At 41.5% G+C, this 144,179-nt stretch overlaps 2 protein-coding genes across 8 annotated transcripts; one reads left to right on the forward strand and one right to left on the reverse strand.

Annotated features, from left to right (window-relative positions):
* The first annotated feature begins 7,008 nt into the window (after nt 1–7,008).
* Nucleotides 7,009–40,768, forward strand: ENPP6 (ectonucleotide pyrophosphatase/phosphodiesterase 6). 2 transcript variants are annotated; one of them, XR_005701093.2, is made up of 9 exons: nt 7,020–7,286; nt 17,287–17,466; nt 23,436–23,547; nt 27,705–27,846; nt 28,712–28,891; nt 31,143–31,280; nt 35,312–35,435; nt 36,233–37,724; nt 40,654–40,768. XR_005701093.2 is itself a non-coding variant. In XM_040065572.2 (8 exons), the coding sequence occupies exons 1-8, from the start codon at nt 7,031–7,033 to the stop codon at nt 36,454–36,456; spliced, it is 1,356 nt and encodes a 451-aa protein (XP_039921506.1). In that variant the 5' UTR covers nt 7,009–7,030; the 3' UTR covers nt 36,457–38,984. The 2 variants fall into 2 exon arrangements, 1 of the variants encoding a protein (XP_039921506.1); XM_040065572.2 differs by lacking the exon at nt 40,654–40,768 and having other exon boundaries at nt 7,009–7,286; nt 36,233–38,984.
* An 8,187-nt stretch (nt 40,769–48,955) lies between these two features.
* STOX2 (storkhead box 2) lies at nt 48,956–119,664 on the reverse strand. 6 transcript variants are annotated; one of them, XM_040063849.1, is made up of 5 exons: nt 93,251–93,299; nt 93,026–93,115; nt 68,540–68,692; nt 59,328–61,593; nt 48,956–54,656 (listed from the first exon to the last, which is right to left on the reverse strand). In XM_040063849.1, the coding sequence occupies exons 2-5, from the start codon at nt 93,099–93,101 to the stop codon at nt 54,461–54,463; spliced, it is 2,691 nt and encodes an 896-aa protein (XP_039919783.1). In that variant the 5' UTR covers nt 93,102–93,115; nt 93,251–93,299; the 3' UTR covers nt 48,956–54,460. The 6 variants fall into 6 exon arrangements, with proteins under 6 accessions (XP_039919783.1, XP_039919785.1, XP_039919782.1 ...); XM_040063851.2 differs by lacking the exons at nt 93,026–93,115; nt 93,251–93,299 and adding exons at nt 75,044–75,177; nt 81,620–81,644; XM_040063848.2 differs by lacking the exons at nt 93,026–93,115; nt 93,251–93,299 and adding an exon at nt 118,916–119,664.
* Nucleotides 119,665–144,179: the final 24,515 nt, after the last annotated feature.

A 144,179-nucleotide genomic window follows, 5' to 3' on the forward strand; every position in this document is an offset into this window, starting at 1 on the left:
GCTCTCTGCAGCACAGGGCATGCTTGCTGCAGACAGCCTGTCAGAAGCCAGCCCTTGGCGCCTAATTATAAATATTCTCAGATTAGCTTAAATAATTACTGCCAGAATAAAGGCCTGTTTCTTTGTCAGATCATGATGCAAGCCCAGCTCCCTCAGTTCTTAAGCACTAATGTCAGAAGTTAAAGCTGAACTCCCTATAACCTCCAGGCTATAAAGGATGCCAAATTTTTTTGAGTTTAAAAATGACATTTTATGCTAGGCATGAATAGTTTACTTTGTAGGTATACTAAGTTCAAGCTAATGTTTTAAGTCTCTTCATGCTCCATGTAGAAATCTAGCAGAAAGATCAAACATAGAATATATTTGATTCGTGGAAAGTAGGCACAGAACACTAACTTGCCAGATATTTTAACTTCTCAAATTACTCTTCATTTAATGTGAAAATCTGAAATCCAAATACTTTGCTTAAATAGGTCTACATTTGACTAGCACTAGATGGCTGTAAGATTGTGCAAGTTTGTTAGACTTTTATCTCATACTTTCATCTTTTAAAGCTGATGCTCAAGCAGGAACTGCTGTGCAAGGCACTGGTGGACGTGCAGAATACCCTGTTGTTCTCTTGGAGGAGCCACTGGCATATGAATGGATGTGTTGAGTTCAAGTCTTGAGGAAAATGTTAGCACCACAGAATAGCAGGATTAGTAACACCTACTTTATTTGGCTGATCATAGTTTTATTTTTATATACTAAATAAACTAAGTAATCTTGATCAACCTGCTTAGCTTGCCACTCACATCATTGCATGTTGACCACTGTTTCTAGCAGTAAAATCCTTCACCACCGTCCCCTGCTATATAGGAAATGACCACATGGCAGAGGTGAAGTGGAATATACAGTGTCCAGGTGCTTAGGACCGACTGTCTGGTTTTGCTATCTAGCAATCTTCATTTCTCTGATTTCGACAGAGAAATACATTGCACAAGGTGTCCTCAATGAGATAAAATCTCCTGTGTTACAGGGCACCGGTGTTCAGACAAGCACAGTCTTGGGCTAATTAGGCAGCAAGGTTGCAGAGACACGAGTTATAAATGTTGGGGAAATAGTGGTGGTGGAGATGGGTTGATATCCAGGCAATCCAAAATCTTTGGAAGGGGTGAAGACTGGTTTCTGTCCAAGGCGATGACACTCTCCCCTGGAGCTGGACAGTCCTGTGCTCAGGCTGACACATCGTGGGGTGAGGGAGGGGGTGGTCTTGTGTCACATGCAGCCATCAGCTGGTGCAGGCTTCCCAGTGTTTCTTGACCTGAGCTCCTACATATTTTTCAGTGACAGAGGTTCCCTGTGTTGTGAGTTTAAGCCCACTGGTGAACTGTTTATTTTTCTTAATTGCCTTCATGACCACTAGGAAGTAATTCACAACCCTCCATGGCTCTGCAGGGTTCAGGTTAAAATTGTTATTCCAACCCACACTAGCAACATTAAACATGCTTTTCCTTGGGGGCCTCTTTCAGGAGTATATTTGAAGTGATATTTGTATCCTCTTCTTCCCACCTCAGGTGTGCAGATGTGCACTGGGCACTGGGCAGCAGCTGGCTGATGTAGGGGGCTGGCATCAGGCAGCACTAACTGTGCTCAGTCCTGTTGGAGACATATCCCCCTTGCTGCTGGTCCTTCTTCCTCTTCCCTGTCCACTGCAGCAGTTCAGATATCTGTGTAAAGTGGGTGAGAGTAAGCTGCAGTTTCTGCCCAAGAGGAACTATTAAGAGAAGGTGTTCTTGGAGGTCTGGGTAGTGACCCTACTGCACTGGGTTGAGAGAAGTACAAAGCAAAACACTTGAAATGCTCTCCCACGGATTAAATATTCCTGTTCACCCCGTGTAAGAACATGAAGTTCTAGGATGCCTGGAGTCCGTGCTTTTTGTGTTTACCAGCCCTGGGTGCCCTTTCTTCCTGTGAATTTGTCCCACGTCTGCTTTTAACAGTCAGGATCTCCAGGGAAAAGGCCTTGCACACCCAGTTAGGGCTATGGTGTGAAGAGCCACTCTCTTTGTTCATTCTGGTTGCATCTAATGAAAGCACAGCCTGTTTCCCAAGGAGACCATTGTCAGGGAGCATTCACAGAGCAGTGCTGACAATGATGCACCAAGCCCATGCAGCTCCTTGTAAAAAACTGGGAGCTATTGGGGGGTCTCCACTAGCTCATTAAATTTCTTCATCTCCAAGAGATATTCTTCAACTGGAAAAGTTACTGTTATGACTTGTGATTGTTGTAGTGAAGGACAGAGTAAGAAATTTTGAGAGGTGTTCTCTAAATGTCACAATTGCCTGAATCGAGGCACTTCAAAGAACATTAAACAGCCCCTGGCTGTCAATCAGGGTGGTCACTGTCCCACTTTGGTGTGCTCATTATTCAGCATGTGAATGTTTTCAGTAAGTCTCATACCAGATAGGTAGGTTAGAGGAAAACTTTGCCTCAAGAAACAAAGATCACTGCTTTTCTCCAGGAAAGCTGGAGTTTCTGGCTTTGAAATGCTCTGTATCTAACAAGCGTGTGACTTTATCATATACCTCTGTACATGAATGACAGCAAGAGCAACCCACTTCTTGTGTCTTGAATTCCTTGTGACTGAACTACTGCACATCACAGGATCACAGAAATAACTGACTTGATGAAAAGTATTATCCAGGAAGGTCTGAAGGAGCAGCAGAGGCCTCATCTAATGCACGCCTCCATGCAGAAGCATTTGGGAGAAGGCACACAGCAGGAGCAAAGAAGCTGGTACTAAACTCCTGCAGCCAGTGACTTCTGCCAAAGTAAGACCTGTCAGCTCAGAAGGCTGATACACACATAGCCAGAGGTTTTCTGTGGAGTCAGCAGAAGGGCTAGTACTGCCTGTGACTCTTTTATCTTGGGTTTGGTGGGGAGGAGAGGTATAAGGACATTAGACCAGCATAATTAAAATTTTCAGATTTAAAAATTAAGACTTTTGTGCTTCAGACTGGCACAAACCCTCTTCCCCTCCTTTAAAGAAATGCAAGCAGCTCAAGGCTTTTTATGTCTGGATGTGCCCTGCCTTCTTCTCTAATGACAGAACAGAAACAACTAAACTAGTAAGTCAGGCTGCATTGACCAAAGTGTTCAATTACCGCTGTGTGTGAAGGAGAACAGGGACTGAAAAGGAATTACAAGCTGACAATGAGCCATGTTATGATTTCTTACCTTTCTTTCAGAAGAAAAAGAAGGACCAGTTTTCCTCTTAGATTTTCTAGTTCACTGGGGAAAAGGGAAAGGATATTTTACTTTTAGCAGCTGCTGTTCTTGCATGTGCTCCTGGATCTAAGAACACAGACAGAGCTGCGCTGCCAGGAAGGTTGGTATATCTGGCAAGGCAGATTGAACTATTGGTGTGTGAGCCCAGAGAATTTTCTTTCATCTGTGGGACTGGGGAAGAAGAAGAAGAAGAAGAAGAAGAAGGGGAAAAAAAAAAAAAAAAAAAAATAGATTTGAGGACACTGGAAACAGACTTTGCCAAGAGGATTTCTTGAACAATTTAAGTGGTTGAGGATCTTTTTTCAAACAATTTTTGATCAATGGGGTATCTCCTCATGTTCATTTTGAGTTAAGGGATTTTCTTTCCTTTATGCATGCTTCTTCCTAAACCCTGTCTAACAGCTATCTAGTGAGGACTGTTGTCCCTGGACACCAGCTCAGGCTCTGATAGCTTTTGTAAGAGCGTTTGTATCCAAATATTGTTGTGCTGGAGTCTCCACGGCCATCTGGGGCTTTGTGCAGACAGGGTGCTTACAAATGAATGTGAACCAAAGCAAATCAACATTGCTTGGCATGAATGAAATGTATTACTAGGATCTGTCTCTGCCAAGCTAGACTGTTTGGCTTCAATCCCACTCTTCAGGGGGATTGTCTGTCAAAACACAAGTTGGTATTATACAGCATCATGGTTACATGGCTCACTAGTTCTTTAACCCCTCTCAGGCCTTACTTTTATTTCTTGAGTGAAAACCTATAAATCTCCAGTTCTTAAGGCAGCCTTTGACCTTGCACAAATAGTTGCTCATGCCGCTCTGTCAGCTCAGATAAAACTGTCTCTTAAGGGGCTGTTAAATAAAAGATTGCAACCCTTTTGAAAGAAAGGCATTATTTCTTAATGCCTTAAAATGTTAAGAAGACATATATTTTGTACCATCTCATGATGGAAGCCTGGCTTCTTGGTCTAACCACTTCAAAAACCTGGTCATCCTTTCAAGGTGAGAGTCCATCTCAGACACTTGGCTGTCTCTCCTTTATTATCCAGTTCCTTTATGGGCAGCAGCTTCTGCTCCTGCTGAGCCCTGCTCGTAAACCCAGAGGCCACACATTAGAGGACAAGCCAAGACATCAATGCGAATGACCTCATGGGTCTGCCAAGACGTGCATAATAATATTTCCCTGCCCATTTCTGGACTTGTTTCTGAGCTCATTCAACATAAATATGGACATAATAAATTACCGCAATGGCTTGGCCAAGACATGACACTACCGCTGGCTCCAAGCCCGTAACATACAGTTTTTGCTATGGTGAAAATCCACAGTAAGCACTAGTAGAAGCTCTGTCTCTGAACACAAGTTCTGCAGGGCTACCTCCCATCCTGGAAGTCCAGCCAGGGGCAGCAGGAGAAGGACGTGCATATTCCCTTCAGCGGGCGGATGAAGCGGCAGCTCCTCAGCTGAGACCCCGTAGAGCGCGGAGATGTCCGTGGAGAGCGGTGACTCTGCGTGGGCGTGACACGCAGCACGTGCCAGCCCTCAGGCAGGCAGCACACCAGTGCCCAGGCTGTCACGTCGCCCAGCAGCCTGGTGTGCAGCTGCAGCCTCGTCCCCGCGGGCAGGGCAGGGGCAGCCTTGCACGGGCTGGGACGCTGTCAGAGACAGACCGACCGCCCGGGTCACGCAGCCTCGCGGCTTTCCCCCGCCTCGCACGGTTAGTGTGTTTTCCTTCAAAGTTCAGGCTAGGACATGCCAGTACCACCTTGCTCAAGGGACCGGGGCCTTTTATCGTCCCAGGGGACCACAATGCAGATTTCCCTCTCGTGGGCAGGAAGTTTCATGGATGGCGCCAGGGCTCAGCTGTCTCTGACAAGAGGTGCGGCACGCCTGTGTGACCCCGGGTTGGTTTTTGCTGAGAAAACTGCTGCTCATCGTGAGAAAATAAATTAACTACAGCCAAGCAAGATAAGAAAAGTCAAAACATAGAATTAAAGTTGTCAAGATGGTGATAGCTAGCAATGCAAGGCTTCGAAAGTAAATGTCATGTGAAGAGGGATAAAGTCCTGAAGGGTTTGTCCCCTATGTTGCTTTAAAGTTCCCTGAGCTGGAGCTTAGATATGCTCCAAGTCCTTGGCTCAGGTTTAACTGATGTGAGGGTATGTCCCAAGAGCTGGACTCCAAGATGGGAACGGAAAAATGGGCACATGAAAAAAATGGGAAGAAAAAAAAGTGGCTGGGCTCATCACAGAGAGGGAGATGTCCATGAAGAGTGCAATCTAGTCCACTGATAGGGAGGAAGCATGAGGAATTTTACTGAGAAGGTGAACACAAGCGCAGGCAACTGAAGGGCTTGAGCAGTTCTGCTTGGCTGCAAGCTCCTACTCCATCCTCTCCCACCTTCCTGGAATGACTACCTCCTAAAAAAGTCCCAGCACCCCTTCCCTGACAGGCATGGTCTTTCTTGAGCTGGAAGGCCTGTGGGAAGAGGGCATGGACAGCACGTCTCCAGCCCTGTCCTGGGAGCGGTGACCTGCAGGCAGTAGCTCTGGCTCACGGACACCAGCACCCAGTACAATATTGTGCAAAAGGCAAGCCAGGACACGAGGTGGGCTTGCAAGGGGGTAAATAAGTGTTTGGGGGAAGAGGGCTGAGAGCCGTCTTGCTGAGCCTGCATCAGTATTTGGCAAGAGGTAACTGGATGTGCAATGGGGAGCTTTGTAAGGAGCAAAGAGAATTTCAGATGTCCACACTGCGGTGGTGGCCAGGTATTGCAACATTCCCCAGGTGGAAACACCCGCAAAGGGCACTTCCCACAGTTAGACAACCTTATGGATGCTGTGAAATTCTTTTATTTGGGAAAAATAATTAAAGTAAAGCAAGCAATGTGCAGTTATGATGTACAACAGGCGCTAGCATTGCATTAGAGATATCTAATACAGAGGTTTCTGTGAAGGAGAAGAACCTGGTGGTGACTCGTGACTAAAATGTGAATATTATTTTCTTTTTTAACATGAAATTAAGCACCACCCAGCACTGAATATCTAAATAATATCAACAGCCATAAAATAAACGTATCAATTGTTATCTAGCTGAAGCTGGATTTTTCTGCTGGTGCATCAGGAGCTGGATTAGCCCCAGGGCAGCACAGAGGAAGCAGAGAGGACAGGGACTTTTGCGGGGACTCGCATCCGTGTAGAGAGAGCTGAACTTGCTCAGCTGGTGCTCCGCGGAACCGCCGCGCCATGGAAATGCCGGACCTCAACTCGCGCACCCTGCGGTTCCCAGCTGGGGAGATGCTTCGTCTCAAGCTCGCTCGGAGCTCTGTCGGAAGGCGCTGCCGGAGAGCCGAGAAGAGGGCCCGCGTTGGCGCTGCCGGAGCCGTGGGGCCGTGTTCCCGAGCCGCGGTTCGGAGCCGGGGCGGGCTGCGCCCCGTGCGGGCGGCGGGAGCGCGCTGCGCGCCGCGGGCGCTCCGGCCGGGGCCAGCGGGCAGCGCGCCCGCACTGCCGCCGGAGCGCCTGCGGACCGGCCCGAGGGGCCCCGGTGACTCCTGCGCTGGGTGCTCCCCATCGCCGCGAAGCATTTTTTCCCGCAGCGAGCGCTTCCCTCAGCTGTAGGTTAATCATCTGCTCGCAATTAACCTGTGACCTCCCCCGCCCGCGGCGCGGGGCAGCGCTGTAGCTTTAACGCGGGCGCTGGGAGCGGGAGGGGGGCAGCAGCGCCAGGTCCGGCCCCGGAGCTGCCGCAGATCCCTCGCTGCCGCCTGCCATGGAGAGCCGCAGCCTCCTCGCCGCCCTCCTGGCCGCTGCCCTCGCCGCCCTCCTGCCGCTGCCCGCCGCCTCCTCGGCCCACCGCAAGCTCCTGGTGTTCCTGCTCGACGGCTTTCGCTTCGACTACATCGATGACAGCGAGCTGGAGGCTCTGCCGGGCTTTCGGGACATTGTGAACATGGGGGTGAAGGTGGATTACATGACCCCCGACTTCCCCAGCCTCTCTTACCCGAATTACTACACGCTGATGACGGGTGAGTACTCGTATTTCTATGCTGTGATGCTCCTCAGAGATGCCAGCTCCCCGTGCCGAGGCGGAAGGCAGCTCCCTGTGACTTCTTCTTCCAAAGGAGAAAATGTAAAAATAACACGGGTTGTGCTTTTAGCTGGGAGTTTGAAAGCACTGTGGCGTTACAGCCCAGAACTGTTTCTCTGAAACATATTCCAAACTTGGAAATGCCGCCTGGAACTAATTTTTGAAGTTCCCTTTTGCTCATCCGAGGTGTAGCTGGCCCCTGCCTGCTGACACCTCAGTATCATGGCCAGCTGCGGCTCCCTGGTGCGAGCACCGATGGGTGCATCCATATAGAACATAGAAACAACTGGGAATGCATGGAAAATGAATACAGAGACTGCTCAGGGGCTTTAATAAAAATGCATGTGAACTGAGTGTGGCTACACTAAGAACCTACTTTCAGTCAGCAGGTCTGTTTTGGCAAGTTCACCATTATATATATATATTATTTTAAGTGGTTTTCTGTTTTCTTAACTTGGCTCCAAGTCATCATATCTGTAATAATTCAAAATAGCCAAATGGAAAAACAGTTAGGATTTTTGGTTTTACTCCCCTGCAGTTTTTTCAGAATGTCCAGGGGAGGATTTTAGAAAATTGAGAGGACAGTTATACTTTTCATTATGCTGATTTGCTTTTAATCTTATGTGGAGAAACACGATTACAGTAACACTAGGAAGGTGCAGAGAGTAGATCTGGGCCAATTCCTTCAGACAGACACCAAAGACGCAGAAGTTAAGTAAAAAAACCCAACAAAATGGACTTTTTCCTGGAGTTTCTACTTGGATTTTTCTCGGGAGTTATTTAATAAACAAGAATTTCCACCAAATGAGGACGAGTAAGAAAATCTATCCTCTTCTAAGATACGTGGCATCTTCTGCTATTCTTGGAACAATGCAGTGCCCAGCGATTCATATACTGCTTGCTGGGAAAGCAAATAGATGCCATTGTAAGGCAAAAGTCTGACATCAGTTGTGCCCAGCTTGTTTTGAAACTGCTTAACCCCTTCTTCCTTCTCTCTCAGGAGAAACACTTTTCTCTTGCTCATCTCTGATCAGAGAAGAGTATAAAACTATCACAGGGTTGATTTTGATTATTTTTCATTATTTGGTTGGAATGTATGAATGAAGAATGAATGTCGTGACTGAAAATAGAGGTGTTCCACTCCAGGCCATGTTCTTTAAGTGTACAAAGGCAAACTGACCCAACACTCTTCAGGTGCAAAAAATCTATGGATGGAGCTGTTAAAGAGAAGAACAAAAGTGAGCGACATTTTGCTCCTAACCACATTTAGTCATTGCTCCTATTAAGTGTGTGTACATAAAGTGAAGTCTATAGTCCTCAGCCTTTTGAGGAGTTTTGAAAACCTCTTACTTTGAACTTACAAAGGAGGAGTTTTGTTTTAGGTGATGAAACACCACTACTGGACTTCTCATATTTTTAGCAGAGGTCTGCACCTCAGCCTGAAGCACTAAGACAGTCTGTGAGACGAAACTCGACTCTTCTTGCCATTCTCCCAGTCTTTATGATAAGGATATAAATGCAAATACAATTTAATTGCGACTAGCAATTCACCTTCCTAACACATGAGTCACAGTAGTAATAAGTAGGTCAGGAACCAATTGAGGACTAAGTTTAGGTGATGAACATTGCCCAGAGGAAGATCCAGGATTGCCCTTGAGCCCTTGGGGTGTTAGTGGACCCCATGACTCTGTCCTGGCATGACAGCAGGGTTAATCCCATAGCTGCACTGTTCCTACCCTTTGGGGCCATGCTGCCATTTCCACTGAAAGGAGGTTTTATGGGGTGGTGGGGTTAGGAGCGTAGAGCGCGTGGCAGATGGAGCGTTAAGCTGTGTTCAGTCTGCATTCATTAAATTTGCAAAGCTGGGAGAGGTTTTGGAGAAAATTCAGCATGGCAGGGTGATACAAGCATCATGCCATAGTGACCTGCTTAGGGAATGGCAAGCTGCTGTCTCCCTGCTGCTGCTGTATGGGCATGGGGAAGCTTTCGTCACATCTCACCAGCCAGGTATCCTCTCTGCTGCAGGCCGGCACAGCTGTAACTGGTTTAATTTCTGTTTGTGACTGGTATGTCTGGTAGTTAAATGCCGCCATAATTTCTTCTGGGAAGTCAGGAACAAATTATTCTTCATGTCTCATCCTACACTGCTGTTTCAGGAGCTGTTAAGAAAGTAATATTTTAATTTCCAAAGTGTTGTATTTGTCTTTGTAGTGTATTGGCATCTTTCAGCTAAATCAGTTTAAGAATTTGCACATTCCCACCCCTGACTTGTTCATTATATCCCACTTTTGGTTTTTGTTTGGTTTGGTTTTGATAAATACTCCTGTCCTTTCTTTCTCTGCTCATTTAGAAGGCTTTATGTCTCCACATCCATTCAGGAGTATTCACGGCTGCCAGGTCTTGGACAACGCGTACATAAAATTGTTGTAGTTTGTGTGTATCTGACTTGCCTCTATTCATTCTTGTGAGCCAGGCCTTTCCCTTCTGCCTACTGCCTTTCACCTCACATCCATGCAACCTTCATGACTCCAGAGTGGCTGAGTTGTTACCACATTGGAGAAGTTCTCCCTTGTTTCTGTGGCTTTGGAGGAAGACAGTGGACTCTGCCCCTCAGATACCATCGCTGTTGGGACAGGTCAGTCTCCTCAGACAAGAACTCACCTCCTCCTCCTGCCCAGACCTGCAGAGGCAGGCAGAGGTTATGGAGATCTGCAGCACTGGCCCCAGCGCTTCTCAGCGCAGATGCCAAAGAGACGCAACCATAACTCGATGAAAAGCCGCGTATCTAACAGCAACAAACGAACGTATGCTAATGAGAGAAGCACCATGCCTTCCACTGAGGCGAGGCGCTGGGTGAAACACCAACACAGCAAGATAAATAGGGTCCAGGCTGGTGAAATTTTGGAAGGGAAGCATGGGAGGGGGGTGACTTGTTTGCAATCATGCAGAGCTTTTCATGGGTCCCCCTCCTGCTGCTGTTAACCTGTGAGAAGATATTTGATGGGGCTTCCCCAGGTCACATAGAAAGCCTCAGTCCAAAGCCCAGAGCCTGCTTAGAGGTCTTTTCCCTTCCTACACATCTACCACAATTATGAGAACAAAAACTGGAGCATAGAAAAATATAAAATCTCCAAGTAATTCAGATTTTGTGAAGAAGCTCCAGTCTTCCTGCAAGCCAGGGCATGACATCAGGATCTGATATTTGCTTGAAGAAAGCATCAAACAAAAGCCAAAGCAGGGCTGTTGCAAAGGGATCTCACTGACAAGCAACGGGAGAAGATGTTTTGTTACAAAAACCTGGTGCAGTGCAAGGTAGCTCAAGGATGTGCTAGTTTAAAATCCAACTCTTTGAAAGCTGTCTCCTCTAGCAACTTCCTTTATGCCGTGTTTCCTAGTATTGGCTTCTACTGTGGCAGAAAGACTCATTTTTTGGTGGTTTTAGCCTGGTGTCCTGGCTCTCCGTGGTGCAGTTACAATATTACAATTTTTGCCCTGAAAAACATGAAATGTAGAATTAGGTAAACAGAGATGTTGCAGCTGTGACAGAGTTTTTGCAGGACTCTTTGTGGGCTTGGCAAGGGAGGGAAGAAGGAGTCCAAATAAGTCTACTCAAAAAGGCTCCCTTAATCTTACCATGTGCTGTTTGTTTTGGAAAGGAAGGAATTAAGACCACAAGCCACCTTGGGTTGTTATCCTGTAGGAGTTTTTAATTTTTCCCTTTCCCCACTGCAGCCTGGCTCTGCAGGGAGCTCTCATGCCAAGTTCAGTGGAAAGTCTGAAACCTCTGCAAGCAGGAGTTACTGCTTCAGAGCACTTTGTGCTGTATCTGTCAAGAAAAGCTGCTCATGCTCTCGTTGGGTCTCCCTTACCTGACAGCCTGCAGGTGTTGGAGGGGTGATGAAGGACTCTCTGCAGCCCAGCTTTCCTGCAGTCTCCCCCAGCTGAGAGCACTCAGGGGCACCTCACATTTCCAGACAGCATAAACATCAACAGACAGTGTCACATCTGAGATAGAAATCCAGAAATGCTTTCTTTTCCAAGATTGTAACTAGAAATTAAGTCTTTCTGGCAGGTCTTTCTGGTCAGCTGTGCAGCCCCACATCTAAGAGTCATATTTCACTTGGCCTCCATGGGAAGCAAAGGGAGCCCCTAATTGCAGAGATGGGTGGGGAACTGCTTGGAGAAGAGCCAGCAAGGAGCCTCCATGTGCCTCCTTGGACAGGACCCGATCTTAAATGAGTGGCAGAGAGGATGTGAGGTCCCCTGAAGCTTGAGCAGTAGAGAAGAGGGTAGACCAGAGAGCATTTCAGTCTCCTGCACCCAGAGTGAGGGCTGTGGCCTTTGCAGAGGTGTCCCAGACTTGCTGTAGTGCAGTGATGACATGTTTGGGACTTGTCTAGAATACAGGGGTGGTGTGTGGTGTTTCCTCAGCCACTGCAGCTCATCTCTGCATATGCCATCACCTGCTCCTCTGCACAGCAGTAGGGAATGGGGTGATATGGCAGAGCTCCCAAGCATAGGTGACATCAAGGTCCACTCTGCCAGACCGAAGATTTCACCCATCTTGCGTGTTTCAACAATCTTCCCTTCACTCCTCATTCCTGACGTTGGCATACTTAACTGCTGAGGGGCTTTGGTGGATGATGCCAAAGTCTAACAAAGAGTCCACATCTGTTCTCCCCTGAGCACAGCAAATCAACGTACACTGCACCTCATTTATTCCATGTTTTCTGGGAGAAAATACCCTTTGGGCTCCCAGCCCTGGAATCCTCTGGAATCTGGCTGATTTGCACACATACTAGTATATTCACTGTTTACTAGTATATTCACTGTATTTTCCTGATGAAAAGCACAGCAGCTCCAGGCTCCTTCCACTCAGTACCCGAAGGAAGCCCAGCCTGGTGATGGTTCTAGTGGATGCCTCTTTCTGCTGCACAGCTAATGGCATCCTGACTCCAGACTAGTCCAGAAAAGGATGCTGACAACTTCTGTTCAGCAGTTAAGCAAGCTCTTAACTATGTAAGTGATACCTGCATGTTTTCTGAGGTATAAAAATTGGAAGTACAACCGGGAAGTTTATTACATTTGTATTAACAAAAATTATCAGCCAGGAAGTTTATTACATATGGGAGTACAACCGGGAGGTTTATGACATACACATTAACTAAAACTATCTCTACTTCACTGTCCAAGCTTAGAAAAAATCCAGAAGGACACAAAGTGCACGAGTGACAAGGGGAAATTATTTTTTCTTTTTGGTCCTCTCAAACAGCTACAGATGCCAGCAGCAGCAGATTTAAAAGCTTCTGTTTGTGATATACAGCTCTGAAATCAAGTCCCTTCCTTTTCTTGGATTTGTTAGCTTTCCATTTCTAAAACTCTGTGTTGTGAAGCAAAAGAGCATGAGTAAGTCTGTGGCAATACTGTTAACTGGCAGGGAAAGGGTACTACCCCAGCAAGAACAGGTTGGAAAAAATAGTGGGAACCAGGAGGATTTTCATTTTCACATTCTTCCTCTCACTTTGTTTACTTAACACCTGCAGAAAGGATGCAATGCCAAGTGTCAGGATTTTTATCTTTCACACACAAAATATTGCAAAAATCTGTGTTTGCTTTCTACCAGTTAAAAAAATGGAAACATTTCTAAAATGTAGAAGAGAAAGATTTTCTAACACAAGTTCACAATGCTACAAATTGAAATACAGAGTTTTTTACTTCTTACTAGCTACAATCTCACAGCTCACAACTACTGTACCTACTATCAGCTGTTAGCTAAGTAGATATTCTCAGATCAAAGTATTTCTTAGCCCAGAGCTGAAGTCACTGCCAGGGGCTCATACTCTGTCTAATTGTGCAGGCAGCAGCTTTGTCCATTGTCCTGTCCAGTGCCTGGAGCTTCAGTCACAGAGAGCTTTGTGCCACACCCAGCTCTGGAGGTTCAGGGGTCCTAGAATGGACCCTGAGCCCACCACAATTCAGGAGAACAATCAACAGCTTGGAGTCCTGGCTCTCCAGGGACACAAGACCTGACTTCCCACACAAGAAGGCATCTGCAAAACTTCAGCTGGATGATTTATTAGCACTTTTTGTGTACCCCAGTCCTGGCCCCATGACAAAAGCATTGAATTGAGAGTTTCAAGCTCTTATGGAATTAATCTCCTTTAGAGAAAAAAATAATTCTGTGTATAGCAGAGATTTTTTTTTCCTGTGCTTTTTCATGTGATCCCACTTGAATTGCAAAGTTTTGCTTGGTGCAGGCTAAAGCGTTCATGCTTTTGGCTCTGTCTGATATTAGAGGTCATAAAAATTTCGAGAGGCTTTGCCGGCAAACTCCTTTGGAACATGAGTTGTCCAAGCACATCATGCGAGTATTGTTTTTACTCGGGGATCTGAAGGTGGCAGGGCCACTTTGCCAATGCCAGTGTTCCTCCCAGTCTTCTCACGAGCTCTGGCCTTCTCCAGGCTACTTAGGGTTTAGCACATTGGTTTTGTTTTTACCCTGCGGTCTTCCTCTTCAAAGCAGAGCAGGTGAGACCCATCAGGGGAACAGCAGAGCAGGGCATATCTCAAAGCTCAGTTTCTGAGGACAGCAACCACTATATCTGCTCCTGAACAGGAATATGCTGCTGGTGACTTTTAAGACCTGCTCTCTTCATCCTTATGGGAGGCAGCACGATCAGAGCCTTTCCCAAGGAAAGTCGTCCAGCTGCTTGCACGGAGGAACTTAACCCTTCCCCAGGCTGTATAGCCCTGTGGCAGCCTGTGCTTGCATCTGCCCCCCTGGCTCTTGTCACTTTCCATAGAGTGGCACATCATGGTGGGACACGAGAGGAAAGGTCCACCGTAGCGGCAAGGCATATATATAATATTGCATAGGACATTCAGCGAAATGCACGTGCTGCTGTTCGCCATCGGATTGCGGTACCTTTGCTGCACTGGCAAATACACACGCTGTGGGTTCTCTGATGAGCCTGATGTGCCCAGTGCAGAGATGGCAAATGCCCCAGTGGTGCACACTCCGGTCTCGGATCTCCCGCGCGGCCAGTGCAGGGCGCACGGCACCCAGCGTTGCTGCTGTGGGTGGCCAAGTGGCTGTGTGCTCGGCTGCTTTTTTAAATTTCCTCTTTGTTTTGCAGAGATTCATTTGAATGCTGACGAAAGTGCCTGGAGACATGGGAATGTGCTTTAGACAAATGCTGTATGAAGTGTAGTGTCCAAGTAAGCTGTAGCACGCAGACTTGCAAATGCTTTTGCTGGCACTCCTCCAGAAAGATACAGCAGTTTTCATATTCTTGGGATCTATACCCTCTTTGTTTTCCTCTCTTGCTTGAGGAAGGAGTAATTTTCACTACAATACAGTGAGTTTAAACAGTGACATCTATATGCTGAAATTGCTTTCTGCCCTGTTTCTATTTTTGAAACTTTTAAGATAACCTTTGATTACAGAGGAAAGCTGCAGTAATGGAAGAAATAATAAATTCGGAATGTTATGGTGACTCTCTAACACCATGGTGCTATTTTGATAATGATTCAAAAGAAGCACACCAAAGGTAATTTTCTTAAGCTGGAGAAAACAAGTGAAAACAAGATATAAAGAAGAAGGGTTGGACAGGTGACCCAAAAGAAACTTGAGAAATAGCCTTAATTCTGTGTACCAGTATCCTGGGAGGGAGGGGACAGGGGAAAAAAATGCCAGTTATTCCACGGCTTTTCAATCTAGTGAGCAAGGCTCAGAATAGCCATGGTTGAAGATTAACAAAGGTCAAAAATAAAATTAGAGATCAGGCATACTTTTGAACAGTGTTTACGGATGACAAATGTTGGGAGGAGCAACCCAAGGAAGAGATTAATTGGTTGATTACTGATGTCTTCCAGGAAGGTCTAGGGTCTTTCTGAGACACAGGCTTCAGGTAAGCAGTCATTAAATGGCTTTAAATGGTCATGTCTTTTGATCTGTTTCTCACCTGGTCTTCTTTTCTGACCCTGTCAACCAGGCATATCTGCAATGAATTTGGATGTCTTATAGTCCTCTAGGCCTCTTTTTCAATAGCAAATAGAGGATTTGGAATCCATAGAAAATTGAACTAATCTAATGTGTACAGAACACTCTCCTCTGTATTAGTTCAAACAGTTAATTAAACTTCCCAACAATACTACAAAGAACGATCTCCATTCTCTTCCTTGAAAATGTGGACAAACAGACAGCAGACCTTAAGTCCTATACGATCAACAGCAGCTAAAGCTCATTGGTTCTATATGAAGACTACACTATACATCCTACAGAGCCCTAATGTGTAAGGTTTCACACTGACAGAGCTTCAGCACCTGGGGCCTATAAGTTTCCCAGGCTGGCACAAATTGCCTGCTGCAGTTTGTCAGGCTGATAGATGCTTGGGAGTACATGGACTTTAAGAAGCGGAGGTTGTTCTGTGAATTGTAGGGCTGTGTTTTTGATGCACTATAGAGACTTCCTTCTATCTCTTTTGAGACTTACAGAAAAGAGAGCACTTGGCAGCCTGAAGAGAACAGATTACTGCCCATTCAATCCACCAGTACTCCTATATTAAATCTGTTTGGGTTAGTATGATAAGTAGTGACTGCCACAAACTGGGACCACATTTTTCCTCTGGGAAGGAGGAAATGTTCTGCATAATTGAAATACCTTTTAGTAGGGAATAAGAGTTCAAAATCCATTTCAAGATCACATGCACCCAAAGTATACAGAGTCCTCTGCTTGAAATGACGTCTTTTCAGAACAAGAATACCAAGGTTATTTCAGTTCTGATCACCACACTCAGGCTCAAAATAATCGAAGCCTGTTATCTGGATCTCTGCAATAACATGACTCACCAGCTAATGAGGACAGTGTCTATCACATGCTTCAGTCATTGCTTTTTAAGATATGTAAATAAGGAACTTCCAGTACAACTTATTCTTCAACATTCCTTTTCCCATTTCTGTTAATTCATCTTCAGAATAATTATTAAAATATAGCATCTTCTCTTCTGACAGCTACAAGAAGTAGAAGATATCTCTCAGTTCTTATATATTAGTTTCTCACAATATGAAGTTGCCCAAGGGTCCGTCAGATACAGTAAGAGGCCTGAACACGTCTGATGAAATTATTGCTGTGCCCACAACAAAGAACAAAGCATGATCATTACAAGAAAAAAAAAATAAAAGCAAACAATAATGGAAAATAAAACTAACATATAAATGTGTTTGCCTAGTTTTTGCCTGTTTGCAGAAAAACAATTTGCCCTGAGGATAAAGGAAGAATAAATGCAAGTTTCTCAATCTTTGTTTTATGTTTCTCGATTGTGCTCTTATCACCTTTGTTCACAGCTTGCTTCCCACAGCCCTCTGGCTGTGAGTGCTGATGGCTACCTTAAAATGCCCTCAGATTTGGCAGGTGTTGGGTGTGTAGAAGGAGTCAGGCGTCAGCCAAACATGTGGCACCTGTGGGCTGCTGCTGACATGGTCTGTGTGTGGGGCTGGGTTCGAAATATTGAGCAGCACACAGGGTGCAAGGTTTGTTTTTTCTGGCTGTCTAAAATTTGGCTGCCTGAAGTGGAGAAAAGGCTGTAATCTTTCCCTACCAATAATTGAGAGTGTATCACTCCAGATACCTGAGATTGCTGTCCTAGGGTGGCATGAATTGCTTTCTAGGCATGACTCTTCTTATCCATTGATTGTCAAGCAACTGATTTTTGGGTGTCTGAACTGGGGGATTTAGTAAGCAAACTGAAGCACCTCAGTGAAAGGTAAGAGTCAGAGAGATTTTATGGATGGTTGCAAGGTCAGAGATCCTGGAATTCAAGACCAGGCTTTTCAGCTGATTTGCTGGATGATCCAGTAGTAGCAGTGGTGGTGGTGCCAGCATCCTTCTACTGAAGAACACCCATCTGATTGTGCTGCTTTTTTCTCCACTCTCAAAGGTCGTCACTGCGAGGTCCATCAGATGACTGGAAACTACATGTGGGACCAGAAGGCAAATGTATCTTTTGATATTGGTGTGAATAAAGAAAGCCTGCTGCCTCTCTGGTGGAATGGATCAGAGCCTTTGTGGGTCACAATGATGAAAGCTAAAAAGAACGTTTCCATGTACTACTGGCCAGGTTAGTATGTAAAAAATTGCTACAATGCACCTTGACATCTGAGCACTCCATACGCTGTAGGAATGGCTCTCTAATACAGTTCTGAAATGCAGATGAGAATTTCGCGTGCTTTACTAACCAGACATAGAAATGAATTTGTTCTTCTTCAGTCATGATAATTTGCATATGCTTGGAAAGGAGAAAACTGAAGAGTCACTAGAGGCAGCTTTCCACTAAATGCTAGCTTCAGGAGGGTGCTAACTTGAAGACCACTCCCTCCTCCATCAACTGCTTGTTCCTCTGGCCCACCTGTAACTTCTGCAATGCTGAGTGGTTGCTCCCTGCATGGTTCGTGGTCCAAAGTTAAACCGTAACCACTCTCCCCAAATGCTTCTTTGGTTTTAATTTGGAAATTCAGCTGAGAGCTGAAGATGATCTGCTCTATGGAGACAAGAAAATCCATCTGAAAGCAAAGCATCCTTGTCCTCTAGTCATCCTTCATTGCTCATTCATCTGTGGTCCCAATTGCTCTGAGTCTGAGCCATTCATTTGGAGGGACTTGGCGTTTCTGTTCCTTGTTTGTTAGATATTGGACCACTGGAATGACTAGAGATGTGTAATAATGAGTCTCTTTTAACAAACAGAAGTATCATGTCCCCTTAGGCTATACATTTAGGGACTCACATGGAGATAGATGTTCCAGCTGAGCAACCAGATCAAATCCCTTGCAAAGCACCCAGATTCTCAACTTTTTAATCTTCTAACTGCTACCTACCCTAAGCATTCTGCAGATCTCCTCAATGTGCAAGCACTGGAGGACCAGAGAGCTGTTAGAAGAGCTGTACTGAGTACAGCCAGTGCCAGCAGGGCAGCGGCAGCTGACTCATGGCATGGGCTCCTGGCCAGCTCGTCTCTGCATCCTAGTGCACACGTGCCTGGCCACAGTCTTTCCATGCAATGTGGCTAACGGTGTCCTGGCAAAAAGCCCACGATTCTAAGGAATGGGAAGAAAGAGTGAACCAAGACGAAACACATTGAAAAGCCATCCAGAGCGTTTCTACAGTACTGAAAAGCAATAAGTTCTGAGGGTGACAGTATTGGCTTGTGGACTCAGAGGCAGTTTACATCATCCCTGAGAACATGCTGCTTCCTACTGAAGATGTCTCAAATGATCTAACAGCAAGGCAAATAGAAGGATATAGAAATTATACAAGAATGTGGGAATTCTTCTAAAAATTAACAAAAATATCTCTTTCTTTAGACTATACGTTTTTAACTACTATTGTAATTGCTCTCAATAGGTATAATTATGTACTGAATAGATGTAACAGCCTACAGAAAGCTGCTGAAATCAAAAAAAAAACCCAGTATCACTTTCCCTCAAGTGCCTTTGGACTTCACCTAGCTCCTTCATGTTGCCGTTTGGGCAGTGCTTCTCAGGGAGAGAACACATGGGGTGCATATAGATGTATCCCTATACATATAAGTGTACCCTTTACTCTGCCTGCTATTTCTAGCTGAAAATTGTGAGGAACAAAAAGATCCCCTTTTCCCAGTGCCTACGGTCCCAAGTGTATGCACTGAACTCTCTTATGACACAGTGGGGAAATTTTTGCATGGATCTGGCATTTTAGCTGTGAACTGTGACATGTACCTCTGTTTGTCCTTAATTATTCATCTGTGATGGCTGACCTTTGGCAAAGCCATCAGGGCTTCAGTTCAGCACGAGCTGAAGCACATGTTTATTTTAAGGGTACACATGGTCTCAAAGGACACATTGGCCATACAGGGTTAGACATAGGAGGGAGAGTGAAATGTGGAACTACTGAACCACAATGCAAGGCTAAACTGTTGGGCTGCAGTAGGACTCCAGGTATAACTGGGGTGAACAAAAGTCACTCCAAATGCAACAGCACTTGTTACATTTTTTCCTATGTGATTTTTTTTAACCATTATCTTGTTCCATAGTAAGGACAAAATCCTTTCTAAAAATTGTAGATCTATCATTTTAAAGCTCAAATTCTTAACAAGCCATTTGAATGAGGGGCGATACCAAAGAAAATGAAAATAAAACCCCAAGCTTTAATAAACAAGGTGAGTAGAGGCCCCACAGCCATTTGCACTGCATATGATCTGCGATTAGTGGTTAGCTTTCCAGCTAAAGATACACTGCTGCTTAGTAATGAATCTTGCAATTATGATAAAGATCCAAACAAGAAAAGTATGGGAAATTCTTAATAGGAACTGAAATATATTGCCAAATTCATCACACTTTGTTCTGGAAGATGCTATTTGCTCTTTAGCCAGTAGTAAAGACAAACAAGATCAATGAACCATAGCAGGAATGCATCGGAATTGCCACAGTGCTCATTCTCAGGATTAACTTTTACCAGTGCCATTTCCTCCTCAGAGCCAGTTCCAAGCTTTGCAAAGTCTGAACCCAAAATCTGCCGCTTCATTTACTTCCTTACATTCCTCTCTCATGTGTAGTCACTGCCTAGACAAATAAAATCCAGACCCCAGCACCCAGGAACACAGAACAGGAGATGCGAACAACAATCACACAGCTTTATCTGTGAGCCTAACATAAACCCAGCAAAGACAATTCATGGGCAGAATGCATCTGGGATCTCTTGACTCTAGAAGCACAAGAGTTGAACTACCGCCGTGCTGGGGGTCCCAAACACCACTTCTGCCAAAACATAAGGCCTTGGCTTGTAGGGAGGTTTTTCTCCTTTCTTCATGCTGTGTGTTGGGTGAAAGGCACAGCCTCACGCCCAGGCTGCCTGTCCAAAGCACTGCAGCTCCAGCAGGTGGAGAATGCCCAGAGGGAGGGCAAGAGCATCCTGGCAGTACCACTGAGGTCAAAGCTTTGGAGTGGTCCTCGCCCCGAGCCAACTTAGTGGCGTCATCCCAGATGCTCAAGCTCCTTCATTTTCCAGCACCCTATGCAACTAGTTCAGCTGAAGTGCACTGACAGCCTCTCTAAACACTGAAATGAGAGACAGAGGGGGGAAGAAAAAAGACTCTAAACTCAACTTTTGCTGTTTAAACACAATATTTACGAGACCATACATCAAGTCTGGAAAGTTTTCAAAATCTTCTGTTACGACATGTAGTGTCCAACTCTTAAATAAATGTTTAGAAATGTAATTTAAAGCTGGCAGAGATTCAGGTCTCCATGTCAGATAGATAAAGAGGGGCCTATATATCACTCTGAAAGAAGTCCTTATTCCTGCTCCAGTTCAGGTTTTTAAATAAAGGTTTAACATCATACAAAACTGTGCAAAGTTATATAGCACTACATCTTAGTAAATGCAGCTTAACTGTTTGTAGTTTAACCAAGAAAAAGTTAGTATTCCCTTTGGCTGGCTCAAATCTGTTTAAATTTCCTTCCCCATAATATCTAAAAGAGAAAATTTACCATCTGTCCTGGCCTCTACCAAAATGAAATTTAAATATTAAAGGGTCTTCATGGCCAGTATTTTGGACTTGTAACAAGCCTTAACATAAAAAACCCTAATTCATCACAGAGGGGAAAAAAAAAAAGCTCTTGGTGTTTAAGAATCTTGGATTTCCAATGGTACTGTCAATGAACTGCACATTTAAAGACCACTATTTCATGGCCAAAATGATTTCTAATTGTTGCTACCCTGTAGTCTTTTACGTCATGTTCGTCACTTGACAGTCTAGAAATAGCAAAGATATCTCAGCAACTAAAATATCCCAGATCCCCAAGAGGTTAATGCTCCCAGTTAAAATTATCTTCTGAGTAATTCTGAGGAATGTTATTTGAGAAAATTACAATCTGATGTCAGTACCTGAAGAAAAAAGAGGCAAAATGATCATATTAGTCACTGGCTATGAGCAGTCATCCACCTGAAATAAAACACAAGGTGTTTCTAACAACTTTCCAAATGCATTCTTGACTTCTTGCCTGGGGACAGTCTTGAGCCACACTCAAGTATGGAAGGAGAAATTGGCTCCAACCTTCCAATTCAGTCCTGAAATACTAGCAAAGCCCACAGAGGACTACTGCATCACCTCTAGCATCTGAAGTAGCTGAAAGCCCTCGTTTTCCTGCTAGAAGCACCCAGGACATCCTACAATAGACTAGAGCGCTGTGCCCTCAGGGAAGGGGACTTCCTGGATATGACTTCAGGCCATTCATGAAATACGTTTTTCTGATGATTTGGTTAAGTATCAGCTTGGACCCTGTTGCACAGTGTAATTTCTTGAGGATGCCATGTGCAGACGTATAGAAGTTTTATTATGGGATCATGTAGACAGTTCTTGTCAAGTAATCTGCTGGCAGTTTATCCAGGCTGCAGACAGCTGTCATGGTGGATCATGGTGGAGAGATGAACACTGAAGTATCTTCATGCAGAAAGTGGAAGATTAAATCATATGTTTGGGGCAACCAAAGAATGAAAAGTAAGCACCATCCCACAATTTTAATAGAAATAAAAATTAGATATAGGTTCAGGAGTTGCAAATAAATAAGTAGGAAAAGTCAATCAGTTGACTACATTTGATGTTTATTATTGCAAATAATTAATCATAATAGATGGGTTCTCTTGAAACACACAAAGCATGTGGAGACTGGGAGCTGCTACCACAGGCAAAGAGACTGAATTTGTCATGTGTGCTACGGCTCTTTAACTTTTGGAAAGGATAATTTCCATCTGACTCATCTGCCCTTCTGCAAATCGTTGAAGATTTAAAAAAATTCCTAAGCTTAAACATTTAAGGTTTTTTTATTTTTTTATTTTCATGGTATTCCTGAGCCATCACATCAGAAGACTCCTAGCCAGCTTGGCCTGCAAGTGGTGTCCAGTACTGCACCTCAGTGATGTGAGCTTGTGGGAGCTGAGATGCAAGACTGACAGATTCTCTTTATTGAGTGTCCCAGTAAGCAAACCACTGTGAATCACCTCTGACAGTAGCTGTGCTTGCTCTAGGGCCCTCTCTGTACTTACACATCCTACTCACACCCCAAGCAACAGGTCAACTTATGACAGTCCTTAATGCCTATCTCTTCCCTCCCAAAGGAGGAGCAGAGGGACCCAGATATAGACAGATTCAGGCTTTGGCTTAGAATTGCCTTTTTGACCAGACTGTGTTGCTGTACACAGAGGCCATTTTGCAAAAGGTGGGGGGGATTTTTTGTTGTTTTGATTCCTCATTGTGCCCCAGGAATACCTCAGAAAACACCTAACTGTGATGGGAGGACTCTGGGGTTCTGGAATGATAATTTGCATTAATCCAGTGTTTCTGGAAGCATACCTCTATTAAATATTAATATTATTCAGCAGGATAGTAACTGGAGAGCAAAAGGGCATAGAAACCCCACAAAAACATGTTTTTCTATGTTCAGGGCCATGTTCTCCTGTAGGATTTGTTGCCATAAATTTTTAGGCCACAAAACAGACCTTATTTTGCAAGAAAAGCTGTAAGCTACCAAGAGAGTTAATTGGTTTACACTGTTTTAATAAGACCTCCTGGGAAACATACAATAGTGGAGAGCCAGTATCACATAATAAAATGAAGTTTATAGAGGATATTGCAACGTAAGATGCAGCATGTCTAACTGGAAAGTATTTGCTGAACTTTCAGAGAACAATATCTCAATCTATTGTGTTGGAAGCCTGGAAATGAGGCTGCATGGCCACAGAAGTTAAAATATAAACAAGCTGGTGATTTAGGTGGAAATGGTCTGCCACGAGAGAATCAAGCATTTTATCGTGGGAAGGTCACACAGAGACCTTCCTTTTAGAGAAGGAAATAAAAGGATCCAATGTACAGTTTGCTACAAGCACTTGTCAAACCGACCTCTCTTCCCTCTTCCCTTGCCAACCACATGGTTTCCTGCAGGGAAGGCATACGGTAAGTAATATCACAGGGAATTTACAGACCTGAACCTGGACACCAGGGTGTGTGGTCCGCGATCAAGATGAAATTGCAGAGCTTACCACATTTTTTGCTTGTAGGTTGCGAGGTTGAAATCCTCGGGGTCAGACCAAGTTACTGCCGCGAGTACTTCAGCGTCCCAACAGACAAAAACTTCGCGGACGCCATCAGCGATGCCCTCGAGTCTCTGTGGTACGTCACTAGATTTTTTGTGGTGTGGAGTTTCCTATTTGAATCTACTGTCAGGGAGATTTTCGGGATGGGCTTCCAGGTAGGAAGATGGGGCCCGAGACTGCTTTATAGTTCCATCACAGAAACAACACGGTAACAGAAATAGGTCCTTACATTAAGAGTGGACGGAAAGATGTGCTCCCCTGTTTCTGTGTAGGCTGAAACAAGGAGGAGAGATCCTGACTTACTACTTTTAATTTGCTCTTTCAGACAACTTCAGGATGAGCCTGTGAGTTTCTATTCACTGACCTGCTAGAAGAGGCTTTGAAATGCTTGTATTTAGAGAGGGAACTTGGAAATTCAGGAATTCAGCTCTAGTCACTTGTTTATAAGACTGATGCTTTGGCTTTTTCTTTATTTTAGAACATCTCAAGCAAAATATTTTTGAGGAGGGGTTCATTTCGTGCAAATATGAGTATAGAATAGAGGAGAATAGAAGAGTTCAGTGGGAAGGGACTTACAACAACCATTTAATTCAGCTGATGGGAATCTATCTCTCAGACAACTGCTAGGAAAAATGTATGCTCCTGACCCAGCTTTTAAGTTCCACCATCTTTCATCTAAACATTTACAAGAGACGATTCCACATAGGCTGTAAAATCAGGGAAAATTGCATCACCACATGCAGACCCAATGCCTTACCTTGGGTATAACTAAGCTCCTTCTTTAAAAGCCTTGTTGGTTCCATGATTAATCCAATCCTAGAAAACCTTTCTACTTTAATACTTGCAACTGCCATAGCAATACAAAAAGTTTTGTATTCAGATGCTGAGTGTTGATTGTTCTTTAAATAAAGGCTCCAAAATGATGAGAGAGGTTTTCAGGATGTTGCTCCCAGTCGCACACTGGGTCCTGCTGCACAGATGCTCACAAATAAGTGTTTGCAGCCTGGGCTTAGACAGCAGGTGTCTGAGACCATGTGAGAGGTTTTATCCTGAAATTACTTAGCTTAGATTTAAAAAAAGTTACCTGCATGTGACATGAGGAAGCCATATGTTCCATAGGAGGCTTTCCGGAGCTTTTGCAATGCTTTTAATTTAGTGAATAAAAAAGGGAATGGAAGATGTAATACATAAACCCAGAATTACAGTGGAAAGTGGTCTGGTATAATTTTGGGATGGGTCAAGATATACTTAAAGCTTCTTGCCTTGTTTCTGTGAAGCACAGTGTATAAGGCTGCTCAGTGCTGTTTTTCAGCTCTGTAATTGTGAACATGGTTAAAAATGAGGCACAAACTGTTAAAAGTACCAGCCCTTCAAGCTGTTATTTTGGGTAGCTGGAGAGTTTCAATAGCTAATTCAGTCCAAGCCACAAGGCTACCTGTTGCTGTCTGCGGTGGAAAAGGAAGGGAATGCAACAGTGTTGGTGGAACAGTTTGCAAGAGGTGAAAGCTGATGATTTCAAGAGAAGTACAAATCCCTGCCACCAAGATATTTGTCATAAATAACAGCTACAGTCTTCTGAACTGCCTAAATTCTACAGATCATCCCAGCACTGCAGGAGGTCCTGTCTCTGGTGTCTGCTTACACACCATCCCTGGTGAATTTCTTCCCAAGTTCTTTTTCTTTAAACTAAGTGCCCTGTCTGCAACAAGGCAGGAAAGAGGAAAAAGGAATCATCTTAGATAAAATTAGTAATCAGGTTTGGGTATAAACACTGCAGTGACTAAAAGTAAGAAGGGAAGACAGAGAATGAACAGATTAAAATCCGGTAGGTTTTCTTTATTCTTTCTCTCATCCATCCTCTTTGTTTATTTCTTTAAGATTTAGAAGAAACACTTCCACGCTGCTGAGCCAGCCCATAAGAAGTAATGCCTCTGAAATGCTTTTATTGTAGGCATATTCATTTAGCAGGATTTAGCATCTCTGAGTAGAAGAGTCTGGAGCTTGTCATCTATATCTTTTGCAAGTGCTTTTGTCTTTTGAAGCTGTTCAAAGGATGGCAAATGCAATCCTTTCCACACCCTGGGTAATTGGAAAAGCCCATTAGGCTGAGACTGTCCTTTGCTATTTGTGAGAAAACAGCCTGTGGCAAGGGCAGTCTATTGCCTGGAGCAGTGCCTTGCCCAGTAGCCCTAATGGCAGGTAGTAGTAGTTGAAGAACTGCACTTAGGCTCCCACCATTAGCAAACTTTGCAGGGACTCCAAGGTAGAGAAGTACATAACTCACCAGGGAGCCACCGAGCTTCTCTTGCAACAAAAGGAAATCATCCTTCAGCAATATTCTCCAGTCTCTTCAAACAGGTGCTTCAAGACCACTATTTGGACCAAGAATATTCAACACAAAGTCAAGCTTTTGTTTTTGGCAAGTGAAACTAAAACCTCCCTTGCGTCTTTTCAACAACTGTAACTTAAGGGCTGTTGTAATCTACCTACCTTCCTGGAGAGGTGTCATGAAGTCTGCATTGTACTTCCAAAGTGTGCTGGTAGAATATAAAATACTTATTGGCATTGCCATCAAGCTGTCCACTTTCTTCAGCAAACTTTTCTAAGTGATTTATTTGGAAAGTTACTGGTGATGGAAGAAGACAGGACTAACAGAAAGACAGAATACTTCTCCCATGCAAGCCATGATAAGGGTTTTCATAGAAAGGTAGAAAAACCTTTCTTTTTTTTTTCCCCATAGAAAAACAGGCAAAAATGTAAACAAAATCAAACTCCAGACATGCTGTACCAAATCCTGCAAACTCATAAGCATGCTGCATTACTGGAGCTTGTCCCATTGAAGTAATTAAATATTCTTCCTTGCAGCACTGAGCCCTCATTGGGAAATCTTAGCACAGCCCAAATGAGATCACTTGTTTTATGCAATAAATCTCTTTCTTAGCTTCTATCTTGATCAAAATGATCATTTACTTACAGGTGAGAAATCATAAATTAGTTTAAGTATCTCATAATACAGGCACCGCAGAAGAAGAAAACTATTTCAGTAGGTTCAATGAGTGCATATGCAATAGAGAAATTACAAAGTTAAATTTTAGAAAATAATTTATGCCTAATACAGATGGAAAATATTGCTTAAAATGAAACTGAGGAGAGGGGAGGGCTGTTTCATTTAAATTATTTTAAAATCTTGAAGAATGAGGAACCACACTGTTCTGCAGGGCCAGCAGTGGAGAAATTCTCACCACAGCAGATAACTTCAGCTCCTCACAGGACTGCTCCTCTGAGGCCTTCTGCAAACTGAGAAATGCAAATGACAGACCCTAATTCATTCACTCAGTCCCTCACCTCAGATTTTGCCTCCCCTGTCGCACTCATTTTACCAGACCACCCAGGCGTCTTTGATCAGAGATGGTGGACTAACAAATCTTTTCGTAGGGATCTTGATACGATAAGCACATGTAATACGGATGGCACACTCTGCCATATCTTAAGTACAACACAAAAAGACTGGGTTCGAACCTCATGAGTATAGGCTTGTGATTTTATCCACACAACTTCTCTCAGGGAGATTTACAGTGAACGGTAAAGTGGTCATGAAAATGAAATTAAGCACTGATGTGTGTGCTATCCCCACTAATTAGGCTGAGAACAATCAGTGCAAAGAAGTGTGATCAGCTAAACTTGTGCAATTTCGAGATTACTTTAGTTTCCCTTGCTCATGTTCCTGAACAAAACCTCCCTTCTAAAATCTCATCCCAGTTCACACTGCTCGGTATTTTGTAAGGCAGAGCACATCCTGAGTTGAACTCCGTGATTTGGAAGACCTCACACAGGAGAAAGCCAGAAGTGCCAAACTTTAATTAAAGCACATTTGACTGGTAATTCCCATAATCCCTTTAACAGGGGCATTCAGCACAGAAATCAGAATTTCTTTGTTATTAAAGGGGAAGCTGCCTTCATAATTCAAAGAGGTTAATATAGGACTGCCAGGCCAGCCTATGCTTGCACATGGCAGTTTCCACCTGCTGCCTCTGATGCGAGTCTCAGGCAAACTCACTGGGCTCAGGGTGTGAACAATGAGCCCAGCAGTGCAATAGGTGGTACGACAGCACAGGCTGGAAGCAGAAAATGGGGTTTTGTGGCTCTACACGCTGGTGAAGACAACAATGCCAGCAGCCAGGAAGCCTCCATATGTATCAGCCTTTCACTCCTTGCCCTCTCTCCCACACCCAGCAACAACAGCGCCGAGATGGCCGCGGTGTACTACGAGCGCATTGATGTGGAAGGTCACCACTACGGCCCCACGTCCCAGCAGAGGAAGAACGCTTTGAAGGAAGTGGACAAAGCCTTGAGCAACATGATCTCACTCATCAAGGTGAGTGGCATCCATAACCCCAGCTCCTGGGTGCCTTTGGAAAAGGCTTTTAAAACTGGCCTTTTTGGCACTGCTGGGAGCCTATTTAATACCTGTAACCGAATGTAGTGGTTGTAGATTTTTATTTCCTGAGAAACAGGCTGCTGACATCACGTGGAAGTCGCGGCACCATTACCCTGATTATTCTTTTCATTGATGGCATTATAACCCTCCTGGTGGATTTATACCAGTAGCCCCAGGAAATCACAAACCAATATATGTGTTGCTCTGTTTATGACTTGTGTTGCCAGCTGAACTTTATTGTAAGTGAAGGAATCAAAACTGTGTGTTTCCTAAGGTTCGTGGAATCAGACGATTAACTTTCATAGTGGTTTTTATGACAGTATTCAGAACTCTGTACTTCAAACTTGGTTTTAAAAAAGCATTATCAAAATGATTTTGCAGTGAGAAAATCTTTTGGGTAAATGGCAATTCTATGAATATTTCTGACAATGATAAATGCATGTCGAAGTTTTTACGTATTTCACTGAAGAGAGGGATATGTATCATCAATTTCACTAAATATTAAAAGCTCTAATGCTAAGTGCTCATGTTCGGGAGGGAAAGAGAAACACCCCATCCACAAGTGGTATCGTAGCAAAATTGCTGTGTGGACTTGTTTTGGAAAAATTCTGGTGCTGACCTCTCAGACTCTTCCACAGCAGCAAGTAAAAGTGGATGTCCACCACTATGGGTAGATGTGATCCACCACATTCGTAGATGTGATCCTTCTGGCTAACTTCCACAGAATCAGTGGAGGATATATATTTTCCAGCAGACAAAGCTCTTACATGGCCCTAAAAGTTGTCATGCACTTTCTTCACAGAGAAAAGGCCTTCAGAATGATATCAACGTCCTCCTCTTCTCTGATCATGGGATGACAGACATCTCTTGGGCAGATAAAGTGATTGAGCTGAAAAACTATATCAATATGAGTGATACTATACAAATGAAGGACCGAGGTCCTGTTGTGAGCCTCTGGCCAGCTCCAGAGAAGCATGCAGAGGTGAGTACAGCCTAGTTGCACCTCTCAGTTTTTATGCCAATTGTGTCTTCCATTTTCTCTTAACTTCCAAATACTGCTCTCAGAGAGGTGTGCAAAATCCAGCTCTTATCAGGAGTCAGACTTGGATCCTGTGACATCCTTGTGATGCTGATTTCCAAAGGAAAGTCACAACAAGCATATTAAAAACCATGAACTCTCAGTGTTATATGGCAAAACCACATGTTTTTAAGCCCCACTCCTATTAGCTTCTGATAAATAACTAAAAGATTTTAGCTGAAAATGCACTTTTAGGATTTTATATATATTAGTCAATTTATTGACACTAGCTAGGATTTTCAGATGATCTGGAGCAGGTTCAGGCATTCATATTCCAGTAAACTCCCACTGGGGAACCAACTCCATTAGACCAGAATTGCAAAAAATATTTTTTTATAATATTTTCCTTGGAGTAATTTTTGATGAAGCATATTGGATTGAGTCAACCATGAAAGCTCAATGCTAGAACTACAGGATTTTGAGGGATAAAAATTAATAGAGAAAAAATTTGAGAAGAATGAAAATGTAGTTTCTCTGACTAATAGACTAGGGCATTATAGTCTAACCAGAAACCAATACATGAGAAGTCATTGCTGCTGTCCTCAGGATATGGATGAGTGGATGTACAAAACTGGCAAGCCATTCCCAGGCAAATAGTTTTGGTTTCTACATTATATTTTATCCAGTTACAGTATATTGTAGCCCATGCAATTTTTTTAAAGATTATATTTGCTGATCTTTGCACCCAAATGGTCTCTTCAGGAATTGTGTGTCTGTGATATTGTGAATATTGCAAATTAGTGCCAGAACTGAAAGTTTTCTTAGAGGCATGCATGAGCAATTCACTTGCAAGTGCATCACAGGGGATCACAGCACTGATACGTTTAACCCAGAGCTCCCTGTTTTTGTAGGCTGGACCCTCAAACAGGCACATTGCAACTTCACACAGTCACTGGGTATCGTCCCACAAAGCTCTTCAGCACATCTTCTCTCTCATTAAACAGTATTCCTAAGGAGAAAAAGTACAATGCCTTATATGATGGCTTTGTTTCCTTCCTTCATTCATTTCCTTATAGGATTTCTTACTGGAGGCCTGCTTTTTAAACAAAATAAAGTTGATTTTCACTTTCCCAATAGCTAGACTCTCTATTTCTAATGAATTTTAAAGAGCTATGTTTATGAGTTGGAGTGTATTATGATATAGTGGTTATCCTCTCTAAGAATTACCCCATTTCAAGGCACCAGAAGTACTGGTGACCACTCTCTAGCCCTGGTCATGGTGGGAGGAATTGTGCCATCACACCCTGGTGCTGTCCTTATGGTCACTGCACATCCGTGCGTGTATCTGGGGCAGATATACACACAAGGGTGACTTAGCTGAAAGGCTAGTGAAGAACATTTCATTCTTTGAAGAACTGAGCTATTTATTCCTGAAGATTATTTATATTTAACTTGTTAAAGAACAATATAGACTCTGGGAACTCCAATAGCTGCATTCTCTTTGGCATATGAACATCTTTTTCAGGCGTTTAAAATCTATTTTCTGAATAATCTGGGGTGTAATGACATTTGTGGGTGATTATATTCCAGACAGTATGATTAATATTAATAAACCACTTGCATGGCATTGTGCAGATTCAAAGCTGCAGGCTTTGGCTAATTAATCTCACATCAGATAACTAATGAAGCAGATAACGGAGCACTATCAATCCTTTGTAGTGATTGACTGTAAGTGCAAGAAACACAGGTGAGGTGACATTCATCCTCCACTCAAGAGCACAAAGAGGGAATGAGTGGCCGATGCTAAAGACGATATCGCTTTTCCACGTCTGTGCACAGTCCACACGGTGTCTTTGAGTGTCTCACCACTGCACTCAGCGCCTCCTGTGCTGGTGTGCTTTCTCCTGGTCTGTTTCTGGAGGCTGGTACACTTACATGTATTCATTTGTGAATGTGTGTATTATAAATACACATAACGCATGAATCCATGCATTCCTATGTGTTTGTGATCCGAGATTTCAGAATCTCCTAACCCACATAAGCAGGTTTTGTCCAACCATTATCTTTGCACAGGCCAAGTCCTGGTTTGAATGTGCTGATGATTAGCCATTACAGGGGATTATCCATTTTGCAAATTCAGGTGTTTTCGTGTACCCACGAGTGTATCTATGATCTTTACAGCTATGTAGTGTCCTAACATTCATTTGTTTTGCAGATATATCAAAAATTGAAAGCTGTGGAACACATGGATGTTTATAACATAGAGGATATTCCAAACAGGTTTTTCTACAAAAAAGGAAAATTTGTGTCTCCACTAACTCTCGTGGCTGAAGAAGGATGGTTCATAGTAGAGGTAAAGTATAGAAGCAGAATACTTAGGCAGGAGTGTAAAAAGGTGCAATATATTGCTGATCATTGAGTTAGAGTCAATGGACTGACTACAAAACTAATGTCAGATTCTGCTGCGTGCTTAAAATAACTCAAAGGTATTGCAGCTGTCCTAAAGGCAGACAGTTAAATAGTCAAGCCTCTTTTTTCTCTGTTGTCATAAAGCAGTTGTTCTAGTATTTCACATTCTTCTTCCCCCTGCCATCTACCTTCATTTCAGGCACAAAGATTGTTTTCATTTCAAATCATTATCTCTCCATTCAGTAGTGCCTTGTGGCAATTTTCCCTTTTGCCTGGCTTTCCTCCCATCAGACTGTCCTAAAAAATGCCCCATTTCTCCCAAGCCCACCAGTCTCAAAAGGGTCAGCCTGGAGATTTACTCCTCAGAGATGCCCAGTGCACACACTGAAAACCTGGGAACTTGTTAAGCAGAGAACCCAGACATGAAGAGATTTTTTCATACTAACTTATTTTCTTACTATAAATTGTTATTGTTATTTTGTGCTTGTGTCACTACTGGGCACCTCCACATTGCAGATACTAATTGCAGCTCAGCTCAGAGGGTGAGACAACTGGGTGTCTTCTAAGGAGGTAAACCGAGCAGTGGTATTAAGTGATTTGCCCAAGGCCATATGTGAAGTCAGTAAGCTGGCAACAGAACCAAGGAGCCCTTGGTTTCTTTTATGTCCCAGCATAGTCAGTGCACTTCGTTGCCTTGCAGGTTATTGTAACTCAGCTGAGCATCTTCTTTCATGGCCTTCAGAGCTACTGCTCATCAGGCTTTGCTCAGGACAGTCCACAGTCCACTACCACATTTCTCACTAGCCAACCTGAGTTTAACATAATAGTTTCTACAGCTGAATAAAAATGCACCTCTAAAAAAACCTGATGGCTTTTGAATACAGCTGGGTGAGTACATTTCCAATTAAAAAAAAAAAAAAAAAAAAAAAAAAAAAAAAAAAAATTATAAAAAGCCAGAGTTAAGATTTAGACAGGTGAAGTAGGAATCTGAAACATTTTTTGCAAAATTATTTTAAAAAATTACAACTAAACTCTTTTGCACAAAAGTCCAATACAGAACATTTTTACATATTCTGTGGAAAATAAAAAGCACTTAAAAAATCATTGAAACTCTGACAAACCTTAATAACAGTGCAGCAAACACTGCTGCTATGATAATTATTTCTGTCTCTCTGCCCATTCCTTCCAATTGTTTCTGATTTTCAAGAATGTCCTCTCATTAATGCTGTCAGATTTTCCTTCTCTTCTGTACATTTTCATTATCTGTGAATGGGATATGAAAATGAAAGTTTCCTGTCATATTTTTAAAGAAATGACTGAGCCTTCTATTATACTTCCTCCCAAACCACTGAAGAGAGGATGTGCAGCTCTTCCCTGTCATGCTCCCAGGGTTTTTTAACTCTCTGTTGGCTAGTGGATAGCTAAAAGCTGTTTGAAAAAGGGGATTGTGGTGGTGGTGGTTTTTGAAAGAGACAAAGAGGCTGTATCTGGAAAGCTGTTTTCCTCATCACAGAGCATAGGAACTAAAGCCCACCTACCTTTTGGTTAAAGCAGGATGAGGAGGGATTTCCTGCTGTACCAAAGCTGATCTGCTTATATCATCTTGTTCCCTTCACACGAGTGAGTGGTGCCCAACCTTTGGGCCAAAGATCCCCAGCTGCTCTCCTGTGTGCAACAATGGTGTTAGCCTTCAGGGCTGCATGTCCCCTCCGTACCCATCCCAGGGTATTTTCCCAACATTTAGGGATCAATTGCAGCACATTTTCTAACCATGTACAAGCAGGGGAAAATCCATTGTCTGCAGTCTCAGATATGCCTGTTTCATCTTTGACAAGGATCGCTAGCCCAGGCTTAGTCTGAGTATGAAAAATTATGTCTTGGACGAGTTCTTCATCCCATTTGGACTTGCCAGGCAGGCACATTAGTGTGCTGCCAGTGTCCTGGGCACAGAGAAGATCCTGGAGTTTGTGGGGTCTGCTGTAAGGCAGAGCCTGATCTTCCAGAAGGGCAGTGCTGGGACGCTTGCACAGCCCTGTCCCTCAAGGTATTGCTGTTAGTGGCTCCATTTTATGAGCTCTGGCTTCAGCTGCAGTTGTGAAAGTTAGTAGCATGTTTTCTGACTCAACTGGCACCAGAAATTATGGAAATGACTGTGCCTTTGAACATTCTGTTGCAAGTAGGTGTCTCCTGATATCTGGGTGGGTTATGGAAAGAACACTACCTCCTCCTGCATTTAATATTTCTGGGGAAGCAACTGTGTCCAGGACATCTGCTAGGACCATGGAGGGGTGTAGGTATGGCAATGTCATGATGCTGCCGAAGAACCACCACAAATTTAATGTGACTTCACATGTCTGAAGCTGATGCTGGCAAATGCTGTGCAGATTGCCTGATGGTGAGCAGCACACGTAATCCCCAGCAATTACAGGAAGCTACGGCATAAGGAGGTGCTAGGTAGGAAGACGAGGAGTGGTCTGTTTTATCCTTGGTTTGCTCTGAGCAGAGAAATAGATGGGGTGAGGGAAAGAAATTTGTTAGCTAAAATAGTTTCATTTAATCTGGAACAGATTACCCAGAGAAGTGTGGGGTTGCTCTCACTGGAAATGTTGAAGAACAGTCTGGATGCAATCCTGTGCAATGTGATCTAGGACAACTCTGCTTGAGCAGGGAGGTTGGACCAGATGATCCACTGTGATCTCTTCCAACCTGACCCATTCTGTAGTATTCTGGAATTATCTGCTACATTTGCCGTGTATTATACATGAAGAAGCAGGGTGTTCCCCTGGAAAATATTTGGAAGAGCTACACCTCTCAGCCATCACTACTGCTGTCCTCAGTGCACAGTCAATTTTCTTTCTTAAGGAAGAAGACAAAAATCATACAAAATAAATGTTTATAAAAGGAAAGGGATCTTCAGTTAATCTGCTGCGCTATCTGCAGGAGCTGCGGCACCATTCGCCCGAAGTGGGAATGTGGGAAACTATTTTAGGACATCTTCCATCCTCCTGTGCCCTAGTGTGAAAACCAGACCTGGACACTCCAGAGGACTGTGCAGCTTCTTCTCTGTAATTATCAGAGAAATTGATGTCATGGGTCTGATGAACTGTCAGTTGATGTTCTTTGTTTAAGTGAAATTCCTGCCATAGTTCTGGGGCAATGTGGAGTGCCACATCTGTCTGCTGCTATCCCTAAGGAGCATGGGACAGGAGAAACTCATGGACAGGTTGGTTTTGGTTTTGTTGGCATTTTGATCAGCCCTAGGGCCTGCTGCTCTGACAGATATGGCACTGTTGTAGGTAAGAGCTGTTAATACAAAGCAGGAGAAAGTAAGGAAAGAATTTAAAAGTACATCTTAAGTGCAGTATGGGCTAGGAAGAACAAGATTTATAATGACAAATAAATAAAGCATAGATCCACTGAGCAAGGAAATAAAACAGAGTCTAGGCCACAGAGAGTGGGACTGTCTCAAGTCAGAGCCAGTGTTCCCTAAAACAAACCTCATTTTTTTGAAAACAAGTAGGGAGAAGAAATAATAATTAGAAAATAATCTAGTAGGGGTGATATTTGTATTGTTAGGCTGACTAGTCAAATGGAGGAAAAAATGACTTAATTTTCTAAGGTGTCAATGGCATGTGGGGCAGAACAACACCCCAGTAAACCCATGGAAGTGCGTGACGCTGGGTGGGAGAGCAGCGCTGCAGGCATGGGGAGAGGAACAGCACCTCGCTCACACCTGTCACATATGACTGTGGTACTTTGTGCTTGTGGCAGAAATCTACATGAGTTGTCCTCCCCTCCCAGCTGGGAGCTGGTTACTCTCTGAGACAGCAGAGCCAGCTGGGGATGAGCTCCTGTGCAGGTCACAGCGCAGTGTGGGGGTCTGACGGGGTGGTAGAGCACACAGAGACACAACATGGCACCCCACGGTGCCCCAGCACAGGCAGGCACTAACCATGCTCTGCTGCTGTCATCCAGAGCAGGGACAAGCTGCCCTACTGGGAGAACGGGACGGGGAGGAAGGAGGCCTGGCAGAATGGCTGGCATGGCTATGACAACGAGCTCATGGACATGAGAGGCTTCTTCCTCGCATATGGACCAGGTACAGCGCTACCATCCCTGCTGTCCCACTTCCCTGCAGCCCCATGGTCCTCACCCCTGCATCCCTGCAGCCCCTGGCATGTCAGGACCCAGATGCAGCACTCTGCGTCACCCAAAACCTTACAAATAGATGGCAGGATTTCCTCACTATGGAGGCTTTGTTGCACTGCATCTATTTTATAGCTGAAGAAACAGGGCAGAGGGATGTGAAGGGATTTAGTTAGCTTCTCTCTGATGTCCCAGTGCAGTTACTATCTCTTTGTCCTGTTTTCTGAAATTTTGGCCCAAACTTTCAATTCTATTTGAAACACATGAATCCTGCTTTTGTTAGGAGATTCAGACTCACTACAGCAGGGCACTTTCTTTGGGAGAGTTGCAGCATACCTCACCCACCTGTCTGATGAGCAGACACGAAACTCCTGTTTCCACTTCATCACGCCCTTTAAACAGGGCAGAGCACCAGGCTGCAACTGCAGAAAGGAGTGAAAGCAGAATGTGCAATACAATCATGTCAGGCTACTACATCTATCAAGCACATACAGTAAAGTAGCTCCTGTACTTGAACATTCAGGGCTTTTTATTTCGTTTTTAGAATAAAATTGGTCTAGAAGTAAAAATAGTGAATGAAATTGTTTAAAATGTTTTTGCTGAGCTATGTTTCAAATTGTATAGCATGCCACATCCCAGCCTGGTGGGTAAGTCCCAAGAAAGGGAAAGGAGCCCTTGCTCCACAGCACCCCACATTCCAGGGGCTGAGCCCCAAGTTGCATGATGCCAACTCCTCTCTTTTGCCTGCAGATTTCCGATCCAACTACCGAGCGCCTCCCATCAGATCCGTGGATGTTTACAACATCATGTGCAGCCTGGCAGGAGTACAGCCACTGCCCAACAATGGCTCCTGGTCCAGGGTGGAGTGCATGCTCCGAAACACAGCCCCCTTGGCACCACTCCCCCCGTGCAGCAGCTGTGTCCTGGCATTAGCTCTGCTCTCCCTGTTCACCAGGCAGATCTTCTCACTGTGATCCCTGAACAGTGTCAGTCAGTGTCACCAGCAACTCCATCCTTCCCTGTTTGTTTTTTTAAAGTTCTTCATTTGAATAATAGCTTCATTAATAGAGTGCTGTCCCTCACTCCTCCATTGTGCGCCACCAGGCATGAATCTGACCCATCCTGCATTTACAATGTTTTTAACATGAAGCCAGGTTTTGTGCTGCTCTAAACACAGCCAGGGACAATGGTGTCACTCGCCTAGATTTACAGCACTGGCAGTGAGAGCAGAATCCTGTCTGGCTTTCCACAAAGTTTTGTGGTGGGTGTACATGGGGATCTCTGAGCATCAAACACATCTCACCCCAGCATCTTTCACTGAGGAGCTCACCCTGGTTCACCATATTGAGGAATTCAGGAGTGGAGACCAACCTCTTTGCCTTTAGCTGGGTTCATCCTGGGTCACCTGCACCTCCAGCTCCACCAGCAGCAGAGCCTCATCTTCTCCTTACAGCTCAAGCCAAGCCCTGTCTATACAGAGACAGCCTTCAAAGAGCCAAGAGTTTTGCTCAGGGACCATAATGCCAAGAGAGGTGGGTCAGCAGGACAGCAGTGAGAACATCCTACTTCTCTCAGCCTTTCCTTCTTTATTTTCCCCAACCAGAGTACTGGCTCTGTCCACTTCCAGGGCCAGGCTTTCCTCACAGACCACAGAGGAAGGGAGGGCTGGGAAAGAGGAAAGTGACAGAAATCCTCCACTTCAAAGCCAGTGGGAAAATGAATAGACATCTGGACACACAAGGGTCAGGAGAACATAGGATGAGGAAGCCTGGCATTTAACAGCTTCTCTGCTTTTCCTGGTGAAGATAATATCATCTGAACACATTTTGATATTTTATACCCAATTGCATTTCTGAGGGTTTTTCAACACTTACTGCTCTTCTTCCAGCTTTTGCTCTCTATACCTCTGCCTGGTGATCAGCACATTTCCCTTTATTCTGCAGCAGGGATAGAGGTCTACACTGATAGACCTCCCACCCTCCCAGCTAATCCTGGTGATTATTTCCATCATGGGCTATCAAGCACAAGCAAAGTTGTAACAGCAAAGTTAAATTAAACAACAGGAGAGGATAGAGCTGTTGCCAGAGGTGCCTTCGGGAGTGTACAGCGCTTTATCTGATATACCTCTGAACCAGGAGCTTTCAGCAACAAACTGCCTTTGGAAGGATTGAGCTCCCTCCCTGTGTAAAACAAACCTCTAGGACTTACTGCTCTTCTGGATCCAGAGACAAGCATGACCAGGGTATGTGTGGTATAGTGCATTTAAGGGTGAATGGTTATACTGTGGGAAAAAAACCAACAAACCAAACACCAAATTAAACTTGACAAAAGACTTCTGTAATAGCTGTAAAGATTTATGTAATGTGTTTTTAAAGCTCAAGTGAACCATCAAATCAATTGGGAGAAAAATGGAAAAAATCAGGCTTTGTTATTAGACTGTTGAGTATAAAAGGCAATTTAGTGCTTTCGAAGCATTTGCAGTAGCTGCAAAACAAGCATCTATTGTTCAGAGTTCCCCGTTACTCTTTAATGGACCAGGCTCAATGAAATCACTGGAGCACATTTTTAAAGAAAATAAAACACAACAACAAACTAAAGAAAAACAACAACAACAAAAACATACAAGATAACAAAATTACCAAGTTTTGTCTGAAAATCATCAGGACAGATGCCATCAGTGCCTGCTAACCCATTCCACAATGTGTCATTTTAAGTCTTAACAGCAAGCAGAAACCAAGGTCTTCTTACAGAAGCAATGTTTCAAAAGGTATAAGAGTATATTTGGCCCCTCAGTTATACACACTGAAACTGAAAATAACAAATTGGGTACTTTGAGATGTTCCACAGATGGGCCATGACACATGAAACCAACACTGATCCTTGTGACTACTTTAACTCACTTTTGTCAGTGTCCATGTGCAAATACTGAAGGGTATATCCAATTGCAATATGACTTGTTTGACCTTAATGCAAGCATTGTGTGTATGGTAAAAGATACTTGGTCTATACAAGGAAAATTTGATGGCAGACCTTCAAGAAGCTCACTAGCTTCAGGAGAACTACAGCTCATTATTTTTTGAAAAGTGCATCTTTCTTCCTCAGAAATGTTGTACCTCTGAATCAGTTCACGTTCTCATTCAAAAATCAAGTGTCTTAACTCTTGCCTATTTTTCTGTATACTATGCAATGGAGGTGGGTGTATTTTAAAACCTATTTCTGAATGATGTTTTTATACAATGACTGATTGTGAATGAGTGAATAATCCTAAAAATGGTGTTAGAAAAGTACTTCTTTGTAAATACTGTAAGACTTTTGAAGAAAAAAACAGCCCCAAACCTTCCCTTCAACACTTTGCCTTTCTTGTCTAATTGCTTCATCAAAGTGTGATAAACAGTGTTTGAAGCTTGTGCTGATTAATTATCAGAAAGACTAATGATAACATTGTTTAGAAATGGCAAAGTTGTCAGCATGTAAATTAAGGACATTAAATGCATCACACGAGATGATGTAGCTTGTATATGCAGTCCTTTTTTCCAGATGTATTTCATTGTTTAACCTTTTGAACATCCATTCAGGAACGTGTCATTCACACCAGGCAATGGACAGGACAAAACATTTTGCACTTCTGAGAGAGGTGAGCCCTGGATGCTCTCTCCAGACACACTTCTCTAAGCCCACTGTATCACCATCACATCAGCTTCTTGCACAGAAATTAAGAGCAAGGTCACTGGTATGAAGGTGCACCAGGCTCAGGCTCTCTAGAGCCCCCCTTTCCCAGCAGGAGAGGGTGCAAATGTCAACAAGGCCTCGAAAACCAACGCTACAGGCCTCAAGGACTAGGGGGCTCTACTCCACTCTAAGTTCCACAAACTAACAATGTCCATGGAAGAGACTAATTTAATAGAAATAAGTCTCCAAGCCCACTCCGTAGAATTTATCTCCTTTTCCTTATATTAACTGACCACAGAGCAGGGAGTGGATGATAGAGGAGGACCAGTGCAGGTATGTCAATGGATCCTTTACTTCACAGCAGGACTCCCTCTGAATCTGTAGCATTGCCAAGGTCTGCCAGAGATGCTCCCCTCATGCTCCATGAACACGGGTCCTCGGAAAAGGAAGGTGCTGAGGGACTGCCTGCACAGGAATAAGTCTCAGTCAGCTCCCCAGAACAGTGCCAAAAAAGGCAATTTCACAGCTAAAAAAGCTGAGCCCTTTTTACCAATGACCTTGGTGGCCATGCAAATGGCATGGCTGGCTAAGGCTCAGCAGGTGAGCCCTCCAGCATCCGTCCGGATGCAGCCTGCATTGCCTGCACAGGCTGCAGCCCCGTGGAGACACTTGAGCATTGGCCCAGACCCCGGCCTGCACCGTCCACAAGTACAGACACCTTGCAAATAAGGGGTGAATGAGAAGGTTTTGAGGCGCTGGCCACCTTTCTTCTAACTAATACATCACAATATATCACAAAATCACAGAGTATTCTGAGTTGGAAGGAACCCACAAGGACCATTAAGTCCAACTCCTGGCCCTTCACAGGACCATTTCCAAGAATCACTCCACGTGCCTGAGAGTACTGTCCAAATGCTTCTTGAACTCTGTCAGGCTTGGTGCTGTGGCATGTGTCAGATGCTAACCCATACACCTCAGGGGCAGTGCAGACCAACTGAGCTCTGGCACTGGGAAGCGAAAGGCATTGGAAAAGCTCCATGTAACATTTCCTCACCTTCTTTTCCCTGTAGGGCTGTAGCAGAGAGGGCAGGTCATAGCGAATCCAACAGGAATTTTTTAAAGAAAATATGGCCTAATGAAGAGGAAGGTTTGAAGCCCTGCATTTTAGCATAAGAAGTCTTTAACAGCTGTTTTAAAAGACAACTTTCACACACACGGAAAAACATTTTTTGTATAAGTATTGAAACACATCTAAGTTAAGGGAAGGTTCAAAAACAAGAACATTTCAGAATTACAGTTGACTGGCCACAGTAATTCTCAAGTTTCATAGAGATGGATTGTATGGATTATATGGACTGTATGGATTATTCTGATATTCCAAATACATGGATGTAGAAACCCTAAAAATCCCCTCAGGGAAACTTCCAGGCTTGGCCCTGGGAAGATTTACCATAGGGTTCCCTGCCTAGGCTGAAAGAGACTTCCTTCATGGTGTCTTGCAGAACTACCGCCAATCTACCCTGGATTGCTTCCCTCACCGGGCGCTAACCCTGCCCTCCCCAGTGCTCATCCCTCGTAGCCCTCCAGAGGCTGCCTTGCCCTCAGATCCTGGCCACCGCCCCCGCACCTAACCCCTGAGCACCGCATGGCCTGCACCTTCTGTCCGTGATCCCTTCTCCGTGCTGAAGTAACCCTTGCTGGAAAATACCGCACAGGAGGCCCTTCCTGTCTTTCCTCTGCTGAGGCAGGTATGTGTGCATGGAATTGAAATGGCTGCTCCTGGGGCCTGCTCTGGGCGGCTTCTGAAGGAGACGCTTGGAAAACTTAGCAGCATTTTACAATCCTGCCGCAACGCTACACATGGAAATTGCTATGGACTTAAAAACCAGTATGATGTTATCCCAAATCTGTATCAGTTCAGCTCTGCCAGCCCAGTTTCATCACGAATCCACTCCGAGCTGCCAGGCAGGCTGGTCTGTCCCTAGCCCAGCCAGGTGTTTTATGTATTTTGGGAAACAAAATACATAAAAGCTGGAAGGGGATGGGGGCAGGGGGAGTGAGGCTTCTGTTGCTCTGATTCTTGTGTCCGCTTGCAGCTTGGCTTGAGGTTGAACACAGAATCCTCGGGTCAGATGTCCCAGCAGCGCAGGGACACTGGGAACTCTGAGCTTTTGTCAGCGCAGGGGAACTCTGACTAAATCAGTCACAGGTAGCAATGAAATGATGAGGAGGGATACGAAGAGTGGGCTGAGGTGGGGGAAATTCAGTGTCCGCTTTCCACACCAGCACAGATCAGGGCTTAGCTGAGCTCCAGGGAGCTGACTGTGATCCTCCCTTGGTCACAGCAAATGAGGCATTTTAGTATCAGGATAATATCGGTCCTCAGGAGCAAGGGGCACCAGTGTGTGCATAGCAAATGTTCCTCTGTCCCTCACCAAGGGCTTGCAGGCAGCCAGCCCCAAAATGTCAGCGTTCTCTGCTGGGAACACATGTCCAACCAATTTTCTGTGGCTGCCAGAGTGGGCATTAACACTTCTGTCCTTCCCAAGAAATTAATAATACACTAAAACATTACTCATCACTTAGACATATTGTTTGGTGAATATTAATTAAGCCTCAAAACTGGCTGGAGACACTGTCATTGCTTCCTTGCCAGATAGAAAAAGGGAGGCTGAGGTGGTGTCAGCTGTTGCAAAAGCTTTGGAATGCAGGTCAGGCTTGCAGGGGATCATCTACAATCCCTACTGACCACTCACTCAGCCTGCTGCCCTCACTGGGCTGCCTCCATGCAAAGTCTTCTGGCCACATAGATGTATATAACTGGGCCATGTGTCCATTAGAGGCAGTTTCAACCTTTCTTTAATGGTCCCACATGGTGCTTCTCCTACATCACTAAAACAGCCAGCGCATTGGCATTCACTGTGCCCCCTACTCAGGTGAGTTTTACTCCTGCAAGGACATGAACATACCAAGTGACTCAGCAGGAGCCTGCTTCTGACTTCTGAGAGGTGCCTCAGCCCCTCTACGTGATCCCTGGGCAGAAGAAGGCTCTGACAAATTAAAAATGAATTTTTTGGAAGCACTTACTTGCCTCCCAATGTATCCATCCATCCATCCATCCATCCATCCATCCATCCATCCATCCATCCATCCATCCATCCATCCATCCATCTGTAAATTGCACTGTCCCTTGATACTTTTTCCATGTACTCCACACTGGTGGAGCTTTGGGATGCAAAACTTTGTTTTCTTGCTTGCCAGAGTAGGCAGCAATGTGGTTTTCATCTTACAGCCCATTCACTGTCCGTGAGAATGTGAGGACTGTGGGAGGAGTAGCCCTGCTGCCCACATCCCAACTGAGTCGATTCTGTAAGAGAGAGGGAAAGCAGCCCTTGCCCATCCATGGAGGGATTCTCCAAGCACAACTATAAGGAAATAATTTTGGTCTTAAAAACTAAGATTTTAAAATAGCCTTCAAATAGCAGCTGTGAAAGAGGACAAAAAAAAAAAAAAAAAAAAAAAAAAAAAAGCAGCTGAATCTTTTTAAAGGTGGAATTCAAGCAGTTTATGAGCTGGATTATACAAACTGCATGCTTACACTGCTGCAGGGGCTGGCTGAAACACTCTGAAACATCCCCTCCTGCCTTAATCTCAAGCGGTTTCTTACAACAACACTTCTGACAAAGAAAAATAACTATTTTTTCCCCCTTAAACAGAATAAACTTATGAGGGTACCGAGCTTTCTTTGTGTTTCATAGAACTTCTTTCGTCAAGAACAAATGGGATGAATAAACCCAGGTCCTACGGAGAAGAAGATATTTAATATCCATAATGTGGGGAGCTTTCCAGCAGAAGACAGACTCTGTTTTATGCAGAAATAGCTGAATGCAGCCTGTAAAGGCCTAGCAATTAATCATGCACTTGAAGTAATACAACACACTCATAGAAGCTGAATTTTAAATGCTTGCCACTCCACTTCGGACAGTGACAAATTAAAGCCCCCGCAAAAGCAGGTGTGGCTCTTGAAGAAGCCCTCTGAGGCCAATTAAAAATGGGAAACCAGCTGGTAACTGTGAAGATGTGACAGCCAGGGCAGCTCAGGAAATTAATACAAAGGAGGAGGATAGCAGAATAAATGGTGTAGGAGCTGAGGCAATAGAAACAGGACCTGCTCTCCACAGGGAGTGGCTCCATGGCAGGTGAAGAGCTTCATCACATGGGATGGGCAAAGTAGTGACAGCCACGTATCCCCACTGCCCTGGAGAGCTGCCACAGACAGGCTTCAAATGAATCCCTCACTGAAGGACCCCCCAAAACCAGAGGAACTGCTGCTTTGTGTGTCACATAGTTTCCCCTGGTGCCCAGGACTTGGCTGCGTTCAAGGGTGACTGAAGCAGATGGCCTGGGCACATCTGAAATCGTCAGTGGTACCCTGTGATGGAAAAGGCAAGGGATGAGATCAAGGGTGGATTTACCCAAATCAGCTCCAATGAGCTCCAATCCAACAGGTAATACCCAACCAGGTTTCACATACAGTGCTTCATTGTTCTTGATCAGTTGTCTCCAGTGTTCACTGTTCTGAGTCAGTCAAGAAAATGGTAGTTTGTCCCATTGAAAATACAGAAAATAATTCAGATACATGATAGATTATAAGGAATTTGTCATTTTCCATTAAGGTGTCCTAAATGTGCCCAAAGTATGTATTCTATCACCATCTACATGAAATGTTGAAACTAAGTTGTGCACTACTGTTTCCCGTGCCCCCTCCCTCCAGACCATCTTCTGTTAATGGCCCATCAATGCCGTCCTGCATGACTCATAGATAACTCTCCCCAGGAGCTATCTCTGTTTAATGGGCAATCAAGGACCCATTACAAAACTGATAAAATGGTATCAGTCCATTGTGAGATGCTCCGCCCAGGGGGAGGAGCCAAGCATTCCCACCTGGATATAATCTGGGATTTGGGACAGCACAGGCAGCCTTACCCACTGGATTCCCAGAGGACAAGAGCTACCAGACCTTTCTGCAGGAACACTGCTTCAACAAGACCACTTCATCTGGACTGCTACCACCACGGTTTCAGGTTGTATTCTGACTCTGTCAGTGATCATTTGTACCATTGCATGTGTTTTATTTTATTTTACTTTTTTTCTCTCTCCTATTAAATTGTTTTTTCTGACTTGGAGTCTCTCGCTGGTTTTGCCTTCAAGCCAGCACATAAGGGTACCATTTAGGAAGTGTGAGCAAAATTATAAAAAGTGCCATGCTACAACAAACTATGTATGAGTACAAGCCAGAGCTCCTCGTCCCATTTGGAAAAGGATGTCCCCATGCTTGTCATCACAATTTCTCAGCGCTCTCCCTCACACATCAACTCCTACCCTGCCTTTCTCCACACATCCAGTGTGTGTGTGAGGCATCACTGGGACAGAATTTACTTTCTTCCAAGGTGCAGGCTGGGGGACTGTTTCCATCAGTCTGTTCTTCTAAAGTAATTTGTTAGTATAAATCTCTTTCCTGCTGTGAATTTTATGGACTATTTCTCAGAAAAAGATGTCAGCACAGATCACTATAGATAACATTTTTGTTGGTTTTTCCCCCTTGTCCATAGAAAAGGTGTACTCCTGTTAACATTAAGCTTTGGCATCCTTCCAGGAAGCTGAGCAAAACAGCATTTCATTTGAGACTGCTGATTAAAGGGCAGAGTAGACAGGGTCTTTACCAGTTTCAACCTCTAAATAAAAAGATCTCTCTAGGGAAGGGCTGCTCAGCCATTTGCCTGACTCTGTGAAGCTGGTTATTCTCTTCTCTCTGGTTTTGTTGGCCCTATTTCCAGCACAGTGTTGAAGCATAGGAAATTTTCTGTCTAAAAGGAGCTCTCTTTCTTCCCCTCCAACACTTGCTGCTTGTCACCAGTGTGGGTCGTGGCAGTCCTATCACTGCCATCCTAGCCAGAATGCCAAATAATAAGGCAGGATGGCAGCTTCACTGTGAGAAAGCACCATCCATAGTACCTCTGTACCTGGCACAGGTAGTCCTTGCAGCACAGAAACCCTCTCTGGCCTAACAGCTTTCATATGATAAACACATCCTAAGAGCAAATAAATAATTTTCTAACAAGCCCAGCATCCAGGGTCTCAGCCAAGGACAAGGGCCCCAGCTGGCCAGGAACAAACCCAGCCTCAAAAAAGCAGGAATTTTTTGCCAAAAATCCTGCAAGGGTGGAAGAAAGGATACCGCCAGAGAGAGCCACAAACACAGCCTGAAGCTGTACTGAGGACACAAACAGCAGCTACTGCGTGGAGATGACCTCTGCCAGCATTTTTCCTCTGTTTGAAGGGAGGGTAATGGGCTGCTTTGGAACTGGCAATAGATAAAGATAAGATATGAGATGAATCTTATAAAATGATCTGAACCTGTTCTGCATCCCCCTTCCAGTTCCCCTGACACAGCTAGAAATGGAGAAGCTTCAAGTGAGGTTTCAAAGGTTTCATGTACCAGCATGGTAAACAGAGCCACCTGTAAAACATCCCTGCATCCAAGAAGGGACAAGAGGAGAAGAAATTGCTTGGTGCTCGTCCATCTCCCTTGTGTAATCTGTAGTGTTTGGTGACTGCAGCCACGTGCAAACATCTGTGACGCATCACAGACCTTCTGCTGGAGAGGGTTTTTTTGGACACAAAGTAAGTTTGGAGGCACTCTGTAGGTCTTGCAAGGAAAGGAACAGCAAGCTATTGCATGTATGATAAGAATGGGGGGGTGGGGGGGGGAAGGGAGGAGATTTTATTATAAGACAAATGGGGGCACCATGAGGGTGACCAAAACTTTCAGGAGCAGAAACCTCCTGCGCACATGAGAAGGGGGAGGCTGGTGGGTTGAGACAAACAATAATGACTGTGCCGGAGCAGAGGGGAGCACCTCACCAGGTTTGCAAGATGTGCCCAGTTCCTACCTAGTGGGTGAAGGGTGGCAAGTTGCTCTTTAGACCAGGAGTTAAGCAGGAGTAAGGAGGGCCATTGCACTTGAGCAGCAGAGAGGAGGAGTCCACATGGCAGGACTGCCAGATGGCCTCTACCAGGATCTCTCTCCATCTTTTCCCACAGGGCTTTTTCCAGGACCCCACTCTGCCTAGGAACGGAGGTAAAAGCCCCTGGCTCTTGCTTGTCCTCTCACTAGTGGTACACTACTGAACACACTGGAAGCTGCTACTTTGCAGCTTCCTGACAGAATGACCCTCTTTGGCACTTACAAGGCAATTGTCCTAATTTTACCACCAACAAGCAGAGGGACAAGAGGAAAGAGTTTGAGAGAACTCAAAACCAAAGACTTCAGGTTTGCCTAAGCAAGCAAGCAACCAAAGTATATAACTATTTCAGTGTATGCACAGCCATGTTGGTAAATTTATTTACTGTCTTTGCTTACTTTCATAGCTGGCGGAACAGGGTTAGGCTTTATGTGCTTATTAGGATGAAAGAGAAGAAAAGAGATGTTAAATAAAAGTACTTGGGATTTCCTATTCCTTGTCCCCATTCATCACTTCTCCGACAGCTAGGCTAAAAATAGTTCGCTAAACATGAGGACCTATGGGCATAGAAGAAAGCTGCATATAAACGCAAGCTCAGCCATCTCCACACAGAACCACAGGCAGTTATCAAAGCCCCAGTACCACTGACTGCTCAAAACCCTTCTCTCTTCAAGTACCAGCTACAGTGAACAACAGTGTCAAAGCCTTGGGCTCCTTCCCTGCAGATTAGGAAAGGCTCTAAGTAGAGGCCATTTTCTTCATGTCCATTCTGCAAAGCACAGCTGAATAAACGGTGTTTTTAAGCATTTACCTGAGGCCTTGCTTGATGCCCTGAGGAAGACAGATATGACCTGGTGTTCCAGTACAGTCTGGGGTTTTGTCTTCTCTTTGAGTCCTCAAATCACAGAGATGCTGGACAGAATAGCACAGTCTTTAAAAAATCCAGAGCAGCAGCCAAAAGGAGGCAGAGAACAGAAGGACTAAAATATGGGGGTATATTTACATTCCTAAACATTTTTAAAATTAAAAACTGCAACAGCATGGCTTGAAGGGATGTGCTGAGAGGAGTACCTGCCCTGAAGCAGCTGACCACCTTTTCTTCTCTAAGGTCTTTCTGAGGAGCAGGGAAATGTGAAAGTAATGGAAAAGTGGGAGAAAGACCTCCTAAGATTAGAATGACATTTTGAGAGAGGAGGATGAAAAATGGGCCAGAACTCTCGCGTCAAGTAACATGTAGGGAAAAAAAAAAACAAAAAACAACACCCAACCTCAAGGAGAAAAAAATGTCAAAAAGCAGAAGATGAGGGGATTCAGTAGAAGAATATTATAGAAAACTAGTTGTGAGGAAAACAGTAGACCAGTGAAACAGTTAAGAGGCTGATGGAGAAAAAATCTGGAGAGATCTTTCAAAAAAGTTATCTTCCGGATGTAAGATATCTGTAGATACAGAGGGATGTAAATCTACTCAGTGCTCTCAGCACAAATGTGTGACCTAACAGCAAAAGTATCTCTTGAGCCAAACAGTGGCCCTGGACATTTTCAGTATGTTACAGACCATGTTTACCAACAAGATGTCACTTGTTCAAGATCTTCAGTTTACCTGTCAGCAGAGTAAGTATGAAGAGAATTCAAGCCAGGCTTGTAAGCAAATTTTAAAGTGCAAGGCGTGGTAAGTTTGGACAACAGTAGCTTCTTTCTAGGTAATTAATTTCTAGGTAATTAATGCCTAATTTAGCACCTAAAATACAAGCACATCATAAGGAGAGAAACAAAAACAAAGCGCTCTGTGAGGGGGAAATAGTGCTTTTCCATTAATATGGAGAAAGGCCATATTACTGGAAAAGGCCTTGAAAGTCTGAGTCTGCCAAAACCCAAAATTGACTTAGCCTGTGCAAAGCACTAGGTCAGTGCTGGCATAATGCCCTAACCAAAGCCTGTCTGGTTTTGGAATTTTTTTCACCCCTGTAATTCAAAACATGTAATTTCATGAAGATGGATTACAGTGGAAGCAGATGGATAAAGGGGAATGAGCTAACACTAGGAACAGCGTAGTGTATGCACCACTAGCAGATTGACAAGCCAAGGTGCTTAAGACAGCACCTACTTCCAGGAGATGCTCCTTTGTTTTTAATCTTATAAATGAAAATTCTCATAGCTGACTTTGGCAAACAGCGGTTCTCATGGTACAGCTCTGGCAAATCTCCTGGACCCTAAATTTCCTCCAAACCTTCTTCCAGGTGGTGGTAGAGGGTTGTAAAATGGCACTTGCATGTTACATTGTCCACCTGGGCCTTTCCAATCAGCAGCTATCAGTTTTCTTGCAGAATGTGAAAAAAACTCCTTGCTAGAACCCTCTCTCTTGGGTGTGCACCAGGTCCTCCTTTAGCTCATGAGGATGGAGAGGAGAGGAAAAGAGGGACCTGACACCTGTTGCCCTTGGCATCAGGAGGTCATAATGGACTTCTCATTTCCTGGAGCTTGGGTGCATCTCAGCTGGGCACTCACATTCAGTGGAGATCACACTCCCACTGCAGCTGTCAACTTCATGTCCAGTCCAAGCCAGAAAAAAAGGTGTATTTTCTCCCTTGCACTCTTAATGGCCCCAAGAGCTTTTATAAAGCATAGGGAAACACAGTGAGTTTTTACAGTGTTTGTTTATCTGAGATTTCTGGTTTGCTGTGTAAGGTTTCCTAAGCAAGGGAGAGAAACAGCATGTTAAATGGAAATATACTTATATTCTCTAAAAACCACTGTGAGTGCAAAGAATCCACTTAGAACATATAACCAAATGTTATTTAATATCTTAAAAAGTAACACAATCCAAAATGGATATTTCACACAACACTACATAAACAACATGAACACAATATTACCATATGGAGGGACTTTCAAATATAGACTTACAAAAATCCCTGTCCTTTTTTTTCCTTTAAATTATTATACTAAGCATGACAAGTAATCATCATTTACAATATGGTACACTGACACAATAAAAACCATGTTACAAATGTGCTGTTATAAATCAGTAACGTTAGGGAAGACATTTCATGAACTGCAATTATTTCATATGAAATACTATACAATATAAACAGAACATCCATCTTGGATGACCTTTACAGCAACCAGAGACCAAGTAATTTTTTAATTTTTTTTTTTCAGTGCAAACACATTTATACAAGGCAGTCTTGGCTGCAAAACTCCCTTCTAACATACAGTAAGTCCCACTTGCATTTATTAACTCATTTAAACCTAATGCAACAGCCACATTCAGTCACTCACAGAAAATTACCTGCAGAATTATGATCCCTTTAAACTTAAAATCTCCTCCGCACATAAAAGTAACATCTGTGCCAATTACTCCAAGGGCCCTTTCATACTTCTGGACGGGTATCCTTTGGGTGGCTCTAACCGCTAACAACGCGAGCGCAGTGCGCCACATGGTAAATCACCCCTCCGAGGCGGGGCCCGCTGGCGGCTGTCACGGATCCCAGCTGGGTGGCTGTGCTTTTCAGCAGGGATTTGGCCCAGGCTGCCCTTCCAGAGCCAGGTGCGTGGCCTTCTGCTCCTTCTCTGCGTCTAGTGGCTGGGGCAGGGGGAGGAACACGGAAACCCTCAGCTCGGAACTGAGCTTCAATGGAGTTAACGACCCATTCCCATCTCTCTCAGATCCTCGGAGATCAGGGGAGTTATGCCAGATTTACACTCGCATAACTGAAACCAACGTTTAGAGCGCCACTATAAAAGAAGTGTGATAGTCCCGTTTTCTTCTAGCACCAGCTTGGCTTTTGGTGGGTTCGCCGCATGTGTCTCATGCAGTAATGATGCACTTTACTTATGCTGGGGGGAACATTTTAGATATATAGCCTTTTTTTTAAAGAATTTTGTAAAAAATAGAACTTTTCTCTCTAATACTGTACAGTTTTCTTCAGAAGAGCAAAGAGAATTGTAAACTGTAGGTATGACACCAGATTAGGAGTGCTATTTGCTTTCTCAGCACAGCAATTTGAACAATTGTGTTGGGAAAAGCACTAGAAAATGTATTGTAAAACAAATTTTTAATTAACATGACTGTTGCTAAAACCACTGCTGCCAGTACTCGTATGACTGCAAACTTGTTTTTGGAACTGCTAATCTAAGAGTTTCTGCAGGGCTGTAAAGTAGTTTCTTACTTAAACAAACTGAATATGTCAAAAGAATAATTTCAGAATATAAACATTAAACACTTTGGTTAACTGTTTAACTTACTTCAGTAACTTCAAAAAAGCAACTGTTAATAAGTTAGTCTGCAGACTCTTAGCCCTTGCTTTTTCCAATAGACCTGGAGAAAAAGTAGGGTCAGTGAACTCTGCCTACCTCACAGCCAAGCGCTTGGAGATCCTCACGCAAAAAGGTGTGATTTAAGTGCAAAGTATTATCTGTGTTCATGATGGCCTCTGAATACTGGTTTGTTTGTTCTCTTTCTTAACAATGACTACTGCTGGCAAGCACTTAGGCCACAGTTTTCATTAAAATATTTGTTTTCCAATACATTTTTATTTTTTAAAGTTGAGTGAACGTTGTTTCGCATATAACAGTCATTTTACAGTGGTGCTGGGAGTCAAATGGCTAATGATTTCTTCTAAATTTTAACTGAAATACTTAAAATGGCAAAATTAGCTCAACTGATGATTGTATATTAATTTGCATCAGAATAATGGTACTAGGTTTGCTGAAAGGTGTTCATAAACCGGGATTTGTATATAAAATGCGATCTGCTTAGGTTCAGCTGCCACTTTCTTCCTTTGGTTTTTTGAAAAATCTTTCCTCCCTCTTGAAAGGTGGCTTGTTGCAGCTGGCTACTTTTCAAAAGCCAGCTTAATTTTTCTTGGAAACTGGCCCATGTTCCTTGAACAATAGGCACATAGCTCAAGTAGGGACCCTAATACTGCTCCCAGCAACGTCAGTTAAAGGCTGTTGGTAATTTCTATAGGAGCGAAAGTTTTAGATGCACACAATCTAGAGACCAGAGTGCGTATCATTAAAGGAAGAGCTGTTTTAACACCCTTGCCAGTTCAGAGAAACCATGACGTACTAATGTTGACAAAGATGGAGGCAGAATAGGGCCCCAAGTATCTGAAGGCTGCCAAGAAAATACCCAGAGTGTCTTCTGTTAAACCCCAAACTGTCAATCATATTTCAGAGACTGTAGATGTTTCTAATTTGCTAAATTACAAATACATTTTCAAGTTCTATCAGGCAGAAATTTTAGCAGTAACTGGGGAGAGGATGTAAGGTTTCAGCCTCCCTTTCACTTTTATCCCAATTATGCAGCCTTGTCAAAGTCTTTAAGTGACTCATCTGAAAGTCATCTTTTTAACATTGTAGAAGGAAATTGTGGCAATGGAAACATGATGACTTCATATGCAAGCTTTGACACATAAGAGAACGCCATGACCTAATGCTTCAAAGTTTCTAACCTTGCTTTGTACAATACACTTTTCATGTTGCTGCATTTCATCAAATTCATGGAGGTAGTTATATGTGTAAAAAAAATTACCATAAAAGTAACATGTTGTATTATAATAATACATATTAAGTGTGCAAAATGCCGACAGATTTGTGTTGACCCTTTACAGTTGAACACAACACAGATTCAACCTAATCTAACTCTGTAAACCTTTAAATTGATACATTAGAAGAATGATAGATAAGCAACCACATAATACAAGGCTATGATTTCATCAAAGGATTAGGGTGACATAAAGCACTCAAGCTCCACTCTCGTGGTTTTGTTACCAGAACCTCAAGATGGAATTTTCTTATTTTCCATTGTTGATTTTAAAAGGGAAAAAAAAAAAATTCAAGACTAGAACGTTTCTATTTGAAACTTCTGTTTACATTCCATATTCCAAGAGTCACATTAATATTGGTACAGTGCCATGTCAACATTAATATGACATTTATGTTGTCTGCTGGTCTCTGGGAACTTTAGGAAATAACATACTATACAGTTTATAGGTACGTACTATCACATTTTGTTGGAGTTACGTCTTCTGTTCAACCAGCTGCCTGCACAAATTCTGATTAGCTTATGACAAACAATTATTTCCCCAAAGGTGAAACCTGTTTCTGCTCTTCACATTTTATACTGCCATTAGTACTTCAGATCATCACTGTAATTTTTTTTTTACCATTTTGACATTTTTATTTACTGAATTGACACATATTACTGATGTCAGAGCTCATCTCAGAAACAAAATCACAGTCAGCCACTGCATAGTATATGACAATTCCCCACAAAAACTCTGACTCTACAGTTTGCATGGAATAAGTACGGCTGGAGTTACATATCGAATAATAAGATGCATCATGCAAAGCATTATATGGTAATTAGAGCACATCTTGGAAGGTATGATAAGGCAGAAGGCTAAAGGCCAAGTGACTTTGATAACCAACCAAAAGCACAATAATTTCCTTTATGTGCACCGAAAGGTCTTATTGCTCCTATGAAATGGAAATTATACACTGAAATCAATGAAAACAGATCTGTGCATTGACTGGGTATTCTTGACAGAAGTGGAAACTGATTGTGTCCAGAGTTCAAAAGCTATTTTATAAGTAAATGAACTATATCCGATTGTAACATAAGGCTGAATCATCAGTAAAGACTTCTGATGACCATAGAGAACATAAGTGAAGCTCGAATGACTTTGTATACAGAGTAATAAATGTCACCAGAACCTGATGAAAATACTGGCTTTTAATATGTACAGTTGGGTTTCATACCTGTGTACTACAAGAGCTAGACGGGGTAAATGTCCCTTTTCTATGAAACAATTTGGGCTGTTGCACATTTTAGTATCTTTGTTATTCTTCCACCAATTTGTCTGTTCTGATAAAATAAGTCAGTTTGTTGCACTACCAGGTTGCATGAGTAACAGAGCAGAATGTGACCCTATACCTAAAATTACTCTTGGAGTTTAACTATCTGTAGAATTTACTCTGCAGTAATTAGCATAGTACTAATTACACTGGAGTAACAGTTTAGGGAGTGCAATTAGAATGTACCATGCCTGCAGGACTCAGATTTCTACTGCAAACCAAGTGGACACATTGAATTTCTAGAAACCAGACATGTCCATAAAATGCTAAATTGCAAATAACATCCACTGAATAAAAAGGCCAGAAGTTTATAATTCTCTAAATTTTGTTCTCTGATAATCATTACACTGTATGCTATTTTTAATAGCCTAATTTAGGCACTCTATTTAATAAGCTACATAAAATAGATTTATGTCCTTCCACTAGAAAGAAATCAATTCTTCAGGCCATACTTGTCATTTATATCATAAAGGATATTTTTGTTCCAAGAAATTAGCTATCCTGATTCCTATATTAATGGCAAGTTGCAATACCAGAAGTGACACTAGAATTAGATTATCTTTTTAAAATAAGTGAATTATACTGAAGACATTTAATATATTTTGTGTCACTCCACACTGTGGCTCCATGACAGTTACATCTTTCCCTTCCCTCCCCACTCCCCCCATCTATGCAAAGGCCCACGTCCTCACTGGTGACTATGGAAAGTCAAGTACCAAGTCCCATTAAGTAAACATCTCTCCTATTTTTGAAACAAAAGGAGGAGCCGCCTTTCTTCCCACCCTAGAAACCCTGCATTCCTAGGAAAAAAGCAAATCAAAACAAACCCCAAACCTCCTTTTACTTGCTTAACCAGGTATTTGTAAAATTGTGTCACCAAAATGCACACTGAAAATGACTGATTAGTATTAATAATTCGCATATAGAGCTGAGGTCATGACTTGTCATGTTTGGCATTGTTTTTCCTCATGGTGATCCTGGCTGGTTACTTTCAGCAGTGGCTCAGTTTTTGAAGAAAAAAATTATGAACTCTGCAGTAGAGTTTAGCCTCTGACCAGGGGCATCACACATCTGTGGCATTTTTTTAAATGAAGTTGGCAACTGCATGGACATTGAAAATGCAGATTACACTTACAGTGTCTAGACTTTCATATATGTGCTCAGTTACAATTAAGTGAAGCAAAAAGTGTACATAGTATCCCTACTGCTATTCTGTTGCTACAGAGCCGCAAATGTGAAAAGCAATACCTTGAAATAAAGACTTCTTTGTTGCCCCTAGTCTACATTGCAGCACAGTTTAAGTGAACACTAAAACTGTGGTTGAGATGCTTGTTTTATTTTTCCCCAAAGATGTAAACATCAGTCCCAGTGTCGTAAACTTTGCTGTATAGGATGAGACAGACGATCTGAGGCAGGCTGACTATCAGACACTAGTGACAGAAGCTTGCAGGCAGTTACCAGGTTTCTGCAGTTTCTCAGCTTCACTCGTGGGTGGGTCTGCCGTGGCTCGGAAGTTGAACGTTGGGCCTGCGCCACCGTGTGCAGGGCTCAGAGCAGGGTTCTGACGTCTGTTGCTTTCAACAATACTTGAAGTGTTGGATGCCAGGCTCTCACGAGTACTGGAATGGAAAAGAAATATATATACACACTCATCTATGACATGCCTATCTATCTTTCGACCAGACAGGAAGGGAGAACAGAGTGTTTTATGATAGGTTTCCTGTGTTTGTATGTAATGTCACATCAATGAATCATCTCATTTTGACAGTACACATACGTTCCTCCAAAATGCATCCCAGAGGTGCTCAGCAGTCATCATACCGTAACACAGGTATAGCACTAAGCACAGCTGAAACTGTCACACAAACTGTAAACTGAACCAGTATCAAGCATCTGGATTTTTCACTCAAGGAAATAGCTTCCATCTTGCACTTGGAACATGCTAGTTTTCTTTCCTGACTGGTGCAGTTTTGCACAAAGTAGCTTCATCAAACTAGCTGTGTGACTAGGCAGAGTTAGGACAGCAATCATATAATACAGCATCCTCTATTCTCTCCTCTTCTACCGATGTTTTTGTACACAAAATATTAAATAAAAGTTTTACATTACATTAAACTCACGATGTTTCTAAACGCAACACTTCAATTTTGCTTTGCAGCTGAGATGATTGAAACTTACCAAGACAATGAGACAACTGCCTGGTCTGTGACCTTGCCCTGGACAACAACTAGTGCTGCTATTTTATTCAGAAAATGTACATTGTTCCTATAGTTCTAACATATCATTTAACCACAAGAGTGACAGGACACTTAACACTTCGAAAGATTAAGTCTTTTAATGATACATTTAATTATGAATGCAGGGAAGCTTGTATTTTAGTCTACAGATTTTAAGAAGCTCAGCCATGGCATGCTAAGGCTACTTTTACCAGTGCTACTGTTTTTGCTGTCTTTATGCTATTAAATAATTTTTGATCGCTAAATGTGTGCCTGCTCAGGAACAGATTTGCTTTCAAACATCCATGCGGCCCCCCCGGTCATGTATCTTTTACCTGTACCCTACTTTTTTGTAAAATGACATCACCACTTGGTATGGAGATGTCGATGAATACATTTAGAGGACTCAATGCAGTTATTAAATAAGCACTATAAATAAGGATACTAATGGCAAAATCTTCATAGTCAGTTCAAAGTCAACCTAAATTTACCTGCTACTGAAAGGGGTAGCTCTTGCCTGCCTTGTGTGGACCTCACCCTGCCCCGTGTTTCTGCTGCTTCCCTGATTAAACTTTGCGGGCATCTAGACAGATCAGGGACCACTCTAGTTAAATACTAGCCCTAAGAAAAAAAAATATTAGTGCTAGCATCAAGGGAAGAGTAGGAATACACAGCTTTAGATGTGGCAGGGGAGAAATGTGTCAGTGTACGGCACAGGGGAACAAAATACCACTTTTCCTAGTCATAAGGCAGATTTAAATAACCTTAAACTGACTGAGACTGAAAAATCAATGAGGCTTTTAGGAAAACTCTCATAGATCTTTTAAACTGGTCAAAATGGATGGTACTGATATTCTTCTGCCAATGATTGTTTTATTGTCCATTGTTCCTCAGAGCTTTGATGGGTGACACACATAGGAAATGATTCCTGTGAGCTGCAATGATGTATGGTGCACTTCTCTTGCTTATTTTTTTTCTTCTCCCTCTGCGTTTTAATGAAAATAGATGCAAATCTTAATTTTCAGAGATGATTTAGTATTGCATCATTCTTTATGGGACCACCAATTCCAGATCTTCAGACATGCTCAACCATGCTATTACAAACTGACCATTACAACATGTATACACAAAAGCTGCATTGAAAATTATGCATGCAGAGTAATGCCAAAATTAGCTTTCTTTAGGTGACAAAGGAGCAATAGTATTATATAAGCCCTAAAAATAAAGGAATATAATTAATCTTGACAGCTGACATTTACTATATATAACTTGTATAAAAGCAATGCACAAAATATTATGAGGCTTTTTTCCCCAATGGCGATTAATATGTTCACACGTTTTGTACACAAATACTTTGGAAGTCAAATGACCATTGCAAATTTCTTTAACTGCAGCCATTTCTTTCTAATTTTTTTTTTTAATATCCTTTTTTCAATTTATCAGACTTGAAAAATATTTTTTTTCTTTTCTAGTGTGAAATTGGTAATTTTGATTCCCCAAACAATGTCACATACTTCAGTTTGAATGAAAAGGTACCACCCCACCTCAGGAAGCAGAGTTACATCATCAGTGGAGGCTAGAAGAATACACCTGAGGAACATCACTATATGCACAACCTGTTCTTATATTCTTCCCATGGCATCTGCTAAAGGACACTGTCACACCTAGCTGAATCTTACCAGATGGACACTGGATGGCTATTTTGTATTTCCTGGAAAGGGGCTGTGGAGTACATTTTTTGTTGTAAGGTAGGATAATAATAACAACATGGTACTTTTAGCCAAAGGGCTGAATTCACCCTCAGCTCAATTTGGTTTTGGAGACTTATACCAAAAAGTGATCCAAACTCAGCAAAATCATCAAATTTAATCATTTTGATGCAAAGATGATGAAAAGGCTTTGAAATACCCAGACTATATGCCAGTCTCACAAAACAAAATACCCTACAGACCGTTTTGGTTTGGTTTTTTTTTAAGCTTACTTTATGTGGCCTTGCCAAAAATAGTATTTGTTAATAAGTAAACAGTAAAAATAATAAAAAAATAGGATGTGTGGAACACAAACATAATTAAAGGTTGCTCAGCTGTTTCTCTTTTGATTTAAACCAAGTGGTACAGCAGCACTAAATCCAGTATGCTCACCACATCCTGTTCTCTTGCTAGCTAAGTTTAATATAAACAGAAATTTTAGCTTTTGTGTAAATAATTAGGGAAGAAAATGTCTGTCATTGCATTAATCAGAAACAAAAGTTTGATACTCAACTAGCTTACAAAACAGTAGTCCAAGAACTGATTTTTAATCCAGCCAATATCCTATCCTGGAGGTGAGTCCCATGCTTTGCGGAGTGAGACACGCTGAGCAAGAAGCAAACACCACAACAAATTCTCTCACAAAAACTGATTGCAAGTATATCACTTCAACTACTGGAAGAGATCACATTTAAAAAAGATAAGTGCAAACAGTTTAATACAACAGTTCTATGTGAGAAAAATGTCAGGCATCTGCAGAACAATCAATAACATAAATTTAAAGCATTCTCAAGCTTCTTTTTTAGAGTGGACTCAGTGTTAGTGGTATGATTTACTCGTATTATTTTTTAGGTTTTTTACTCAGAAAAACGATACATTCACTAGAAGCCTGCTCTAGTTCGACACATCACTGCAATTTGCATCAGGCTCACTGATTTCTGTCTTGTCACTAACATAAGTGGGAGCAACTATCAAATCCAAAGGAATTTTTTTGAGAGTGATAGGATTTCAACTGAAAATGAAATTTAGTCCTGTGTAGAAACAGGAAATCCTTCACAAGCCTTTCTGAGAGCCTTTGCTAAAGATGCAAAAAAAATATATACTTCTGAGGAACAAGAACACCATTTACAGGGGAAAATAAAAATGTGACAAAAAACCAAACAAAAAAACCCCATTTTTTTCACATAATACAAAATCAGTCTTGGAGGCTTTATTTTTAAACACAGGTAATAAATAATTTAAGCTGAAGTAAGCCACTCAAAGAGAACTACTACTGCAAATTATTTCTTTGTTCTTAGAGTCATTGTTCTGAACTCTGATGAGTTGCTATGCAGGCCAAACAAAACTGGTCATGCTCCATTCCATCAAGGACCTAGGACTGCCAAAGGTGAGACAGGCAAAGAAGAAGGCTGGCATAAAGGATTCTTAACTTGGAAATGAACTTGTGAAACCTCCAGGGCAGGGAATGCACGAAAAACTCTCTCCTCCCTGCATCTGTAAGACTTGCAGCATACTGAGACTTCCACAATGCCTGAAATCCGTGGAAGAGTAATTACTAACCAGCACCACCATATGCAAACATCTGGACTCTTTTCCCAAGTATCTCAGACAATGCACCTCTCTCTCAGCAGTGTTAAGTCACACCTGAAGTTCAACACATACTGAGCACTTTTAACCTGTAGGGGGAGTGGCTAGGAGTGTAGTGTAGGAGTCTCACCAGTTTGGAATGGTGACTAGATAACACTTTCAAAATTTTTGAAGACAACAAACAAGAAAGCCCAAACACAAAACAACAGAATTCATTTTTCTTTTTGTCTGAGCCAAAGATTTGTCTGAGCCACCTGGTCATCCCTAGTCTTTCCATTAGTCTTGATGATGGTATCTTAGATGGGAAGGGAAGGGAAGGGAAGGGGAAGGGGAAGGGGAAGGGAAGGGGAAGGGGAAGGGGAAGGGGAAGGGGAAGGGGAAGGGGAAGGGGAAGGGGAAGGGGAAGGGGAAGGGGATGCAGAAGCTCATCTCTTTTGTTCTAAAAGCAAACACAAGTTTAATACAGAAAAAAAAAAAAAAAGGATACAGGGAGGTGTTCATCCAACAGAAAATGAACTAATACAGAGTCAATGCCGCAAATGGTCATTTGTTTCTTACTGTGTGGTGGGAAACCCACACATCTGAAGAGAGGATTCCAGAGCTGTAGAAAAAAACACTGCCTGAAAACGTGTGAAATTTTTTAATGCAGACCCACATTCTGTCACCAATATCACACACCCATAAAACCATAAATGGAACTTTCTAGTCTGTAAAGCTGCAATGAATGTGACAGTCCTACCGTGGAGAGTTGAACCCGCTGTCCACAGTAATGCTGCTGCTGTCCATGCTGTCCAGGCGGGCTGAGTGGGTAGCTCTCTGGTTGTTGCTATTTTCTGTTTCCTTCGGGGTGAGAAGAGTAAGATTCTTCTCAAACTTTCGCTGTAGATCCCTTTCCTTTTCTCTCTCTAGGAGCCATTGCATTGTACCAACATCATCCCTGTTCTTTTCCTCCTCGGCATTTTTGTTGGTTCCTTCCTCTGAGTCATCATCATCAGATACGTTGTAATAGTCAAAAGAGGCCTCTTGGTTCCCGGTTGTGTCTTGCTGTCTCTGAGAAACAGGCATGACTTGTGTGACTGAGGTTACCATCGCTTGTTCAAGTTTCTCACATCTGACGGGCAATGTGTCAGAGGGGGTCTTTTGATGGGGCTTTAGCAGAGGTGTGTTAGACTTATGATAACTATTCACAGGAAGAGTGTTGTGCAGAGGCTTAAAGAGTGTGTCTTTGCTAAATATTTCTTTCCTTTTATCAAGGCTGCTTGATTCAGTGCTATGGTGTTGAACCAGCCGCCCGTTAGCAATCACCTCTGGAGTTTGGCTAGAAATCACTGAACCACTGCTTGGGCCCTTTGGGGACTCCTCCTTGTGCACCCCAGGCTCCCTAGCAATATGTTGAGACTGTCTTTCTGTGGGAGTCATTTTTTTTAGCCCGTCTGTCCCTGTTAGTGTATCATGATCCTCTTTATTCTTTCCCAGTGGTGAAGGAGCAGTAAGCACCGTCTCACTGGATGTGTTGCACTGAAAATAGTCATCAACTGCAGATTTTGTTGTGCAGGAGTTGAGCTCGCTATATGGTGGCAAATTCTCTGTAGGCTTGCCTTGTTCCAATAGGCTACAAGAACTGGGGGTTTCTACACTGCCACCGGCTATTTCAGGGATGCAAGTCTCTTTGTAGCTTGCAGATGAAATCAGAGCCCTTTGATGACCGAGTGACTGAGATGGCCTTAAGGTACTATCATCAATGTAGGTTTGGCTAGTTGTTTGGTCATCTGGGCTACAGCCTTCACCTATATCTTCAGGTGTGCCTAAAGTAGCTGAGCCCAGAGGTCCCTTGGAGTTATCCATGGATCTAGACCTTTCTTTAGCTTTACTGGACCGCTCATTCCTTGATCTTCTATCCTGTGTATGGCTGTGGCTCCGATGGACCTTGGAGTGGGAGCTTCCCCTGGAAGGTTCAGGGAAAGGCATTTCAGTTCTTCTTTTGGCCAGTTCACCAGACACATCCCACTCTGGTGTCATGGGAAAGTGAGATTCAATCATGTTAGGATTGCTGTGCATTATATAATTATCTCCCTTGTGTTCTATTATAAAACAGCCTTCCCGTGGGGATCGAGTCAAGGGATCATAGAACTCATACTCCCTTTCAGCAGGTATATCCAAATGAGAGCCATCTGATGGGTCTCCTTTGGACACCCGGGTCTTGCTGTGTGACCTCGATTTCCCATGAGACTTTCTGTGATTCCTGCTCTTTTTACTTCGACCACTGTGGTGAGCTGAAGACCCAGCTTTGCTTCGTTGAGCTTTTTCTTCTTCAAGTTTCTTCATTAGTGCAGTGTGTCTCATGACATTTTCCACAGTCAAGTCGGGGTTAATGCGCCTAATTATCTCCATTTCTACCTCCCTAGGTATAGTGGTAGGGGTGTCCTCATCCCTTAGGGGCCACTCCTCTGGAGGAAACTGGGCAGAGAAATTTGCCAACTGTTTGGTCTTATCTTTCTTAAAACTTAATCGGAATAATTTGAGTCCAAATTTCTTAGACTGCTTTTCTACATCCTTAGGCTTTGTGAGCGTCTCTGATTTATATGAAAAATTGACAGTACTTTTACTTTTCTCAGTAGGTGGGACCTGACATAATGAAGGAGGACAGTATGAGTCTTTACAGTCTTTTGCTGATTTCCTCTGTAGGGTAGAGGCATGCATGCTGTGCATGTCTTCTCTGCAACAATGGCAGGAGTCGCAGTGGTTTTTGGGTAGTGTTCGGTCCCTGACACAACCCGAGGCGGAGGGAGTTATAGTTCCTTGTTGTGGAGAGGTACATTGAGACCTGTCAGGTATCCTCTCATCCAAATGGTACCATTTACTGTTAGTTCTTATGAGAGATGGTGTTATAAAGTAAGTCTGTGGGGTTACAATGAAATAACCATCCGGAGTTGGGTATATTTTCCTCTCCCGTACAAGCATATTCAAAGTATGTCGAAGGATTTCTGGACTGGGTGTTGGAACTCCTAGAAATAACAGTAAACACATATCAGGAAGTGCATAAAACTGTGTATGACTCTCTGGTTTCCCCCTCCCCAACAAAAAGCTACTTTTTCCAATGTGCAAGCTGGAATATACTGAACAAACAACTCCAGTAAAGCATTTGTTAGGCATGCTCTTCTCTGTTTATTTCTCCACTTCAGATAATATCAATTATTGATTAAATAGTAGGCCATTAATAAAGTGCTAAAAAAAACTCGAAAGAACTTCTAGTCACTTTCAATGTGCAGGTGACCTTAAGCTACAAGATGGAATCACTGAAAATCAGAGAGTCAAGGGACATATTCTAATTTTATTCTTCTTCCAACAGAGTATTTATATCCAAATTCACCAGAACTATCCTTATAATGCCTTATCACATATAAAGCAGTAGTTATTTGTTACTTTGGATGCCTAAGCTGCTTTTCCCATAGAATACCTCACAGAAAAAAAAAAAAAAAAAAAAAAAAAAAGGCAGTTCCTCAAACTGTCCCTTTATCACAAACCTGATTTAACTGATTTGCTCTCCCATTAAAATATGTTTTAACTACATTAGCTGCACCAAAACAGAGACATCTTGAATGATTTAGTTCATCTTACCCAGAAAGTCTTTTCCATTAGGCTGGAAGTTACAGATTTAGGTCCCAAAAATTTGCTTCTCAGAGTTCCTTGTCCTTCAGGTGAGATGTGAGGGACCCTATCTAAGTGCATGTACGGCATACCAAGAGAGGGACAAGTATATCTACCCTGCATCAATGGCATATGGTAGACTAGGCACTGTCAGCCAGATCCTTCCCATCACCAGTTTACCTGCTGGATCCAGTGGGGCTTGACCAAGCCTTCAATATTTTATTATATAAAACACTAAGTTGCACGTTGTGTATAAGAGTAAGTTCCATCTAGAGCTAAGGAAAAACTTTAGTTCACAAACTAGTTTTAAAAAGTCTGTTTATGTTGAATAAAAAATTAAAATACTTCCATGTTATCAGTGGAAAAAGCTATCTTCAATCAATAAGTTTTGTTTAACTAAAACGTATTTTAATTCTGAGCACTAGTCTGGTTTACGTTTTTAGAACTAAAGATTTTTTTACAAACATTTGGATCGTCTGTTTTAAACAGAAAAAGTTAATAGTATTTATTCTGGGTCTTGGTTTGAAACAAAAATAATTAGAGAACAACTTAGGTTGGAAGACAACTCATGAATTCATCTGGTCAGCACCTCTACTAAAATCCTGGCCAATTTCGATGAGGTTGGTTAGGACCTTGTCAAGTCAAACTGTCTTGAAGAACAGAATTTCAATCCATGCAAAAACATTTCAGTGAAGCATATGCTTTTTACAAAAACACTTTATGGAGAAATCTCAGCTGGGGTGCCTGCAACAAAAACAGTATCTCCAGGAGCACACAGTGTCACCAGCTATTCACCAACATGTCAAAGGTTGGAGCCTGCAAGCTCATTGATCTCCTTCTGACAGCAACACCCATTAAAAGCAACAAGAAAAAAAGAATTTGTACTAATTCCTTAACTCATCCTCTTTCTTGCAGCTGGGTTGGAGACAACATATTCTTATGTCTGACTTTGAGTGTTGTTTGAACTTAAGTGACATGACCATACTACTCATATCCATACCTACAATCTTAAAATGGAAACAGCAAAGGGTTAGGAACCACATGGACATGAGTTAAAGCAGTTACTACAGAGAAGGCACCAGGGAGAAGTACATGGGGGCATGTGCTGGTTTTGACTGGGGTAGAGTTAATATAGCTCATGCACAGTCCATAGAGCTGAAATATTGGGGCCACTTTGGATGCAGGAAGTGAGAGGTCAAGATAGGATATAACTTGAGAGCATAAATGAGAATGAAAATTAGAAAAAAATACGGAGAATCAGGAGCTTGCATTTTCTCCCCTTTTCATGCATGTGTCCTCAATTTCTGTAATAATCTGTATGAGAGCAACAAAGCTCCCAGAACCTCTAGATGCGTTAACATGCCAGGAACAGCAACAGGCGGGACAAGCTGAAATCCAGAAAGCTGGGGGAAAATAAAGTACTATTTGTCCCTAGCCCAGAATTCTGAATCTCTCTGGACTGAAGTAAACACTATGTGAGCTTCCTCTGGATTATGAGGGAAAGCAGGCTGTCCTCTGCATGAGCTTTTGACAGCACACAGGAACATGAAGAGTGATTTCAATCCCTGTAACCATCAGTAGTCATCTAACTCTTCATTCCTGCAGCGGAGCTGCTGTGTCTGCTTGGGCAATACCACCCCTTTGACATGATGATTTGCATCGTGACAAGATGTGGATGACTGCAAAAACTCAAGCTCATTTGTTTCTCCATCCCATGCTGAATATGCACTGCAGGGTCCACCCATGGTCCAACTCAGATGCACCTGCTCTGCAGCAGCCAACCTCTCTTCCTTCCTCTACATGAACAACCTGTGCCATCCATTGCACTATTCAGAAGCTTACAAGTAAAGACTTCAGCATTTACTTACCTTTGTGAGAACCTAGTTCTTCATCCTTATTTTACTACAGAGACTTTTCTTAAGATACCGTTTTAAAAACGTCACAACACAAATAAAAGGGATGGAAGCATTTCTCCTGGGAGCTTAGAGAAAAGTTAGAGAAAGGGATTGAAATGGATGTTGAAATGGATGTACTGATGTTTTACAGCAATTTAGGCAAAAATGCACTGCAAATATATGTTAAAAATAATAATACATATTTTTCACCCAGTAAACCGTAAGGGCTACAATATGCTGGGTGAGTCCCTAAACACCAGATGCACAGTAGTTACATTAATTGAGTAACTCCTGTGAATGGAGAATGCAGATAAACAGCAAAGAAAAAAAAATCAGTATGCCTGACAGTCAATGATGCTGTAAAGTTAATAGTGTCAGCCTTCTCTCAGGAGTTGAAGCCTATCACTTTTATCACTCCCAGCATACAGTCCATGCTGTGGTTCACTAAGCCAGCAGTGATGACAGCAGATGCAGATCTTGGAAGCTCAGCACCGTCAGCAAAGGGTAGCTACGGGTTTTACTCCAAGCTCTTTTAGGTACTTACAAAAGCAGAAAAAGACCAAACTCAGCTTAGGCTTTCCTGCATGGCAGACAGGACCAATGACATTAAAAAGGGAACAATGGGATCCAGACTGAATACAGATTTCTTGGCTTTCTCAAGACTTTCCTCTTTAAAGCAATCTGCCCACATAATGTCTATACACAATTGACCCTCCTGCATTCAAGTGTCTCCTTATGGTCTCCCTTCCTCCCTTAAATAGGAACAAGGGAAAAAAACCCAGTGACTTACAGATTCTAACCCATAAAATATTGCATGACAGCAGTGGTGTTATTTAAGAGTATGTAGTGGTTTAATAATTCAGAAGCAGAAACTGTCTGGACACTGAATCATCAGACATGTACATTTTCTGTATCTCAAGAGAGTCTACTATGCTATCCACTGAGCTTCCAGACAGAAGATTATGTCTTGTTTGCTGCTCACAAAGAACACTGACCTAGAGTGAACTCACTCAATGTAAGACACTTCTTTTAAGTGCTACACATATAATTCATATATTTAAAGACTGAAGTTATAAAGGTGATTGTCAGAGCAATGTGTCAGCTTTCAGAAAACTGCTTGCTTCAAAAGCAACCTAGGCCAATACACAAGTGTTTTTTACACTGAAATTTTGAATGTCTTAAAATTAGTTAAACAAAATTGCGGAGGGGAAAAAAAAAAGGACAAATATTCTTATTAAAAGCAGCCCAGACTAAGGCTTGATGTCATCTTCATCCAGGTTCATACAGATAAGAGGGTCTGGTTGCCAAACACAGAACAGGGGTTACATTCTTAGCTCCTTTTACTGGATTTCAAAGATTCACATTTAATGTATGGGATTTAAACCATGGTCGATAAATTACAAGGTAAGGCTGTAGAAACATCTCATTGTTTAATTCTAAGTTAGAATAATGGAAGCACATGCAGGAACTGCCCTCTTGCTTTTTTTAAAAACCTGACAAATAACAAAAGCCATAAATAATATGTGCATTATCAATACAAACTTTTTGAATAAAATAAATTCATGAAAAATACATCTGAAGTAGTACTTAAATGGTGTTAAATCTGCTAAAATGATTTTCTCCTGAGCTGATGCTCAGGCTTAACAAGGGATAAAAGAAATACTCTGATTGGCTCGTGAAATACTAGTTAAAGATGTGGAGTGGTTGCTATGTGATGTTATAAATAATTAGCATACCTTATTTCAGATAGAGCCATGGCCCAGATTTACGCCTGCACAATGGCTCAGCAAACTAGAGGGCTAGACAGCAACTGTAAGACCCTGCACTGAGGAAAAAGGTTTATTATTCTTAGGCACTTTTGAGGACAACATCTGGGGTCTTAGGAAATTTATCTTCACCATGAAACGCAGAGAAGCATCTGTTCATTAAAGCACAAACAACACGGGCACACAAATGCTGCTACAGGAAGAGGTTATGTGATAATAACAGACATATCTACAGGGGTAATGCTCTTCTCTCCCTCAGAGCATCAGCATCTAGTTAGGAAAAATAAACTATCAGAATATGAGAGGACATTAGATATTTTACAATAACCACAAAGAATACAAGCTCAAAAACCTACAGCTGATTTATTAGAGGAATTTGGGCAGAAAAGTGAAAAGTGTCAGCACATGAAGTTCCACTTATTGGAAAGGAGAATATTTTTGGATAATCCTCATACACTGAGAGAACACGTATGCTTGCTATGTTAAATATGCTGTGGTTGTGAGAGAAAGGCATTTCTCTAGAGAAGGGAAAAAATTGGTCAACAAAGCGTGTATTTTTTTTTTCTTCAAATAACTTTCTCTACATTTTGGGAAGTGAGGGTCTCTTTTATTTTAATTTCAAATCTCAGACTTGAGAAATTCACATGGTAATGGCTAGTGGAAAAAAAAGGCAGCAAGAGACTATGTGCTAACTTGCCTCAGGCTTCGTCTGAGCAACGTCTACAAATTAATCCAGCCAGTTGAATTATTTTTCATGTTTGGTTCTCTCTAACGAGAATAGCACAACACACCAAGTGAACTGATAATCACGCTCCCAGGAAACTCAAGGGATGTCACCAATAAATTATCATTTCCACCATACAACAATGTTTATATAAAAATATTGATAGAATAATTGAAAAAATACTTGCAATTTATGAAATTCTTTCTAGCACATAGCATATGTAGAAAAGATAAATTGGGAAAAAAATCATTAGAATGAATTAAAAGAATTACAATTGTGAACTTTGCATTCTAACCCTTACAATTTTTACCACTATTTTCAAAATCAGCCTGATAATACAAAACTACAAATCAGGAGAGAAAGCCAGTATTTACAAAATATGCCTGCAGTATTTTTTTCAAAGTGCAATTATTAAATGTCAGATGGAATTGTTTATTCCAAACAGAGCTCTCAATTGAGAATTACATTTTAAATTCTCAGAACTCAGGATCAGTTATAGCAAAAGACACGTAAATTTCAAGGCTTTAAGTCACTCTTGCTCTAAAATGTAAGCAAAACAATTCCAGATATCAAAACATGGACAGCTATGGTTAGGCTGTCTAGATGAGACAGACACATCAGTAATTTTCCTACTAAAGCATTTTTAATTAGCTACTTTTTACAGCTATTAAATAGGTACATGGAGAAGTTTCTCAATGACTTTAGTGAACTGTAAACTCAGACACAGAACAGGTAAACATCTTGCCCAGGACCATACAAAGCACAAATGAAAAAGTTCTGCTTTCTTGAGCAGTAAATCTCTGCCCAGTGCTTTAATAACTCGATGTAAAATGTCTCTACAAGATGCATTTTCTTTCCATCATTCATTGTCCAGATACAGATGACCAGTAGAGAAAGAGCATGGTTCAAGAGTACATTCTTGTTATAGGATTCCCTTTTTGTAATGTTACAGTATCTTCAATCCAAGAGAATTTCCATTTACCATTTGATAAATATCAAATGCTGACAAGACTACCTTCTGAACAGTACACCAGCATTTGTGAACACAGCTAGTGTATCTACGGCTCTCCAAACCTTTTTGTTTAGTCATGGAGAGAGATGTCATTTTTTTGTTGTTGTTTTTCAAGCAAGGGCAGTACAGAAGCAAAAGCCAAAACTGTGTCCAAGAAGGATCTGGGAACTCCCAGAAAGCAGACTGACACAGTCCTTTCACTTTAAATATAACCTCCCCGTGAAGCAGGCACATCATTGTTACTGCACTCTCCTACTTGCATCAGACCACACATTGTGAGCCTGTTCTAGGTGAAGGAAGACACGCAGTAGTGTAGGAAATTTGGTTTTTAGGAGGGATGTCTCTGCAGAGACCTCCATGAGGTTACCTCTTTGGAGACTGGACAATGACACTTCAACCATTTGAATGATGTCAACAGAACCCTTAAGAGTTAGCTACAACCAGCTTTAAAGACACAAGGTGAAATGAGTTTGCTCTGGCTGTGGGACATCACGCTTTGTTCTCCATAGCTACCAAAGAAGCCTTGTATTCCTTTGGCTATGATGATAAAAAAGGTTATTTTGTGAGAAAAATCACAAACAAGCTTATTCTGATACCCTCTGAAAAAAGAAACAAGCCAGTATTTTGTTGTTTAGTACCCCAAATATTTTTTATTACTTACATAAAGTCAGGAGTTTGCCCTGCAAAATGCATTTCACATGAACGGTCTTATCAAAGAGAACTCAATTCTCTATATGTTTAAGAATAAAGAAAAGTTCCAAGATTAGAACCCTGATGTCTCCTTTTACTTTTGGTTAGAATATCAGGATTAGTCAATATTCCCATCCAGGAGGTACTGAGGATTCTTTAACTGTCCTTTTGCAGACATGAGCTCATCTGACCGATGATTTATTAATGACCAGTTACCTGGGAAGCAGGTGGTTAGGTGCTCCATTAGTGCTTCTTGTGTGACTTGTTTTCGGGCAGAGTTCATTGCTGAGATGGCCAGGCAAAGGATTTCCCCAAGTGGAATAAACTGTGACTGAGTGATGGGAGACATGCTGATGGGTGATACATCACCTGTAAAAAGACAAAAGATGTGCAATGAAGCATTTTGTTTAAAAATCTGCTCATAGGACAAAGAGATAGAGATACAGCTGATGAAAATTCAGAGATCTCTAGGTTTTGTACTGAGCTGAGGATAAAACTCTCACAATGGAGAACCATCCATCATCTCACTTCAAATCTTAAGACACAGAGAAGTTTGGAAAATGAGAAATATACACTATGCAGACATAGTTTCTCAAAGAAATACAATAGACAGACTCAGAAAAATGCCAATAAATTAGCACTCACGGTTGCAAAACCTCCTGCTTAACATCCTACTAGGTAACGGCACAAACAAAATAGTTGCATATATTTCTCTGGACATAAAAGGGGAAATTTCACTCCCCTTTCAAAGTATAGATCCCCCACCATTCCCATTCGATATAGTAATTTTTATTAGTAGTAACAAAGATCAAAAAAAAGGTTGCCAAGTTAATGAGTAACATTTTAACTCAGCTGGTAAAGTACAGAACACTCTTTAGAGGCCCAAAATTATCAGAACACCTTAAGACTGATACCCTGAATAAACCTCTCCTGGATCTGATGTCAAATATTTTTGTACAAACTATGTATTTTTTTAAAGAGAAGTTTTAATGGTTTCAGGATGACCTGAAAATTAAGTTTGTTGTAGCTTTTCTCATATTGTCTTACAAACTATTCATTAACCTATAGTTTAAAAAAAAATTTTTACAAGATCTTAAAATTATGGGAGAAATTACAATTTGGTAATACTCGCATGACTACACATATACAAGTTCATTTTAACATGCTTTATCCAAGTGCATAAAACTTTGATTCTGCTCTGTAACTCTTCTTGAAGTGGTAATAGTTCCCCAGTGATCTCAAAGAGAGGAAAGCAACAGGCTAAAATATTTTCCTTGCCAGTGGAAAAGGAGTAATAAAGAGTAACAAACAGAACGAAGGGTGCTTAAGTATGAGTCCTATTCTGGCCACAGGTCAGTCCATAGCCAGGGATTAATTACCTAAATGGCTTTGAAATGTCAGGAAAATCACCCAATTTCTGCTGTCACAGAGAAACACCTCGTGATCAAATAATGAATCAAATTACTAGAGATTAATTCAAATATTCATTCCCAATTCAGAAGATCTAATATTTGCCCCATTAATTCTAGATTCCTATTATATCTACTAAACAAGAGCAGCAGCTTCTAAAATTGATTATCAAAATGCATTTACTCTGGCATTATACTCAGTAATTTGGAGGGAAAAAAATTGGTGAGAGTAGTAAACTGCAAAGCTGTCTCAGTGAGACTTATGAGCAATATTTTTCAATCACAAGCTCTACAATTTGCTCTACAAGAATGATACACATTACACAAGACAAGAATGATTTAAAACTACACATTTGTGCTACGTTATCTCCTGATTGCTTTTGCTTAATCAGGCCTAACCAGATCAATGCTGCCTTCCTTTCCCAGCACAGCAGCATTCCTCCAGCTTCAACACAGCGCAGCCCAAGATCCTCTTCATTCTTATCTCACCACAGAATTATGACCATAAAACATAACATTCCCTGGATTATTTTTTACTCAAATACACCTAAAAGTTCCTGCCACATGCATTACAGACAACAGCAAAGAAGATGACACACAGCTTCCAGGGAAACATGAGAGATATGCTTCCATATGACTTGGGAGCAACACCATTTGTTCCCTCCTCATCTGAGTACAGATAAAGAACGTCACAGTTACTATATTTCTATTTACTAATAATTATATCTGCTGTCAGTTTAGACTTGCTCATAGACAAGTCTTTGTAATCAGCCAGATACATAAGTTTACCAACTTCGATCAACAGTCACCATACACTTTGTGTACAGGATCAGTTTCCTTAATGATTACTTTCATGTCTAAGAAGCATCAGAATTAAGGTAAGAATTATGCAGATTTAGCTAAGTAATTTAAGAAATTACTGTCTTTAACACAAAGATTATGTGCCATGGGTATTCTTGTGAGAATTACTAAATTGGGTTCAGGGCAAGGTCAGATTGGCATACATTGGCCATGGTTGAGGTTTAACCTTATCAGGTTCACTGGGCACTGAAATAGGCTCTCTGGTGTCCTGGTTTTGCCTGGGATAGAGCAGCTTTATGGGAATCCAGGCAAAGGCCAGTAACTCCTTAATTGTTTTATCTGTATCATCAAAGATATCTGGCAATCTGGCAATTTCTTAAACCTAAGCAACCTGGCAGGAGTATCCTTGTGCCTGTTCCCAGCCATGCACTCTCACTGTCACCTACACAGGCACCCAGACAGGAAAGTGGGAGGAAGACCTCTTTCTTTCCCTTGCATGAAAATGATCCATTCACAGCTATCCAGAACGATACTTAGGATGTAAACAATGGGCCTTAATACTGTAACCAGCTTCCTGAAGTGGGAAAGAGGCTCAAGGAGCTCTTTGCTCCGCACCCTTGTAGCTACGCCCAGAGGGATGCTTGGACAAGAACTCAGAAACCAATTGCTCTGCTCATGCCCAGGAGCAGCCCATTCTTCTCCCCTGACTGCCAAGAGCCTGCAGAGACCCACCTCTAAGATCATTTCCAGTTGGGACTTGTTAATTTAAAACTGGCTAAGTACAAGCTAAGAAATAATAAAATTTGCCTGATTTTAGTAACTTCACAGAGTTCTTCATTTTCAAGTAGGCCTTCAGCATGGGATTGCTTTCTAGGTTAGTGAGCAGAAAACATTCAGTCTGTGCTGAATTTGACCCCCTGCCAGCAGGACTCCCATCACCAGGAACAAGCCAGGAATTTCCACTGAAATACTAACTATACGAAACATTCAGTATTGGTTCCTTAATGTTAACACAATTTCTAGCACAGAATGTTATAGTTAGGATCCCAGGGTAACGCACATCCTGCTTGCAAATATTTGGGAGCTTGACAACCATTTAATTAACTACAGAGAATACTATAATTGCCCATAAAATCATAATTTAAATGGCTTTAAATGAAATAGAAATGTTTAACAAATATTGGTTTATGTGAGGGCCTTTCTTGTTTGTTAGGGAATATTGTGAGTTAAGCCTTATTCTTTTCCACTGAGTGCTCCTCAACCTTCTTCTTTATGACAAGGAAACTGTCGTTTCACCTCTGCTGTGATAGAACGACCTCCCATAGCTTGTTGTTCATAACTGTCTGCTGGAGATAGTTACTAGCGCTTTTCTAAAAAAGGCTAGCACATATTTTGAGCAGACCTAGTGACAGAAAGCCAAACTCCCCTTACTCAGGGAAGCTCTCATTTGCCAGATTTTATCTTGACTGTCCTGTGGCTCTGGGAAATAACCACACATTCTGTGGTTATAGTTAAGTCAACAAACTCCTTTGATGCACAGTAACAGCAAATATCTTGCATCTACAAGATAATATAATGCATTAACATCAATTACGCACATAAATACTGTTAGGCTATTGAACAGAAGGTTTACTACAACTTCTTTAGGAAAGATCTGCTCAAAGGAAAAAAAAAAGCAAATAGGCTTTTCCTTATTTTTTGAAGACCACATCACTTACATAAAACATCTAGCATATGGCTCCTGTTAGCTCTGACTGATGCTTGTCTCAAGCAGCTTTCTTTTGAAATCAAATTACTAGCCTCAACTTTCATATGTTTGTGTTCCCAATTAAATAATTAAATGAAAACTGGAGCTCAGAGAGCAGTTTTCACCAGCTGACTGCATGTTTTGTTTAAATATGATATATATATGTGTGTATATATATATAGCTTCAGCTCTGTTTCTGCAATGTCTTTCCAAACCTCTCTCTAAATAATTTAAAAAAAAAAAAAAAAAAGTTTTCTAGACTTCTTGTATTAAGTGACATTCAATTTTAAAGAATGTCTAAGCACATAAGAAACAGTGAACGGGAACTGTACTTATTTGTGCCTTGGGGATTTGTATCACTAGCCTGGGGGGAAAAATTATTTTTATTACTTAGAACAAAAGATTATGTAGCACATAAAATAAACACTTAGCTCTTACATAGCACTTTTCTTCAGTGGTTTTCAAACGCTCTGAAAAATTGGGAACCATAATTATCCTTAGCATATAGATGAGACATTGACGGTCTAACATAGCTGGGGATAAAAATTCCCATATCCTGAACCCATACCACCCAGAACTTTTCCTCTGTCAGTGTATCTAGTGTGTCTGTACTCTGCAAGCCTGGGTAACACCATTTTGGGAGAAAATGAGGAAGACTACATTCTGTACCATGTATCAGTAATTAAACTATCAACTACCTACCTATGACAGAATTTTTATTAGTGATTCTACTGCTGGGAAAAAAGTAACCTGGAAGTCAAACTCTTTGTCTCATGAACTTTGCATAGAGATTACTTGAAAAATCACCTCTTGACTTATAAATGGAACCAATTCAGTAAAACCATTGTGAATGAATTAAAGAAATTACAGTGCAGAATCATACTACATTAGAATTTATATAGCCTATTTCTCTGAATTAGGGAGGAGACCATCTGATTCACACTCTGACTTCCTGTAAATTACAGGAAGTCAAAGCTCAGTTTCACTTCTTCAGACTCTCAACACCTTTTTAATATTTTGTTTCTTATGGCTCAAGACAATCTTTAAGCATAATTTTTAGCCTGGTTTCCACAGAAAATGAGGCTTGCACAATCACAGCCTGTGTGTTTGTATGTGTCAGGGAGATTGAGCCTCACTAGACAAGAGCAGCGATTCTAAAACAAGTGTTTGCTACACATTTCGTCTATACAGAGCTTCAGGCATAGCAACCTCCCACTAGATAGGACAGAATCCAGTCAAAAAACACTTATCAAGGGAAACCTGACTTCACTACTTTTGCTGCTTACAGAACGACATCATTAATCAGAAAACATGGAGCTAGAGCACAGTAACTTCATGGCATCTCATGACTATAGCAGGGGTTGCAACAGAAATCCCCTACAAAAAATTTCTTGCCAACAGCCTCTTCTGACCAACACTTGCCTATGATTCCACCCTGGGAAGAACTACAGAAAGGTCATTTTTAAACAAAACTACTTGTAATGGGCAAAGGAAGACCTAGAATATTATCTTTTTTTTTTCCCAATAATACTGAAAGCAAAAAGTCTCTTCTACAGAAAGTACAGTTTCAGATTTACTTAATGAAGGGACAGATGCTGAAGAAGGTACATGTCTGGCCCGGGCTGCACAATTACCCCTTTTTGCCCCAAACCCCAACTTGACTGAATTATGCTAATCAAGGAGTACTTACATTAATGTAGCAAACCTATTCTGATGTGAATTCACAACAAGGATATATGATTGCCATTTTAAGTTAGACGTCCCCATTTGATTGAACTAAAGGAAAGAAAAGGAAGAATATGCAGATTTCTTTGGTATTAACCAGACTACTATGAAATACCTTGAATCTGCACGAGCATGCTAAAACAGAAAAGATCACATTTCACTGGCAAAATCAGAAACTTGCTTGTGCTGTTTCCAGACATAGCCTAAAGCCTCCTTTTAAGCTACATTTCCTGGACTATTTTATGAAAAAAGCTGCAGGTTGTGTTTATTGGAAAGCTACACATATTACAGGACTGATAACAACAATAAAAAAATACATTAAAGATTTTTCCATTTATTCCTATGTAAGAACAGCTTAAACAAAGGCTCAACAAATGCAGTAACACATTCATTCACTAACCAGCAAGTTAGTGCATCTCTGAAATGCACACCCACCAAAACAATTAATGAACACTCCCAAGAATATGATCACTCCAAATCTACACAGCCTGAAGAAAACACGTCACACGTAGTATAGCCAATATAACAAACCTAAACAGAGATCTAGTTCCTTACTAGTTATTAACTTCAACTGTGTAAATTGATCTTTTTAATCATTCAGACCCAGCTAAAATCATGATCTCCAGGTTTACCAAGCGGCACTAACTTTCAGAAACAGGTGCTAAATTACCCACAGTCAGCAGACTCGTCTTACATGCATTCATCCTGTGTATTTCCTGTGATTTAATTTTCCTTTTCTTTGTTCATGTCCTGTGGCCAGCTGCCTCCTGATCCAAAGTGATATCCCAGCACGTGTTACAACTATGATCATAAAAAGTTTCTGCTGGAGCACGGAACTTTCCCAGAGGATTCAGCTGAAGAGATTTCGGTACTGCTGCTTATCCTGGGAAGGAGGTGGGGGGGGACTGTATTTTTTTTTTTTAATATATTGTGTGCTTTAGAATGTGTTTCCCCAAACAATATTTTTAAAATGCATTTTTTAATAAATGTTCATGTCTCTATTCCTGGCACACAATATGTTAAAAAAGGGGGACTTACCTGAACCCCTATGGTCTGGTTCCATGCTCCAGTACAGTATCCAGAGAAGCTGTGATGTAACAACAATGTGCATATTGGGGCTTTATATCACTGTGGAAGCTGGCTGAATGCAGCATAGGTCAGTGCCACAGGACCTGAAAGAAGAAAAATAAAGCATGCTTTTAAGCATTAATATGCTGAACACCCACCTCTTAAAGCAGGAAATAGGGGCATACTGAAGAAAAAAATTCAGTTATCTATGCAGGTCCACTGAAATGAACACTATTTCACACAATTCTCACATAAGCATGAGAAATAAATGGTTAAGAAATTACAGAGTAGGTGGAGAAGATAAAAGGGACTACAAATATAACTCCCACACAGTGTTTTGAAAACATCTCTCTCTCTTTGCCCTGCTTCCATGGAATGGCTGCAATCACGTTCTGATACCACCCCGTTTCGAAGGCACTCACAGTCTTTGCAAAGCACCTCTCCACTGCAGTGCCTCAGGATTCTGCAGTGTCACTCCTCTTCTCCCTGGCTCTCTGCAAAGTGAAGTCATAGGAATGGATCAGCCAACCTGACTTCTCACTACCCTGCCCAGAATCCTTTGTGAACTGAAATGAGTCATCGCTCTGAAAAAATCCACAGCGCAATGTTCCAGGTTTCTCCCCGTGTCTGCGCTGGCTTCTTTGTCTTTGAAATGAAGTGCCTATGCTTCTGGAACAGTGCCCAGCTGCATTGTACAGGATAACAAGCCAGCCTTCTCATTAAGTGGACAAGAAAGCTATTTACATGCATTAGCAAAGGCAAGTTAAAGCTTTAACCCTCTAGTCAACATAAAAAAAATCACCCTTAACACATCTTCTTGATGTAATGCACAACTCCCCCTATGCACAGAAACCTAAAAGCACAGACATATGTGGGCATACAGATACTTACACAGAGCAGTATTTTCTTTAACTATTCACTCTTTATCATGACACTTATCAGTTTTAGGTCTATTAATTAAAAAGAAAGATTTACTCTCTTTTGTCAGTCCTGAAGAACGCTGCAGATCTAAATGTAACAAGCAGCTCTGCTGTACACTAGATCAAAGTTGTGCTGCTGCAAACTGTTAATCAAAAAATTAGAAGCAGTGGACAAGTTCTTGTAAGCTTATTTTTCATTATCCCATTCACCATTTGGGCATAAAACAAAGTGAGCCCTGAAACCATGCCAGACAGAAAATGTCAAACTGCTCCAAGTGCCGAGGGCCAGCAGAGCTGCTTCAGCTTCTGCTACCACTGACAAAGAAGGTAATGCTCAGAACGAGGTCACTGTGTCAGGATCTCACTCCTAGTGCTAGGTTTTCCTTTGCTTGGTAAGGATATGCTAAGGTAAAGTATCAGGAAGACACAGAAGAAATAGGAATAGTGTATGAGATGGAGACAAGATGCTGCTGTTTCAGAGGAACATTTTTAGTTGTTCTGAGATTTTCTTTTAAAAGAAGGAAACATTTAAAATTGCATTTACTGAAAAAGAACTATTTCTAGTCATGACCTAATCGTCAAAATCAGACCAATATGCCAAAATGGAGGTGCAAAAAGAAAAAGGAAGTTTTGCCACAAAGCACTTCTTTAAAGGTTCCTACATTCCAAGCATTCTGAAATAGTTTGAAGCATAGAAGGCACATAATCCACAAAATTTTGAAACACAACACTTTAGGACTCACCTGTACTATGCTGGAACAGGCAGTTCTCCTACATGTTTCCCCAAATGAACACACCAGGTGCTTAGGACTGAATGAAATACAAAAGTCACCACCCTCATGGCCCTGCAACAACCCTGGCAGTGAAAGAGTCCAACCAAGCCTAAAACAGGTCTGTGTGTTTCATAAGGACAAGTAAATATCTGGTTAGTAAATACAACTAACAAACATCACTTTTGCTTACAGGTCTGTGGTGGCTGTTATGCAGCAAAGCCATACACAGGATTAATTTACAAGTGTAACGGTGACAGGATGCTTTGCCACACTGGTAGCCATAATCTCAACATTAAAAGCTGGGGGCTTGCTATATACACAGTCAACAACTTCTGTGCTCCCTGAAAGGCCTCCTTGCAGGAAATCTTCCTTGAGCTTTACGGAATTTTTGCTTTCCCTGGAGCTGCAGCATCAGCCACAACACCTCTAATGAATCCAACTTGGCATTTACAACGTTTTGGGTCCCCAGGGACTGTCCTTCGGAAACTCTGGTTGTCTGCTAAGTACACACCCACTGTACAGCAACAAAACCCATTCCGTGAAGAAAAAAGTGAATTACAACAAGCACTTACTGAAAGTAAAAACAGCTCAAATCTTTTTCCCCTTCGCACCAGACAACACTCATGCAAAGCTAAACGGGCTCACGCACGCCGCACTGTTTTCACAGCCATGCACAAGTTCTTGCTGCAGTAGTCTTGCAACTAACGCTAAAGGTAATACTGCAGCCTGAATATCTTTTCTCTCTAACAAAGTTCTCTAGCACTTGAGCCCATATTATATGCTCAGGACCAACTCAACTATTCTGAACAGACTAAAAAAATACAACTGCTGCAAGCTCTTTCAGTGAGACAATTCCTCTTGCATGTGTGATGCCTTATGGATACCTGGAATTCACCAAGCATGCACATGTGTCCAGGGTGCGCAGACATCTCGTGTGCATGCACCTAGGCATGCCTTTACTCAAATTTATCAGTTTACAGCACCAGTACACAGCCCTTTATTCAGTATTAACAACAGCAAGAAGTACCTGATACTTCAAGCATAGAGGAGGGAAAAAGTGAGAGACCAGCAGTGGGGAAAATATAAATAAGAATGTTTAGAAGAGCTGAAGTTGATGGACAAACCAGTGCTGCCATCATCAGTGATGTTACAGCAGCATGGCCTCACACGAGAAAGGCCTAGCCAAAATACCGCATGCACTCCCCAGCCAGGGCAGATACTCTGTTTCTCCATCCCACATCTCCCCCCACGGCACAAAAGAAGTTGGTAGTAAAACAAAAGCTGCCTTATGGATGGTGTACAGTACAAACACACCACAAATTTCTCCATGCATGCACGTGCATCTGAATAGACAAGTACCAAATACAGTATAGTCTAACATCAATCTCCATCACACACTGAGGAAGCAGACGATCTAAAAATCCCAATTTCTTTCTTTGCACACACTCCTCTGTCAAACTCTACATTAGCTTGCCTTTATCCTTCAGTCCTCCCAAGTCAGGGCCTGGTATTCCATTCCTTTGGCACAGCCCTTTCCTGATCCCTAGAGGGAAACTCAAGAGAAGGAAAGGAATATGCTAAAATGGAGACATGCACACACACACCCACACACGTGATAACATGACAGAAAACAAAAAAGCTTAAAAAAGAACATGGTCAAAAGAAGCCAAGAAGGTTATCAAAAGCACAATTCTGTCTTGCCTGTACTGGTTACCCAGATTTTCAGAGGTTAAAATCAGCCATCAGTGCTCAGCAATTGTAGCTGCAGAGACCATAGTTGCCTACCACAGGTTCATAGAATACTCTGAGTTGGAAGGGACCCACAAGGATCATCAAGTCCAGCACTAGGAAATAGCTCATAAAGAGACCAAATCTGCAACCTTGGTGTTACTAGAGTTATGTTCCAACCAACTGAGCTAATTTCAGTGTTGGTCATCATGCTCACCTTTACAAGAACCAGCTTCATGAAACAGGAACCACCTAGGCACTACACTAGGAACACAGCCCATGAACCCTGTGGCCTCAGAAGAAAGCAGATTAAGGAACATCAGAAAAATACTAACTTACACTTTCATTTCTTTAGGAAATGACTTAATTCTAGAAATTTTGACGTATTAGTGCTCCACTAACAACAGCTTATTTGCAGGATGCTAATAAATTCCACTTGACTTACCTGAACAAATCTCCTGGTTCTTTAAGAAATCACAAGAGGAAACATGATCAGGGTATTAAGTTCACTAAAATCCCAACAAGTAATGCCCATCTGTTTTTGTGCTAATGTTGTCTAGGAGCTAAATATCCTTTCTCTCTCTCTCTCTTTTTTTTTTTTTTTTTTTTTTTTTCACTCCTGCTGCTTAGACCCCAATTTATTAGCAGAGAACACACCTCCTCTCCTTCAGATCTCATTCCACTGGATTTAAAAAAAATCACACTCTTCTAGTGCTCTTTTGTAAGTCTGCCCTTCCTGTCCCTTTAATCATGTTAGAGGACTCCTCTACATTTACTCTAACTTACATAACTTTCCTTTAAAAGCAACCAGAATTCTGCAGCATATTCTAGTGTTCCAGCTAACCTCCCACCTGCATCGGGTTCCAGGAAATTGGAATTTCTTTACTTTTAGTGGAAATACCCTGCTTTATACCCTGCTTTTTTTCCCCACAACTGTATTTTACTGGTGGCTCGCTGTCATCCTACAACTGGGCAAGCAGTTTCAATTTCCCTTTTTATGCTGACTGCAAGTGAGTTTGAAGCGAATATTCCTAGGTTTGACTCCCAAGTCCACGATATTTAACAGCTCACTCTGTGGATATGATTAAGGATCTTTGACCATCAAATTCTTCTCAGCTGTTATCCATTTTTAACCATCTCTGCTTATCACATTCTAAAAAAGAATCTCAAAACCTAAGACGAAAAACAAATAATGCTTTGTTACCTAACGCAGGACACAATCGTTACCCTGTGTGACACTTGCTATTACAACCACGCAGGAAACAGCATTTGAATGAAAACCTCAAGTCTTTACAGGAGAACCAAGTGCAACCCCCTCCCTCAAAAAGCCCACTAGGTAAAACAATTGTGTCCTTTTAGAATGCAACTACTGAATGAGGCTTCTTTAAATTGCAGCCCACTGGAAAGTATGTGATATTTTAAAGCACACAGAAGAATTCTCTAACATATTTTGTCGCTAGGACCACAGAATGAGAAGGGAGGAGCGCTTGGGGCTTTTTCATAGAAATCTGCTACTATCAAATTAATTTGACTAACGTTAATGCTATATTGTAATCAACCACACAAAGACCCCACCCCCTCAAAAACAAAGCCTGCCTGTTCTCTGGCAGCAAACAGCAAATGCAAGGAAAGATAGAAGCATTTAAAAAATCTGACACTAGAGGAGGTTTGGCAAAAGTAAGCAAATGAGAAACAAAAGAAACAAAACCTAACAAAGATAAACCTATATGTTTTCTTTTAGGGTGGAAATTTTAAAAACACATATATAAATACTCCTTTCTGAACACTGCTGAAAGCACAAAACATGGCTGTTGAAGATCTTAACCACATGTTCTTCACTACCCTCTTCAGTTTCAGCCAGAACACATTTGCAGTGTGGCTGGAGATGCTGCAGCAAACATTCAGCAAGAATCTAGTCAGAAGATAAAAATTCTTGAAAGGTGAAGTGATAATTAGCAACACAACCCAAAGACATATTGCGCTCTCTCTCTTACATTGACTGCTGTAACCATTAAAAGATTTTCAGCCCAAAGACAGTACTGCAGTGGTTACAGTTTTTCAAACCAATAGTGATGACTGGCAGATAACATCAGGTTAAAACAAGAACCTGCAACACTGAACACAAGTCCCATGGTACTGCAGCAGGCTTTAACAGCCCAGTTTTTCCTGGCTAGGAGAGAACTGATGAAAAGGCCAGGCATGGAATCAATTAAATTAGTGCCAAAGTGCTTTTAAAAAGAAAAGGTTAGATGCTCCAAAGACTTAGCAGTTAAGAGTTTACTGGGTCATTTTTTTCCCTGTGGTCGAAAGCAGAGTTTCCAATATGGCTGAACTACCTTTAAGAAGATGTACTTTAAAGTGAAATTGAAATATTTTACACCTCAATACATGAAGAAGCTACACTAATATATTCTGCCCCTATGCTCTGCTTGTGTGAGGTAGGTGCAACGACCCCTGCTTCCCACAGTGGTTCAAAATTCTTTCAATTTCTGTCCTTTGGTCTCACCTGTGTGAGGATTAGCTGTGAGGATGGGAACAAAGGAAACACCATGGCACAACAGTTCAGCAGCACACCAAATATGCTGCCTCTCTCATGCTCATCAATCATCTTAGAGGAAGCATTAGAAATCCAACTGCACACATTGCCACTGGTGTATACTGCACCTTAAAGGGAAATGCCCTCGTTCCAGACAGAAACAGTTCTTTTGAGATCCTCAGGGACTGGCATATCTTGACTTTTTATCCCAATGAACATGACTATCAGCAAATGCATCAACCAAAACCTACCTCCCCAAATAAATGACAGTACCTGGAACCAAAGGTTCCCACAATTAAACAACTCCCTGGATGAAATATTTCCTCCTGTCTGTTTCACGATTTTTTTTACTTTTGAATTTTACTGAGCACTTATTTACAGGAAGCAGTAAACTAAAACCTACAACAGATGTTTTACTACTGCTAGTAAAACAGTAATACCTCTCCACCTACTACTCTATCATTTTTAAATGAAATTTCAGGAATCTGAAAATTGCCATGTACATGAGCCATAAAACCAAATACACTATCCAAAAGGATAAAATTACCCATTTCACAGAGCAGCCTCTCTTTCATGACTTCTTACGTACCTCCTCATTTACAGTGGTAGGTTCAGACTTTTAATTACCACTCCTGACTCATCTAATGCATTCACCACTGACTCCACCAACATGCAGAGACCATGCTCCTATAAAAAAGCACAAATTTAAGCACTATTTTGTCAGTGCCCACTGCACTGCTTTATACTACAGTGCTGATGTCACTATTCTGCAGAATTGCTCAGCTGTTTCACTCAGCTGTCGCTAGTCCCTTCTGAAATCCTCTTCAGCAGTCTTAATGAACCTGAACAACTGCGATCTGACAGACAGTGTTACCACTTCATTATCCATTCTATCCTTCAGATTTTTAATATAGCTATTAAACCCCAAACATTTGGTATTGATCCCTGCTGCACAAAGCACCGTTAACAATTTATAGGGCCCAGAAGTGCCCATCCTTCTTTTTTCTCCTCTCTATACTGAACTGAGCTTGACAAGACTTTTCTTTTGGACTTTCACCAAGCATTTATAAAGCACTAGAGCGTGGAGTTCTTGTGCTCCCTGAGTGTCGCTATGACCCAGTTTTCTGAAAGATGAGAGCACATAAAAATAGTTGTCTCTTTGCCCTCTTATTCAGTATAGAGAGACCTAAACTAGGATATCAAGCTCCTGAGATGATCTCAGGAGCTGATGATGATCTCACCTTTAACTGAACTAAACTGAAGGCTAGCAAAAGGACAATCAAGATAATTTCTTTTAACAGATTCCACAAGTAACCACAGGACAGTGAGAAAAAAAATCACGTATCAAAAAATGCTGAGATCAAAGCATAGGGGATATATAAACCCAAGATCTGAATTACTACATTTTATGCCATAGCAAGATAATTATTTTCTAACACACATTAAAACAACAATAGAAGTAATTCCTTGTATCTTGTCACCATGTTCAAATTCCGTATTCTTGGCCATAAGAAAAAAGGCCTTTTAGTTACTATCATATTCTTTCAACAAGCAACCTCCACAGGCAGTACTTTAACTCCAGATCTTATGGGCTTGAGGGCACCTCCTACTTAGACAGGTAAAAAATGTCACGGTCAGAACCAGAGCTTGAGAAGGCTCTCTGCTTCAAAGCATTTCTGATTATCAGTAAACATGGCACTGCACATGCTGAAGGGGATGGCACATGGCCCTCTCTCAACTGGCCACCCCCTTTGTGAGGCTGAAACTGCTGCACAGACCAGCCTTCAGAAACATCTACAGGCCATGCACGTAATTCTGAATGTACTTTTTGAAACCCCTGCTGTTCTTTCTATCAACTAGCTACAAGTTTTGAAGAGTTGATATAGACACTACCTAAAGAAAAACCTAGGCTATAAAGATTGAATTAGCAGCAGAAGAAGACAGGAGAGAAAAACAAGAAACAATATAAGAAAGAACACAGGAAAGGTTAAAAGGAAATGCGAGGAAAGAGCTGATTTTTGTTTGATTCTTAAAGCAAGCAATGAAGCATCTGAGATGTTACTTCTGAAAGAAGACTTGTTAAAAGAATCTAAATGCTTAGCAGGGATAAATGGAAGGAGAAATAATAACCAAATGGTAAGAAATAAAATTAGTACCTCCAGCTGTAGGAAGGCTGGGGGAAAAAAAAGGATCTACAGAATAAGCAAAGTGGGAATAGCTGCATGTATCAGTGAAGAAAGAAGTGAACAAAGGACAGTTCTTTTGTGACAGCTGATCTGCATGTGCTCTGCATCCACTGGGTGCTTGCCTTTGTTTTGTTTTCTGGGCTGACCTTCACCCCCTGCCACACAAAGGATTCAGTGAAAACCTCCACTCAAAGTCTCAATTAAAAGCCAAAAAAACCAGGCATATTTTTTGCTGCAGCCCCAAGCCTGAGCCCAGGTACCAATGACCCAGCAAAGGCAGCATCCCCAGCAGAACACCAGGCTCCTGCCAAGGGTATCTGCATAGTACTACACCACCTTGGACACCTCCTCCCCTCCCAGTGTCTGGAACAGGCTGAATAGCTAAAGAGAAACATTTAGCTTCATATCCAAAAGGCTGCTTCTAAGCTTTTATGATGAAAGATCAAAGCTAGGGGAAGGGTGGGAGCTTGCAGGACAGTGAAGAAAGTTGGAGAGCAAATTAGTAGTGTGCATGCTAACAAGAACACATACAACATCATTAAGGGAGCATGTCAATTGTTTGGGCAGCTTTAACAGAAACATGTGAAAGCAGTTAAGCATGTCATCAACAATACTGTCTTTAGAAGTGTTCTGCTGCTTTATGAGCAGCTCTTCAAAACACACGTGCACACGTAGTTTCATATAAAGATGGTGTAATCCACAAGAACTTGAAAATGTGAAGTTACCCAAAGGGTGTCCTGCATGGTCTGCAAAGCCTAAGCATAACGTGTGTGAATTTTTGCTTTAAACTGTGGTACTTCATTTCTGGCACTGCATTTGACTGAGTTATTCCAACATGGATTTGTTATGCAGTATCCAGTTTGATACATGCTCAGAACATAATTTGGAGAATATCTGTGTAACAGGGATAAGATAGAAACTGACCTCAGGGCTTTGGTCAAAAAGACTAATTTACTGTCAGAACTATCTTAGTGTAACTATACCTATGTAAATAGCCTGGAGTAAGAGTGTTTTGTTTAACCCGATATAGCTTATACAACTTCCAGAAGTTTTATCAATGGGGTTGGTAGTACATGCATAATCCTGCTAAATTCATCTACATGACCTTTTGTACTATGCATAAAAAGGTGACAGTTAAAAATGGAATAATCAATAGTAAAAATAAAATACTAATTTTGTTACAGGCAAGCACATGCCTTCCTGTGGTTCAATCATATGATCGCTAATGCGTTCAAAGACTAAATGTTTAAACAAAGGAATTAACTTTCCACTAGTATTTTTTTTTCTGGGTTCTGATAACTTTAGTCTTCAAGAGTATATAACCATTGACATTTAGAGTTGCAAGTACTGTTTCTGTAAAATCTTCCTGTTATGGGAAAAGGCAGAGATAGTAAAGGAGCCAAATGTGGCTTCTATTGCCATATGTTGTTTCTAATATAATAGTCACAGCTTGAGTTTCAAAACTGATGTAGATTTTCATTTCCCTTTATCTCCATTGAGTGCTGCAGTACTTCTTAAAATCAAGACTTACTAAGAAGCCTAATTTTAGGCACTCATTTCTGGAACATGGCACAAAAGCTCACCCTCAAATGTAAAAAGAATCCAGGCATGTAAGATATCTGGATATACCTGAAAGTCTTGGACACACCTCCTTCATACTTCAGTTTACAAACAAGAGCCTAAAAGTCTGTTTGAAGGCATAGGGGTTTGAATGTGATTTACCACGTCCTTTGTGCCTTGCTCCTGACAAACATTTTTTGATGGAAGTTCTGATGTAATTAGTGTTTCCAAGAAAAGTTCGGGGGTTACAAAATTATATTCTTAAGAGGTATACAGAGTAAGAAGTTCTTGCTTTTAGGTAATATAATTCTGGTATTCTTCATGATATCTTTGGAGACTGAGGATACAAAAGCCTAGTGTAGCTTCCCAGTGACAGTTTTCTTCCTGATAACGTAACTTCTTTCAAGGGCAGAAATTACCTTGAAAACATAATCACCATGTATTTTCCCCTCACACGCAGCCTCTGATTGTCTCATTCATCACCTAGGTAGACAGACATTATGCAATTCTGTTTGCCAGATACTGCTCCTTAGGAAGCACTTGCAGAATACCAAAAAGATATAAACTGCCCCCCAGGCCTCCAGAGTGGGTTATCTTCAACGATGGCTTCCACCAACAGTGAAGTCATAGCGTTGGCTTCCTGATGTCACAGCATTCTCTGTAGCAACAGCCTATGAGGTCACAAATAAAGGATTATGACTTTGTTGCAGGATCAGGGGAACTAAGAAGCTGCTCTGTCAGGAGATGAGTTTTACTGCAAATAATTGGCACTATGAGAATGCTGAAAATAAATGGGTTGTAAATGGTCTTTGTCTGGCATGCACCGTTTTTTTGATCATACTGTAAAACAAGGTATTGTTTTCATTATAGCTCCTAACTATTGGAATGAACTATTGGAATACAGGCTACCTCCTGAGCTATTGCATGAGAGATGAATTCTGAAACAACTTTCATAGCTTTGGACTCCTCAGTCGTTTGATTTTCCAAATGTAGACATCAGTCAGACCACTCTCCTCAAGCAGTCTGCTGGTTAGTTTATTCACAAATGTTCAAAGCTAGTAATAAGTTTCAAAAAGTAACTAGAGAAAAAAAAATACAAAAGGAAGTCTGGAAATATCTAGCAAGGGGAAGGAGGGACGAAAGGAAAAATGATACCAGGTGGCAACAGAATTACTACATTATTCACAGAAATCCTGTGACCCATACATGCTTGCACATGCAGACTTTTCCCCTATTTCTGAAGTAATTACCTACTTTTCTAGATGCCTGGAAACTCAGGCTGCCTCATGTCTGGAAACTAGCTGCTATATGCATATAGTCTTATCTCACATGTGCAGCAGGTCCAATACATCAGGTGTACTATGTATGCATAATTTATCCCTCAGGGACTGTCCCAGATTTGAAGATTAAGATCTAAAAATCCAAAAACAGCCTGTCTTGTAATTTTCAGTCTGACCTGTGGTGCAACCAGTACAAGCAATTGACAGTGTGAGAATATCTCGCAACTTCGGGAAGATTTTTTACTAAGGCCCTACTTGCAGCTTACAGGAGCTGGAAGGAGATACTTCTAGCATTATGAGTGTAGGCACTAATACCAATTTCCATTCTAGAATTGGAAAAAAACATTGGATAGATTTGTTGTAGCTGATCAAGGCTCCACCAGGAGTCTCACCCACCGGTCTGGAAAATTTATATTTCTATTTTGCAGCAGGACAGCCATTAAAAACGTCGAGAAGAAACATAGACGGAGTAACGAGATGTTTCACAGTGTTTAAAATACGCTTTGAAATTTTGCAACCTATTTAAAAACGTTGTTTCTTTTGCCCTCCGGCACCGGCAATAAAGAACCTCAAAGGAAGTGCTTGGATAAACCCGACTTACTCGTTTCGCCGCGAAGCTCCGCAGCCGTCCCGGGCCGTCGAGAGCGGCGGGGCCGAGCCGTGCCGTGAGCCACGAAGCGCCGCGCTCAGCCGCGCCGAGCGCTGCCAGCGCCGGGGGCGCCGCGGCCGCCTCCGCGCACCCGAAACGCTGCAGGCTCCTCTCCCATTCGGCAGCGGCCCGCTGCGGCCGGCCCGCGCTAGCGCCGAGGGCCCGGGGCGAGGCACCGCCCGCGCCCCCCGGGGAAGCGCTGCCCCGCCGGTACGACCGGCCCGCCGGCGAGGCGGCAGCGCGGCGCAGCGCTGACGAAGCTCTCATCGCGCGGCAAGGCGGACAACCGAGCCAAACGGCGAAAGACCGCCCGTCCCGTCCCCTCCCGGCCCGGCACCCGCGCTACCTACCGAGCGGCACCTCCGGCAGCGCCGAGGCGCCGCAGCCCGCCCGCCGCCATGGCAACGCGGGGCCCGCTCCTACACCTACACCTCCCTTCCCGAACCCTCCGCGGAAAGCTGCCAACGCTTTAGGGCCCACGAGACAGGGAGAAAAAGCGATATGCGCCTGGTCGGAAGACGGGACGTTACTCCCACCTTTGCACGACATTTTCAACAAAACCCAGCGCAGTGTTCTCCAGCACAGACCACCCACGTCCCAGCCATTTTGGATGCATGAGCAACTCCCACAGGACATGCACCCTGTGTGCTGCTGCCGCTCAGGAACGGCCAAAATCCCAGAGAGAGAGAGCTCGGAAACAAAAATAAAAAGGGGGGGGAGGGGGGAGGTGTGGAGGTGTTGATTGGTTTCTTTGGCCTTAAGGTCGTGGGGCTTTGTGTTCTTGTTTGAGGTTGTTGATTTTACATGATGGTAAAGCAGATTTCCATCTCATTCATCTACGAGCCCTCTGTCCTTATAAGAAACCCTGGGCCTGGTACTCCAAAAAAGCAGTACAGGCACGAAAAACCCTCTGCCTCCCTGCGGTCAGTGGTGTGATGGGACGTGCGCTGCTGATGCCAGAAATAAATCTGAACAGCCGCTACGACTAAATCCACCTCCCACTTCAAAAGTACTTCAAAATACCCATCAAGTGTTTTACGCAACTTTTCAATTCAAGATGGCTTCATGACTGATCCAAGGTTTTTGTTGTTTTGTTTTTTAGAGTTTAAAGGGGTCAAAGGACCAACAGCAAAATACTCCTCTCTGGCAGCTATTGAGTAGAATCTGAAGTTGTGCAAAAACTTCAGCTGATTAGCCACCTATATTTAGAAGGAAGCTATTGTCTAAAGGGACAACAATAATGGAAGCGTTTTTGCACAAGAAGCATAGAAAGATCCACTGCCTCTGTTTTTAATGGATACAGAAGGTTCTATGACCAAAATATGGTTTGTGATCAGCACACATGCTGAAAAGCACAGCTATAGAGCAAATCAGAAAGCTAAATCAAACCACACTCTCCATCTCCTTTGGTTTCATCAAAAGCAAGCAGAATTACTTTATGAAGGCAAATCACAGGGTAACAATAGTTGCCTGCTGTGGATCCTGAGGATGAATTTGACCTCTGCTCTGAACCTGGGCTGAGGGCTTTCTTCACAAGGGTAAATGCACATCTTGGTTTTTAGGGCTGGTGTATCTCATGGTCCTCAGGCATCAGCAACATGCACAGCCTAACTGCACCTAGCTGATGGATATTTAGAAGAACGCTAAAGTGGTATTACAGTCACAGTAATTCACTGCTTGGGACACAGTTGGGCAAACACTGGTAAGACACAATTTGCAGTGTACTTTGATCAAGAATCTTGTTTGCATTTCAAGAAAATAACAAAATAATCTGATGTTCACATATTTCTGAAGTATCTAAGCAAAGGATCCCTTAGCTTTCTCCACATAGTTTCTATTAACTGAAATCCTGGAATCATTTAATTACTACCTCCACATATAGGATTTGCCCAGATACTAAAATTCTGAAGCTGTAAGCTTACAGATGTTTTTGCTCTTTTCTCCTTCACTGCTAAATAGAAAATATTATGGCAAAGATTAACTAGACTAGGCACTCATTTTATTCCAACTTCTTACCCGTCTCAGATGCTGGTTTAAAAATGTCAACCTGAACTGAACCAATGATCATCAAGCAAATTAGTTACAGCAAGAACCAAATTTGAGACCCCACACTTATCAGTAAGAACTCCCAGAGTTTCTCAAACAGCACACGTGGATTCTTCCAACCATTAGGAAAAGCTCCGGGACAGATCTAGCACATGCTACACTACTAACTCCTGCAGGCTAGTTTAGTTCCTAAACAGCACCAGGAAAACGCCTTTGATTCAAATAAAGGGATGGTCAAGATGTTGGAAAGCTGCTCGAGACATCTGTGCTGCATTCAGTGCTGTGAGTGGAACTAACAGAAATGTATCTGGATCAGATTCACACTGCCCATCTGGGAAAGCTCACTGACCATTCACATAGTTTTTGTGGTCAGTGTTGAACACTGTGGTTCAGCAGTTACTCGGTTCATTTTAACAGAGCTGACCAGGTCAGAGAGAGCTCTGGCATGCCTATATAGCCCTAGTACATGCCATATATGTTTGGCCCGCTTAGATTTATTTTATTTTGAAATGTAAGTATCTAGAAAACCTTATTGAATAGTTTATGCAAAATGGTATCTCCCATGACAGAAATCTTTCATTTATAAGAGAGCAATAGGGTTAAACAGGAAATAAAAAGACCAAACACACCCATCCTTGAAAAGCTTACGTCAGATGTATGACAGAAATTATGTACTCTTTTGTGCTAAAACCTGACAAGAAAATCAGGAAAACACTGTTGGATATCATAATTGCTACTTCAGACGGCCTGAGGAATCCATCACTATGCTGGTGGTATTCTGTGGTATTTCTCTTTTGTTCACAGGAAAATGAAAGTCCTTGCATAGACAAGTCATCATTTGTCAAAGCATTCATCATAGATTCCTAACTGCACAACAGAGCTAACCTAGCAGAAAGCTACTCCTGCCAAAAAAAAAAAAAAAAAAAAAAAAAAAAAGTGCCCTGTTAAGATGGAGGGGATCCTGTCTCAGGGCAAAGTAGGAGGCAGTCTGCCACAAGCAGCGGAGAAGCAGGAGCTCCTGCTCTGGGAGCCGACAGTTATAGGTAAGAACCGCTCAGTTATCACAAACTGCATGGCAATATAGCCAGTCACCACTAAAATGACTGACACAGTCACCATCCTGACAGCAGGTCCATGTGACAGCTGGAATTTTCAAAGGGCTTTATAAAGGCTTACTAAATTCCATTCATTTTCACTGCATCCAGGATCAGGTCTATCAGCACTGGTTTCAACTGCAAAGGGCAAGTTTTGCAAAAGCAAGCTTTGTTTGTCATATCCAACAGACCATCAAGAACAAAGTAAGGACATGCAGCTGGAATAAACAAGGGTATAAGTAGCAAGCACACATTCCATACATTCCAAGAATATGTTTAAAAATAGTGCTGTCTTTACAGAGACAGTATGTAACCATTTTCATCAGTACTTCCAAAGATCTGGTAAAAACCATCACTTGCAACAACTGATCTTCCCAAGGAATATGGTCTATTAGACACCAGATGCTGACCATTCCAGTGGAAAATAACACAGGATCCTGCATTTCTCCATCCACTGCTGGAATACCTCCCCAAAACACAGATGACACAATCATAATGAATGGCAGACATCCTACTGTGTAGAATACAATTCCACTGATATTAAAATGCATCAGAAAGCCATACTTTTTTACGTATTAATTTTAGAAAGAGGGAGAAATATTTTGACAAATGTCAGAACTTCCTGTTATGGCATTCCTGAAAGAAGTGTTTCTTTCTCTCCCTTCAAATTAGTTTGTTCTAAAAGACTGAAGTAGGTAGAGCAATATTTAAAACATTTAAACAGTCACACTTGAAACAAACCAGTCTCATCCTGCTGGAATTAAGTGTTCTATGTGATCTAAAAATACTGAGGTTTGGATTTTCTTCCACACGAAATCTGTCTACTTTGGAGCTCTGTTTCAAATCGGAAAACAATTTCCTTAGAATCCTAAAACCTCCACAAAACAGAGCCTCTGTCTACCAGTCAACTGTATGCAAGCCTCAAATTTTATAAAACAAGTTTCAACATATGTCCTTACAAGAATATCCAGTATCATGTATTTCCTCATGTGAAACTTGAGAATCTTAACACATTAATTTAAAATGAAAACTTTCATTTAGTCTGAGCAGGATTGAAGCATTTTTGCCTTGTTCTGCATCTCAATCTGCGTTTTATTAATTTATCCTGTGAACACAAGTCTTGATTGACTTGCATGTGTTTATAAATATGTATGTACAACTCAGAGCAGGAAAGCAGCAACAGCATTACATCAGCCTCAACACCTGCACCATGTTGACTGAAGCAGAGAAAACTGTCTATTGTTTCTCTTTCTTATTAATGTCTGCCTTCCCAGCCTTACAAACGCCTTACTGCTCTGCTAGTAACATAAATCATGCTGACTCTCTCTGACTTGCAATTTCCACTGTGACTGGAGAGGCAGGTCTTAAAAGAAAAAAAACAAACAAAACCCCATCAAAAAACCAGTGAAAATAACTAATAAATATACTTAAGATTTTTATAGTGACATTTGCCCCAAGTGCCCATTTGTGTGGAAAATGTAAAAATTGCTTCATTTAAAAAAGTCTACAGTCCTAAGGGAGCTTTTAGAATTATATACAAAACATTTTCATGCAGATGGAGGGCATTAAGTACTTCATGCATGCATGAAGGAAAAAAAAAGCTTGAAGAAATGTTTCAAGAAGAAAGCAGGAATATTTTAAGTCTGAGACAGAGATCCTGTTCATCACACTCACAGAGAAAACAAACTGAAAAGAAACCAAAAGGAAACAGCTGATATACTATAGAACAGATTCTCTCCACAAGCTTAGTCAGCATCTAATGTGACCATCTCAAAAATTCTTCTTCTAAGCTAATATGTAAGCCTTAAAAAATACCTAATTTTGCACCACAGAAGTTTACTACTCTTTAAGCTAAACTATGCATCTAGGCAGAACAAACTGTAAGGATCCGAGTCAGCCAGCACTGGGGGAGACACCATACTTCAGCCAGAAAAGGAAATCCAGACTGGAACTCAGACCAAAGCTGCTAACCATGACAGCAGTGAGTAATGGCACAGTCTTCTAAGAGGAAGAGTGGGGACAAAATCTGGTTTAAAAACGGATCAGTTACGGAAAGGTTTAACGGTCACCTGCAGCAGCTGCAAGAGGCAGGACTCAAAGACCCCAAGCGCATCTATATTCAGAATCAAGCCCCTACCTGAAGGCAGCTGTGGGAAGGATGTTAGCTGGAAAAGCATCTGAATACCTGGAAGACAGGCTACAAAGGAGCAGGCATTAAGACAAACCCCTGCAGGGCAGCAGGGCTGCTTTGAAAATGTTTATTTTTAATTTCAGTCTTGAATCTGAAGTGATAACATCATGCCACAAGCAAAGGAACCAGAATGGCAATGTTGTCTAGAGCATGATTTCATCCTCCCCACCATACAAGTTGCTTATCAGCCCAGAAGGACACTGTCAAGCTCAGCAGCACAGCTGCTGTCAAGCTCTTGCTGCTAGAAGAATGTGGAGCTAGCAGGGTTTTTCAGGTCAGGCTGGACCTGGTACAATGCTGCAGATTAAGCAACTTCAGTGAATGAGGTGGGAGTCTTGGGAGTAGAAAATTTGCTCCTGGGAATAAGATTCAGAGCACCTAACCAAGTATTTAGGTAGGAAGGGACTGCCAGCTCTCTGTTCCTACTTTGATGTTCCAGGGATCAGAAAGGATAACCTTTCTGGAAGTGAACAAATCATACTAAGTAAAGCATTCTGTATGACCCATTTCTAAAGTATACAAAAATACCCTGGAAAAAAAGAGTTTTGGTTGCTGCATGGCAAAAGCTCCCAAACTGTTTTAAGGATCTGCTGTGTTTTTGTCTTAAAGCTCATCGATGCTCAAAGCCCATGAAAGCTGTCATTTTCTCACTGCTGGTGAACATACCAAATAGCAATAATAAGCATTGTGAGAGGATCCAACTGGTGGACAGGTTCTTGAAACCTGGACACAACATTCAGGCATTTGTCTGTCATTTTTGTGATCTTATGCCTGAGCTTTCTTGAGACTCTGCAAGTCTTTCTACTGCCTCTTATTGGAGTCCAGATCCTTAATAGCATCATTTAATATTCATTATCTATTACCAAGATGTAAAAGAGACAAGTCCTGCGACATAATTCCTGCCTCTCACAAAGTGAAGCACCTAACACCAGCTGTTTTAAATGTCAATTTAATGATAAACAGTGTCTCACAAAACAAGATAGACATACCACTGGAAATGTCCCCATGCCTCTCTTGTATTGGATGCATCATTCTTGTAACCTTGCAACAGGCAGGGCTATTCATTAACCAGCTATTAGCTGAAAAAAATAAAATGTCCATTAAAAAGCAGCACCAGCTTTCTGAAAGTGCAGTAAATTGAGACACAGGTAAACTTTCAGAAGCAGAAAAGGATTTTAGCTAGAAACTTCATCCTGAACCTGTGCATTACCTACCTGGATTTTGTACTTTTGTAGAAAGCTGCCATGATAATCCAGGTAAACTCTAAGCATGTGAAAAAAATATTAAAAAAAGTAAAAAGAGAGAGAAAATTACGATCTTTCAGGAATATGCTGGATGCTGCCATGCAAAATCTTTAGAAAGAGAATTCCTTATAAGGGGAGTTAACTTTGTGCCACCTTCTATTATAAACCCAAAGGATGTACACAACAATATAAGGGTGAAAGTGATTTAAATTGTGTTTCTAATAATGCTTGAATGAGGACCTGCTTCTGAAATTATTCATACAAACTATTTCCATTTGTTAAAGCCATTATCCGTATTCCCTGACTAACCCCTTGCACCCTTTTAAAAAGGAAAAAAACCCCAAACCCAAAGCAAAACAAAAAAAACCAAAAAACCAGAACAATTTAAATGTTTTGATATGACAAATGCCAGACTCCAAAGCTCATAAATGTGCTCAAACCATGCATTTAAAACTCTCATCCCAGCACCTTGTATCTTCAAACAATCTCCTGAGCTCATTCAAAATGCAAGCACTTTAAATGTACAAACATGGAAAGAACCTTCCAGCTCTTGTAAAGAAGATGATGAATCACAAAGTTAACTTTTTACTTTCAAGATAACTCTCAATCATTGCTTCCGTGATTTTACTTCCAGCCTCACCCTGCATGTTCCCAACCCAGCATGTTCTGCTCCAGAACACAGAGAGATCAGAAAAGCTGTGCTCAAGATTCAGAAAGAAGATAAAAAGTACAGGTGATTAGAAATGTGCTCTACCCTGCCTGAAAGGATGGGGGGAGGGCTGATAGTGATGGGGGACAGCAAAAGAGCACACACGATATAATAAGAAAGAGAAAAATGCTCTTCCAGAATGAGATGGAAAATTAAGAAATTGGGGGGGGAGGAGCAGGAAGGGATCTAAACAGTTATGAAGAAAAAATAGAGACAGTTTTTAAACTCATGAAATAAAAAACATCCACAGCTTTATGGAAATGGATGCAACTTAAAAAAAATTAAGCTAAAAGGCAAACAAACAAAAGATTAAAGTAAAAAGTGAGAGAGAGAGACCTATCCCGAGCAGGTTCTCAGTAGATGCTGACACCATGCATTATGAAGCCCTGCATTTTAAAGGGGACAGTGTCTGGAAAATTATTTTCCTTCAAAGCAAACCAAATCTATGACCAGGGCAGACCTACAAGCAAACAGGCATCAGCACCCAGACCAAAGAGCCAGAACTAACAAGCTCTTCACCTGACTTTGGGAATGAAGGGATGGCCCTTTGTGGATGGCTCACATAAACCACTGCTAAATAGGCTGAGCATCCTGAACACATTTTCCAAGCACCTGTTTGGATACAGGCCTCTGACACTGGCCTGGAAGATGGCAGAACTGGAAGCAGGGTGGAAACCACAGTTTCCAAATGCTGCTCAGCATGTCTAATCACAGGATAACCTGGTGGTGTGGAGAGGAAGAAATTCTACCCACTTTACGGAAAAAATCAGAATTCTTCCCAGGCAGAAGAACCTTCACTTCATTCCCACAAGCCACTATCCAAAGCTGATTCTCAAAAACGTTTTTGGGGGTTGGAGGTTTGGTCGTTTTCAGGTTTTTGTTTGTTGGTTTGGAGCGGGTGGGTGAGGTATGGGGACTGTAGGATTGTTTTGAGGGGTTTATATTTTTCCTTTCTTGGTCCACTTTCCACTTTCAGGGTATAATTAAGGTCCAAAGTCAAGAAAGAAAGGGAATCAGCTCTGTGTCAGCAATCAGCTCAAAATCCTGTTAATATCTACCCATAATCTCTCCCAGTCTAGGCATGTAATCTACCTGAGAGATAAATTAATTTTCCAGTGGTTGCCTCCATGGGTTACCAATCTCTATTGCTTGTTATACATTTAGTTACACAGGCTATGTCTGCTGAGAATACACAACCAGGTATTACACTTCACCTCCACGAACCCCATTCTCTTCATAGTAGAGCTTGTACCTCCACACAATGAATATAAGCTTAGTTAGAAATGAGAAGCCCTATTTCTCCATGCACTAGGACATCCTTTACTTGGCATATTTAAAGAAAAATACAACTGAGTACAAGCAGCTAGAATTAAACTCAAAAGGTTTTGGTTTTTTTTTCCTTCCAGTGTTTTCACTTGTTAACAAAATCAAGCTAGTTTCACAGTCTCTAAGTGTCAGTTCTCAGGGAAAGAAAAAAAAAAAAAAAAAAAAAAGATCAGCAAGTTATAGTCACAGCTTTTAACAAGTCCTCAAAGTTCCATAATATCTCATAAAACAAGTATCACTTACATCCCCAGCACAGTGATTCATATTGAACATGTGCCACAACAGCGAATGCACACCATTTCCCTTACAACACTGTTCAGTCAAGTCAAACTGACATGCGAGAATATGGTACCCCACATTTCCTTTTTTTCCCTTTCCCCATCCTAGTGATGACAGGTATCAGGTCTGTAACCCAGCTTTGTCTTGAACAACCCTCAGGCAAACATTACTGAGTGTCGCCTTGCAGACATCATGACGGACTTCACCTACCACTGTGGCAGGACCATTCTGGCGATTCTGGTAGGCACAATGATTGGGAGGCAGATAGGCAATGCCCATTGCTCTCCCAGTGTCTTGGGAAAACAGGGATTAACATCAAATCACTAGAAAGAGGTGACCTAAATGCTAAACAACATCCTACATCTTCACTGCTGACAGGACTATTCATTCCACAGTGGACAGGCTCTATCTTACCAACAGTTTTCCCCATTTTATATACATACACTCCCTGACACACACACACACACACACACACACACACAGGTTCTCATTATCAGACAATGATTGAAGGTTAAGAATCACTCCTCTTTTTGCCTTGTTAATATTTTAAAAACAAAAATCAATTCAATTTATGTAGCATTTATAGAAACTGTTTTCAACTCAACTGTTCCACACAGGGATTGGAAAGCTAATGGCTCTGATGCAAAAAGAGGGAATAAAAGTTCTCAGACTCCCAAAGACTGACTTATTACACACTCCCCAGATTCAAAAGAGAGGTTTCTCTTGCACACAGTAATTAATAATCTGAATTCTTCTTTGCTGCACTATTATTTCACTGACAGAATCTACTGGCAATATCAAATGCAGGAGAATATTTTACTCTTCGTATATTTTGCACTTCCATCTCCTTTGCATCTTGTTTCTATTTCAGTAGATAGAGTTTAAGGCTTCGCAGCATTATTTTATGTGCCCATCACAACAGTTACCCAACTGCAATAAAAAATAAATAATTGCAATAAGAATAGAAGGGCATTGTGTCCTCAGCTACGCATGAGGCACCTGAATTTAGGCAAAGTCTCTGTGCTTGTTGAGTCAAAACTTGAATTGCTGGTCATGGACGGGTCACTGACAATACAAAAGGTGCAGAGCAGTGTTGTGTTGCAAGAGTGATGCACAGCGAGGAAGAGCCAAGTCCAAGACTTACCCAGCAGAGGTCAGGCTAAACCAAAACTTCACTGTTATTATGGGTCCTAAGGAATTGTCTCTTAGGTCATTCCCACTGTTTCTCCTCAGAATCAAACAAGTATTTTTACAATGTGACAGATACCTAAGAATTACTCTGAAAATCAATTTAAAACAGCAACGACTTAAGTTTGTTGGAGAAAATACTCTTGAAAAAGACTAACATAAAAGCATCTGACACAAAACATTTGAAGAACTCAATATTATTGTTAGGCAAAAATGTATTACTTAAATGAAATAAGAATAAAAATCCACTGCAGCAACATAAACAAAGCATTGTGCATGCTCTCCAAGCAAATTTTGTGCCGATACAGAAGGCATAATAAATGCTTCTAAAAATATACATTGATGTAAGTATTTATAATGACAAGGGGAATCACAAAGGGTCTCAAGGGTTTGGGAGTAATCTGTCCACAAAATCAAAACAAAAACATCATGCACATGATTTAGCATTTTGCACAAAAAGCAGAAGACAGAAAACACTTAAAACAAGACTCATGGAGATAAAATAAAGTAAGCCTCAGTAATATGTTCATATGCATGACAAAGAATCTACCTAGGACCCCACAGCTTTCAATTAAAAATCGGAAAATATTACAAAAACCTAACAAAGGAGATGTAGTGTTCAGTATACCAGTAAGTTGCATTGTAGTTGCAAAGTTGCATTGAAACAAACTAAATAGTAGAGAACATACAAAAAATGCAGAGAAAAGTGAGAAAGTGCAGCATCAAACACATCTATGTATTTGTGATAAGTACACATACATGCAAACATGCATTACTGGTTAAGTAAACTTTTCTTCTACAGTCAATGTAAGTGTTGGGGATAGGTTCCAAGCCTGTGAATAACATTTTGGCACAGGTAATGTTCAGTAATATTTCTTATGACAATTAATACTAGAACTTTGCAGACAATGCTAATTACACCCTGAATATTGTTTGAATCAAGGGGTTTGACACATCATCCAACATTAAGTGTGGCAAGCAGCAACACTGCATTTCACAAGGGAAAACATCAGAGCTGTTATGCAGTCATTACCTTAAGGAAGTAAGGTGCCCTAAGTTTGACCTAAGCAGTTGGTAGACAGTGAGTTGCTTATGCTTAAAATGCCTAATTTACAGTCCAAGGCAATGGATTTTGTTGCAGCATGGACACTCAGCTCTCTAGGTTATGCTCTAGTCTCATTTTGCTGCTGCTTCCCAGATAATGTCAAGATTGGTGGAGACAACTTTGGATCACCTCTTGGCCTCTCCCCCTTCCCTGCTCTGTGGTCTCAGAAATGTTTGATAACAACTGTCTCCCTGAAGCTGCAACATGCAGAAGTCTTATCCCAGATTATACCTTCTTTTTTCCTAATAGTCACCCAACTCAGAGCTTGTGCACTGTCCTCTAAAGGCATCCCTACAACTGCTCTCCGGCCTCTGCGCTGAGGACAGTTTATTTTCGAGCAGATCACAGGCTTTGAGATGTAGCTCTATTCCTCTTGTTCCACATTGTGGCCACATGCCGTCCAAACGTTTCGTTGACTATATTTACAGCAGAACTAGAATTGGCTTGCAACCTAACTATATTGATATTTAGTATTGACTTTGCTGAAGGGTTGCTTTCGAGTATTGGCTGCACAGAAAGTTTAAAAGAAAATGTCCCACCTCAAGGGAAATACAGAGTTCCTAAATCACTGCTACATTATCAGGGCACAGAGTTTTATCCACATAGAACACATACACAAACCTTTCAGCTCTGATTAAGAAAGAAAATATGGTCACATAAAAGGTACTGCAGGGATGCCAGAAATGGTTCTTTCCTAAACGGAATCTGCATTAAATGTGACTTTTTTAGCATGCAACTTCTGCAAGGATTGAAAAGACTACACCTGATATCCTAGAGAAGTAACTTAGAGAGTGTCATATTTATTAGTTCAACAACAGTTTCAACTGAGGATGAAATGAAATACAAATGACTAGTAAATACTACCATTACTCTTTAAATACCTCTTCTGCAAAGCCAGAATCAATTACAAATTGCAAAAGTGATTGCAAAAGCTGGAACAGCCTCCCTCATTACCTGAAGACTACTAGAACTTGGGATGAAGTCAAAAAAGAGACAGAATTCATGTCATGAAAACAAGACAGACAACACCAATGCTCCTCTAGACACGGCCCATTCATCTGTGCATCCTGCAGACAATTTTTCTTCTATCTGCTCTGCCAGCCATCCTTGTTCCATCTCGCAGCTAGTGATTAATTACACTTCAGTGCAGCAATTCATCCAAGTCAGACCTTTGAAACAGAAAGACACTGTGGGAATCTTATGCTTTGCTTTTTAAGCACTTTCCTCTACTGGTAAAAGTAATAAAGCCATATAGTATCAAAAAGGTAGCATTTCTGACTGCCTTGTGGTACAGAGAAAAAAACCCAACCTGTAATGCATCTTCATATGAAGTACTTAGCTGTCATGACATCAATGTTCAATGAAAATTTCTTTGATAGAAGGGAAACACTTTTCAAATCAAAACCCATAACAAACATGATATAAGCAACGCTGTTCTGCAGCAGTGTGTGCTGATATCTCAGCTCAGTCCTTGCTGCACTTCACCAACCATGGAAATGTCTAATTGCACTCTGCTTTTCCAGAACTCCTTGTACTGCTGGTATCACCACTTTGTTGTGTTCCTTCATGCTCATTTCAACAGCTCCTGTTAAAGACTAGGCAAAATGTAAGCCTGGTTTAGACAGGCAAATCACCTCACTTATACAAAGGCAATCTTCAAGCCTGCCTCAGTAAACTAAACTTACAGTTATAAGAAAATAATGAGAAGCTCATCTGAAATGTGGTGATGCAGCTCTAAATAATTCCAGCACAAGTCCACCTTGGGAGACAAAATACACAGGATTTGAGAACAGGGTGGTGTTTTCCCCTTCTGCTTTGTTTACTCTTGCCAATGTCACTACATACTTTCTTGGGTTATTCTATCAACAAGACACAAAACTGAATGAAAAATGCAAGTAAAGACACAGAAGTGTTATGCAGTCAATAAAATCATTATTTTTTTGTAGCTAATGCAATAAATGGCTAGTTTTAACAAAATACTCTTCTAGAGAAGATCATTAATGACAAAATGAGTAGTCTTTGAATTAAGAGTACAATTTATTTTAGCATGGGCTTCAAGCTTTTGCTTGAAGCCAGTGTGATTTGAATGCAGTACTCCTCAAGTAAATTAACAGAATTTACTTTGATTTAAAATGCATTGTTTGAACACAAAGATTCAACTCCTCTTGAGAGGAATGGTGTGGCCTCACAAGGAAGAGGATGGACTACAATCTCCTGGGTTTCCTTCCAATCTGAATTTTTCCTATGATCTTGATACTCAAAGTGTTCAGTCAGATGTTAGTCTGTGCAAGCTACTGGGATGACTGAAGGCAAGGTCTGGAAGAGCCTGCACACTCCTACTGAATGGAATGTAAGTTCTCATGCCAAACTTCTTACGCATGTCTTACAACACTCAATAGCAATCAGTATCAGTCTCAAGTTTGTCAATTCGGATATACCTATATGCTATGATGCATGCTGTCACATTGGATGTGTTAACAACAGCTGTTCAAGTAACAAAACTGTAAAATGTGGCCTTAATGCCATTAACTTATGTTTATTTTGAATATTTATAATGAAAAATCAAAAGTCAGATCTAAATAGCGTTCTTGTTATCCCTCCTAATGCATTATTAGATTTTTCTAGTGATGCTACAGAGTTTGCGCGTGTTTGGGATTGTCTCCTTTGTTTTGCTGGCAGGACCAGGGAAGTCCTAGGGCTGAGACTGGTGAAGAGGCAATGTTCCCAAGCACTGTACAATAGAGCAGTGTTTCCTAAAGTAGGTTATGTGAAGGACAAGCAGAAAGGCGTCGGAGGGAGGGGTGACTGCGGAAAATATAGATGATGTCATCCTCAACATGAGCAAATCTTTGAAAATACAGGGCAGTGATTTATTCTCCTGGTAGAAGATAAGGAACTATGCTTCCAAAAGTTGGGGAAGTACAGACCTATTCCAGTGTTTCCTTGTTTCACTGAATGCTTTTAATCAACTAGTGCTGGAAACATGGACAACTTGGTTATAAATGGCCACGTGCTCAGCCTTTGTCTTAAGCCTATGCCCAGATGACCCATTTTGCACATTTCAACCAAGAATAAAGTGACCTCATTTTCAAAAGTGCCAAGCACCAGCTGTTCCTATTGTGGTTCACAAACCACACTATAGGTTCCTGTTTTCAAATTCTTGACCTTGAAAGAATTTTGAGGCAGTAGAGTGGTTATATGTTCTTCCACATGCCATATGCCTATTTATTTTAGTTCCAATATAAAAGTCTGGGTCAACTGCTTTAAAATCCCGAATGCACTAAATAGGAACAAGTACTCTTGCCACTAGTACTTAAGTGCAAAATAAGTGAGCCACGTGATCTAAAAAAAGATTTTTTTTTTGCACAGAAGAATGACTAGATTGAAAGTTAGACTATTTTGACTTCCACTCCTGGTTTCTTTTTTATTTTCTTACTTTCTAATGAATGGCCTAAAAATGGGAGAACGATAGCATCCCAGATGCTACACCTCAATTTATATTTCTGGGATTGTTTCTTTGCTATCTGCTACATAAAGTTAGGTTAAAAAATTCAAGATCATTTTGCTATAGCTTTTGTCTAGTGACTTTTCCCTAACAAACACGTATTTTGCAGTTTTAAACTGTTACTTAAGTAGCTTTAAACTGTTACTTGAACATACCACTGTCATCTTCAGACAAAATATCACATTGCTTGTGCAAACAATAAATACAACTACCTTATCTGTCCCCCAAACCATAAAGCTTCAAATAAGCAAAATCAACAAAACAACTTACTCACAAATCACAAAACGAGTCATGCTGACTATCAGTGCACAATATTTTTGATATTTAAATTAAGCTGGTATTTAATAAAAAGATACCAAGAAAACCTCAAAATATATTGAACTTGCTACAATTTCTTGTTGATCTCAACTGAGAAGACACTGATTTGCAGTGCATGGCATCCCAGTAAAACATCCTGATTGTGTGTGAGGAAAGCACCACTGCTTTTGGGCGTAAGTAAATGAATCCACATAGAGACAATGCACACCACCTAGTAATAAAAAAAAAATCATAAATATTCTCCCACTGAACACAGTATTTTCACAGTAACTTGAAGAGAAATTGAGTGTACTCCCAAATCCAATAGATCTTGATACCTTACTTATGTTGACTAGTCAGTGTTCTGTTTTGATTCCGCTGTAAAAGTAAACTTGGTCTTGCTTTGTACTTCTAGCTCTGCCTGTGTTTTACAACGGCAGAAAGCAAAGCTGTGGAAAGGAGGCTTTCCTGAAAGCAGGGTCATTGCGTGGGGTCAAGCACCCAGAAGAGGGGAGGGTGAGATAAAGGCAGGAGGGCTCAGGGTAAAGGCCAGGAGCAAAAATGTTTTGCTGTTGCACAGATGGACTATCATCTCTGAGAACCATAATAAAGCAGATATACTAGTAGCTCAAAATCAGTGGTTTGATACAGTTTTCTAAAATTCTCCTCATACTTGTTGACATTTCACAGGTCAAACTGCCTACAAATGCCACAGGAAACTATCTGAAAGCTGCTGGTAAAGTGTATATGAAGACATAAAACTTTTATTTTTAAAATAATTCAGAATAGAGACACTGTCAGATCACCAAAAGTCCTGAGATCTATGAAGGCATTTGAGCAGACACCACAAGATAACAGTAAAGGAAACAAATAAAAAAGGTCTCTTTCTCTTGGTGACACAGTCCTTGAAGTACAACTTGTTTCCTTGATGTGAGGAAGATTTCTCAGTGACCTTTTGGGAAAAAAAATGGCTATAAATCCTGCCAAAAACAGCTTATAAATCCCTTCACACAACAGTACTTTTGGCTTCACTTGTTCTGTACTGCTGATGCGCTGAGAATCACCAGAAAGCACGTGCCACCCTTGACCTCCAAAGACAGACCACGGTATTTCCAAGCTTTGCACTAGTGGTAAGGCACAGAGATTTGCTAATGTTACAAGAAGAGCTGGCTGGTCCTGTTTGATGAACTATCCTAAGAAAAGCTATCAATTCAATATTAATTTGATCCTTAATGCTATTCTTCCGTGTAAACTATAGCTGCAAAAACAATGAGGTCATCGTCTATAATCATGAATGCATGACAAGCAACATAAGATTCCAGCTTTTGTGATTCACACGCTAGAAGAAAAAACTATGCAGCAAACATGAATTTCTTACCTACAAAAGCAGGTTATGTCTTTTCCTTTTTGAAGAACAAAACCAATACAACAAACACACACATACCAAGAAATATCTGAGCATAACTATGATTTCTAGACTACTTTAAACATGCCAAATTTATGCTCTTTATATACTGTCACTACTGTTCTGAACTGGTTTCAGGCAGCTTTTTAAATTTTTCAACACAGCAGTAGCCATGATACATTCAACAAATTAGCTTGCACTATGCCCGTCCTTTGACAAATGCTTGGTCACACAGGCTTCATTGCAGGCCATCAGCTCCTTGTGCAAGGGGTCTCAGAGTCCCACCACCTCACCCCTAGGTCTTGGACTAGGTCATCCAAACCCTTTTTCGCTGTGAAAGAGGTGACAAGAGGACACACAGAGGATTTACACTCATATATTAGTATTTCTATATAAAAGACTTCCAAAAATGGCAAAGTTGTGATGCAAGTACTAAAGAGAAGGTGTAAATGCAACCGCCAACATCAGTTCCTGCAGTTAAACTCATTAGACTTTGGCCTTTTTCTTCTGATGACATTTGTATCTTCAAAGATAAAAGTAGTCAGGCCAAGAAAAATAGTCAAAATGCTCACACATAAAATGCAGCTGCTTAGTATATGTCATTACCACACTGACTTCAAAAATACTGAGCAACTTAAACCTGCAAGCCACTTGGCTTTAGCTAGAGATAAATGCCTGAGATAACAGAGGTATAATTGTTCAATGTAATACTGTAGCATGTTTTACATAAACATTTGCTAACACTGCACTTCATATATTTCACTTCAGTGTTGTGAAGTGCTGCTGAATGTTCCAACTTTATTTATGGCTTGCTCCTGTAATATTTATACATCCAATGTTCCCCGTGATGCCGAAGTAAATACACTATCCTGGCTTCAAAGTAGAAAGGAGATTTATGCTTTACAACAGAGGGCATAGCCTACAGGCTTCTAGCAGTTACCTAGCTTATTCCTCTCCACCACTGAAAGAGGAAAGGGGAAAACCAGGAAAGAATGTGTTAATTTGTGAAGAGAACATGATATTTGGATTAAAGATAGCTTTTGTATTTAGTAAAATGCTTTAGGTTTAACCATAATTTTTCTATAACCTAACTATTAAGTAAATTAAAACATCTGAAATTAGGGTCCCCAAAGAGGAGACACGTCTGTAGACTACTTGGACCGTTTGGTTTCATAACGGAATGTGTGGTGTGACACTGCTGTCTCTCTTAGCACTGCACTGTCAGTTCTTCCACATCATAGCTCTCAAGCAAACTTGACAGTGAGGGGAGTAGCCTCAAAGGAAGATCGTCATGCTGTCGTCACTCTTATGATGCCACAAGTCTTGGTGACCCACCACAGAGTGTACTGAGGAAAGACTGAAGCCAAAGCCCAGGCATATACAGAGACATCAAACTACCTAAAAAGGCGAGATGAGAGAAAGGGATGGAAAAGACAGCTCACAAAGACTTCTTGCTTTTTTTCACTTTAATAGCTGGTTGTAACTACCAGGGGAAAGTCCTGCAGCATTCACTCAAAGAAATCTCCCTCTGAATACTTGTTTTCTGCCTGCTTTTCTGCTGTAAAATCAAGGGGAGGGACTGCCATATTGAAATGACAGCAATGCAAAGGTCAGAATCATGGGAACTCCATGTTGTCACACCAGTGCATACTTCAGCAAGGCATGACATCTCACCACAAAACCTGGCATCTTGCCCTAATTTTAGGACAGTCTACAAGTAATACTCTGCCGTAACCACTTCTGGCTCCAGGTCTTCCCCTTCTGTCACCTACATGCTTTAGACATAGTGCCTTAGGGTCTTCCCCTCCACCTGAGCACCAAGAGCTGTAGATCCCCCCTTTCACCACTGTGCAAGCAGGGGATCACCAGCATACATGCACATGGGAGACCACACTGAGAGCAGCACTCATTTCACTGATAGCTACTGCAAAGATAGGTATGGTATTACTCCATGTCAGCGTGACGATCTTCCTTTAAATCAGACAATTAGGAATAAACCAACACCACTAATAAATGCAGGAATAAAGCCTGCTGATTTTCATACTGCAAATGATTCTTGGTGTTCCCTAAGCATCATGTGAAGTCCAGTTTTGTTGCCTGGCTCTATCCACAGGAATCACTCTACTGTTGCCAGCAATGAACTCAACAGCCTTGCTTTTGCTCTCATGCTACAATAAACTAGCAATATCTCAGTTAAAAATCAATGGAATTGTACTGGTACACAAAGAAGAATATGACCCCATGGTCTATTAGGTCATTTTTAATGATCCTACAATTAGAGAAACCAAATTAAACATTTAACATTTGACCTTTGCTGCTGCTCCTAAATTAGCTAAGAGATTAAAATCACATACTTTTTTCAAGAATTCACAAAAAAAAGTTACAAATCCTGCAAAGGATTTTTGATATATTTTCATTGTGCACTAGAGTTTAAAATGCTGGGTTTTACCGTGGAATAGTATCTTCAGACTCTAAAATCATGGACTTTGGAGGTACTCTGATTAAGCACTCACTAGACAGATTGGATCATGGACTGGAGCAGAAAAAAAGTCAATGTCCTGTGAGTATCTCAGTGCTGGTGTTTAAGAACGTGTCTGCAAATAAAACAAGAAGTAACAAATTCAAAGACTGCTGAGATGAAATTCTTCAATTTCTTTTTAAACTGAAGTCTAATATGAAAATTTCATCATTTTTTACCATATTTACTGTTTTATATCCTATATTTTCTACCATTTGCATTGTTTTTTCAATGTTTATATTTTACTCTTGTAAGAAACACATCTCCAACATTAATTACAATTCTAACAGCATGCATATCTAAAAAAACACCTGCAGATGTACACAAAGCATAAACAAAATACACTCATATTGGTATAAAACCCAGCCTCCTCAAGTAAAGCATATTAAATGGATGTGCTCTGATGTTATTTTAACAAGTAATATATAGAAACCTTCAGAAGAAGGGTGGAGATTAAAAAGAGAAGTCTTAAAAAGAACATACATATAAATACATACGTATAAAGTAAGATTATATATAACATGCATGAATATATTATGGCATTCAGTACATGCAGCAGAGTTATTCTGTACATACACAGTAAAAAGATGATTCCTGTGAGCATCACTGAATGTGCATGGAGGATCTCTTAGGAGGGGTGGACCATGTGCAGTGCACACAGAGACAATCTCTGGAAGAATCACTACACACAGTTATCTCCATTCACTTCTACATAACACACCTGAAATTTATTTCAGAAAGCACATTTCTGTTATGAATTGACAGGGCTTGGGAACATAATTTTGATAGATACTTCGGCAGCTCTGCAGAGAGACAATGGTGACTGTATTCAACCTTACATTCCACCAATGTTTTCAAAGGCAACTCACTGAGCACGTGGATAGGGTTAGTTCAGGCCCATATGAAAATCCAGGTGTGTGCATTCTGAAATCCATCCAGTCCAATTTATCAGCCTTCAGAGATGTTGAACATTTGCCTCCTGCAAAAACCCAGCACTTTTACAGAGACACCCAATGTGTCACAAGCTCAGGAAGCCATGCTGGAAAGTTATGGCCTTTAGCTATCAGCTGAACCAAGATTAATCTTGTAAGCCAGTCAATGCCTCCAAAATAAGGAAAGAGGATACAATGGAGACATGAACCATGATGATACACTTTTGCAGCGTTTTCTCAGGTCAACGCTGTCTTGAAACAGCAGTTCTACTTTACTAATAAGTAGAAGACTTGGGAAAAACTAATGCCTTGGCACGAGATCCTGCTTGCAACTTGAATCAGGAGTTGACATTTTTGGAATGTCAAGAGTTGATGTAACAAGAAATTCCCGCTTAATGCAAGCCTTTCATCTAGGCATGTGTCACCTTCAAGATGAGACAGCTCGTGAGGCCCAGAATTCAGAGGGAAAAGAAAAGGAAGAAACTAAGAGAAAAAAACTATGTGAAAGGAATAAATGGATTCACAGAAATAACTAACAAATGTTTCTTTCACGACTTCAGGTGAGGATGTGTGATGACATGAATCCTGTTAATATCCTAGTTACAGAAATCTGCAACATGTATGTTGCGTTTGGAGAGGTGGGATTAATGTTGCCTCTTAACCAAACCGCTGATCTGCTGGTTTTCTACCACCAAAAATACCAAGAACATCAAAACCTCCTCCATCTGTGCATACATTCCTCATTATTAGGAAAAGCAATGAAAGAGGATGGAATGAGACCTAATGCTAGTTCAGCATTGACAATGCACACAACTCGGGGCTGCCCCAGGGCAGTTCCCCTCATGCAGGGAAAGCAGTTGGCACTCCCCTAACACTGCCTGGTATCACAGAGTGTACCTGCAAGTGAAACTTGATGAGGACTGCTAAACAAACGGTATTGCCTGAACCAACTGGCAAAGGATGGGAAGCACACTGGAGAGAGCACCATACACACTTGCTTCCTCCTTCCACTTCCTTAGATTTGTGGTTACAGTTGGACACAGCAGAGTGGGCAAGACAGACCTGGGTCTTAACTGGCGCAGCCACTCTTAAGTTCTTACTTGTTGCCGGAAAAACATAATCCAAAACTGCTACTGGATGGCAACATATAGCAGAGCAGGTTTAACATGCTTTTTTTTCTCCTTGCTGGTCCCCCATAGCAAAACAGCCCTTCCAAAGTTATGCACAGCAATCATATACATGCATCCATCCATTCAAGAGCACATAAGAGGTTAAATGCTCTGATCTGAAAAGCTGGGTCTGAAGCTAATTTGCTATCAGAGATAAAATGACACTTCCCATGGGTAGCTGTGCTGTCAGACAATTTTGACACACCTACTGCTTACAAAGCTTGGTTTGACACCAACCCACTAGTAAAATTCAGTATCAACACCTTTTTGTATGCTTTCTCACACCACTTGATCCACATCATCCTATTCAACTGCAACATTAATTAGTGAATGAATTATGATGACACAGGCATGTTGAGCTTTTTACCTCAACTCTTTCAACGTACCTTTTTATGATTTAACTCTAAATGCAATCTACAGTGAAACACTTCAGTGTACTTAAGTACACTGCTGTGGGTGTGAAAAAGTGATCACTGTTATGATAAAAAAGAATAACCATGAAAAGCCAAGTGTACTGTATTGTAGAGCCTGTCGGTGTGTCTGGAACAATCAGCACTGCAATGAAAACTGAATGAGATTATCATCTGGTAGGCAGAAAAAATGTATCAATTTTGAAATTATCTCAGAGACATGCAAATGAAGGAGCAATGGCCCTGATTTAAATACAGCCAGTTTAATGACTTAAATTGAAATCTAAGGGTGAGCTGGTAAAAGTGAAGCATACTTCTTGTGACCAGAACACAACATCAGCCTTCTCTAGCAGAACAGCAACACTGCCCATGACTCCTCTTTTTGTGCTCTGCCATCATACCCACCCTTGTTTCTGGTAAACCTACCCCAGTTTCTCTAGCTGTCCAATCCGTGGCCCTAGGTCAAAGGCAGACGCCAACTAAAAGGGAGCATTACTTAGCAGTTACAGCTACATCTTCCTCAGCCTTTCCAGTTCTCCTATGTAGGCAAAGAATATGTGTGAGAGAGATGGGTATATGCATTGTTTGTGGAAGGAGCACTGCTGTGTGTTAAGGTTTCCTACCTAAACAGTCAACCAAAACTCTGTGCACTTTTCCCACTAAAGGACACAGTCAGACCCTTGAGGCCTTAAGGTACATTCTCATATAGAACCATCAGCACAAGCACACAGAGCACAGGCTTGCTACGTATCCAATCAAATAAACTTACATACATCATATTTTACTGTGCTGCAGAACAGGCAATATGGCTGACCACATCTGGTGAAAAGTTATTGTATGTGACTCTGATATAAACAATACCTCACAGAGTTACTCCAGCCATTTGTGAAAAGAAATAGTCAAGAATGTGGTTTTTAAAGCGAGGTTTCTAAAACATGCCTGAATTTTACACCTATGGTTACCAAAGAATATTTCTGCAATTAAAATAATTACACAGACTGAACCTAAGATTGACTCAGAGTAAAATGCCTCATGATTTTAGCAAAAACCAAAAATTGAAAAATGTTTCATTTAGAGATGGCCATATATTTTTCCAACAAAACTGGAAGAAGTTGTTCAGAAAATGAGATGTCATTAAAGCTGGAAGGAAAAAAAATGCAGAAAACCATTTTTTGCTTCTCTGTTCCACGCAAACATTTCCGTCAGATCCATTCCTATGCAGACATCCCATGCAAAAAACAATTTCAAGATTTCACTCTTGGAATTCAATGCTTATGCAACATTTGTATCCAAAGAGAAAAAAAACCTAACTACATCCATCCATAATAAAACTGAGACTAAAGATCTATTTGAAACATATTACAAACCCCTAAATATTCCCTGAAGATGGATTTCCTTTATTCATAATTTTTGACTGGATAGTGCAAGGGGAGGAGGTCAGTACCTGAACAAACAGCCAGTCTGCTCCCACCCTGTGATCCCATCTCTTTATCCGTGAAACTGTCCCGAAACCACAGGCTGAGGCATCACTTGGGCCTTGGGTGAACTTTCCAGGGCCAATGGTATTTTCCTCTGTCTCTCAAAAGAAATATACTTTAGATATGCCCAATTTACAAGTGGAGGCTGCAGTTGTTCCAAACTTCACATTAAAGCTAATAAACTTCTCCTCTGAAGTTTCTGCCCACTCTACTCACCCAGCCAGCAACACAATAATTATATCTAAAAGCACACAAATCTGAAGAAAATCTCACAAAAAATATTTCCGTTTCACTTTGTTTAAAAAAAATATTTTGTTTAAAGCTTACACACTGTGAAACAGGCCAGTATGGCCCAGGAATGCAAATTCTCATGAGAGCAGAATTTAGAATGTCCTACAAAAATGAAGAATGGTACTTCACTCTAAAATGCTGTGAAAATTTAAGAGGCAAAGTTAAGTACCGCAATGAAATTTAGTACATCATCTTTACTGGCTTATAGGATAAACAGTTCAATTTATAGCATTTACAACATTATCACATATGGTCAGAAGTTCATCTACAAACTAGGTCACAGGTCATCAACAGGAAATTCATAGGAAATTATGGAGGAAATTAAAAGAACACAAATGGGCAAGCAAACTAATTTATACAATCTAGGTTCTTCCAGCACAGCTTCCTGTGTTATGATGAACTCAGCTTTCATACTGAACTTTGCCTTTTCCAGGCCGCATTAAGTAAGTATTTTATTTCTGAACTGTCTATTATACACTCCAAGACTCAAAATGTGGAGATCAGATTCATTAAAAAGAGCTGTTCCAGTTTTTTCTATAAACAATACAACTGAGAAAGGAAATAGTAACTAGAAAAGGTGTTTTGAGATCATTAAATGCAGATTTATCACTATTGTCACCTCAACAAGGGGCGTACAAGATCCTTCATTGACACAAATACCACAGTGAGGACAGATACTACCCAAACACAAGAAGACATTCTCATATTCCTTCAGTTCCAGCATCCCAGCCAAACTGCACCTAAACTCTTGATCATGTTCGAGAAGATGACAAGTAATATCTGGGAGCCTGTTCTACTCTCACATGAGACATACTTTCAAAATAAAACCCTGGTTAGTAAGGCATAGGAAGAGAGAGCTACAGTTCATCTGGGTTATCCAGACAAATTTTGAAATGAAAAACTGCTAAACAGAAGCAGTTACTACTTAATTGCTTAGAGCTGAAAGCTGAATACACTGTGCTGCCTATACCTTTAATGTATCACACAGAAACAAAAGTTAGGAGTAACTTTGCAAGACAGATACAAAATGAAAGATGGCAAGATGCCTCAGCTGTCTCTCTCTTCTTGCTCCTTTAGTTAAATAAAAAGACCTAGCAGAAATGTGACCAACTTTTCCTTCTTTCTTTTTCGCAATCCCCAAATACCCACACAAGGTCCACAAAATAAAAGCAGTTCAAGTTCATTCTTACTCTGGTGCTTTCATACCCTATCAAATTCAATAAAAACACTGAGATCTGTTTTTTCCAAAATCACAACTTGAAATTTCTAGTGAATTGTGCATTTGTAGCTATCTTCCGCAGACAGTATTTCCCACTGAAGCAACAAAAAACATGCATATACTTTAAAAATTATAGGAATCACATAATCTACAATTTGATGAAAAACAGAACTATTTTTGCATTGTGGGGACTTGGCTGACAAGGTAGAAGCGGTAACAATACTGAATAACAGTCATTCCACATCATCTATTGCTAGTATTATAAACAGGCTCTCTTTTTTGGCTTGCAGGAAGTGAGATGGAAAATTCTAATAACACCGTGTTGACCTGAACACAGGATTTCACTTGCAGAATGAGGACTGCTATGTTCACACTGAACACACCTATTATTGGATGTCTGTTCTTACCCACCATTACCAAATCAAAGGCTAGGTTGAGAAAGGATCCTTTTTTGTGATGGGCAGTATTACAGTATAAAACAAAGAAGATCCTCCTACTGAACTGATTACAACAGAAGTGCAGAGAACTGCAGAAACAGTTAAAAGTACTCAGGAAAACAAAGTCAATGACTGATACAACTGGGAATACCTCCCTCACCAACTAACTTTCAAACCCAGTGATTTTAATCTCTCTTTGAGGGAAGGAAAAGGGAAAGTTGCCATCTTCTTTATAATGAATTCAAGTCTGTTGAAAATCAGGTTTTCTTGTTTCGGTTACCTTTTGCAGCCTGTTTAAAAGCTGCCAATACAGATCAGGATTCTGTCTAAACTAGACTGCTCTACCCACTCCATCACACTGCACACCCAAATATACTTGCTGCAAAGCCAGGTCTTCCTTTTTCCCCACCCCCCTCCACAGGCAATTTGAGTAAGATAATTCCAGCACCTATATGTCATCCAAGAGTGAGATATAAAACAGCATCAGCAGAGCAGCCAACCCAATAAAATATGCTGAAAAAAGGAAGCCAGCAGCTATAAACAACTTTCATACCCTTTCATAGCTACAGGCAGTCACTTGGGAGCAACAAATTCTGGTTTGGGAAATTTTTGCCACTTCAATATTCAAGCATTTACCCTAGGACTACTCTGGTTGCTACTGGCCTTGATACCAAAAATTCTACAAGAACAAGTACAGAAACACAATTTCCTGAGACTCTTAAGAAAGCTTTTAACCCTTGTTTCTGCTTCCTGTCCTATTTAATTCATCTAGAAAAAAAGACCTATAAATGAAAGTGTTCAGCTTAAGTTCAGGCACTCAGGTTTCAGTATTAATGGTCACTATCTTTTTTCCCTCTTCTGATAAAAAATTAAACCAATGGCTCAACAGAATTGCATGAAGTATCAGTTACTTCTTATAAGGGGCAATATATATTTCTAAGCTAAGATTTACATCTACATCATGAAACCTATCAGATATCCAGTTTTGGTAATTTAACAGTAGTTTTGTCATTTAAACTAATGGAAAGCATAATGTTTTTCAAGAAAAAAACAAAACACAAACAAAACAATACAAACAAAAACCACAAGTATCACTAATATCATGTTATTTAGCAATTCTTACACAAGCTCTAACTTAGATTACAATTTTTGATCCTGAGTCTTGATACTGTCTGGCCACTTCCAAGTATGTAACAGCATGCTCCTGCGATCCAAGAGTAACAGTATCTGAATTTTTTTTTCAGAACTGCTTTACTTGAGTACTGCCCCAGAATTTGGATGTTGATTATTTTTTTAACACTGTTCACAGATATTCTACAACGTGCTATGGCATATAAAGCAGAGCCATGCTAAAGAAGCTTCCCAGGAAACTGGAAAGGAACCCCAAATTTTTGGAGGATTTCTACAACATGCTTAGCAAAATAGAATCTTTCTGGTCTTCTGATTGTACTTATATGCCTTTAAACTGTGCAGAGAACACTACAAAGATGGTAGTTTACTCTGGGATGAACTCTCCAGCATACAAATGAAGGCCTTTTGTTGCTCATAACTGAGCAGGTCATCGAGCTAACCCAAGGTGATCTGCAGAATCCTCACATTTCAGCCCACTCCAACAAATAATGTGTTTTGCAAAGATGTGTCTGCTATTCAATTCCAAAATGGCAAGATATTCAACATCCTCCAGGTTTATCAAGTGTTGCCAACAGGGTGTAACTTCTACACCTGTGAAAGACAGGGAGCTATTCGTGATGAATCAGCACTGTGTTTGTTTTGAACCCTTGTCTACTCTTGAAAGAGGAGCTTCCCGTATCTTCAGTAGTCTATCATGATACCTAGTGTGCATACAGAAAAATTACTTCGATCACAGGACTACCAGAAAACACAACTAGAAATGTATTCAGACACAGACTGACACCCCAATACAAATATCAATGACAGCCTTTGGTGACTCGATCCTGGAGCACCTCTGTGCTCCCCAGTGCGGCCAAAGGTCCGAGCAAACCAGCAGAGAGAACATGGAGACTTTGAATGCAAGCAGGAACAAAGGGCTAGGAAGGAAAAATAACCTGGAACTTAGCCCTGCAGAGATGAGTGCTTTGAACTGAGATAGAAACACAAACACGTCTAGGTAAGATAGGCACACACACAGTTTCCTCTTTCTTTGTTATATTCATTCCTCTTTTACTTCTAATGCCATGAAGAAAAGAGACACTAGATCCCCACACTTATAGGTCACAACAGCCAGCAAGAGCAACAGGTACCCAACTGCAGTCTGGTCAGCTGAACACACAAGCAGTGCTACGACACTGCCCACAGCTCGGTCTAAAAGTGAACCCATGGGTTGTGCAGAAGATGTCTTGGTATCTGCTGGGCAAGGACCAGGCATACATGTGACATAACACACAGGCACAGCACTGCATGGGAGTTAATACCGCACATACAACCACAGGAATGAAAACCGGGGCTCGACGGAAGGACAGAAAAACTTGTCTTTTGTATTCTTTTAGGCAAGAAACTGGGGAGAAAACAAAATTAAGTAAAAACTGTGCAGAAATGACTGGTCCATGAACTTGAATCAAGTTTGTGGTTTGAAGACACAGTACACTTAAGATTCTTCCCTCATATCAGGATGCAGTGAAAGTTCCTAATTCTTGGTCAAGGCAAGCGGATGCCACAGAAACCAAAAGGGACTGGAAAGACACAGTGAGCCCAGTAGCAACCTCTCAAGCAATAAAGCAGGCACACCCTGAACTGAATAGAGGGACCCCCTCGGCATTCACCATAGACTGAAGCAAAGGAGACAGAGAAGGATCCAGGAGGTAAAACTCATCCTAGCAGCCACTGACAGCCACACACTTAGTTTTTATTGTCCCAGCAATGGGTCTGGCCTAAAACAACACAAAACTACTCAGAATTCAGGGAGGCAAAGAGATCACGTTACTGTTAAGAAGATATATGGGAAAGTGTCTCTTAATACCACAATTAAAAAAAAAAAAAGAAGGTGATGCAATACTAATTATTCCATTAAATATTAATTACAATACATCTGCTTTCAAGCTACAACATATTCTTTTAGATAACTGAATTAAGGGACAAGAGAACTAAATGAACTTTGCGTGTATCTGGCACTTCTCAATTACATTAAACTGAGTTCTTCAGTTTATGTGTAATTATCTCCAAACATTAATCTTTAGACTTAGAGGTTCAAACTTAAAAAAAAAAAAAAAAATACTTAGGACTCAAATTTCCTCAGATGACTCCCAAGATTCTTTTTACTGTTCAAGGAGCTTGCAGAGTTTGTCCTAGACCTTTCATCAAACATGCCTGAAAGAGAGAATCAGGTTATCTTTTCCTCCTACAAATTTTAATTTGCATACAGATACCATCAGTTGGATGGCAGGGTTACATACTTCTCTCCTTTCCCTTCTGCTTGAACTTGGTAATCAAACTCCAGTAACAGCAGGCAACACTAAGACTGAATTTTACTCTTCAGCTTTGAAGGACTGAAACCTCTGCAAGGAAAATGTAAAGCAAAGAGCAGTAAAATAACTACATACTTTTCAGAAGGTAATCTCCAAATGGCCATGCTCTGGAATTAGTTTTTACCATTGCAGAAAGCTCTTCAGACATTCCCTCCTGCTGTGTATGTCAGACTGTTACCTTACACCACCTCCATCTCAAACCGACACGTTACCTTCAACACCAAAATTGTCAATTAAAGTAACTGAAGAAGGCTGCAGGAAAAGTTATTTCTTTCAAGAGTGTTACTCAGTTCCAGTAATATTTAATGGCTGGGTCGATCACAGGGTGCAGCTCCTCTCTCTGCTAAAACAAAATCCAGGACTTACTTTTGTATTTAAAGGGAAAAAAAAGCAAGAAGCTTCCAATATTTGAAAAGCCATATATATATATATATATATATATATTTCACTTAACTGTTTGGAGACTTACTAAGTTGCATTAAGTTTTAACCTGCTTGGCAGTTGCATATGATTTCTTTATTTTCCCTTGAATTAAGCAGCAATATATCAAAAAATTCAAGTGTATTCCCCTCTTTTCAGTAGTGTATTGTACAACAGGTATTGTATACATGTATATGAATGATACTGGATTCAAACTTTCAGTGTCTCTTCTCACACAAGGTCAAAGCCTTACACTGTTGTAATTTTCTTTTTCAGTTTTTTTTTTTCTCCAAGACAGTCCTCCACTGGGAAAATTAATATTCTGCATGAACACTGAACTCCTTGCATGGCCTTTGAACCTAGTGGTTGCTAGGAGGCCTAAAGAAACCCTGGAGTACAGCCTATTTAATAGCACGTATCAAGAGATTATTCAGAAGAAAAAATGTGTGATTTTCTAAATTGTCTGCTTTTTTCCCTCCTTACTTCCATCTCCATTCATCTGTCACACAATCTTTAGATTTCATATGAATTGCATCTGCATCAATTTTCTATAATTATGGGCAGTTTGTTCCGTGAGTATTGAAAATGTGACTGGCCAGCCACCAATGCTGCTTCAAATCAAGCAAATATCAAACTGCTCTTTACCCAGTTTTACTGAAAAGGCTGCTTAAAATCAGATGTGCTTCATCACTGTAGCATGAGGTTTGCACTTCCATTACAAACATGGTTCTACTTAGAGATTGTATTTTCCTCATACAAAACACCATGGCATTGACTACAGCACCATTACTCAGTATTCCTCTGTGCTGAAAGAAATATATATAGCTTCTCTGTGCTCAATTCAGGCATATCAATATTAACATTTCAAGCTTTTTAGCATCTTACTGAAGGTTGTTTGATTGTGTGCATTTCCATATTTCCCCGAGCACAGTAATTGAGGCAAAACCCCAAGGTTTCTTTCCCACCCTCCACCCCCATTCCAAACAATGAGGCATTTAATTAAAAGATAACCACAACAATGCTAATGGTGATGAGGTTAAATGGTTGGATAAACAGAATGCAGCCCTCTGAAAAGCCCATGTGTTTTGGGACACTTTCTCGCCTACAACATTCTGGGTGACAAAGGAAGTATTTGTATTCCTGATCCCCACAATTTTAACACCAGTGGACTTCCTACAAATTTCCTGCAAGGAAGAGTTTCCTTCAAATAGTGAGAAGTGTTTAGACACAGTAGTTATTCCTCCCAATACTAATATTTGGAAAGGCAGTGGACAAGGGATCCTTTAAAAATAAATGAATGTGGCAACCATCCATTATGAGAGAACAATCACATTTCCAGATAAAAGCCTACTAAGTTGTTTTTAGGGGTAAAAAAAAATAAATTAAAAACCCAACAAAAACAACAAATATTTGCTGATTTTAATTTTCAATGTGTTCTCCCTCCAACAACTTTAGCAAATTAATAAAACTTAACATGACATTTGTCCTTCATCTTGAGTTTTTGCATTTGAAATCAATGCCCTCTATATTCATGAACAAGTATTCTTGGTCTGGAGATTACTTTAAAACATCTCTAGCAGATAAAAATTCTGTGCCCCCTCCTACCCCTCAAGGACACAGGTATCTGCCAACAAATGCAGGGTGACACATCTGATTCTGCAGATTGCTGGTGTTCGACTGTCTGGTTGGATTTCACCAATCTTGCCAACATAAAGCTTTCACGGAGCCAGACCACTTCGCTGAAGAATTAAAAACAAGCAAGAACCACACCACTTGGCACAAAATGCTCACGTGAGCTCCTTCTCTTTTAAATATGGGCTTTCACACTGAAAGAAAGGCCTAAAAGTACTGACTTCAACAAAACTGACTCAGGGTATCTTGCACTGGGAACATCAGGCCATTCACCCAGAACAACAAAAATCTTTGCAGTATTGTCAGATTCAGCTTTCCAGACACTTCAGTCCTGCAGCACCAATGGAACAAACCAACCACCCCACCACCGTAACCATTCTCTTCTTCAGCTGTTCAAGCATAAATTATCCTTGTTGTTTCCACTCACTATGCGACTTCCCAGGAAACAGAGCAGCAATTGCCAAAATGGCACAATATCCTTACACAAGCAGATTTTTCAATGAAATGCATATTATTTCTCTTGTACTTGGGCATTAAAGAAAAAACAGTCACGAGACATTTTTAAAACATGAGAAACCAATCCTGACTAAAGAGATATGTTTATTAGGGCCAGAGACAGAAAAGTGAGCATGTAACTGAAAACCACAATCTTTGGCTCAACCTTTGCAGCAGAAATGGAGCGGGAGGGGACAGCAATACAGGGCTGGAGACGTTTTCAGTAATGCATTATAAATACCTCAGTTTTCTCCTTTAAAGGAATCTGCCTACTCAACTTAAATTGTGCCTCAGAGGGAGAAATGTGCCTTTATGATAAATTAGAATTTGCCATCATAGTAATGAAACGTTATGTCCTATCATCACAATAAACAGGCAGCAGAACAACAAAGGAGGTTTCCAGGATTTTCTGCCCCCAGCCCCCTCCCCATCAGCATTTTCACAAGTCTTCTTCTTGGTGTTTATGAAATGCCTTAATTCCAAGGCCATTAAGACGCATTTCTGGATGGAGCAGACTATACTAACAGCAGCGAGGCTTTCCAAAACCTCACCAGCACTCCATCGGAGGCCAAGCCTCTCCCCGATGCCTGCCTTTCCCGGCGCTGTTTTTTGTTTTGTTTGTGCTTTCTCTTTCCCATGCACAAACATGTTGGTGCAGTGTCCATTATTTCCCTACGGCCTTCCTTGAAAGCCACTGACAAATGAATATATATGCATGTGCGTGTTCCACCACATACACAGGTCTGGTCTCCTTCTACACCTCAAAAAACAAATGCAAACGTGTTTACAGTCATTTGCACCAACACATGCCTTGCCATTGCAGAAACATGCAGCTGAAAGCCAGAGAGTCTGTAACAAGGCAACTGCATTTGGAACCACAAGTAACCCTTTTCCTTTCCAAAATGGAAAAACACGAAAGCCTGATGAGTTAACTGGAGTTAACTGCATTTAAAGAGGAATGTGTGGGAGAGCAGTAAATATCCAGCACATGCTTTTACGCACAAAAGGCGCAAAGGACTCCATGCTCCGCACATCCAGTCATTTTTGCCTGCTCTTCCACAACAGAGATGCAACCGTTTCTCTCATACATTTTATTTCACTCGACTAATAGATTTAAAACACCATATTGCGAGGACCCCGCTGTGAATCTTGCAGAGGTACAAAATGGTGGATGTATGCTATTTTTTTTTTTTTTTTTTTTTGCATTATTCATAACAACTCAGCCTCCCGATCGCAAGCTCCCCTCCGTACCCACCAGCACAGCCTTCCTGGCCAGACACACATCCCGAAACAGCTTCGCAATAAAGCTCCCTCGCATACACAAATTATGTTACAAACCTGATGTCATGTAGCCCCGTGATGCCTGGGAAATAAAAGCTGGGGGGAAGTGCTTGTGCAGTCGGTAGTCCTTCTCGCTGCGGGACCTCATGCGGTCTGAGGCCCGGTCGGAGAAGTCGGAGCTAGGCCAGGCCCGCCGCAAGGTCGTACTCCGCGTCTTCTTCATCCTGAGGATGCCCGAGCCTACTCCTCCTGCCGCAGCATGGGTCAGGGGTGCGCGCTGCCGGGCATCAGCCTAGCGCGGGCACCGCCGGGGCGCAACCTGCGCGCATCTCGCCGCTCCCTCTTCTAGGGCGCCAGCCGCAGGTCCCTTCCTTTTTTTTTTTTTTCCCCCTCGAATGATCCAATTTTACACACGTCCCACAATGCATTACACTTCATTTGCAATCGGTCCGGCTTATAGCTCCCAGATTTGCGTGGAGGAAAGGCACGTTATGTGGCTTCTCAGGCAAAAAAAGGAACGGGGGGGAGGGGGGGTCGGAGAGGGGGCTGGGGACGAGAGATGTGCAGCGTGGGAGCTCGGGGGTCCCGAACAATGGCCCGATTCAGCCCGGCCGTGCTTAGCCAACTGTGAGCCCCGACACAAAAGGCCCAAACAAACGAGGAAAATCCCGCGGCCGCCGGCTGCGACCCCGACCGCGGCGCGCCCGGCGTTGGGGAGGAGGCGGCAGCTCCCGGCGCGGCGGGAGGAGCGGCGGGAGGAGAAGGAGGAGGGAGAGGAAAGGAGGGAGGGCCCACAGACGCCTCTCTCGGCCGTGGGACGAGCGGATGCAGCCGCGATCCCCCCCACCCGCCCCACCGCCGCCTCCTTCCTCCTCAGGCCCGCGGCGCCCGGGCGGACGGCAGCGGCCCACGGCCCCCGGCAGCGCCGCTCCCCGCCATGGTCGGCGCCGACTCCCGCCCGCCTGTCCCCGGGGCCGGATTGCCGCCGGCTCCGCGCTAGGTCCGGCCGGAGCGGGGGGCGAGGCCACCGGGAAGGCCGCCGGCCGCTCCGCCCGCCTGCCCGGCCCGCCCCGCCACGCCAAGAGCAGCTGCCGCCGGAGCGCCGGGCGCCGCGCCGCCGCCCGGGCTCATGCTAGTCCCGCCGGACCCGCGCTAGTCCCGCCGGGCTCCGCGCTCCCCCGCGCGGCACCGGCTCGCAGGCGCCCACGTACAAAGCCCGGTGCATGGCAGGGACCCGGCCCCCTCCCGCTCGCTCCCGCTCCGCCTCCTTTCCGTTCGTCCTTCCTTCCTTCCTTCCTGGCGGTGGCAGTGACGGCGGAGCGCCGCGGCCGGGTGCGCAGCGCTGGGCGCACCGCACCGCCGGGCTGCGGCAAGCGGGTAGGAGAGCGGCGGGCAGGGCGGCGTTGCGGGCCGGGCTCTGCCATCGGTACCTTCGGACGCCGCTACCGAGCCGGGCCAGCCGCGGGGCGCCGGGACAGATCGCCATCCCCGGGGCACCCCTGCGCACAGCCTGCGGGGCTCACCCGCGCATCCTCCGCCGCCTTTCCCCAGCGGCGCCTGAAGAACCGGCTCTCCCCAGGAGGGCCTGGTCAGCCACACCGCCACACTGAAAACCCACCACACTCCACAAGAGTATCCAGGACAGCCGGGCTGCCCCCCTCACTGCCGGGAAGGGGGTTGCCCACCCTCTCACAGCGGCTCACACATCTACACCCAGGTCACCCTGTAGATGGGGCCGGGCCACCTGGGCATTTTATGAACTCCAGTTAACCAGAACTGTGCAAATGGACTCGGTTCCTCCTCTCAAGGACAGCTTTGAGCACGCCTGGTGTCAGGTGCTGCCACCGTTACCAGTGGGGACGACTGCAATGCAGGGATGTGAAAATGATGCTTTTGCAGCTTTGTTGAATTACTTATATATTTACATTTTTATAATTAATCCTTCTTAGAGTGGCGTGTGTCACATTTCTAAAAGCATTGAAAAACAGAGGACTGTAATCTTGTAATTGGAAATTTTCAATAGCGGTGAGCCAGTAAAAGGATGACCATCAGTGAACAAACTTAACATCAAAGCCAGTGGACCATGAGATATCCCTCAGCTGCCTTGCTATGTGTTAGTCACTTCAGCAGCCACCTCAGCCCGTCTGGCTGTGCTACTGTGGGCAGAACACACACTGTAGAATTAATTATTCAGGGGTTCATATACGGCAGTCCCTTTCATATGAGTAGGATATACATTAATGAAACTCAGCAAGAAAGTTGGAAGCTAAATGCTATGGGGCTCCTTCTCATTCAGCCTCATCTTTTCCAACTGTGAAAAGCTATCAGGAAAGACATGTTTCCGCTGATGCTTCGTACGCTGGTAGCAACAGGAAAAAGTTAAGATGAGAAAAAAGATGGCCTAGAGCTCCTCTAATAAAAACATAAGATTTTGCATCATGAAACTTACTCATCTAGCAATTTACTCATCAACCTACGCAAAGCTTATAATAGAGCATGTTTGCACCATCAGACCAGAAAAACCGTAAGAACTTTTAGAATCATTCCATTTTTCTCCTTGAAGGCTGAGGTTGGGGTAGATTGGTTAGCACTACCTAGCTAAGTCAAACCTTAAAAATGTACCTATTTTACCAGATGTAGAAGCAAATTAAATTCTCTCTAGGAGAATAAATTCACAACACACTATCTGAACATTGAACGAATGATGGCTTTGCATTTCCAGCAGTCAAGAAGTGGTTGAATATATCTGGCCAATTAACTTACTGCTGAACTAATCTTAACTTTTCTCCTAGTCTAGACACAGCCCTAGATATCAATCTGTTCCATTAAAAGAAGACATGAGACAAGAGACAAATAGGAATCAGCAATGAGGAGAAAAAATGAGGTCAAGAAGTAGAAAAACAAAACAAAGCAGGACACACACACACACACACAAACATGACAACAAACAAGGCCACAATGATCTTTACACTGGCTTTCTGTATAATTATTTCCAACTAAAATATTCTAACAAGTATAAAAAAAAAAAAAAAAAAAAAAAGATGGGATGGCCCTGCAACTGTCAAAAAAAAGCACAGGTTCCAATTCTTTTCAAGCAATTTGCTGTGCCCTAATGTACTGGTGACAGCGCACAGAAGTCTTTCAAGTGGCTTTAACTGACTTAATTTGTACACTTCTGTGAATTGTCATGAGAGTATTACGGTACATACAATTAACACATGGTATCTTCTATGTATCAGTTGTAGGAATTAAACTGGTTCATAGTTTTGGGTACAGATAATGACACATTTTCATTGTGTGGTAATTTTAAATGGATCATTTGCTCCTACAGCTATGAAAGGAGGAGGGAATGAGAGAAATAAGCCACTGTAGTGGTTCTACCATCTAGCAAGGTCAATTTTCCCTTCCCAAATGTGGAGAGATCTGTTTAAAAACAATTTTGGAGGCCTTCTCTCAATATTGAGACGTTGTTCCTGTGGTCAGCTTTCCTTTTAAGTCCCTCACAGTTCTCTTGTTTGGTTTCAGCTTAAAGTCTTCTGACATGGTATCTGAAAGAGTACTCCTCTTTGAAGAGAGGAATTCAGAGCAAGTTTCCTCCTGCTCTTGAATTGTTTGAAGTCAAGTGTTGTTACTGGGATGAATCAAATATATAATTAAAGACTAAGTTTTGCCTGTTTTCTTTGGAATAAAAGCTAGAACTGTGAATGTAATTGATTTCTTTGCTTCAGTGGCCAAATTGAAATAAAACTATTTTCTTCATGTGATCTGAAAGCTAAAATTTGAGAGCTTTAAAAAAAACCCAACCAAACAACAAAACAAAATTAACAAACAAATCCCCAACATTTTATTCTGAGACATTTAAGATTATTTCTTTTAATAAAGGAAAGCAAATTTCTGGATTCATATGGCTAAGTCAGAGCAGAGTAAGCAAAGAAGAATTATCAGCTATGGAAATTGTCTGATAGATCTTGCTAGAAGTATGGAAAAATTCTTCATCCAGGCAGGAATTTTACCAATGGGAATCTGAACACTTGTTAGAGATGAGAAAAATGGAGATGGTGTCAAACCTTTTTGCTTGTGCTTTTTTCCCCCCCCCCCCCCCAATGTGTTTTTTGGGGGGAGATTTTTTGTTTAATAAGGAAAAGGTTAAACTCAGAAGCTTTTTATTGAGAATCAGATAAAGCATTCATTTTTATAATTTGGTATTTAAAGTCCAACAGGAACCATTTCTATCTTGGATTAGTAGAGGGAGAGGAGATGTTTGGAAAAATAGGCCACAGACGTCTTGGGAAAAAGACATTGAACTAAACCAAAATTAGGCATCCTGCCTTCCTCATAACCTAACAATTCCTTATCAGGAATTGGCAACATAATAGTAGCCGTTTCAAAGGTATAGATTTAACATTATGAATTTCAAAAAAGAAGCTTAGGTCCATATCAAACATTACAAAGGATTCTTATACACTCAATCACAACCCTCCTTCAGTAAAAGTTCTTAAGGAGCCTGAAGTCTTTTGGAGAAATAACTCAAAATCCTTGCTTCTGAAAATCTGTTTTATTTTTTTAAAAGTGAGAAAACAAATATTACTAAGAATATCGATTGCATGTGCTTTTCATAAATACTTATTAGTTGCTAAGCAGGTCTGTTCCCATTTTGTAGACGGAAAACATATAAAAGAAAAGGACATAACTGGCCCAGAAGACTAGGAGATCAGCAGCAAATGCACTGTTAAAACTTCTGGGATCTCAGCTCCCATTTCATAGGTTTATTTTTCCTTCTCTGAAAAATAATTATGTAGCAGAGTACAGTATGGTGAGCTGTATATGAATTTCTCTCCATGTGTATGTGCATGCGTGCTTGTGCTTATATGGTAATTGCTCTCATGTAATGTGGTATTTCAAGTTTCAGCTGGGACTCTTTTTTTTTCCCTCCCTATGACAAACAAGTTTCCATAGGGACAGCAGCAGGCTTCAGTAAGAGGGTGGGCTGCTGTTACTGCCTTAGTTACTTCCTTGGCTTCGGGACTGACTGCATGAGGTTTTTCAAGTTAAATAAGCAAATAGCCAAATACTAAAATGAAAAAAGGCAAAACAATAGAACATGCAAGGAAGAAAGCAATCCCCTCCTTCACTGAGACAAGCTACATATCTCAAATAATTTTCTCTCAAACTATGCATTCAAAGCCTGGGTTCCCCCTTACCCTGTCACTACCTTGCCTGTTGCACACAGCCTGAACTGGCTGCCTCACTGAGGAAAGCAGAAGGGCTTCACTTTATTACTGTCAGCTGAGCTGGTGCCTAACAAGCACCCAACACCACCGGGGGAGCTACCACTCACAAGATGCCAAGTGCCACACAGACTTTTGTGGCATCACACTCTGCAGGCTATGAGAGGGGTCCTTTCCCCCGCCCAACTTCAGAAACAAACACTACAAATAATTGGTAATACGGGGACACATGGGACACTTTGCACATAGGAAAGCCACAGTCACAGGCAACCACGTAAAACAGGGAGCAGAGGGTCAATGAAAACACAACCATCACATTCTGTAACATTTTAAAAGGGGGAGATAGGATGCTGCAAGATTCTGTGAAGGAATTGCAGGCTCTTTGAAAGTAGGAGAGGAACAGCAGAAAGGAATAAACAAAAAATAAAGTGGGGAAAAAAAGCCTGTAGTACAAGCAGTTGTAAAGTAGAGGAGGAGGAGGAAAAATGGAGTGTGAGAAGAGGTGGGAAAAATGTAATTATGGACTTCTGAAAATCCCCAAGCTCATGTATAACGTCATAGGCCTTGGTAATCTATGGGTTTATTAGATTTACAGCTCTGCATGACAGTGTTCCTGAGAAAATACATTGCCAGCATTTCTAACATTATAAATCCATGAAGGAGAAAGTCGTCCCCTTCATAAACTCACCATTTTCATGTGGGGATTCTTGTATCTCTGTATTAACAAATGTACAGAACTCAGACTCTAAAAGACATTTTTTTAAGCAATCCTTCACGGGTTAAGGAGGTCTGGCAATACACTGTAACTGTCTTTGTCTGTAGGAAGCACTACTTTTCCCTTCCAGATGTTTGTAATCAGATATACTAGCAAGAACAAACCAGAAAACTCACTCACACCCTTTCACATCAGTCCTTAGACTTCTGACACTAGCACTATTAATTTGCCACCTCTCACTAGCACTTGTTGTTACTCAAATATGCAAGAGAGGCCAAGTAGTTGTAATCCATGCTTGTGGACCAGGTCACAAAATGAGGCAGCCTTTCTTGATGGATTTATTGGCAAGGGAAAAGTTGGGCTTGCCCAGACAACTATCTTCTTGAAGACAGCATTTGAGAAACTCCACCACAAAGGGACAGAAAAAAAATCCCAAGGGCAAAGGTATAAGTAAAAAATATATATATTTAAAAAAAAAAAAAAAGTCTCAAAGCCTATCACAAGCAAGTCTTCAGTCTTGCTATCAGGTTTTGTTATACCATGGTAGTAATCCTGGCTTACTTACAGCACCTCTTAAACTAGTTTCAGATCATATTTCTCTCAATGTTATGCTTTGGGAATGTGTGATGACAGGAATGCAGCACTGCTGCTGCACACATGCTGTAGTTCACCGATTAATTTTTCTGTGTGCTGCCTTATGTGCTGTGGTATTTATTTTAACTTGCATGACTTTTAAAAAAAAACCTGTCTGTGTAATGAGAAGAAAGGCTCCCCTGTTTTGGTTCTTTCTTTCATGCCAGACCTTCTGATTGCATTTGTGCTCCCTCTGCACAGAAGACAATTGATGCAGGTTTTTCAATCTGGATACCCAAGTCTACCTAAAATCCAGTGTACAAGCAGGAACACTCATAGGCTACAGCTTTTTTTTTTTTTTTAATGCATGCTTTTCATCTCCTATTATCACTGACTCAAAGTTAGTTAAAATGGGTGGTAGCTGGGCTTGTAACTCCTCAGTGTACAAAACTAACGAGAGGGAGACAAGATGGGAATCCTGCACAAATTTCCTCTTATGTATTACAGAATTCTGAAACTTGGAGAAGTGGTCTTACAGCAATTCAAATCACAACTCAATTCATTCACCGGCTGCTCTTCCAAAGGATATAGTAGCAAAAGATATGCCAAAAATGTTGGCCTCGACTTTCTTGTTTTCCACTGGTGTCACGTATCATTAGTACCCTGGTATTTAAGTAACATACTGATATATGGGGGCCAGCTGTACTGTAAGTTAGAATAACAGCCAAACCTTCTGCTTTGGGAGTTGAAACAATGGAGAGCAAGAAGTGAGGAGCCAGTGTAGATCCCACCAGCAGTAAAAGCCGTCACAGATTATCCTCCTAGAGACTAATTCCCATATCTCTCTGCCTATGTATACCCATTCCTCCACAGAGCCCATGTTGCAAAGATGGCACCAGGAATGTGCAGGCCTTGGGTTCTTGTGAAACTTCTGGGTGCTACATCAACACAAATGAGGATATCCTCTGTCAGGTAGGTACTTTTTAAAGAAAAAAATCCCTTTAGAAAAGAAGGCCCTTGGCAGTAAGAAGTGGGCAGTGTTTTTCATCTTGGACGGCTTGCATTGTCCCGCAAAGACGACAATGAACATATTTGATGGGCAGTCCAAAAAGAGCATACCAAGGGAACTAAATCCCAGCAGCTGCTATAACACTGCAGAACATTTGCTGAATAATCCAGTACTAAAGGCCCTCTCAAAATTCTTGCTTATACAGCTGTGCAATATATTGAGTATATTTCATAGCTGCATATATACAGCATGTACAAGAGGCAGAGATCTTTAAAACCTTAGAAAAATTGGGAGGCCTGAAAATAGGCTACTCCACCCTTTTTAAACAATCTCTTGTCATTCAGTTACTTCCATATGTGCATGAAGTTCTGCTTAAATTAAGTAAGTAGGCTTTCAAAATAGTGTTTTAGTACTGAAAATGCATAGTTTCTACCAATATGTTTGGAAAAAAAAGAAGTAAGCAAGAGCTAAACTTACAAGTGAAAAAGCACCAATTTCTCACCTCACAGAAAAGTAATTCAATCACTTCTTGGATATTTTGTTATAGTCTCAGATTTAGAGGCTGTCTCATTGGCACATACATTTGTGCATGAAAAAGCTCTTGAGAGGACTCCTAAGCAGAGACAGAAATTAGATAACTCTACACATGCCCGACTTAAAGGCCTCTGGAAAATCAATGCAGAATCCTCAGTCTGCTTGTTCTCTGGAGCAGACTGCAGCATTGCAGAGTTCCTGTGAAAGTGGAACTTTTTAATCATTGATTTTCAGTGGGACCCTGCAGCTTGACCCTTCTCTTCTGGTTCCACAGTAACACCTATCAGAAGGAAAATTCCACTTCTGGGACACCCGCCCTGACTACCCCTGGTTACTACAGCTTGTTGCCATCCTCCACTTGACTTTTGAAGCTCTGATATTACCCTCTTGTGCGCAAACAGAGACAATTTCCCATTGCCCTGTTCAAATGAAGGTTTATGCAAGCACTACTTGCACTGTAGCTGTTCTTAGCACTTCTCCTGAATGCAGAGATTTTTGTATTCTAGTGGAGGAACAAGAAAAAGACATTTTATAGCAGTGGCTCTCAAACTTCTGCCACCACCTTGTAAGAAGGTTAAATTCTTCCTCAGGGGTCCAGTGTACCAAAACAATTTTTGTCTTGCTAAGTGACACACTACACAACAGTAGCAATCTGCTAAAACAAATGTATCAATGACGGAGAGCTCTGATAATTTCTTTTTCTATATATCCTTCTATGTTACTGCTCTGCTGTCAGTTGCTTTGTTATTAATGAATTTGGTTTTAAACACGAAGAGAGGTTTAAATCCAGGAGACCGCTCTTACTTCCTAGATTTCTGCAGGTCAGGGCAAGATCTCTGACTCCTCCAGAGAACTAAAGCAGAAGGGAGCAGCATCCAAAGCCTCACCTTAGCAAAATGTTTCTAATGCAACTCTGAAGTGTCATACTGGATACAAGAACAATCAGTGGTGTGAATTTTTCAACCTCTAACTTTGTAAGCAGAATCAAAGATAAGAACAAGCGAAACATGTAGATGTTATGAAGAAAATAATTCCCTTATTACAAAGGAATATCATTGTGATAATTAAAAAAAAAAAAAAAAAAAAAAAGTGAAATTAGGAAAAGTAAATTAATATCAAATTAGAAAAATTAAGAAGAAAAAAATTGTTTCTAATTCTGAAAAGTGTGAAAGTGTGCTCCTCACTTCTACCACAGTCTACCACAAAACTGTACTTACATCCTTTAAAGCACATGAATGGCAGTGACATAAGATAAAATTTCTTTCAAAATGCTTTATGTATTACAATGAACTTTTGTAAGGCACAGAGAACCACTGACATTTAAAATTTCCAGAAACCTAAAAATATCTTTCTCAAAAGAAACAAACATTTTAAGTGAGACCATTTACGAGAAAGTAAAATTTCCTAGCATTAGAATTCTATTTGAAAGAATCACGTACAAAATTAAGAGCTAGAAACTCTTTAGTCTTCATTAAAACTGATCACTATTGAGCTGAACTCAATACCTACATAACCCAACTGTGGTAAATCTTATTAGTTATGGCAATCATCTCAGAAACTTTAGCAAGGAGTCACCATGTTCCCATACATAAAAACTTCAAATGCTTTGTACCCCCAGCTATTCCAGGAATCAACAAATACTCAGGACAAACATTTCATAGATTGTTGTATATAGTAAAAGAAATTCTAAATGCAAGGTGCTCAGCAACTTGCCTTTGATCTTTTTCTTAATGGAGGAGATGTTTAGTAACCTTTCCATCTCTCAGACAGTGTAAAGTAGATCAGGCAATCTGCCTTCTCCACTGGCAGGGTTCAGATTTGTCAGAGCATGATGTCAAATTGTTTTTGTCTTCTCTCCTCTCTAAAGATGGATATTACTATTATGCCAGCTGATGGAACCAAGACAAAATAAACACAGACAACAGGACTGAAACAATGATAGACTATCTGAAAAGGCATTTAAGTGCCCACAGCCATCCAAGGAGTAAAAAGTTATAAAAACAAGTACTTCTTTTTATTGCCCATATCCCCATGTCATTGCTGAGGTACTTAAAAAAACCACAAACGCTATGGATTTCTACCCACCACATAGTAATTACTGAAATAACAAAGAATGGAAAAAAAGTATTTCCAAAGCCTGATGCTATTACTGGACTGCCAGTGAAAAAATTCTCACTAACACCCCTTAAGTCTATCCCCCTGCACTCCCTAATCTGAACACAAAAGGTTGGGTTTAAACACCCACCCCCCACCCTGAGATTAAAACCGCCTGCAGTTTTCAGCTTCAGGCCAGCACTGACAATACTTTAAATCCTTGGCTACTGGCTTCGTGAAGACACAGCCTACAGAGAGTCCCCCAAAGTTCTTTGAAATGTTAAATACAAAGCAGGAGGAGGTCATAAAGGAAATATTCTTTACAAAAGGAATGGATATCATATGCAAGCTTTTCAAATACATTTCTCAGTTTCTCTGCTTCCAGCCACCATTTTCTCCATCCTACATTATCTGAAGCTTTTGAAATAAAATTCAGGAATTAAACAAAGCACACAAATTAGTGTTATGAACAGCTGCCAATATATGAATTTGTTACCTTTTAGCTCTCATAAATCTCTCCAATATACATGTTGTATCCTACTTCTTCTCTGGAAAAACCAATCATTTACCTAATAAATGGTCCAAGAGCAATTACCCAAAGCCCAGCTATGTAGAAGTAACATATAGGTTTTATTGCATCATCTTCTGTAGCATCTGCCCAATTATTGCAATAGAAGCCAGTGTGGTTCCCTGCTGCCCTGAAAATCCAGCGATCTTTCTGCCAAGAGCCTTCTAGCACGCACAAAAGGAATAGGGATTGAGAAACCCGTTTTATCCCCTCTTATCCCATAAACTAACAAGCCTTTTTCCCACTGCAGCTTTTCTCAACAAAACCAGGTAATTATGCAGGATGGGATTTTCAAGGCAGGTAAAAGGGAAAAAAACCAGCCAGTTTAGCATACCAGCTTTGCCAAGTACTGTCACCTCAAATTCTGAGAGACTTGCTTGCAGTGCGGGGGAGCAGGCAACCACAATGATGCCCTGCCACTGACATAAGGCCCAGCTGTAAGCAACAAAACTTGTGGCTCAAAACTGTTGGTAGGTGGTGGTTACATTTTCCTGTTCACTTCCATTCTCCTGGAAGTAAACAGGATGGTAGGAGCCTTTTTTTCTAACCCCTGTCTCACCCTGAACATTTAGTGTCTCTCCTTTCTCATTTGGGTATCATAAACTCCGTGAAAAAAAATGAGTTTTACATTCATTCTGAAGAACTTGTGTTTGGCTTGCTTGTCTCATAAGGTTTTATGAGCCCTATCCACACTAGCGTCTGACAAGATGTTTCACCAGACCTCCATAAAAACATTCCTTCCCAAATTTACAGATTGTGTCCTTGAGGAGAAAAGTAACTGGTTGTCATAGTGATGTTCACAGTCTGAGGAGCCTTTGTACTTCAGCGGAGTGAAAGGTACCAGGAGTTTAAAACCTCCAACTAGATAAAGTGGTTAATGGAAACAAGTACCCCATCCAGCAGCAAATGCATGCTTAAATCACTGGTGATCCTGAAGAACCAGGCTGCTGCACTTTGAAATTATTTAAGCTGTTTAATGTTGGGTTATTTGTAAATGAGTACAGCCCAGCTCACAGAAACTGCCACTGCTGTGACTTACACACATATCTGACAAGCTGTTGTCCTCTGCTTCTAGACATCGGTATAATATTGGGGTACCTTCACTGGAGGGAAAGCCTATTCACAGAAATGTTCCAGCTACAAAAAGACTGAAAGGTTACAGCAAGCTCAGGAACATTGCATGCTTTTGGCAAGGTGAGATAGAGGGAGGATGAAAGGCAAAGGAGGGTGAGCAGAATTATTGTTCCTCGATGATTAAACAAGCACAGAAACTATGATTACAGATCACAGACATCTTTTATAACATGCCAAACTAACACACAGAGAAACGTGCCTCAGTAATTCAGTCATACAGGCAGTATTGGCTCTGCACAGCTGGAGAGAAGATGAGGGTCTTCTGAAACAGAGGCTCTGCCCTGACCCCCTGCTTTAGGCCAGTGAAATGGCACAAAACCTTTGGAGTATCTGGAGAACGGCACTGCTGGATATAGCCCTGGCAGCCAAAAATGCTACTTGCGTTCATTCCTCACTCTTTATGGCAGGAATCAGCTCAAGACACATAGTGATGTCTGCCTGTCTGTTGGACTCCTTACCCCTATAAAACAAGTAAGAACAAACTCCAGGCAGTTGTAAGCTGAACCCAGGCTTCAGCAAAGCATACAGCTAAAAAAGCATCCCTAAAGAAACCCTAGTAGGAAGGCAATTTATTGTTGAAGGAAATCAGGTTCATAGAACTTCCCAGGACTGAGAAGCAATGATTCAACAGACACAATTCAGTCTTGCCTTGCCTCGCATTGTGCGTAGTATCAACTACCATCAGTCTGCCTGGTTTATCCAAGAGAAAAAGATAATATTTCAATATGAAATGAAACTCCTGGTTCTCTATGTGCTCAACTAAGGAACCAACCACGCATTACTTGCAAAAGAATGTTGATGACTCAATAGTAATTAGAGTGTCTTAAAATCACATCCTTCTGATAAGACCTGTCCATTTTAATGAGACCTATACCACTAACATTATAAAAGTAAGATTTTTTTCATAATTGTATGAAATTGTATTCTTGTTTCTGTGCTACCAGTCAAAGAAATTTCCATTACATTTTATTTTGTCCCTATTTAAAGAGGGAAAAAAAAAACCAAACCAAAACACCTAAACCAAACAAGAACACTGATCTCTGAGCATGTGACTACAATAATACATATTTCTCTTTTAGTGAACTGTGGTGTTGAGCAGCCCATTTCAAAAGTGGCAAGACCTTGGCTCAGAGGATGTCTGAACATAGTACTGTTTATCTTTACCACTTCAGAAAACTGCATTCTCCCTGATTGCTACACCCTGAAAATGAGTGCAAAGCTTGGTGATTCCAGAACCAATAGATTTCAGTCCAAGAGAAGACAGCTAGAAACACAAAATTCACCATATCCAACTTCTGATAACAGTATTCCACCACCCCGGAACAATTAGGTAAGAAACTGAAACCTTGCAAGTCACATAATAATGCATAAGAGAGTTAAGTATACCAGCTGTGAGTAAATTCAGTGGTCAAAATCAAAAACAAATTCAGAAAACATTCTATCTCTGCCTTCTTGGAGAAAAAATATGATACGATGCACCTTTAATGGTGTCCAATCCCTTTTAAAAGGAGAGGCATAGCTTTAAAGTAAATTATAGAGATGTATATAGCAATGTGAATGTAAGTTACAACAAGAACTAGAAGCAGCAATACCTCCCAAGCAGTGGAGGCAAGTTATCAGGTACTTAATGCTCCTATGAATTATGTTTACACAAGTTTCAAGATATTCCTGCATAAGGTACGGTTTCACATTTACTGAAAAGGGGGTTACTCATTCTGGATGAAAATTAAATTATTCCAGCAACAAAACAGTTATTCAGACAAAATGGATAAATCACGCTTATAATGCATGTATAAATTCATGTTTTGTTTGGCATTTTTGAAGTAATTTTTTTTCTGGATATCGTGATTTTCACATTGAGAAACAAAACATAGACACTCAACATTCCCAAGGATGTCTGCAACAAAAGAATTATGTGAAGATGGCAAGCTGAAGCGCCTTCATTTGGATACATTTCTGTATCCAAAGAGCAAGCAACAAAAACAGAGTCACAGAGAGAAACAGATGGCCAGTGAGTTATCACTCCTGATCTGATGACTTATGTGGGCTCAACTTGTTTATTTACTCACATATTTGCAAAAAAGTAACTTTCCTTATGTTAGCGGCAGCAATATTGTATATTATGTATGTATTATATACACAGTACATACTTCTATCTACACACAACACAAGGGCATCAGGTATTTACCCTCTAATTATGGGCTCTCCTGCAACCATAAAGGTCACACTTGACCCTTCCCAGGGCCAGGGAGTTAAATGTCTAACACCACAGCTCAAGAAAGAGTTAAAAGAGGATCAGTATTCCAGCTGCCCTGCTCGCTGGCTTGGAGACAGAACAGCAGTGCTCAGGTCATGGGGGCAGGGAAGTGAGTCTGTAATTACTGGCTATACCCTTTACACCACCCAGTCTGTAATTACTGGCTACATCCTTTACACTATTCACGAAAACTGCTACCTCTCTCTGCTCACTACTCCCTGTTGATGCAACCCCCATGCTAACCTTGCATGATGCATGGCAAAAATACTGTCATATAGTCCTAAAGCAACACAAAAGTACCATTTGTGTGCCAGTGAGTCCAGTCAAGTGAACCATCCTTGAAAATACTTCTTAGATCATCTCACCTCCTCTTTATGACTGATCTAATTGTCTTCACTTTAATTGTTCTCGCTATCTTCTGGACATAGAAAAATAATGCAGCCTTTCTAAGGATATCAAATCCAATTATGTAAAAATGCAGTGTTGGGAAAAGTGTTAAAATATTTTAGCTAACAAATTGCTGAAAATCAGGAAAGATCAGTGTGTGACCATTTAACCCCCCTGAGATTCACCAGAAAGTATTTTCTAGCTGCAATTACCGCAATGCTACTGCCCTCAGCTATGGTAAACCACCAGCCTTACAACTGTAAAGGTAACTTAAAACTACCTCCTAGCCTGCAAAGAGCAGGCAATGGACCAAGAGCGTTGGTTATTTTCCCACTAGCAAAGTTTCACTGTGTTCCTGTGGTGCAACTAAAGTAAGTAAAGAATTCAAAGTAGTCAGTGTAATTTTATATACTGGAGGAGTCCTGAAAGTAGAGAAGGACATTTTTCAGTATCTTCTTTAAATTGCCAGGATGGAAATGTGACACAGAATGTGTTTATAGGCACTCTCACAGAGCAGTATGTGTTGATAAGATTGACGCAGGATGGTTGCACTGATAGCTGGTTAAGGATCAGATCCTCTTCATAGGCATATTACTATGAGGATAGATAGGGGAGTCTCTCTGAATAAACTACTGACCTCCAAACAACTCCTGCAACAATACCCCGGCAGTCCTGAGAACTTGAGCGGGATCACAGGTACAGCAGATCCCACAGCAGCAGTCCAGAGACTGAAACTCCAAAGAAGGAATCAGATACAGTGAAAGAAAGCTGAACTCCAAGCAGGATGTTCCCTTCTGACCCACCAACATCTGGCGCAAGACAGCCTGGTGTTGTATCCGTTGCAGCATCTGATCCTTTGTGACAGTGCAGAGAGTTCTACTCCCATGGTTCCACCCACTCCATGGTGTAGGAAGTGCTACACAGACAGACTCAAGAACGCCATCTGCTTAAACTGTGGCATTTGACTCCCTTCCTCCAGCATGTAATATTCTGAGACAGTCTAAGCGCACTAATACAATCCTACATTTTACATGTCTATATGTCGTGAATCAAAAAACAAAGTCAAAATACACTTTTCATCTCCCACAACATTGATTTTAGTTTTCTAACTGGATTTGGTTGCAGTGTTTCTACAACAACAACAAACAAACAAAAAACAAACAAACAAAACCCCCACAAAACTCTGGGGGAGCATGAAACTCTAATTTCAATAAAAATTAACAGGCATGAACACACGCAATACTTACATCTGCACAGTAATGTAAAGTCTACAAAGGAAACTTCCCCCCACCCCCCATTGGTACCTTTATTCATTCTACTATGAAGAAAGAACATTAAATTTCATACATTAAGGCAAACACAACAAAAACTTCCATCCAGATCAGGGAAAAAACCTTTTTCCTAAATACGTGAAAATCACTAACCATAATTTTCCTATTCACATCTGCATTTTAAAATGAAAAGAAACAAAATAATTTCCAAGTACTTGGGTTGTCATGTCACTGAGGTTTATTAATCACACACAACTGTATGATCTATTAATTATAGAAAAGATACATATTGCTTACAGCATTTCTGTAGCTTGGAATGCAAGTAACTGAAATAGCCCCCAACACTCTTGGAGATATGACAGCTAGTTAGACAGAGGCACACAACATAGCACACTCTCTTTTTAAAAGCTGGTCAGTGATTTGCAGTGTCTTTCATAGTGAAAAGGATGACATTTTTAAATTTCTTTTTAACAGAAGTCTGAAGTCCCTCAACTGCAAAAGTGACCACTTGGCTCTCACTAGGCTTCTCAATGCCAGGGGGAAAAAACAGGGAGAAAATCAGTTCCCAGCAGGCTGCAACTGAAAGCACTAAACAGAAACACCCCGGCACACTGTTTGCTCTCCAGAGCATCCCATGGAACTCACTGAGCACCATGGTGGGAGCAGAGTTATAAAAAGTCCTCACATCTTCTGGTACCAACCCTACATCTTAACAAGAGATTAAAAACATGTTCCTCGTGCATATATTGTCTGTGGGCTATATATCAGCTTTCCCTAAATTGACAAGCACAGAGAGAAGGACATGGTAGCTCTTGACACACAGATACAAATGAACCCAATCTTTCATCTATCTTTAATGTTAAAGTACATGTACAATGCCTTTAAAAAATAATTGAAAGGATTTAAATTTTTACTCAACTTCATGATAAAACTGTTTTGTTTGATATGGGGAAGAACGGCATAGGGAAAAAAGGAACATACTTTTCACACAGCAGTGATTTAAGGCAGGAAGAAGAATGAAGACTGCTCACTGAGCTCATCACCACACAGAAACCTTTCCCCTGTCGGAGGAAGCCCCACCAGCCCCAGCCTCAAGCTGCCATCAGCTTACATCTGAAAACTGGTTCTGTACCACCTCAGCCCCCTTCCCAGCAGGCATGCTTACATCCCAGCAGGCCCACACTGGGCACTTTCTGCTCAGGGCTAGAAAGGAGAAAGCAGAGTATGAGATACTGATGCTGGTCTGAAATTGTGCATACAAATATGCAAAAGGGGCAACTCCAAGCAAAGGGATTGTTTCTGATTCTCATAAGACACAGAAGTTGCCAAACTAACATCCTGGCCAGGGATGCAGCGAGTGTGGGACGTGCAGCTGCAACTCCCTGCCAGCACCGGCTGCCCGTCTGCTAGAAGACAAGACTGGACTGTCTTGTGGCCACAGGACTCGTGCAACAAATGCACATTAATTTACTCCAGAATTCTAGGTTTTGGTCATTTGAATAGCAGATGGCATTTGTAACCACCTGAAATACCATGATTGTCAGGATAAGACGTTAAAGTAAGCAGCTATTCAGCTTACTAACCTAACATTCTGCACACTAGAGATATATTAGTGAACCAACTGAATACGAGAGATCAGGGATGAAACATAAATAGCACAATTATTTGGTTCAAACCATTTTTGGATGTTATCCAAGAACAGAAAAGTACAAGAAGGTAGCATTTGGAAACATTTGGAGAAACGCATTCTTAAGTGAGGCTTGAAAGCCATCTGAAATAAATACAGCAGAACTCTTCCAGAAGCGGGGGTTTATAAATACGATTTATAGTCTGATAGCTAAGCAATGAATGTAGTCTGTCATGCACCTGAAATTGCTTTACACTGGTAATCCATTTGCACAGGAACTGTTTTCAACAGCCTGATTTTTAAAAAAAAAAAAAAAAATTAATTATAAGTCCATTAAAATAGAGGAAACTCCCCAACAATCCCCAATATAATCTAGTCCAATATTTATTCTACTAAAGAGGCCAATGGCACACAGCCAGGGAAGAATAAGGTGGCACTTACACCTTCTCATAAGAGTCTCTGTCTCCCTCCATTTCCAGCTCGAAGGATTTGCTGTGCCTGCTCTGGTTTCTATACTGAATAGCCTCTGAGAGGCCTCTCTGCCAAAGGCTTGCCCAGTCTTTCTAGCAGCCTATGTAAACTTCTGGCACTCACAGCATCATCTGAAGTCCTGCAAGTCGTTCCTCTGGCATGAAGAATCACCTCCTTTTCCTTCTAAATCCATCTCCCTCTAGTTTTATTTCCCCTCAAATTATTTTAACTGAAGAAGCAGTTCACCTCCTCACCTCTTACCATTGAGAATGTTTTCATCCCTGACATGTTGTACGTAAATGCAATGAACTATTGCCTTATTTTTTAACCAGGCAAATTAAATGTACTCAAAAGATGGTAGCGATATAAGATACTTTTTAGTGTTATGAACCATCACACACACTTTTTAAATCATACACCTTTCAGAAAAGTTTAGATTATTTTGATATTGAGAGAAGTGGTTATGCCACTGTGCAAAATATCATTGCTATTGAAATCATCAAAATACTTATGTCTCCAGTCTTATGGTGGTTGGCAAATTCTTCAGAGTTCAGTCCTGATTTTCTAGGAGTTCACCTACGTCATCGTTGTAAGATGAAAAATCTGTCTAGGTCTTCCCAGTTTCATTGTGATTGTACCTGGAAACTTATAAGGAATAATAATGACAGTGATGACTGCAAATCAACTCAGAAAATGAGTTGACATAACCTTTAATTTTTTTTTCAAAACGTAAATCTGCTCACAGGCTGCCCTTGGGATGGGCAGTATCTCTAAATTTTATGAGGACAAAATGCGACGAATGTGACAAAGACACACAAAAAAAGTAGTAGTCAGTACTTGAGACACACAAGAAGTATTCTTAAGGCAGCAATCTGGATGATGAAGAAAAAAAATGCAGAATTTTCCTGTACTTTAAAAGCTAAGCACCACTTAGTGCCCTCTGCTGCATACAGAGGTAATATGCAAAGCACCACTGAACAATGACATCATCTGATATTAAACAACACGATATGCTGCATCTATGGCAAATATTTATTTCCTTAATTGCTCTTGTTTTCTAAATATACCAATAAATTATCCAAATATCTTCAGTACCAGCTTAGAGCAGTTGTTTTTCACATTCTCTCTTCCTATGTAGTATCCTGTGTTCTGCCTGCAAGCAAGCTGTCACCTCGTCTCCCACAACTTACACAGTGGGAAATTTATGCTGAGTGAGTCGAGATGCTGGGTGGGGGGAGCGTACGGCACCCCCAGCCTGAGATTTAATCATGAGACGCTCATGACAGCTCAACAGCTCAGCGGGACGTGCTCTACACACCAGCCCTGCCACTCCTACTAAACTCAAGGGAGTGGGAAGTGCCTATTTCTCCCTACTCTCAGCTAAAAGAAACAAAACAAAGACAAACAAACATAGGGGAAGGTCAAGGCTCCAATGCAATTTTCAGCTTCCAAATAAATGTGCATTAAGAGTCTATAAAAGGTCCTTCATGCACAACATGAAAGAGGTAAATGCAGACTGGAGCAACTGCGACCCTGAAGAGGATTAATTGATTGTCAGACAGAACCAAGGAGGTCTCCTAATGGGGAATACAAATATTTAATCTGATTCTGAAATCTTATCTCCTACCTTTAAGAAGATTAATGGAAATTCTTTTGCAGCAGACTATTATTTCTGATCCATTCCATGAACTAAGAATATTCTCCAGAAGCAAAGAAGTGCATTTTCTCCAGAAGTGCATTTTAAATAGCTTATTAGTATTCTACTCAAAATCAAATTTGACAAAGTTGATCGTGACTAAAACCCGTTCAAGGAAGTTAGGTCATAAAAAGATGTGATTTACATGCATTCACATTGCATTAAACAGGCATGTCACACATGTGCACAGACATGGAAATGTAAGATGTGAAAATATTAGGTATCTAATTTTGTGGGAGACATGAAGCATTCAAGGTCTCCAGACTGTACTTGAACCAAAACTGGCATGAAGATGTTATGGCAGCAAAGCTGTTTTAAAAAACTTTTTTCCAAACTGATAATTCCCCCTGTCTGGTTAAGGGAGATTTCATAGAAGGAGGAAAAATTAATTCATACATCCTTTTTCTATCTTACACAGACTGAGTACAGGCAGACATTTAATATCATTGCTGTGCTTGGTTCTGCCTGAGGAATCTATGTAACTGGCCATGTTTCAGGCTTCTCCTTCATTTTTCCTTTGAATAAACTGACAAGAAAAGGGAAGTACAGCCAGCTGGCTCCCTTTGTCCAGCTTCCTTCTACCTGGAGGAAAGCAAGGGAGCCGTCATTCCCATTCCTCTCATTGCTGCCCATAAGCTGAGCCAGCACTGCACCAGATAGTCCAGTCCTAATCTTTTGGTACATCTTTTTTCTAGAAATCCAGGGGCTCCAGTAGGGTCTGTCTGAAGCAAGAAGAGCATAGTAGGCACTACAGTGGAGGAAAGGAAAGATCACTGCCATCATTCCTGCCTCCTACAAGTTCCCTTGATGATCCAAAGGGACACAAGATGCTTGGGTCTCCGCTCCATGATCACAAGCCACCTCATCCAGCTCACCCTGCAGCCCTGCTGAATGCATGGCATCTCTGCTGGGTGACAGGCGTAGAGCAATGGTGATGTCAAACATCTATTTAAATCAGGACTGAGAAGCATCACACATCAGATAGCCTTCAAGAATTTGGCAAGTCTGCTTTAGATCTGTGTTGGCTGGTTGAATTCAGCCTGTTCCTGTTTAAACTGAGGTAACCTGTGTTTCATTGCTAAGTAAGGCTTTACATGGGAGTGGTCAGCACAATGAGAGCAACCCAGCAGCATGCAAACCAACACTCCTGCTTTTTTCTCAATAGTCAATTCATAATGAAGCTACCAGGCATCAGCTGAACAGTATCTCTACAGTATTAACCCCAGGGCTTTTACCTGACATGCCAAATAATTCAAATAGCTTTACATTTGTCATGAGCAAAGAGTATACATGCAGCTGCAGCACTTCACATGACTCAGTTTGAGCCTTTAATCTAGACAGGACCTTGATCCAAGGGCAACTCACATCAGTCCTCAAGTAGAACACTGCGTGGGCTTCTGCTTGCTACCTGAGAAGGTAATGTAATGCACCACTTGTACACATGAATGCCTGCATCTTTCTCGTAGTCAAGGAAACATTTTTATTACGCTTTCATTTTTAAAAAGTCCAAAGGACATTGTTCTTCTAAAGCCTCTTGATAATTCTTTATATTATCTAGAGCAGAATTATTTCTTTCACACTGAACAGTACAGAATCACAAAGACAGGAGCACAATGCCTCCCAAGCCCATGGGAAACCCCGCCCCCTCCAAAACCATCTTCTTCAGCAGGGTTTTAATGTGTACTTCACAACCATTATTTTTGCACATAATAACCACAGTCACGAAGCAAGTCTCCCCTACAGCAAAAAGAAAGTATTTAATAAAGATCCTGGCATAATTTCAGGTAAAGCATGTTAGTTTCCAGTTCTCCCTGTACCCTCTTACGAAAATATCCAGTCAGCGAGAAGCTGTATGAACCCCTGAGGTGATGCAATAATCCCACAAGTGCATTGCCTGGTGGACAAGAACACCCTTCCTAGTACAACAGCCCAGATTCAAGCATCACGCACTTGAATCCCCGGGTATTTTCCCTCATAAACCTGTGTAGCTAGTATAGAACAGAAGCTCTAGGGAAAAACTTAGTACATGGTCATGTATTCTCTCATGCTGTAAAATGGCAACAGTAACATATCCTTCCCTAAAGGGCTTTAGGGATCACAGAGACAGAAAAATGTCAAATACATTCTGGTACAGAGATAGCAAAGTCCATATATATACCCCAAAAGAGGTTTTGTCCATCATAACACACAGGCAGGAGAGAATCAAAACTTTAGGTTGTACCAGAAATTAAACACCTGCCATTTCTTAAGCTGAAAGCAGCTGCCCTCAGAGATTTTAACTTTAGGTTTCAGCACATAAATTTCCAGGGTATATTAAGAAAAATAGAAAGACTGTTAATTACATGCACATCCTACACTACATGCATACAAGCCTAAATATTTGCTTTCTTACATTGTGGAAAGCCATTATCCCAGAAAATACTGCCCTAAAGGGCCTCATGTTGCTTTTACCATTTTTGCCCTCAAGAGTGCTTTGTGCCAAGTTTACAGACTTTAAAAGTTATTCTTTCTTCTTTGCTGATCTTAAGCCAAAACACTAATTTTCTGTGCAATATACTCAGTAATATATATGCAAAATACTTATTGGCACCAGCAACTACTACATGACATAAAACTTCAACTAAATTTTAAAAAATCAGATTAGACAGATTACATTGGATATTGCCCATGGAACTTGATCCTGAACTTCAGCACGCATGTTCTCATCTTGAGCAACGTGAGATGATAGGAAAAGGCTTTGGTTACTTTGTGAGGAAGCAGAGAGCTGCATCCTCAGCACCAAAGGCCTGGAGCGTGCTCCTGGGCAGCTCCCAGCTGGAACCCACTGCTTCATCAACTGGTGCCCTTCAGCAAAGTACCTGAGGAATACACTGGGTGCTGGGAAGTTCTCCTCAGTCTTACCATTTCTTAGGCAATCCCAGAACCTTTCTGGCTGCTGCTACTTTAAAGGCTGTGTGGTCAGACAGAACACATATTTTCTGATACAGCTAAAATTTCTCAAATAACGTAGGCCGTGGAAGAAAATTTTCATTTTCTAGCTCTCTCTTAGCAAAAGCAGAACTTCCCAAGTCAAAGAAAAGATACTCCCTTAAGCAAAGGCAAATTATGTGCTGCAGCAAACAAAACCAGTTTTAGAGTTCCTCTCTCTCACCTCCTGCTTCCCCTTAAAAAAAGGAAAAGCCCCAAATGCTCATAATGCAGTGCATCTGGTGGCCTAAATATGGGTGTTACCAGATTCCCCACTGACATAAAGAGGTCAGAATTTGAGAAGCTGAGAAAATTACTTAAGCTTCCACAAGAAAACTTGGCCTGGAATGATTAACCTGAGAACAACACCAGAACAATGTCCCAGAAAGCTCATTTCCAAGGCAAGTTTCTGCTGGGAAAAGTTTAGAACTTCAGGACTGCTGAGAGGAAGTTCTCACATTTCCACTGGACACAATTAATTCATTTGGACACGCAATACTCTTAGAACCCAGGTGAAGAAACAACTACCTTTTGCTACATCATTTCCTAACCTCCTTATAAAAATGCTAGGTGTAACATGCCACCATAACCAGTACTTTTGGCATCTGCCGACAGTATAAAGAAAAATTTCATTATGCAGTTGCAAAACCATCAAACTCCTTTGAGAAATGTCCTTATCTTCCAGGATGCTTCTCGCTCTGAAACCTAATTACCAAGGACCACTCCTGATTACCTTTACAAGTTTTGATACACTTAAAAATGTTTTCTTCAACTATAGTCAGCATTTATTTTTTTTTCCTCAAATGTGAGAAGTAAAATGAAATACTATGTTCTGTCCTTAAATAAAATTGCCTACACAGCTACTTTTCATCCAGGAGTGCTTGTTCTCCCTCCCAATTTTCTCTGCCAATCACCCCCCGCAAGACACACTTAGTTTATTTGGCTGGGGTTTTTTTATTAGCCATTTGCTGTGCGGATGAACACATGAAAAAATTACAGAGCAAAGAAAGAGAGGCAGATAAACGGGCTTTCACTAACCTTTTGCCAGGGTGAGGAAGCTGAAATGACCTGTGAAGGCCGAGCCAAAGGGAACTAGAGCAGGCAGCAGGTTTGCTCCAGTCGGCTGGTGAGCAATGAGCAAGCAGCGAGAGCTGGTGGCTCGGGAGGGAAGGAGGAGCGCACCAGGGCAGATGAGTCATTAGCTACTAAATTAGAGAATAAGCAGCTCGGAATTGCAAATAACTGTATGAGTCTGGGAAGTGAAGAGACACTTTCTGTCAAACTGCCCCGAACTGACACACATCTGCATTTTTCACTCAACAGGGGGTCTGCCCCTGCCTCCTCTGCCAGCCCTCCCTGTGTGCCAGCAGGAGGCTTCTCCCCACCAGCTGCAGACCTTGTTTTTCACCGGGAACACCAGCTTGGTTAGCAGGAAAGAGCAGAGAGCTGGCATGGGGTACACACACCTGCGAAGGAGCGCTGGAGAGCCGCAATCGCTCCTGGGCGTCCCTCATTCCTGCAAACCCTCCATTGTGGGAGGTGCTCTCTGCACCAGTTAAAAGTCTTTTTATGGTCAAGATACTTGCAATGTTGCCAAAATGCTGAGATTGCTGAGGCTGCTTTAATGGCCTAAGAAGGTCTCAAATGCCTGAAGCAAGGGAGACGTGATCAGTCTCCACAATAAAATTTTCAAATACTCTGATGAGGAAAAGTCAACGAATAAAAAGCAAACCACAACCTCTGACCTACACCTTTGGTACCTAATTTTCTGTTAGAACATACCTCTGCTGACTGTAAAACCTAAAACTTATAATTATGAAGTCATTTTTATTATGGTTGGATGGTTATGGGTGAAGTAACTTTTAAAAGCAAAATGACTAAAGAGCTTTCACAACCAGAATCTCAGATGTCATTTGAAAAGCAAGAGGATTGAGATTAAAATCCAACAGTTTCAAACCTGATCAAGACTGTGCTAAAGCCAAAACACCACAGACCTTAATTTTTCAGACAACACTTATATCGGAGAAGAGATTGGGGGTTTTTCAGTGGGGTCAAAAAACTCCTCATTGTACTCAAAACATTTCTGGTCTAATATAACCAAAAAATTGTGAGAATAATCAGATATTATTTATATATTATTCTATTTTATTTTATTTCTTCTTATATTTTATTTATAGATGATATATATTTATTTTTTACAACATCCTGCTGGATGTGCTCACAAGATTTCAATGTCATTGCTGCAGATTAATCAGGGTCTAACCCCCAGCCCACATGAAAATAACACCTCCTCACACCCCCTCTGAATAAAATTCTTAGCCTTAAACACCCCATCCCATTTTGACTGCTTTTTTGTTCACATTTCCACTCACAAAATAATTCTTAATCCCTCTTTTTGAGGAGGCTGTTTCTGCTTTGTTTTCTGCAATCATCAGTTACCTCACAAGGTATGACAAGGGAACAGGTCATAGCATCACTGTGCCTCACTGCCCTCTCCAGCAGCACCCTCTGCCCGGCATCGTACGAGTCCTTGCTTAGTGGTTAGCATTAAGCTTTCATGTTAGTGACTAACCTATACTTCTGAGAGTCTTTGGTGCCTTGCCCAGGTTCAGCAAATAATTATGCCTTTAGTGTTTCTGCTTTAGCTGGTGCTAAGACTTGAGTTTCTTTCTCCTGCTAGCTGAAATGCAAATACGTATTGAAGTAACATGCATCTTTTTCCATTGTGGTTTCGAGTTTTGCAATCTTCTACCAGTTCCACATATTTCTGTTTCGCGGCCTCTTTGCGGC

This window comes from Hirundo rustica, chromosome 5 (assembly GCF_015227805.2).
Source record: "Hirundo rustica isolate bHirRus1 chromosome 5, bHirRus1.pri.v3, whole genome shotgun sequence".
NCBI classification, from domain to species: domain Eukaryota; kingdom Metazoa; phylum Chordata; class Aves; order Passeriformes; family Hirundinidae; genus Hirundo; species Hirundo rustica.

What these genes read in the sequence shown, in the direction of transcription:
- ENPP6 (XM_040065572.2), top strand. Translation starts at nt 7,031, where the DNA reads ATGGAGAGCCGCAGCCTCCTCGCCGCCCTCCTGGCCGCTGCCCTCGCC. An exon ending in TTCCATGTACTACTGGCCAG is followed by an intron (nt 17,467 to 23,435) that starts GTTAGTATGTAA and finishes TTTTGCTTGTAG; the next exon opens with GTTGCGAGGTTGAAATCCTC. An exon ending in ACATGATCTCACTCATCAAG is followed by an intron (nt 27,847 to 28,711) that starts GTGAGTGGCATC and finishes CTTTCTTCACAG; the next exon opens with AGAAAAGGCCTTCAGAATGA.
- STOX2 (XM_040063848.2), bottom strand. Translation starts at nt 119,081, where the DNA reads ATGAAGAAGACGCGGAGTACGACCTTGCGGCGGGCCTGGCCTAGCTCC. An exon ending in CCTAACCACCTGCTTCCCAG is followed by an intron (nt 61,594 to 68,539) that starts GTAACTGGTCAT and finishes TGTTATTTCTAG; the next exon opens with GAGTTCCAACACCCAGTCCA. An exon ending in AGCGGGTTCAACTCTCCACG is followed by an intron (nt 54,657 to 59,327) that starts GTAGGACTGTCA and finishes TTTCCATTCCAG; the next exon opens with TACTCGTGAGAGCCTGGCAT.